This window comes from Leptinotarsa decemlineata, unplaced genomic scaffold, assembly GCF_025532065.1.
Source record: "Leptinotarsa decemlineata unplaced genomic scaffold, Ldec_3_MD MMD2_tig00000882_RagTag_RagTag, whole genome shotgun sequence".
Lineage (NCBI taxonomy): Eukaryota > Metazoa > Arthropoda > Insecta > Coleoptera > Chrysomelidae > Leptinotarsa > Leptinotarsa decemlineata.
Window position 1 is genome coordinate 7,511,340 of NW_027412556.1, and position 144,179 is coordinate 7,655,518.

General features: G+C 35.5%; 2 protein-coding genes and 1 long non-coding RNA gene across 3 annotated transcripts; all 3 read left to right on the plus strand.

The window, feature by feature from the left end:
* Positions 1 to 306: 306 nt before the first annotated feature.
* Positions 307 to 100,088, plus strand: sens-2 (zinc finger transcription factor senseless-2). Its single transcript, XM_074174925.1, has 5 exons — positions 307 to 694; positions 20,360 to 20,509; positions 48,133 to 49,030; positions 52,351 to 52,532; positions 97,836 to 100,088. Exons 1-5 carry the CDS (start codon positions 535 to 537, stop codon positions 98,027 to 98,029), a joined length of 1,584 nt encoding a protein of 527 aa, XP_074031026.1. The 5' UTR covers positions 307 to 534; the 3' UTR covers positions 98,030 to 100,088.
* A 7,944-nt stretch (positions 100,089 to 108,032) lies between these two features.
* Positions 108,033 to 108,649, plus strand: LOC141482255 (uncharacterized). The gene is made up of 3 exons (XR_012465420.1): positions 108,033 to 108,146; positions 108,241 to 108,429; positions 108,548 to 108,649. It is a non-coding gene; the product is annotated as an uncharacterized lncRNA (long non-coding RNA).
* A 6,297-nt stretch (positions 108,650 to 114,946) lies between these two features.
* Frmd5 (FERM domain containing) lies at positions 114,947 to 116,279 on the plus strand. The gene has a single exon (XM_023171338.2). The coding sequence runs from the start codon at positions 115,064 to 115,066 to the stop codon at positions 116,267 to 116,269; it is 1,206 nt and encodes a 401-aa protein (XP_023027106.2). The 5' UTR covers positions 114,947 to 115,063; the 3' UTR covers positions 116,270 to 116,279.
* Positions 116,280 to 144,179: the final 27,900 nt, after the last annotated feature.

Genomic DNA, 144,179 nt, shown 5'->3' on the forward strand with positions numbered 1-144,179 from the left:
GATCAGAACCCTTCATTTCATCATAATCATTTTTATAACAAGGCCCATTTCGATGGTTATTTTTTCCAAATCACACTTAATCGAAGTCAGCGATTAAAGTCGAAATCCTCAGATAAACTGTTTACAGTTCCATTCATTAATTCAATCGTAGTTGTGGGCGTGTCGCGAATCCCTAGCCCCTCCTCTTCTCCGTAAGCAACACGGCGGTAAGGGCCAAAATCTCTCGCGATTGGAGCTGGAGAACCGCCTCTTTGTTCTCTGCCCAAGCTTATCATTCTCTGCATTTCGGTATCAGTTGACTCTCGGGTGAATTTTGGTAAACATCAGTGCTAGTCTGTTTGAAATCTAGTCGATAGTTGATTGTAGATTTTCCGTTTCACTGTGATTTTGTGAAAATGAGAAACTGTTCGACCAGCTTGGGAAATGAAATTTGCTCCGGTTTTTAGAGTTTTGAAAAATATGCGGCGTACGGCGGGAAAAATTGTTTCAAAAAAATACAGTTCGCACTTTTTCTGAGTTTTTTTTGTTGTTATCATGGCTTTGGAACTGAGTTCGCATTCAGCTTTGCCGTTAGACTTTAGCAGTGGGTCACACAGAGACGATTCTGGTAGCTCTGAGTTGAATGTTTCAGACTGTGTGGCTTCGAGTCCTGGCAGTAGCGCCTTCACCATCGTAACACCAAAAGGACGAGAAGGTAAGAATTGATGATTGATTGGTTTGTAAGTTCACTATGAGATTATCGGAAGAAGTGAAGATGAAATCTGAAATCTGTATCCAGAAAATAGTGAAAACCAAATGTTTTCAGATAGACGAAAATTTGTGGTTTTATATTCAAAACCGAATATTAAAATTGGAAATTGAATGTAATCAACCATTTTATGTAGACAACGGCGAAACATTTGTCATTATGATATTCCAACGCTTTAGTTGTGACATAAATATGTCACAGGCAGGTGATATGAACCGCCACATTGAAAGTCAAAGTCAAAATATGCTTTATTGTCTGAAGATGAACGTCTTATTGACAAAGCTTTGTTGAAATAATTCGACAAACAAATTCACACATTGTAGCTATCTCTACTTGTCAAGTTATAATTATTGGAGTAATGTTCTCGAAAACTATACACTATAAAATATAAATTGGCAGGTAGTTGTTGAATAAAATTTCAGGTAGTTATTGAACATATGTACAAAGAACGAAAATATAACAAAAACAAAAACAATTAGTATTTATATAGCACAATACATCACTTGCACAAATATAGCCAATAAGGGTTTATTTGGAAAATTTTCAATATTGTTTACATAAAACGAGTCAGTCACAAGTCGAATTAAAAAATATCTTGATACCTAGTAGGTACTCTGATAAATTATTATAGGCTCTCTCACAAAAAAATCCTTCAAAACTTCCCTAAAGTTTACGTTATTGCATGCAAATTTCAGATTTGATGGTAGGTGATTGAACATTTTCAACCCATTATAAATGAAAGAGTCTTTAATGAAGGAATATTTTGGAATGGGCAAATTAAAGTCGTTTCTTTGTCGAGTGGTGTTAATTGAAAATCGATTTTGATGTTTTGCTATGAAACATATAGTTTCAATAATAAAAATGGATATTACAGTGAGGATTTTCTTTTCCTTAAACAGTGGTCTGCAAGAATCTCGTGGTTTTGCTTTACATAGAAAACGTACAGCTCTTGATATGGTTTTCAAATTAATTGATAAAAAAGGATTCTCAAAGTTTTGCAGGCAGCAAAATTCCATGATCGCAGTAGGTAGAGGTACCTATACAAGTTGATTTAACCTGTGACTTTGTTGACAAACTAGTATCATTTTACGCTCATTGAGATGCAGAAAACAAAAAAATAATCGAGTAGTAATGCATTTCTGGCCCTTCAGCTGCGTTTTTGGACGGAATCTTCGAAATCAAGTCGCGGCTCAACACGAAATCCTAGATTGTCGATACGCTTGTCAAAATTATTATTAGCTACTGTCAATGTTACTATTGACGTTTTTTGGAGCGGGTGATTGTGATTAGGCACCAAAAAACATCACAAGTAAAATGCATTTTTCAGTAGAAAGCAGTATGTGATACCTATTTTTTCCGCCCAAAAATGATAGGTATGTCAGTGATAAAGGTGAGGGTCAATATTCTTTGTGAGGTTGAAAATAAAAGAAGTTATGAATCATTACAACTCAGAAACGATAAGTAATTGCCATTCCATTGAATATATACATAAATCATAAGTGAACCTTTTTGAGAAAAACATTGGGTTTCCAATTGTCGTCAATAGATGGAGCAGCACTAACGCCCCTGGAGGAATAAAACTATGTCCTGTCGTGTTGCGATTGGCCATCCTGGGCTGCTCTGCTCGAGAGCTGTGCTGCTGAGATAGTAATTGACAGTGAATTTTGCAATGTTACTTTTTTTGAGTGTACTTTCATGATGAAATAAAATTTGATAGGTTGAATTTAATATATATATAAATATCTATAGTGATATTACACTCTGCCATTCATTCTACAATGAAATTTCACACGTAACCATCAATTCAACAGCGGAATTTTACACATAACCATAAATTTAATAGCAGAATCTTAGACATTACCATAAATTCAACCGCAGAATTTTACACATAACCATAAATTAAACAGCAGAATTTTACACATTACCATAAATTCAACGGCGGAATTTTACACATAATCATAAATTCAACAGCGGAATTTTACACATTACCATAAATTAAACAGCATAATTTTACACGTTACCATAAATTCAACCGCAGAATTTTACACATAACCATAAATTAAACAGCAGAATTTTACATTTTACCATAAATTTAACCGCAGAATTTTACACATTACCATAAATTCAACCGCAGAATTTTACACATAACCATAAATTCAACCGCAGAACTTTACACATAACCATAAATTAAACAGCAGAATTTCACACATTACCATAAATTCAACAGCGGAATTTTACACATAATCATAAATTCAACAGCGGAATTTTACAAATTACCATAAATTTAACAGCAGAATTTTACACATAACCATAAATTTAACAGCGGAATTTTACACTTAACTATAAATTTAACAGCAGAATTTTACACACAACTATAAATTTAACAGCAGAATTATACACATTACCATAAATCCCACAGCAGAATTTCACACATAACCATAAATTAACCAGCAGAATTCTACACATAACCATAAATTTAACAGCAGAATTTTACACATCATCATAAATTTAACAGTGGAATTTTTCATTCCAACATTTTCATTTTTCATTTAAATGTTATCTCATCTTCAGATATTCCGCTGTAAGTCGGTACGTATTTCGAATAATTTTGAAGGAAATGACACCTAGATAGGATGTTGATACCTGGATTTATTGAAATACCAGAGCCCATTCTGAATGAAATTATACTGATTATTAAAAACATGAACTGTTTAAATCAACATTTCTTCCTCGACATATCATCTTCTCATTTCTTCCTCAAACATTGGTGGTAATATGATGAAAAATCATCATATTAATAATAAGTTCAATGAGTTTTTATTTTTCATTTTATTCTTGTAACTAAGCCAACCACGGAAATGAATGAGAGAGTAAGAAAAAAGTTTCATTTTTAGATGTTTTACACAACACGAAATTAAATTGATTCCTTCCTTCCTTTCTTTGGAAACTTCCCACTTTTTTTTTGTAACAAGATGGAGAAGTTAAAAGCCAAAACCTTTTTTTCCTACAAAATTATCAGTGGCGTATATTTTGGTCATTATTGCTGGCTAAACTGTGTCCCAAGCTGCCACTGGACTCAATAATGCGTATCTAATTAAAACTAAATGATTTCCTTATCACTAAAAATAACATTGGCAAATAACCATCAAATATTTTCCTGAATCTCTAAAACTTATATCCTGTCTTCCTGTCTTCACAGGTACCTACCTACTAAGAGACAATTAGATACTTTTCATCGGGATATTAACAAAATTCATTGAAATATTAAATTATCTATTGAAGTAGAAGCAGACAACTCAATCAATTTCTTGGACATAACAGCATTCTAGTAGAATGAACAACGAACATGATTGTTCAATATCACAAACCGTCCTATATGTATATGGATATTACTATACATTAGGATTCTACCCATCCATATTAACACAAAGTAGCAGCTTATAATAGCATGAATCACAGATTAGTCAATGTTTCTCTCTCAATAGATAATTTCAATAAAGAACTTAATATCATCAAGCAAATTGCAGTAAACAATGGGTTTAAAGCCGACTTAATAAACTAAATACTATTCAAAAGAGTCTACGTAAAAGCGAGACGTTTTTTCTTTTGATAAGTTAGATAATCAAAATCAAAATTATAGAGCTTCAACTTATTTTGGACAAACAACGGAAAAAGTGGCTTCTTTTTTGAGGAAACGAGATATTAAAATTGCATATAGAACAAGTAATACATTGGGAAATTTAGCTAAAAAATAATAAAGACAAAACATCCAAATTCGAGAAATCAGGAGTATATTAATTAAAGTATGGAACGTGAGGTAAGGTATATATTGGTCAAACTGGCAGAACATTTAGGAATCGAATTCAGGAACATCATACGAGCTGTTTAATCAAGAAAACAAATTCAACATACTCATTTCATTTTACATATAGAAAATAAAGGTTTGAAACTGAATTATATGAAAATTGATAAACTTGAAAGTTCAAACATTCTAATGAATGACCAACTGGATTTGAATTGATCACCATTATTGAACTTGTTTTCTTAAGAAACCGAGCAAGTACTATTGTTGATGTAGAATAAGTGAGGTAATATGCTTCAGGTAATCATAATTGAAAAGGTACCTCAGGTATATGAGAATTGTAGAGTTTTAGGTGAATTGATTGATGTAGTCCCAATTACAGTTACCTGTGGTATATAAATATTAGCGTAAGAAGCAACTTGTAGTATTCAAATCACTGTTGAAGAGAATACTGTGTTAGCAAAACATGTCGTGATATATTTTTCAAATAAAGTTTGTGGAGATCAAATCGTGCGTTGTAGTTTATGAAATTACTATGGATCTTCATCAAGTAACGGCCGAATCAATCAGAAATAAATAATAATATCCTGTCTTCGGAAAATCCAACGAATAGACTTCAATCAGATATTTTCTAGAATCAGGAATTTTACCCCGCAGAAAGAAACCGGTGGAACCGCCAAAGTTGATCGTAATTATGATTTGGTGTCAGGTAATATGATATATCTCCGGAGACCGGAACTGGTAAAGCTCCGTTGTCGATATTGGATTTATTACTGGAGATTGGGAGGGATTGCTGCCGGTTTCTCTCTATAATGTAAGAAGAAACTTGCTTTCCTCCTAAATATATATTGCCGGAGGTTAAATCCACAATCGCGTTATCAAATATTCATGCCGTCATTTGAGCTCTCTGAGCGGATGACTGACATTCGGAAAGCTGGTGGTTTTCTTGGTTTCTTACAGGAAAATCATCGATAACTATATGATATGATATCATCAAACACTGTAAAAAAGATACCTTCTGACAAAATAGTAGCAACTTTATCTTATAAAGAGAAAATATTTGATTTTTCATATGTTTGTTTGTAGTAAGTGAAAATTAAAACTTTTTAACCGATTTCAAGAATCATTTTAAATATAGAGAGCTATATTATCAGAGAATAATATGGGTAGAAGTTTAATTTGATATCTCTTCAGGAATTTTAATAATATAAGTCTACAAAAAATTTGAATGATATCTACGTAAAATAACGTACTACATATTTATAATAACCGGCATTATCAACGAGAATAGCGAAGTTGTGAGTCTAACTACAGGTTGATTCAAAAGTTTTGTCAGTTTTAATATAATGCATTTTTGTAGCTCTCTATATTCTACAGTGTCGTGGTATATATTGATTCATAGAAAATTTCGTACTCTATATACATTGATGATAGTGTTAATGAACAAACTGTTCGACGTTGGTTTGCGAAAATTCGTTCTGGAGATTTCAGCCTCGAATATGAGGCATGAAGTGGTTGATCTAAAATAATCAAGCTGAATATTTGAGGACCCTGGTGGAGATTGATCCCATTCAACAGTGCGTGAGATGGCGGAAGAATTGGACGTTTTTTGATGGGTAAAAACATCTGATTCTGCTGCACAACAACGTCCGTCCGTACAAATCACCGTATCAAGTATTTCGATGATTTTTTCACCGGTAGAACCTCCGCCAAAGTAAGACCAGTCAAAAACGGCCTTCGTCGACTTTCTCGATTCTAGATCACTCAATTTTTATGCTTAATTTTTAGTATGTTATTCATTACGAAAGAGCTACTGTGATAGTAAAACATGTCGTTTCTCAAAATTATGACTTTATTTTCGAAATTTCGACCTAAAACTTAAAATTTTAGGTCGAAATTACGAGCATAAAGTCAAAATTTCGAATTTCCATTTCGAAATTACGATTTTACTTTCGACTTTAAATTCGAAATGTTGTTTTCAATCTTGCGATTACGAGTTTGAACTCAAAATTCCGACTTTAATCTCAAAGTTGCGACTATAATTTCGAAATTTCGAGCCGAAACTCCAAGTTTCGACTTCAATTTCGAAATTTCTAGTTGAAAAATACCAACTCTCATCTTGAACTCACTACCAATCTCAAAATTTCAACTTTAATCTCGAAATTTTGACTTCGAACTCGAAATTCCGTCTTTAATTTCGAAATTACGAGTTTGAAGTCAAAATTCCGACTTTAGCCTCAAAATTACGACTTTAATTTCGAAATTAACTCAAAAATTCGACTTCAGTCTCGAAATTTCTAGTTCAAAACTTCAACTCTTGAAGTCACCACCAATCTCTGAATTTCAACTTGAATCTCTGAATTTCAACTTGAATCTCGAAATTCCAACATCAATCTCGAAATCACGGGTTTAAAGTAAAAGTTTCCACTTCAATCTCGAAATTACGACTTTCTAAATTACGATTCAAAACTCGAAACTTTGTCTTTATACTCGAAGTTACGAGTTTGAAGTCAAAATTTCGACTTTAATCTCAAAATTACGACTTTAATTTCGAAATTTCGACCTAAAATTCAAAAGTTCGACTTCAGTCTTGAAATTTCTAGCTCAAAAATTCAACACTCATCTTGAAGCTACCATCATCAATCTCTAAATTTCAAATTAAACCTCGAAATTTCAACTTCAATCTCGAAGTTACGAGTTTAAAATCAAAATTTCGACTCCAATTCTAAGATTACGACTTCACTTTCGAAATTACGACTTTACACTCGAAATTTCATCTTTATTCTCGAAGTTACGACATTAATTTCGAAATTTCGACCCAAAACTCCAAGTTTCGACTTCAATTTCGAAATTTATAGTTCATAAAATTCAACTCTCATCTCTAAATTTCAACTCCAATTTCCAAATTTCTACTTTAATCTCGAAATAACAACTTGAAAGTCAAAATTTCGACTTCAATCTCTAAATTGCGATTTTAATTTAAAAATTTCGACTTTTATCTCGAAATTACTACTTTACTTCCGAAATTTCGATTCAAAACTCGAAATTTTTACTAGAACCTCGAAATTATGAATTTAAAGTCAAAATTTCGATTTCATTTTAGAATTTATTTCAAAATTTCGACTTTAATTTTGACATTCTTGGTTAGAAAAATTCAACTCGTATGTCACTCTGGAAATTTCGATATTGAAGTCGCAATTTCGAGTTTTGAAGTCGGAATTTCAATCAAAGCCTGTCTGCGCTTCCGTAGTTCCTGAAAGCGACAAAGAGTAATAACATAACCTCCAAGATGTCTGTCATATTAAAGAATTTGAGTTGTGACAATCACACATGAAATACGATGATGTTTTCGTCGTCGGAAAATATAAAGATTCATTCAATTAGAATACGTGCCGCCAAAGAACTAATTGAGGCAGCTGATTTTGGACAATTATCAGTAATAAGCCCAGCCAGAAGTGACTATACTCATTTTATGCGTCATGGGAGTTGATGTACTATTTAAACTTTACAGTAACGGTCAGTTATACATTTTTTTAACGGATTCTACACTGTTAGAACGAAATATTGCGAAATACAGCTTCAGTCTTGGTTTGAACTTGGATGATGGGCATTGACGATAAGATACAGAAGATACAGTTGGACAAGGATGAACAGTTTATCAACAAAAAAGGCAAAAGAAAGTATCGCAGAGTGGAATTAATTATCTTTTACTCCGGAACTGCTATCTTCAGTCGAAGGAAAGAATTTGGCGTGGAAGAAGTTTCACAAGTGTATTTAAATATATATGGTGTTCTAATTAGAAAAATCACAACTCAGGTCGGTTATGGCCACATAAAACACCCTGTATTTGTGAATTTTTTTCGAAACCAAAATTCTTCACTCAAAAAATTCAATTATCTCATCCAATAACTGAAGTACCTATTCCAAAACGATCACTTTTCCCAATCTCCAGTAATGGAACACTTTTCTCGACGCGCTAACACTAAATAAAGACAATTCAACCACCTGTACTGGGCGCCTACAGGGTTGGGGCGGTCCGAAACGCCCCTGGATTTTTGTTAAACATCACCGCGCTGAACTCCAGTGAACTGATTATAAAAATGATGAATGAAGAGATAAAACAGATCAGTCCGAGAGTGGAGTGTTGAAATAATTTGATTTCTATATCGAATTCCCTTTGAAGTGAGCACTAGATTGCATTTTGCTGGCGTTAATTGAAATTGACGAAAAAATAATTAGTTTTCCCGAGTTTATCACTGATCCTTTCTCTCTCTCTTCGCTATGTCTCTTTTTGCTTGGCAAAACGACCATAAATGGCAGCGCGTTCAACCAATTCACTTATTATGGAGCTCGTTGGAGATTATGAGTACCTAGTTGGGAAATCATTGAATCTCAGACTATCATACTTATACCGATTTATACTTGGAGAGTAACTTACTGATGTGTTCTCCAAAATCTGACGTCACGAGTTTTGAGATTTAACAATGTAATACTATTATTATTATTGGTCGTCTTTCAGCTATAATTGAATTGTCCAAATTCAACGTGCACCCACTGTTACATTGAAAACTTTTTTGAATTATGCTCTTCCTTCTACTTCCATCAGTGTATATAGTGAAAAATGCTGAAAAGATATCATAATTTAGAAATTCCAAAAATGATGTAAAATATGTGAAGGTAGTTGTTTCAGAAGCGATTCTTGTTCCAGTTCGTGTCTGGAAGTTACTTCTTTGCGTGATCTACAGATAATGTTATGAACCTTATTACTTCCTTCCTTACTTTGGAATAAGAATGGAGCAGTAGAAATTCAAAATGTTATTTCCTCCCGAAAATATACCCCTTTCAATTTCAACAAAATACCAATACTGCTGAAACAACCTTACATAATGTGGTTGCCACTTCGATTTTTATTGCAGTTGATGCATCAAAAAGTCAAAGACAATAATCAGGAAAACAAAGGAAAGAATTACCAAACATAAAACAACACCAATAGTGACAAAAATGTCACTGGAGGAATTTGGCCGCAGTGAAACGTAAAACCCAGCTATACGAAAAATAAACACGTTGTTAAAATGACAAGTTACTAACTAACTGGACTTTTATATTACTCAATAATTTTCTGCAGTTAATTTTTCACTTTGGTCTTTGTTATACTTTATACTTTATTATACAGCAGATCCTTTATTGAATTAGCTTTGTGTATTTTCCATATTGTGGACGGCTAAATACCCAAAAAAAAGCATTGAAGTTTTCAACACTCCCTAATCTAAAACATAAATCAATTCAGCTCAGTAGACAATATGTGTAAACAGCGGCGAATCATTAACTGATTGGTATTTATAATTTTTACATTTGAAGTGAAACGAAACTGATGTGAATATGCTTCTCCCCAAAAAAGAAAAATGTATCTACATAGGTACTAAGTGGAATTTTTCTAGAAAATTTATATTAGAAAATAACTGTTAGGAAATCTTAATTTTTTCAGCTTCACACGCATATCTCCTATTGATCTGGATTAATTTTCAAGTAGTAGAAATTAAACAGAGAAAACTACCTGGAACTTCGAACTTTTAACCAAAAATGTCTTTCAAAGAATATTTTCAACTCATATCTCTCACATACTTCGAAAAATTTGACATAGGAAGCAGGTGACTTGAAATCGCTTCGTCTGGTTGATATAATCAATGCACTAACACTTGGGGTAAAATCAGTTAAAGTCCTGAAACACAGTGCCAATTTTTCCCAGAAACTAATATCTCCTAAACAAGGAAACCTTTTTTGATTCAAATATCAAAATAATTCCGGTGCATTCCCTTTTTTCATCAGAACAGATATAACACCTAATAAACAAGCTATTTGCATTGACAACGATTTTTTAAGGTACGTTCGATAAGGTACTGTCGATTTCCGTCAGTGTACACAGTGGAATAATTTTGGTAATATATCATTATGAAATGTCTGATAATACGACTTGAATGGGCAAATTAAAACAAAAACAGTAAATTAACTAGGTGCCAAGTCTACTGGAGATACGATTATTTTAGATTCACGATTGAAAGTGTGGACGTACCTTTAGACTTGCGCAGGCTCACTGGTCTTCTGATAACAAACAGAATACTATGTTTATAGAGACTGTAAAACCTGAAAAACAAGCTAATTGCATTAACAATAGTGAACAGCAATTTACTTCAAGTTTTTAAGAAGCGTACAACTATTAATAGCGATTTTTAAGGTGCGTCCACACTATTTAACCTGAGAAACAAGCTTTTTCCATTAACAACTGTACACAGCAACTAACTTCATGTTTTTGAAGCGCCTGCAACTATATATAGCGATTTTTAAGATACGTCCATGCTATTTAACCTACATAATACTTTGTTTATAGTGAATATAATACCTGAAAAACAAGCTTCTTTCATTAACAACAGTGAACAGCAACTTACTTCATGTTTTTGAGGCGCGTACAAGTATGTATAGTAAACATAATAAGTACCTGAAAAAAATCTTTTTCCATTAACAATAGTAAATAGCAACTAACTCCTTAGTTTCATAAAGCAATTTTTTAAGGTGCATACAACTATATATAGCGATTTTTAAGGTACGTTCACACTATTTCATAATATGTGGACAACAACTTATTTCGTGTTTTCAAGGCGCGTACAATTATATATAGCGATTTTAAAGGTGCGTCCACACTATTTAACCTACGTAATACTTTGTTTATAGTGTACATAATACCTGAAAAACAATATTTTTCCATTAACAACAGTGAATAGCAACTAACTTCTCAGTTTTGTACAGCAATTTTTAAGGTAGGTATTCTACACTATATAAGGCGAATTTTAAAGGGCGTCCACACTATCAAAAGCTTGGTTGTATCTTCAGAGTTGCGCAAATTCACTGATCTTCTAATAACAAACAGGATACTTTGCATATAGATTTTAGTTTTTTTCTTCCAATTGCATTTTGAATTTCCTTCTGAGAAATTTCAAGATTCAATAAATTAATTCAATAATTCATCTACCAATAGACTACACCCTGTCCATCTAAGCAACAGAGTGCTCCAAAACATTATCAGGCATAGTTCACGTCATCTACCAGACAAGGCTTCTTGTACAGAATCGTACTAAGGAACGACCGAATATTTATTTTCTTTAATAATATGCGGCTGGGTATAGGAATTTTTTTCAGGTGGAGTGTATGTATAGCAGATTCTTAAGCCGTATCAGTACTTGAAATTTTAAAAATTTTGAACTTCAAAATACCGTATATGTACATCAACACAGATTGAAACGTAACTGACCACTCCGACACTCTAACAATGAATTCCGGCAGCCGATTGCAGTTAAATCTGATTGGACAGCGTAAGGAGGGTTGTTTATTTCACCCAATAGATGCAAAAGTGCGTGGTGTTCATGCTTTTATCACGCATCTATCATTGATCGGGTTTCTTGGATGGATAGAGTTTAGTATCAATTATTAAGTAATTGCGAGATATCAGAAATGTATTTAGTAATTCTTAATATTGACCGAAAGAACGTCAATATTCAGCATGTGATACAAAGCCATGTTGAGGCTACACAGCAAGTACAAATAACAAAAAACTGAATGGGAACCAAATGCACAGGATATAATTGTACGAACTCAAAAAACTCATCTTTCATGTTTCGAATCGAGTAAATGAAACATATGCCGGCGATTATTCACAATGAATGCTGTAAAAACTATAGGATTTGTTCTAGAGAAAGCTTCCACATGTTCAACATACGTCATTGTTTCCGGATGGAACGAAGGCACTAGTAATGTAAACCTACACCTCAGACAGAAAAAGATTCGAGATTTAGTTTTTAATATCAAATAGATGCGTCAGAGGATACGCCACTTGTTCTTATTGCATAAGCTGTGATGTTTTACAATATATCAACGCGTGAAAATTACACTCGTTGAAACGAATGGATCACTTCCCATTATATAAGATGGATGAAACGAAATATACGTTGAGTACTCGTAGTATTGAAGTTTATTCAATTATTCACTGTTTTTTTTATGAGACTGTTCTATAGGTAAACTTTCACTGTGTGAAAGATATTTTCCAGGTTTTTTAGCAGTGGTGTGTAGGTTTTAATGTTTAACGTTTCGTCTACTGTGGTAGACATTATCAAAAGCGATGTGGTGAAGGTTGGGGAACAATCTAAGCCGCGTGAAGTTTGGTATTACAGATCAGCTGAATGAGAGGATCTTCAAGACCATTTCGGTAATTTCCTCTGGCTAAATGTTTGGAATAACGCAATCGAAAAGCATGTATAATCGAATGCTGTTGCGCCTTATATTTCTGAGGCCTTTGACCGTGTGTTGCATGATGGTTTGCTGGCCAAACTGCGATGCTATGTCTTGCCGGATTATTTTTATACATGGCTCTTCAGCTTCCTGAAAAAACGTTCCCTGCGAGTAGCCATCGATGGATATGTCTCGAATACTTTCACCATCAACGCTGGTGTTCTCCAGGGATCCATATTGTCTACAACCCTCTTTTTTTTGTATATCAACGACTTATTGGGAAAAAACCAAGAATCCAATATATTGCTTTGCTGACGACAACACACTTGTCTCGTCATTCCATTTGGATTCCAGAACATCGGCTACGGAGGAACATCTTCACCGGCAGCAGGAGGTTGCATATCTTAATGAGGATCTAGAAGTAATTTCGCATTTGGGGTGAAAGTAGCCAGGTTCAATTCAATGCCACAAAAACCGAGGCATTGGTTTTCTTCAAGAAGATAAATATCTCCGAACTGGATATAATAATGTCAGGTCAGATAATTCCCCTTCCTGCTTCAGTAAGTTTGTTGGGAGTTAAAATGGACACCAATATGTCTTGGCACAACCATGTCGCTGGAATTGCAAAGGATGCTTCTCAAAAGCTTGGAAAACTGTCCCGAACCAGAAAACTGTACACACCTCAGCAACTTTTGATGCTTCATGGAGCTCAGATCAGACCTTCTTTGGAGTATTGTTCTCATGCATGGAGCTCTGCTCCCAAACATACTCTGAAGTTGCTGGAGTCCATTCACAAAAGAGCCATCCGCCTGATTGGAGACGCGAACATCACGTGCAACATTGATAGCCTGGAACATCGAAGAATGGTTAGAGATTTGTTTCTCTTCTATAGATACTTTCACGGAAAGTGTTCAAGTTACTTGGCACATTTGATTCCACCAAGAACAGAACGTATCAGAAATACGCGACGGGCTTTGGCTGCTCATCGTTTTGAGTTTCAACTAAGTACACCTCGAACTTCAATTTTTAAGAACTCTTTCATCTGGAGAACTGCGTTTATGTGGAATAAACTTCCTGAGAACGTTTTTCCAAATGGATTCAATCTCCAGCGATTCAAATCCAATGTGATTCGTTACTTTCACACAGGCATCGCTCTGGGAGTGCTCGAGTTGCTGCTCTAGTTGTTTCCGTTGTTCCGCATCAACTACGATTCTGGTATTTGAGTCTGGTTTCATATTTTTATTAGTGTATGTGACTTAGTTTCCTTTAATCGATTCACCTGACCTTGTTTGTGTGTTTTCAGGAACAGGTAGCCAGATTTTATCAATGTTCATTACACCTTCTTTTCTTCTGAAATTATTCATGTGTTTTTGAATTTTAATTGTCTCTCTATATACTTTTGAATAGTAATTTTCAGTTTTATCGGGTATTACTGTATCTTCGTTGTTGAGAGCATACTTTAGCGTCCTAATATCTCAAGGATCGTATGGCCCGCTCGAATTCTACTTCGCTGTACCCATTTCCTTAGAAGGCATTTTTTAAATGACTGAGTTCCTCAATAAGGCTCAAATGTTCTCTCTTAGATAAACTGGACGTGAAACCAATATTTAGGCCAACTAAAACTATCAAACAAAGTCTAAGGTCAGCTAAGAACCCCAAAGAACCTGTAGCCGGGGTATACCGGATTCCTTGAAGCTGCGGTTCGGTCTACACTGGACCAACGAAAAGAAATGAAGGTACTCGTCTCTCTGAACACATTATTATAAATCCAATTGAAATAAACCAAGCCATTATCACTAAAAAAAATGTGGAACCACTGGGACCTTCACCACATCGCCTTTGATCATGTCTACAGCAGTAGTAGGCGATACTTCCTCAGAGTTTTCTGTTTAGATTTGTATTTTTTCATAATTCTTTGAACTGAAATAAAAAAATTATAATTTCAACCCAATCAATAATCAAGGTTTGAGAGTTCTTGGAGTCATAGATCACGAGCGTGATATATCCAATTTTCGCCTGATGACGGTATCAGGGGATTTTTAAAGTCGTAAATTACAAATCTATAGGTATCTTTGGAAAAAAAACAGCCGCTAAAATAATTGATAATATATATGCTCATAATAAATATAAATCCTTTTCAAGCAAACGTACTTTATCAGTTGATTTTTTTCAGGTAGGTTCCAATAAAATAACCATAAACTCATAAATGCTTCTTGATAACAAATATTTTACGGTTCTAGATTTCCAGCAAAAGCAGTATTAGAGATGTATTAGGTTTCTTATCTGGGTATGGGGTATTTGTTTGAAATTATCTATTACGTACTCCTATATGATTGACATTACAATAAGCCACTGTGATCATCGAAATCTTTTGCTTTGCCCCCGGAACAACTTCTCCCATTTTATGTGCGACTATTTTTTTAAATTATTTATTATTTATGGACTCTGTGGTGAAATTATATCAAGACCATGTGACACATTATAGTCTATCCATTCCCAATTGGAACGGCAATGAAAATAAGAGTACAGTCATAAACATTTCTTACTTGTGGCCCCAAGTCGCGCAGATAGTTAGTAAATGTGCTATCAAATGTAGTTGAGGAATGAAGGCTCGGCTAGCTGGACTGGCTGAATACTAATTGTCCGTTTCACAATATTTCCTTATCAGTGCCGTGTGTTCGTGGGGTTAGGTGATGTAGTGATTGGTTTTGCAAACCGATTTTTGAAAACTTTTTCTAGAGATCAATTACCCTAACACCAAACTGATATTTTTGCACTCGACGCGCGTTTCGCTAACAAGGTTAGCATCTTCAGGAGAAGCAAATTGATACTGAATCTAAAGACAAGGGTTAGCTGTTTATATACCTAAAGTTTTTTGGTCCGATGTGGACTTTGTTTGTTGAATGATGATTATCCTAATTGATTTTTCGGTAATAAACTAGTGGAACCACTACCTGCAAATTGATTTGTCCGGTTTTTAATCTATTGTTGACAAATTAATTTGCAGGTAGTGTAACAGTAACCATGGTTCTTTTGGTGGGTTTTCGCCTTTGGGAAGTGCCTGGGTAGGTCATCGGTGTACAACCACTGTCCTGAACGTCTCTTGTTGTCGTAGAGGATCCACATTTCATCACATGTGATCATCCTACCCAAAAAAGGATCGTTTTTGTTGCGCAAAAGCAAAGAAGAACAGACTACAAAAACAAATGACACCAAATCGGACAAAACTTATGAGAAAACTCAATATTAATTATTCCCTTTTCAAACGTTTTCTCAAAGTTTTCACTTTCTACACGTATATGAAGTTCTCCTTCAGAATTTTTGTATTTTGTAGTTCGTTGAAGGTAAAAATACCCAAAAATGGTCGATGAAAACTCAGCTTGCCTTTAATAAAAATGACGTTGAATATGAGATGTTAGTTTATAAATCTCCCCTTTTCAAACCACTATGGCTGTTTGGTTGAAATTACGAATTGAAAACAACTAATCAACATATTTTTTTCTGTCACTTGTTCTGGTCTATATTCTTGTCATATGAAAGCGATAATAACAAACTTCTTGTGCAGACGTCGAAGCTAGTTACTGGCGCCAACAATTGCATCATTGTTCTGATTAACGAAATAAATCATAAGCTGAGGCCAATTACCTACTCCCCAATTTGTTATTTCCGATTTACACACGGAGACTTATATGGGTTTCATTCTCTTCACAGCAATAGCACAGTCGCCTGTTAATACATCAGCTGCTACAAGTCTTGATATCCCGAAAAAAAACAATAGTTTTAAGAATTCCGAAACAAGTCGATTGTTTATTTTGGTGCTTCTCAAAATAATGAATTGATATCCAAGCTGTTCTACTATAAAAAGATGACCAAAAATTGATCATAACTATTACACAATAAATTTAACAATTCAACGAACATGTCAAATAAAACAAAACCAAAAAATTACTGGGCCAGAGATGTTTCACACATATATCACTCAAAATTTTCAATTTTCTGCCATATATGTACAAAATATACACTCACTCCATACATTTTTACCGTCTTCTCAAGAAACGTTTTAAAACCTTTTTATTGAACACAGCTTTAGAAGTAATGAATAATCTTTTTTGATGTATTACAACAAAATTGTTGATTCCCTCAGATGCAACAAATGTGTATATATGTGTGTCTGCCTGTATATATATATATATATATATATATGCTGAACTGGTTTTTCCGGGTATTTGATCCGTGTATGTGATATTATCTCTAATTTCACCGACGTTTCGACAAAATCTCATTTATCATTATCAAGGTGTGCTGTTACGTGTTCAGAAATTTGTTGACCTTGCTCAACTCACTTCTTACTATAATGGTAAAATGGTATTCGTTATGTGTTCAGAAATAGATTAGTCCATAAACCCTCTACTACCTACTATTTAAACGTTGTTGAGTTTTACCTGCGTTCTTCTTCTTCTTAGTTGACCTCATCTCCCCGTTAAGGTATTGAATATGAAATCTGAATTTTTCACGGATAGGAATATGCTGAACTGGTTTTTCCGGGTATTTGATCCGTGTATGTGATATTATCTCTAATTTCACCGACGTTTCGACAAAATCTCATTTGTCATTATCAAGGTGTGCTGTTACGTGTTCAGAAATTTGTTGACCTTGCTCAACTCACTTCTTACTATAATGGTAAAATGGTATTCGTTATGTGTTCAGAAATAGATTAGTCCATAAACCCTCTACTACCTACTATTTAAACGTTGTTGAGTTTTACCTGCGTTCTTCTTCTTCTTAGTTGACCTCATCTCCCCGTTAAGGTATTGAATATGAAATCTGAATTTTTCACGGATAGGAATATGCTGAACTGGTTTTTCCGGGTATTTGATCCGTGTATGTGATATTATCTCTAATTTCACCGACGTTTCGACAAAATCTCATTTGTCATTATCAACGTGTGCTGTCGTAGTAGAGGGTTTATGGACTAATCTATTTCTGAACACATAACGAATACCATTTTACCATTATAGTAAGAAGTGAGTTGAGCAAGGTCAACAAATTTCTGAACACGTAACAGCACACCTTGATAATGACAAATGAGATTTTGTCGAAACGTCGGTGAAATTAGAGATAATATCACATACACGGATCAAATACCCGGAAAAACCAGTTCAGCATATTCCTATCCGTGAAAAATTCAGATTTCATATATATATATATATATATATATATATATATATATATATATATATATATATATATGCATTCATGCATTACGTTCAGGGAATTCCATTATTAGTATACATATATGTTGAAATTATTAACCTTTTCATCTTTTTTATTATTGTTTCTCTTTTTCTGTTTTTTGTATTCGACTCAGTATCTGAAAAAAAGTCAACTCATACAACCAGCTTGAGTAGTATGAGGTTTGTATGTTCACGTTTTTTTTTTTCGAATTGTACTGTAGCTACCCGTTTCTTAATGAACATATTATCATCTATTATTACAAAACGATGACCAATTTTCTCAAATTCACCAAAAACGTTCCCTATTGATGGCTGCCCAAACAACGCAGCGTCTTCAAACTTGAATCAAACCGTTGTGGGATAAATTACCAGTAAACTATTTTGTAACAAACATAACCCTACAGTATCAATGCTTCGTTTCTGAGCTGTGGTTTCAATGCGTATTTTCCTAACAGGAATTGCACTTTGAAAAGTGAGACCTCGTTAATCCTCAACTCGCACAAGTTTCATCAACTTTTGAGGGTTGATATATGGGAATGACATCTAGTTAACTGTAATTAATGTCTAGTTTTTGTCGAAATATGAACTGATTATCATCAAATTATAACGGAATTTAGGAAATCTATGTGCTCAGGGAAAAAACCGCATGGTTTGTGGAATGAATTTTTCTTGACCAGTTAAGTCTAGATGATTGGATGTAATCAATTTATGTTATGGAGAAGAAAAGCATCTATCGAAAGCATAATCTGCTTTTTGCAACGATGAAGCCGATTTTGTTCCGTAGATTTATATCACTTATGGGCTTAGACATCAATAATTCATTGGGGTGAGACGCGATCTGATACTAGAGATAGTTCTTTGACTATACAGTGGGGTCGATCGAAACTGTGACAATATTTTGAAATAAATTAATATTTTTGAAATCAATTTTTTATTTATATGTGAAAAAATGAAATTTACCTAGAGACAAACCCATCAATTTATTTCATTGAACAATTATACTAAAGTTCATTCCGAGATTACATATTGGATAAAAAACATTTTTCAGGGTCATTGTGGCATGAATTAACTCTGTTCGAGCACCACCAAACTATCCCCAACCTTTACCTAGTTATAACTTTTCAAAATTGTTACGGCCATCTATTTTTTGCCATTAGTAATTAATATTGACTCCCTCCCACCATTTCATTTGGGTGGGTTTTTTCTATTCACCATTGATGTTGTCTCTATGAATTTGACTAAAAGTTCAATCATACATTTGAGGTTAACAACTATATTAAACAATTGTGCTGTAATAATAGCGCATCTACCTTTGAATTATTAATACTCGTTCCGCAATCGACTATACCATTGTTTGTAGAATAATGAACATACATATAACGTCAGAATGCTGTGATACCAAATATATAGACGAATAGGATAAAACAAGCAAGTAAAACATGAAAAAAGCGCTAAACCATGAAAATTTGGTGTTAATTGCGAAGAAAATGCGTAAAATTCATTCGAAGCTGATTTTCTCTAGAAAAATCTTTTTAAAATTTACTACATCGAATTTACGAAAATAGGAAGCGTTGAAAGAAAAATAGCTTCCATTGGCTCTCCCTTTATACGAATATGTTAGAATGGCTGATGCATTCGGTTACATTACACATGTCACCAGGATTTTAAATCCCATTTCTCCAATATTTTCTCGTTCCACTGTTTCATTGATCGAGTTACAATTCATATTACTGAGTTTTCAGAGTTTTATGAAATTGGGAGGACCCGCCAAAAGGGGCACCATTTCTGTTTTTTGTTAAAACTATCACTTTGATCCTAAAGCAAGTTCAAGAATAACCATAAAATATTTGGATTTTTTCAAAGATGCTGGTTCTGTTTCATATATTTTACTGTTCAGATATTCCCACAACAATAAATCAAGGGGTTTCAGATCTGATGACCGTTGAGGTTATAGAATGCTGTCCTTTCTACCAATCCAGTGCTCTGGACAACAATGATGTTACATATACTGCTGTAGATGAATTTACAAATATCGTGAACGAGCGACCTTCCTCTCTGTACACCTCTGGAACTGTAGAAGTATATCTTCTCTTCTCTGTTATCACACAAGAATGATAGAATTAACTATTTACATCGTTTCTTCGATTTCTCTGCTGTTTTATTGTGGATAAATCAAAATTCACTAAATCGGAGGTCATCGATGTTGACGAGCCTCCAAAACCTCCAGAACTTAAGCATAGTATTACATAAAAACAAACGTGAAAACATACTATTAAGTATTGATTTGTATCGTTGCAGTTGCCGAACGTAACGGTTCTCCATTACAATTCCCATCACCGGCTGGTTTTGCCACGTACTGTCGAAATCTCTGGGGTTCGCCAATTCTGTCAGGCGGTCCACGATACATGTCCCCTTTCAACGATGGAAACAGCAAGGAAAAGTCTCCAGGTGAGTCATGTGGATTTTATGCTCATTTCTTTCCCACCCATCAGTACTATATAGGAATAAATGAAATAATTGCAATTTTCACTTTTGAATTTTCTAAAATTGGGGTTCCTTTTACTCAGGGGAGTATGTGTAGTATTTTGAGGCGATGAAAAATAAATTTACTTTGTTCACGTTTATCCTAGAACCCACATAAAATATGTCATTGACGACCAAATGGTAACATGTAGATTTCTAAAGAAAGCCAAAATCTTTCTACTTGTCAATCTTTATATGAAAAAATGTGGGAATTTTCCAAAGGAATGAAATATGGCCCAAATATACAAACAATAATGACACTGAATTAGAACAAAAACGAATATTAAGATATAAAGAAATAAAAAACACTAAAGACCTAACCTAATTACAATCAATTATTCAATATTCACTAGTTCTCCCCAAATACAGTTTTAATGAATATAGCCAGGCGTTTCGATGTGGGTGCTTTGATCACTCACTCGAATCGTCCGCCGTGTTGTTCGGTGGTTCAAGCCCCAGGCTGAACGATCGATTTTCACTTGCTATCGTCCAACCTGTGTTAGGAATCATACGTTAAAAGGTAAGACTTCGTTAATCCTGAGCTCGCACAAGCTTCGACTTCTGAGGGTTGTCGTTTGTAGGGGTGCGACAGCTGGTTAACGGAAAAACAGATTTTAAACAGAAGTGAAACAAACATTGGCACAAGGTTATATTATGATAAAAGTGGTGAACAAACGAAAATAACAATGTAAAACTTCACAAATCTAAGCGAGGGCTTTTTCAATCATTATTTTAATAGTTACTTAATTGTTTTTGATATATATTCCATTTTTTTTTTGAAAGATGACAATGAACAGCTTGATCTAATTTCATAATTTATTGTAGTCACTACTTTAATTACTAACGCTTTCATGGAATTATGTTGGTGAGTTCTGTTTCTAGTCCTGGATGTGATATTAATGAAGATTTCAAAGTAGGATGCAGACATTTTATTGAGGTTTTTATAAATAAAAATCATAATCATATAAAAAATGTCTGTGATACTGAAAACCACTGCAACAACTCCAACATAAAAGTTTCTGTAATCTGAAAGCAATATATTTCAAAAAAAACTTCATAAAAAAAGTGTAGATTTTGCAAAAGAATAAGTTTCAGACACTTTCATATTAACACACACAAAAGAAAAATACTTTAGAAATAACTACTATCACATTCATATAGAAATATACAAAAAATACTTTTTCTTTTTCAGTTTGTACTCCAAAAATTAATGGAATCGAATCAGATATCATTCACAGGATTCTTACACAATATAGGTGTAATTTTACCTCTAAAAGAGATGGCATTTCACATCTTTTCATAGGGGAAGGGTGGGGTGAGAAGGGACCCTTGCGGAATTTGATTTTTTTAGCTTTTCCAGAAGAACTAGAATATCAAAGTTTACATCAAACTTGACAGTGAATGATCTACTTTGATTGAAAATAACCGTATAAAAATGTACAAATTTTTTATCAAAAGTAGAGAATTTTTTTAAAGTATTACAAAAACCCCATTTTACCCTATGTATGGGGTAAGATGGGCATTTAATTAAGAATATTGTTCTCAAGGTTGTGATTCTATATATTTCATCATGATTTCCGTATGACACTGCACGAGACAGATTAAGACAAATACGTCAGTCATTTCTGAGAATCTACTGCCCACTATTTTGAAATTATGGTATATGGATATGTATATAAAAAGGGGTAAAATTTCACCTCTTTCAGAGGTAAAACTTCACCCCATTTTGAAGTAAAATTTCACCTGTATTGTGTAGCAATCATATGAACGATATTCTATAACGAATTTTTGAAGTACAAACTGAACAGGAAAAAGTATTTTCTGTATAATTCGATGTTCATATGAAGGCAGTTAATACGAAGGTATTTTTTCTTTTGTGAACTTCAATGTGAGTAGTTATTTCGAGAGCAATTTCTATTCCAGTTTGGGTGTGAAAGTTTCTTATTTGCATAATCTACACAACACACATCTTTGTATAGAAATAATTTTTTCTTTTGAAAATGACTACATTTTCTTTTGAATGAAGATGGAGAGGTAGAAATTCGAAACCTTTTTTTTCCAAAAATAAATCTCTTCTGAAAATATACCCTTTTCAATTTAAACAAAAATATAAGTTACAGCTTTAGTTTATGGCTCTTTCATTGATTTTTTCAAATATTGATTGCAAAATTGAGTAATTCAATTGAAAAATGGCGTGATGTATGAAATGGATATGTTTATTACAGTGTTCAACATATTTTTCGATGAAAAAAGTCGTAACTAAGCAACGAATTTCCGGCACTTGAAAAGGTATTCAAACATACGTCAATATTCAACGAAAGTCATTTTTTGTGGAGGAAAAAATCAGTTTTTTATCGACCTTTTTTTGGGTAATGGTTACCTTCCACAATCTGAAAAAATATAAAAATTATAATGGAGAACTTTATACAAGTGTAGAAGGGCAAACTTTTTAGTTTACCCCGATAAGTTACTGCGTAAAAATCAAAGTATTTTTCACAAAGAAAAATCTTCTATTTATCAGTAACTTGTCGTATTTTACAATTTTGCCTATCAAAAAAATATTAAGAAATTATACTTATCTTTTACGTTTCGGAGGCCAAAATCTGCCTCCGTCTTCAGAAATGGATAAAAATTCGAATAAATATGCAGTTATTCCTTTTTTAAGAGCTTATTTCTTTACTTCTTCGACAGATGTCAAAGAAGTTTTGAAATATGAAATTATGTCAATGTTGTTGATTGACAACTGAAATATTCGATGTAATACAAGGTACTCTCCGATATCAGTTTGTTGCCATTTCGCCACTATCCAAAGTTTTCTTCAAGATGGGTAGCCAAGTACGATCTATTTCTAAGGAGCTATTCGAGATACAATTCTCTCCAGACATGAGAATATACGCTGATTCTTTTAGCTTACGTCTCTTAGAATGAGGCTCATTGGTAATCTTTCTTGTCCTATTCCATTCCACCCGATGTTCAGACGGTGAACATCGGGTGGAATGGAATAGGACAAGAAAGATTACCAATGAGCCTCATTCTAAGAGACGTAAGCTAAAAGAATCAGCGTATATTCTCATGTCTGGAGAGAATTGTATCTCGAATAGCTCCTTAGAAATAGATCGTACTTGGCTACCCATCTTGAAGAAAACTTTGGATAGTGGCGAAATGGCAACAAACTGATATCGGAGAGTACCTTGTATTACATCGAATATTTCAGTTGTCAATCAACAACATTGACATAATTTCATATTTCAAAACTTCTTTGACATCTGTCGAAGAAGTAAAGAAATAAGCTCTTAAAAAAGGAATAACTGCATATTTATTCGAATTTTTATCCATTTCTGAAGACGGAGGCAGATTTTGGCCTCCGAAACGTAAAAGATAAGTATAATTTCTTAATATTTTTTTGATAGGCAAAATTGTAAAATACGACAAGTTACTGATAAATAGAAGATTTTTCTTTGTGAAAAATACTTTGATTTTTACGCAGTAACTTATCGGGGTAAACTAAAAAGTTTGCCCTTCTACACTTGTATAAAGTTCTCCATTATAATTTTTATATTTTTTCAGATTGTGGAAGGTAACCATTACCCAAAAAAAGGTCGATAAAATACGTCAATACTAATGTATTTTAATGGGTAGCTCTTGGTTTTTCGACTCCAAAAAAGTTGAAATATAACGTATGACTTCTTAGGCTCCATAGCATTCCTGCTTTAAATTTTTTTTTCACAAGTACATTCGTTATCGAATCGCGTGATTTTCATTGAGAATTTTCTGTTGGTTCCATTCAACGCTGATATTGATCTGGTCTGATTTCGAAATGTGATCCTGTTATCTGTTTTTTATCCTCTTTCGAAGTACTTACATTCAACTGTACATTTACGGATTTTAATGCTTCTCAAATATAATGTTTGCCACATACACCAATAAACAATACACACACAAGAATACGAGTATATTCGCACTTAGATTTTGTTGCGATGAAAATATATGTCAATGTATAGGGTTTTTCGAAAACATGCGACACGTGTTTCGCTATACAATAGCTTCCTCAAGCGTAAACCGGAGTTTACGCTCGAGGAAGCTATTGTATAAGAGTTTACGCTTGAGGAAGTATAGCTAAACACGTAAACTCCTCAAGCGTAAACTCCTGTATAATAGCTTCCTCAAGCGTAAACTTTGGTGAACGCCTGAGGAAGCTATTATATAGCGAAACCCGTGTCGCGGTTTTTGTAAAACCCTATATAGTGGAAATAAAACAATAAACTGTGGTAATTAGTTTTAATATGGATTTTCATCAAATATCGGCCAGTTCTATTCAATTATTATTTTACTATACTCAGATTGAACCAAATCGTCTCGACTTAAAAAAAAACAGGAGTGTCAGATGTGTTAACTGTTATTTTTGCACTGTATTGCCTGAAGGGTAATCATGTATATTTTGCTCTGTGAATGGGAAACTGCATTGCTCAATAAACTCTATTATTATTGTTATTCGCCTTATTGTAGGTATTATGAAAAAATAAATCATGGCGTCATATGAGGCAATCCACTTCACGTATTCTTTATTTGCGGTAGCTTTGAAAACTCTGCCTTTCCATTCTTTTATTGTATGATAGGGTGACCTCATAAAATGCATACATGTGATATGTTTACATTTGTTTGCCCTCGATCACAATCATTTCTGACACGAAAGAAGGACAAACAGAACTATGCGAGTCGGACAATTTCACGAAGATATGTATTGCATGAAAAATTACTTGAATAGTTATCTGCATCGATTTTGTTATATTAATTCAATCTTTATTTTGAATTATGATTGAGTTTTAAGAGTCTTTGCTGAGCCTTTGATATATAACCGGCGTCTTCGCAGTTAACGTATATACCACCGATGATGTATGTTGCGTTAGCAGAAAAAACGTTTGTTACGAAGAAAATAGGGACTTCCGAACTGTGACAATTGATAACGGTCATCTTTTTGAAGCTATATATGTCAAATTAGTTTTCATGCATTAAGTCACCATAGAATATAACATTCATCAACACAAGTTGTTGAATTACTGACTGACTTACTGACTCAGTGACTAACTGACAGGCTGGCTCACTGACTGACTGACTCATTGACTTACCGGCTGACGCACCCACCGACTGACTCACTGAATGACTCGTAGACTCACTCACTGACTGAGCGACCGACTGAGTGACTGACTGATATACCCACTCACTGACTGACTCTTTAACAACTGACTCTGACTGTTTGGCAAACTCACTGATTTACTGACTCGCCGACTCACTCACTGACGGATATACTGATTCACAGACTGACTCACTGAATGTCTCACCGATTGCCTATAATCATTGACTGGTTCACTAATCGACTCACTGAATGACTGACTCGTCGACTTAGTGACTGACTGACTGACTGATTGACAGATTGGGCGATTGACTCACCAACTGACTGACTGACAGACTGACTCACTGATTCACTGGAAACTGGTCTGAATTGGATGACACCAATTGATGGACATCAACGACATGTGGTTTCAAGAAGAAGGTGGTACCTGCCACACACCTCATGTCACATTGGATATTCTGCTCAAGTGAGTTGAGGAAATGGTCATCTCACGTGGAGGTGATGTGAACTGGCCACCGAGATGGTGAGATTTGACCCCTTTGGATTTTTTCTTGTGGGGTTTTCTGAAGTCGCAGGTGTATGCGAATAAGCCACGAATCACAGCGGTCCTCGAAACCAACATAACCTATGCCATTAGTTGAATTCAGCCTGATTTATGCGCCAGAGTCATGGACAAATTGGACGTTTCTGATGCGCTCCACCCAGAGAAGTGCGTCCTACTTTCCATGAAACTACCGTCATATCTTAGTTGTTGGAAATATGAATTTGACCAATTTCACAAATTTGAAGAACATACCAAAATTCTACAAACATTGGTTCTATACGACCTTTTACGTACTTAATAACTGATAATTTTACCAGACCTGGTCTGCCCCACATCAAGAAACGATAATAAAAGCCATAGGATATTGGCATACTTCGGTGAACCCACCAACAACATTTTTCCTTTTTTGAAAAGGTGAGACTTGGTATTGACTTACCAAACAAATAATAATTCGAGCAAATTCATAAAAATCGATACAGACAAAACTTTGGTGTCGGATAGATCAGGAGTATATAAGTTGACTCGTGGTTCTTGCCCAAAATTTTATATTGGTCAAACGGGGATAATCTTTGCCCAAAGAATAAAAGAACATAGAGGTAGTTTCTTGAATGCGTTAACCGATTCCGCATTTGCAAACCATCTTTGGCAAACTCATAAGTCTTGGAATAGATAGGTCATATGGTTCAAATCTTTATCGCGTAAAATTTAGTCGTCTGAGAAAGCTATTGAATAGCGAAACACGTGTTGCTGTGTTCAGTAAAAACCTCGAAAGTGTTATTCGTTTATCTCAGAAATTTTATAACTGTAATATCTCAGTGAGTTATTCAACTTAACCTGAATGAGCGCCATTTGAATCAACACACTTTTGCCGGGGTACCACAAGTCGATCATTTCCGTCTGCATGAAAATTGTGTGATTGGGATTCGGTGAAGTCGATGAAGTTCCTGATTGGCGAAAGTTCTACCGGTGAGAAAGTCATTAAAGTGCTTGAAAAGATGGTAGTCGATTGGCGAGAAGTCTGGGGAGTATGTTGGGTGAAGCAGGATCGAACCTCTTCTGTTGGCCGGTCCTGCCTGCTGCTGACGCAATTTTCGATACATTTTGTCGATTTCCTCACGATGGGACTTTGGTATGATGGTTTGGCCCGGCTGCGGAAAGTTATGGTGAATTAAACAAGCCACTGACAACGCTGGTGGGTTTTCGTCTTTGGGATGTACCTGGGTGGCTCATCGGAATGCAACCACTATTCTGTTGTCCTAAATGATCCACTTTTCATCACACTTGATGATCCGACCCAAAAAAAGACCGTTTTGGTTGCGTAAAATCAAAGAACAGACCTCGAAACGTGACGAATTCTGTCAATCGTTCAAATCGTGGGGCATTTACTTTCAGTGCTTTTTGACTTTTCCAACACGTTTAAAACCGTCCTGGATTAACTACTCGTGGTCGACTACTTCGAGATTTATCTTCGCGGCTGACATCTTCGGAACGAAATTTCGCAAACCAGCGTTAAACAATGCGTTCATTAACTCAACTCGAGAGGTTAATATTCTGTGACGTTATATCGAAAACAGATTTTTTTATCATTTCGCTTCGTAGTTTAATATAGGTTAGACTTGCATAAGTTATTGAACCGAAAACATTTTTCCAGTTTCTAGAAACGTGTGATCTTATAAAATCAACAATCAAACAGTAATTTGTATTAGATTATATGTGATTTACAATCCGTAAACCAATCCATCATGCTGCCATCGATATCTGAAATCCCTGCTTTATCGGCCCTTTTATCTGACCGCTATCGCTTCAACGTCTGTACGCTTAATCCCTGAGAATACATGGAACATCGTACCTATCAACTGACGGAAAGTATTTTGACACAGCTGTTATTATTAACGATTTTGAGTTTTTCACTCTTGCCAAACAAGATATATGCTTTGATAAAATTATCTAGAATATTTAAAAAATAGTCGGTGAATCATTGAAGGCATATCAGAAAAAACTGTGAACCTCACTTAATGCCTATAATTTATCTGGACATTTTGGATCGAAAAGGTGGCTGACTGTTTCCTCAATTCGCCAAAAACAAAATGGTTGCCATGATATACCGATAAGTGATAATGCAATCAGAATATTTGATAACAGAGGGGATCTAATACAGCAGAATCAGTAATAAGGATTTTGAAATTTGACGTTTGTTTGAAGGTGGTTGACAATGTTTCGTGGTGTATTTTATCAGTTCGGACTTCCATTGTCTAATATAATATAAATTGATTTGATAACCCTAAAAAAAAATCTAAAAGATTAACCGAAAATAACAATTGTATTAAACAAAAAACTGAAATTACAAAGAAATAACATACAAGCGAAAACCAAAAAAATAAAAATTTGAAGACTAATGGTTTTGAACCACCATCATTTTCTACAGCCTTTGACACAAGTGCAACCACTTCTTTATTTTTACCATTCATATTTTTGCCTCCATCAGTTGTTATAGATTTCAAATTTCTCCATCGAAGGTTCTTTTTATTATTGGCATTTTCAATTCCTTAAAAATATCTGCCCCAGTTGTCGTGCCGTGAATACTATCAATATCAAGAAGTTCTTCATACAATTCATAGCTTTTATCTACTCCGCGAATAAATATCAACACCTGAGCAGTATCTGACACATCCGTTGACTCATCCAATGCTAAAGAAAACCACTCATGATGTCCATTTTTGTCAGACAGTTGAAATGATATATTTTCTGCGATGTCTTGCACCCTCCGAGCCACGGTGTTTGCTGACAAACTGACACTTTTAAATAAATTTACCTTTTCGAGGCATATTTCTTCGGCTACTGCAATCAAGCATTCTTTTATTATTTCTCCATCGGTGAATGGTTTGCCACGTTTTCCGATTTCAAGAGCCACACGCAAGCTGGCGCGAGTTGCAGACTCTTGTTCAGTATTCGCTTTGGTAAACAAAGATTGCTGCGATTTGAGTCCGCGTTTCAAAGCTTCAAATTTTTCCTTCCGCAAACTTCCTGTATACTTGGAGTTACTTTGAAGATATTTCGATTCATAGGGTCGTTTAATGTTATAGTCTTTGAGAACTGCTATGGTTTCATTACAAATTAAACATAGCGCCTTATTACTGGAATCAATCACAAAAAACTGAAAGTTCCATTTTTCTTGGAACGTTCTGCATTCACTGTGGATTCTTCGCTTCTTTTCCATACTAACAAATCACACATAAAAACAATAATTCAAATCAAAATACTTTTATTGACGGATGTTACTTTATTTCACAATAGACAGTTTCGCTTCCTTCGCCTTTCCTACGCAGACTAACTCGCAGTTGCGCCGCTAGCCTTTTTATATGCAATTATTACTGCCATCTCGAGGTGATCAGAATACACTAGCTAGAACCAGAACTTTCTCGAACCAACGAGGTAATTCCAAATATTTAATTACGCCTAATGCCACCTAGCGGGTAGCTGAATAAGATAGTATATAGTACCACTAGTCACCACTGAATGTCGTTAAGTGTCACAATACACAATAATAATTGAAATGCAAAAAACCTAAGTTTGCTTAGGTCACGCACTTTGCGACTATCCTAGTCTAGAAATATAGTCAAGGGCAGAAATTGGCCCTTGGAACAAACTGAAAAAATGATTATGGCTCTAAGGCTTCAAAGTTTGGAGACCTCTGGTCTAGAACATTAAAGAAAGGTTGGAAATTTATCTCTCTTCTACAGATACTTTGATGGGAAGTGTTCAAGTGATTTGGCACATTTGATTCCACCAAGAGTGTTCCGTATCGTTAGAAGTTTGTAAATACAGGTACAAATTATATAGTTTAGCAACCGCGCATTTTTTTAAAGAAAAATGAACCGTATTGGTACGAACAAGTAGTATGTTCCTTGAGTTTATTAGATATTATTATTATTGTTTCATCGGTTCGTGATACATTTGAATTTAGTTATTTGTTTGTTGGGGAACAATTTTCGCAAAATTTTTCGATTAGGGTTCATATTTCCTTCATTTTCCTACTTTACCTTCCTATTTTCCTTAATTGCCAACGTATTGGGTGGAGGAAAGGATCTAGCGACATTTTGTTGGGTAAGTTGTGAATTTTTTAACCAAATTAGGTAATATTTGCAAGAAAAAGCGGTACATATCCGAAATACGCGACGGCTGCTCATCGTTATGAGGTTCAACTCAGTACACTACGAACTTCACTGTTCAGGAACTCTTTCATTTGGATTACGGCGAATATGTTGAATAAACTTCCTGAGAACGTTTTTACAAATGGATTTGATCTTCAGCGATTCAAATTCAATGTGAATCACTATTTTCGCACAGACACCGCTCTAATCGTCCCAATGGAAGAACCAAGGAAAGCTAATATCAAAGAAAACACGCCATTTTCTATCAATTGTCGAAGTTTTGCTCACTGTTTTCTTAGATTACTGCGGCGTAGTGCATCAAGAGTTCTTGCTGTATGATATCAAGGTTGATAAGGAGTATTATCTTGAAGTTATGCGCCGCTTGCGAGAAGCAATACGAAGAAGAAGTATTGTGGAAATATAGTTCATGGCTTTTGTATCACGAAAATGCACCCGCTCACTCGTCATCGCTTTTTCGTAATTTTTTTATCCACAGAAATACCGTGATCATGCCTCAGCCACCGTATTCACCAGATTTGGTCCCACTGAAAAACGCTGGCATAAGTGTATTGTATATGTAGAGGGCTACTTTGAAGGGGCAAAATAGAAATTGAATAATAGAATAAATGAATATTTTTTGAGGAAAATGAAAATTCACCAAATTTTTTTAAAAGGCCTCTTATGTGCTTTACGAAACGTAAATATGATTCAGACTATGTTATGTTTATACAACGACCCAAAAGAAATATATCGTGGAAACGTCATTCAACATGAAAATCATTCTTTCTTTTAAACAGATTTTTTTACCGAGAATAGAGAATAGTTTAGGATTAACAAGGGCTTTCCACACAGCCCTTGGAATGAGAAAGTCTCGCCGACAAAGAAACTTGATTCGGAAATATTAAGTATGTAATTGCATCCGATATTAAAGCGGTGGCTCGTGCACAATATCGAGGACCCCACAAGTCGGCCGTTGCGTCATTTCCGATCCGGTGACCCTCCCATTAGCCCTTCATTCAATTAATTGTTTGGATAGTGACCTAACTACTTACGACAAGACGGCTGATGAACTGCACGACTACTACGATTCACTTATCCTATCGAGCTTGCCAGTATTCGGATTAGCTGTTAGTCGAAATCGTGCGTTAAAATCAGGTATATTTTTACAGAACGTTATCGATATCTGTATCTGTAGAGTAGGGAGGGTGAGTGTAGGCTCACAGCACTTAGGCCACATGTGACCCATTGTACATCCTCCCGAGAAGTTGTCCTCCTAGGTCATCGTCTATCCTGTCCTTTCCAGGAAGGTGAACAGGTCACTAGGACACATCTCCTTTATATTGGTAGATATAGGCCAAGGCTGTTAAGCGCTAGCTTCCCAGGTTCGCCCAGGGTGATCCTAGTAAGATTGAATCCTTTGATTTCATCCCATCTCTTTAGGGATATAGCATGGGTGTGACGTTTGGTTGGTTCCGCAATTGTCAAAGTCATCAGGTCGTTGGTGCCACTGGGTCCTGAAATTCTTAGTCCAGCCGCTTCCTTGGCTAAAGAGTCGGCAATGCGATTACCCTCACTCCTGTTGTGCCTTCAATCCACCTCAGGATAATGTTATTATATACCATGGATTTGGCTAAATCTTGGTGGCACTCTAGTACTAGCCCTGAGGTAACACGTTGTCTGTTCAAGGCTAAAAGGGATTGTCTGCTATCAGTTCGGATTGTTATGTTTTTTCCAGAAATTCCTTTCCTGGGCATTTTTTGTGGCGATTGAGATACCAACCAGTTCTGTTTGAACCACTCTGGTATTTTTTCCCATTCCCCACCGAATCCTTAGGCTTAGTGATCTGGAGTACACTCCACATCCTGAGCCTTCTTTGGTTTTTGAGCCGTTTGTATATATGCATTTGTGGCATCTGACTCTGTGTTCTGTTTTATTTGTATTTTGTAGGGTTTATTAAACACAAACCTGGATTAAATTGCATCACTGGTTGTCTGCAGCAGAGCTTCAATTGATTTATTCCTACTTCGTGGTTTACACCAGCCGTACGCAACATGACCATTAACGCAACCATGCGTTATCGATATGTACAACCTTTTGAAAAAAATGGCTTTCATTTATGTGACACACATTGACTTTTTTTATAGTAGCCACAATACAGCATTGTGTAGCCTGAAGATGCTATCATATAGCGAAATATATGTAGCGTTTTCATCTTAGACAACTGCCGCTGTTTCAGTTCAATTTCCTCACTCAAACGTTGCAATAAGTTAGCATAATACTCGTCGTTGATAGTTTTACCTTTCTTAAGATAGTCAATGAAAATTAACTCACGTGCATCCCAAAAAATCGATGTCATGATCTTGCCTGCAGATGGAACGGTCTTCGCCTCCTTGGGAGCCGGTTCAACCTTTCGAGTCCACTGTTTTGATTGTTCTTTTGTCTCGGGTGTAAAGTGATGGACCCATGTTTCATCCATGGTTGCACACAGCTTTCTCGTGTCCAAATTTTCAGATGATATACAATGTACCGCACTTTAAGAAACTACTATCAAGTCTGCCAGCTTGCGCACTTTCAGTGACGATCATTCGGTACTGCTTCGTGGATTTTTTTCGCCATTTCTGGAGTCGCCCCCTCATTTGGTCGACCACTGCGATGCTCGTCTTGGCAGCTCGTACGGCCTCGTTCAAACTCTGCTACCCAATACTTTAATGTTGGAAACGAAGGAGCAGACTCACCCAAATTCCCCCTATGTCCCCCGGGGTTGAGTATCCTGAGATAGTATCTTCCCCACACGGTTATTTTGTGCAGAAGCTAGAATCTCGTCCATCCACCCCCACTCTTTCCTGAGTGGACCTCTACCTGCTGATAAGCAATTCAGCAAGATTGACATCTGACCTTCTGCGGTCGAAGGTCAGCCTTTAGGTGCTTTCACTCTCGTGATTTGTTGATTTCATTTGTCGTGATTTTACTGTATGTAATGTATGCATGGGGGTCACCCTAACCTTACTGAAGACAGTGTCTTTCCGTCGCGAATTTAGTTTATGTGTGTGTATCTGTAAGAAAGTGTGTGTTATCATTCTGTTCATGAGACCCAGAGTAGACTCCAGTTCAGTTTTTATATTGGTTGTGCTGAGGCCTTTCAAATGAAAGTATTGTACCACATAACCATGGCCAATTTTGTCTATTTTCACAAATTCACCTAAAACGTTCTCTATTGATGGCTGCCAAACAAATACTAAACAACGCAGCGTCTTCAAACTTGAAACATATGACTTATATATTCTGTACTTTCTAATACAGCGATATTTTTCGAGCAACTATCGCCATCTCTAGGCCAGGCCTAGACCACCCTGGGACCACCCTGGTATGACATGTGATGAAACAAAAAATTAATATTGATAATCAACCAAACACGTAGAATTCAATTCAATCAAGGACATCCGATGTGTACCAATTTAGCAGTTATTGATAACGGTATTGATGAAAGAATGCAAGTGATACAACGTTAATCCAGATTAATTAATTCGATAAAATTGATTTATAACTAATAATAGTTGATAATACGCAATTTTCAAAATGTACCAATACATTTCAGATTGGCTTTTGTTTTATCTCACTGACGTATATTTGTCAATAATAAATCAAATTTGACAACAAATTCATTAAATTTATTGAGTACACTAAAATTTGTTGGCGTATCAGTATAGAATTCAACGTGACGTATTCAGATTTTCTATAATCATTAGCAAGTTATTTTTCGATTTATGAAGCATTTGTTACATTACAGCTTGTCTTCCACATTTTGTTCACCATAACGTAGTGATGGATATCTGTCTAAATCTACACTCGTCAATTTAGCAGTAACCTAAAATCTTTGACCACAGAGGGAGCGACACCTAGGTTCGGAAATTCTAACGTCAAACTCTAGGAAAACATTGACTATTGTCATAGTAAAACGTAGTCACTAACATCGTCTTAGGGATGACTGTCATCACCCGAATAGATAGATAGATAGATTTATTTGACTGTTTTACAATAAGTTTACAGCATGTCATATGTCAAAAATGGTCATAGAGAGACGTGGTATATATAAATTTTTTGTTACATTTAGTTTTAAAAGGACAGCACATTATAGTAAAACGTACATATTAAAAATATGTTGTAAAGTAACATACTGCACAAATATGTATATATCAGTGAAGGATTATTGTTCAATTTATTAATCAATAGATTATTAACTATTTTAAAATTCATTAATACTATTAAAACAGTGATCTAAAAGTACATTTCTAATAGCCCTTTTGAATTCAGAATTTTTCAGTGATAGCATCTCTGAAGTCAACTTGTTGTAAAGTTTCAAATTTATGGAGTTCGTTTTGTATTTTGTTAAACGAAATCTCGGCACCGCTATTTGGTTAGCAGATCTAGTATCATGTGTGTGAATATCAGAGGTGTAATAATAGTTTCATTTATTTTCGTGTGTTTCACAGACAATTTGGAAAATGTAAATACATGGAAGCGTCATTATTCTCAGTTTGATAAATAAGTCACGGCAGTGCTCTCGCTCGCAGGACCTACGCTGATTATCAGGCGTATGGCCTTTTTTTAAGACCTGAAAATTTTTGTGGCATGGTAAATAATATTGTGCCATAACTAGTTCGGGAATGAAATAGACCAAAATATGTATTTCTCAAAATTTCTGGATTGACAATACATCGTAGCCTTCTTAGAAGAAACAAGATAGGTACTGGATAGACCTTTGTTTAAATTTTCTGTATGCATGTACCAATTGAGAGAGTCATTGATTGTAATACCAAGAAGTTTAAAATGTGCACCTGTTGTATAGTTGTTGTTGAAATTACGAATTTTTGAGTCTTCTGATCATTTAATTGCATGAAGTTGACGGAAAACCAATTTTTTGCATTGTGAATGGATTCATCTGCCATTTGTAAAAGTGTAGATAGATTTGTAGAGGTCTTGATAAAAGAAGTATCGTCAGCAAAGAGAATAGTAGAAGTATTATTATATATGATTGTGGATACTGATAATCGACCGTTGTGGAGTAAATTGACTTCAATTATAATAATTTTTAGTTGTTCCTCAATTGTTCAATTTTTAATTTCTTGCTCAATTGATATTTTATTGTAATTTCATTTCAGGTTTTTTTTGCTCAATAAAATTGTTATTTCCAGCTATTCATTTTGATTTTCAATTTTATTCTTTCAGGGATTTCAAATCATATTATATTATATTAGACAATGGAAGTCCCAACTAATGATATTCAGAAATTGACACATTTCGAGGTCTGTTCTTCTTTGTTTTGCGCAACCAAAATGTCGAAGTTCTGCCTCATCCACCATACTCACCAGACCTAACGCCAACCGATTCACTGACACATAGTTCCCAGAATTACCCGTTTCAAGACTTTCGGAACTCTTTAATGTTTCCGTATAACCTGATTCATTTGCCTGATTGATTTTTTATAAAATTTTGATAAAAAGATTTCATGTTGCCACATTTTTTTATTGCATCTCAGTTCATTGCATCGATTCATAATTCACCTCTGAGTTCGAACCGAAACAAAGGCCGAAGAAATCAATGGGGCCATTGACAAATGCAACGCCTTCGAAAGCAATCGCAACGAACACATCGAATAAACCTGTATCTGTGCCGTAACAAAACGGGCAATGAGGTGGATCATGTTCTGCTGAGTGTAAATTGTTTGTGGCCCATGGGGCACGAACGCAATCCTGCCCTATCAATTAATACGATGCCGGCGCACCCTCCTCGTTCATCTAGAACCCAACCGCGATTATTACAGTCGTTTGTTAAATTGTTGCGAATTTGTCAATACGGTTGAACGAAATGTCATTCGAGGCTGAGTATTTTGAGTTATGATATTTTTATTCGAAGATTTTTACCTTATTTTCAAGTTTACAAGCAAACGACGCTTCAGCTAAAAACCACCTCTGCCTTTTTCCAAGGCATTTGAACCCTGTTGATGAAAACTAGTAGTAGTATGTTGATGATTTTTCCAAAAACAAAATTTAACCAATTAACGATTTAAAATGTAAAAATCGTTGATTCTCATAGAGTTTATCCCTCATAGCTGACGATAGAATCCTGTGAATAAACCTGAAAAATATGAAGCTTTTGCCTATTGCGAATATGTTGCCTGATGCGAATATGCATATGAGTTGCCTAATGCGAATATATTTTCGGTTAAAAAATAGAAGTGTTTAATAATTTCGCAATTCATAATTTTTTCCGGTTGAAATTGATTCAAAAATGAAATGTAAATTTGAATGAAAGATACTCTTTTACATCCGATCAAAAAATATTTTGGTTTGGTAAGTACCAACCATTTGAAACGAAGAAATAGCTAGTTTGCTAGAATTGTGCGTTTCATAGCTGATGGTAGAATCAACGTAGATTTTTCTGTGAATGAACTTGGAAAATATGAAGATCTTGCCTACTGCGAATATTCTTGCCTAATGCAAATATATTACCTCAACGAATATAGGTTGCCTAATTACAGTATGTTCATATATTTTTATACGAATATCATTTAAAAATGAAATTTGTTGAATCATTATTCAGTTACAATGTTTTCAGGTTGGAATTGATTGTATAATAGAATGTAAATCAGGGTAAAAAATTATTAGTTTGGTAGATATTGAACATTCAGAATGTACTTTTCATAGCTGATGGTAGAATTAACGTAGATTTATTTTTAATAAACCTGGAAAATATGAAGATTTTGCCTAATGCGAATGTTTTCTTGCCTATTGCGAATATGTTCTTGTCTAATGCGAATATGTTGCCTGATGCGAATATGCGTATGAGTAGGTATGTATATTCTCAATTTACGAAATATTACAAATAATTTACAAAATGAAAATCGTTCAAGAGTTGAATTGTAGTATGATTTCATAATTTTTAATTTTATTCTGGTTGGAATTGATTTCATGATAAAATGTAAATCTGAATGCAGAATAGTCTTTTACATTAGGTCAAAAATTGTAATAGTTTGGTTAATATTAACCACTGGAAATGTAGAAAATCTTAGTTTTCATGAATTGTACATTCCATAGATAATGGTAGAATCAGAGTGTAACTTTCCTGTGGATAAATCTGGGAAATATGAAGATCTTGCCTACTGCGAATATGTTCTTGTCTAATGCGAATATGTTGCCTGATGCGAATATACGTATGAATTGCCTAATGCGACTATGTTCCCAATTTTTCAAAATTCAAAATGAATATCGTTTGAAAATGAAATTGTTATTGTCGAACTTTTTTTTCGCTCCGTATCTTCGAAACAAAGCGCCCTATCAAAAATCATCAAAGGACAAAATATCCTTAGAATAGTCCAAAAAATATTCCCTTGAATTTTTGCCGCATGTTTAATAAACACCCTGTGTTTATTTCATTTGATGTGACTGAGTGGATAGAGAAAATGGACCGCTGGCCAAAAGGTATAATAAAAGAGTAAGCATTTTTCAAGATATAGAAGGGATATCAAAAGGTTTTTCATGCATACTTGAAACGGCTCTGTGCTTAATTCAGGTTTTCAATTACTAATTAAAATTTTGGACCCGAATTCATCGAATAGGTCATCACAAATCACAGTTGATTTCGAGAGATTTCGAGAAAAAAAGTACTTCCATTCCTCGTAATGAATTGAAATTCTTTCAACGCTTTATCAAAACAAACATGTTTCCTCCCGGAAGAAAAAATACGACCATTTTGTCTTTGACGGTTTTTCAGACCGCGGTGATAAAGATTTTCTTGTTACTCTCCACAGTCTGATAAACAACCTGTCACTGCACAACGTGTCGTGTACGTATAAATTGAAAATTTTTTAGCATACACAAGACAGAAGAAACTATTAGGGAGTTTCCCGTCTCTGCAAGTGTTTACATAATATTTCAATGTTTTCTTGTATCCCATGTGACAAGACGGTTCCTTCGTGACGTTTTCAAATCAGGGGACGAAAAACCATTATTGTTTCATACGAGCAAGGGAAACTGACATTTTCTCGACTGGAAAAATCGTTGAAACGTGATATTTTGTTGACTGCGAGATATTTTTCATTAAGAATAGTTACTTAAGAGTAACGGAACCTGATAATAATAAATCTCAACGAAAATAATTTTTTTGCACACCAAAACTGTTTTTTTTTCAACGCTCTTTTCAGCAACAAAGTTGTCCGCATATTTATAGCTGATGACATGGGCTTTCGTTTTAACTTTTATATTGATTGTCATACATTAATTATATTATCTTGGTTATAAAATTACTATTCTGTTAATTTTGAAGGAGCTACTTCATTGAGAATGAACAATGAGAAACATGTTGTTCATAGTTCGTATACCATTTTCTGCTATGACCAGACATTTGAAAGCGTCCAGGAGTCTCAACATTTTCACTCAATATTTCTTTATTTCATGACCGTTTTGTAACTTATAGATTCTTCCGAAGTTATTCATGTCCATTCATTATTAATTGTTTATATTGAAAGAATAGATAAAGTTTTGGAAAATAATGGTTTTGGCTTTCTACATCTACATCTTTATACAAAAAATGAGGTAATCTTTCAAAAAAAGGAAGGAAGCAATCAAGTTAAAAAATCAACTCTATAAAATCTATTCAGTTTGTATTCAGAACATTCATTATCAGATATCATTCACAGAATTGCTAAATAATATGGTTAATGAAAAAGGTAAAATTTCAATTACATGGAATACTGTCATCCTCACTGGTCGACATCCGATGTTTAGGCATAAGACACTTGCCTTATCGCAGTTATATAAACCACCATATTCTTGAATATTTGGAAAGCTTTAACATCTTGAACAACCATCAATATAGCTTTCGGAAACAAAAAACAGACGACCTTCTATCGTATGTCACCATATTTGGAATAACGTAATCGAGAAACATACTCGTAGAGAGTCAAGAGCTTTTGCGCTTGATATTTCTATGGCCGTTGACCGTGTGTGGCATGAGGGTTTGCTGGCCAAACTTTGATGGTATGACTTGTCAAATCAATTTTGTTTATGGCTCTCCAGCTTCCTGAAAAAACGTTTCCTGCAAGTGGCCGTCCATGGATATCTCTAGGATACTTTTACCATCAACGCTCGTGTTTCTCACGGAGCAAAATTGTCTCCAACCCCCTTTCTTATTGTATATCAACGACTTATTGAAGAAAAAAACAAGAATCCATCATATAGCTTTGTTGACGACAGCACACTTGTCTCGTTATTCCATTTGGATTCCAGGACATCGGGTGCAGAAGCACATCTTCACCGGCAGTAGGAGGTTGCATATCTTAATGAGGATCTAGGAGTGATTTTGAATTGGGGTGGAAATAACCAGGTTCAATTCAATGCTATAGAAACCCAGGTATCGGTTTTCTTCAAGAAGATAAATGTCTCCAAACCGGATATAATAATGTCAGGACAGACAATTCCGCTTTCTGCTTCAATATGTTTATTGGGGATTAAAATGGACACCAATATGTCTTTTAACAATCATGTCGCTGGAATCGCTTCTCAAGAGCTTGGAACACTGTTCCGAACCAGAAAACTGTACAAACTCCAGCAACTTTTGATGCTTTATAAAGCTCAGATCAGACTCCAGATTAGATTCCATAATATGAAACCCAAATTTCTGTGAAGATGAATATGAAATTTGTTGAGAGGTTCGACTGGCAACAGTTCTTACACAGAGAATGAAAGTTAACAAACATCTTCTCGATTATTATTCTTTTGTCAAAAAGCCAACCTTGTGAAAAATATACTAAGTCAATAATCATTCTCCGATATTACTGTATTTATTGAAAAACAATTTTCATTCCTCTCCATTAATGACTATATACGCAACTTCATCAAACTTTATTTGTTACTTGGGATCGTAACTCCAAAGATGATTGATGAAATATATACGCGGCCACCTTTATTTAAACTGCAATTACATCAATTGATTGATTATATTTACCTAATTAGGTAAAGGGCGTCGCCGAAAAAAATTCGATTCGAATAAAGCCATTCACACGTATTATTTTGTTTCGATATAATTCACCGTGGGCCGTACAGCTAATAATATATTCTTTTGATAGTTTTACGAATCATTAGGTTATGACCGAATAGTTTAACAGGGGATAATTCTTGAAGGGCGGCTACCCCAGCTCTGTAAATAGAGCCCTGTTCATTTATTCCAACACGATAAACGGGAGACATAAAGAATGAGGGTGTAATATGTACAAGGGGTTGCTTTTGAATATTTCATGACCTCTGCAGTGACAGCTGTTCAGCCAACTTCTCTATATTGCCACTATTTTCACACTTGATGTTGCGTTGCATTGAATGATTTGCTCTTTTTAAGCGAACAATAACACTGGCTGATTGAAATATTAATGGAACTTGAACACCTGCTATTATCAGATTTTCGACACATGTTGATAGAAGCGTGTCGATGTTATTTGAGTTCAAAATTTATTTGCTGATAGATTCATGAATGATGTAAATTCAACGGTTTTCTCGTTTCCGCAGATAATTATAAATCTCGTTAATTTCTATCGCAAACCAACAACTTTAAACGTTGAGTTTTATCAATTTCGGTATTTTACTTATTTACTTTCAAACAGGTAAAAACCTACTTGTGATGCACTGTTTGGACCCTTTGGTGTAGTAATGAATATTACTGGAGTTTTTTCTCAACACCAAACCGTTATTTTAACACCTCAGCACGTGTTTCGATCACTTGGTGAAAATCTTCAAGAGAAAGATCCTCCTCTCCAGTTTCATTCATATAAAGTTACTCTAAATTTGAAATGTATGGTTTAACACCACTATAAACTTGTTTGGGAGGGAGAACAAAGTTGATATCTGACATCAACAGGATCATTGTAATGATAGGTGAACAATTATTTGTTGATACATATGGTACATCAAAGAATTGAATGAGTCTTGGAATTCTCTCTTTTAGTAATAATTTCAGATTGGGACAGTTAAAAATTTTTTTTATATATTTTATAACATAAACAAGTGAGTTTTATTAAAACAACGATAAAAATGAAATAAAAACAACAATAAAAATTAATTGGCGCTCCGGGGCGACTTCATTGATTCCAGTGGCGCATTTGCTTTTTCAGCTGCAGGAAAACCCGGAAAAACCTGCAGCACCACATCATCTGAAGATCTTGATCTAACAATGTCCTCTCTATTATAAAACAAAATGTAGGGTGTCTCCAGAGGCTCCAATGAATTCAATGCATCACCAGAACACTTCGTGACACGACTATCGTCAAACTTAAACCAGTCCGTTTCTTCTTTGACCAAGGCGTAATAATGACCAAATTCAACGCCAGAACCACAGTGAACAATGACTGCATGAATATTATAATAGTGGTCTGCTAGGTTGAAATGTTCATCTATTTCGAACCTTCCAAAGAGTTTCTTGCTTCCGTTAGAGGTTGAGTCTTGTTTGAAAATCATCAGTCTTATTATTAGATTGACTGGAGCCTCAGCTATACTTGTTTCCTTATAACAGTCAATCAGTTTGGCGCATGTTTGACAATACAGTCGATCATCACCTGTTAAAAATTCCATTTTCAGATGATTTAACAATAAGCTTTGCACGGACTGGTTATTAGTCGTATTAGGAAAAGCTAGATGAAGTTCCAGAAATTCACATAAGTTTTCGGTACTTCTTGAACATTTACCACAAAGTAAACCAGTGAGGATTTTTCCAGCAAAAGATTTACAAACCCAAGACGGGATGGACTGTACGGAATCATTCAATCCGGAGCGGTCAGGAGTATTGATTTTGCTATTGTTTTGCTCACGAAGAGTATTCAACAAGAACCTAAGAACCCCAATAATTCGGAACAATCCTCTTGTTGTCCTAACGAGTATCTAGTGGACTTCAAAGACTCCAGGAAATTGGGGATACCAGGAAAGATGATACCTTCTTACGAAACTGAAGCTGCATGAACAGTTGTTTGAGTTTGATGAATAAATAGGAAACATTCCCGTTCTCGTTCATCATTAAAACTTCGTTCTTGAAATTATTCGTCATGAACAACACTTGTAAAATGCTATTCATGTAGCAAGTGTTTCCTAAGTTATCCAATCCAATTTTCTTCTCTAGATTTTCAGGAAAACTATCTACTGATTCGTAAGGAAGAACATGTTTCACAGAATCTCCATAATATAACATATTTACACTATACTTGCCTGTCTTCTTTTTTCTAGACTGGGTACTTCAAATTCATTTCGCAGTGCTATTGATCTAATTGTATTATCCCGGGTAATTTAAATAACTCAGAAATCTGTTTTGAATTTTGGTTGGTTATCCGGTCAACTTAGAGCAAATAATAGGAGTGAAGGTACAAAACTTCGCATCCAGGTCAAATTCGATAGGATTGTTCAAAACTCTATCACAAATGAAATCTAAAAAATCGTCATCGATCTGATACGTGGAAAAAATGTACTCGTGGTCAAAGTCACACAAACGGGTTTTTCACGATTTTCAGCAAAACGGTCAATTTTATCATGAAGTTATTTCAACAAAAATTGTAGATCAAATAATCATCTATGAAAACTGTTCATATACTTTTTTCACTAAGAGCCACCGTTTCTGAGATATAACGATTCAAAAAGTTGTAAGAGTTATAGTTAAAACTATATTTTTTGTGGGGGACTCAATTATACTGTTCTTTGAATTCATAACCTTCCACAATCTGGAAAAAATAAAAGATGAATCAATATTGAATATTGATACTTAGCTTTTTTGAGAGGTTAACGTTTCGGAAAACAAACCGTTTCCGAAACCTGTATACACATGAAAATCTCGCCTGAAACTGATATTTCTATTTTTTTTTGTCAAAAATAAAAAGAATGGAATGTCCAGATGTTACACGGTTCACATGAACACACATACTGGATGTTTTTTGGGAATTCAGTTCAGTTGAGGTTCATATTTCCATTTTCAACCTCTCTTCTCAGTAATGGCAACCAGATACGATCCATTTCCACGGAGCTATTTCAATTACACTAGTTACCTGTTAAAAGAATATATGCGGCTTCTTTGAGTTTTGTAATTTTTCCATGAGTTTCTTTGGTGATGATTTTTGTTTCAGTCTATTTTATACCGTGATCATCAGATGATTTTGGAATATTTTCGGCTAACCCCGATCCTGCCATCTGTCTTTCAAGATGTTCATTTCTTCTCTCATCTAGCGGTCTTGAGGTTTCACCTATACAACGTTTTCCACAGAAACAAGGTATATTATAAATACAATCTTTCGTTTACTCTTTATACAATTGGAAAAAATTGTGTTTCGCAGTTTTTCCGGCTCAGGTGGGAGTAAAGTCTGAACTGGTTCTAATGTATTGTTGACCAGTCCCCCCCAGTCTTTTGGGTCTAACTATTAACCTAGCTACTCTAGAACTTGGTAATTCATCCATAAAATATGTTGATGAGCAGCCGCTGAGGTTGAAAGAAGACAAGCTGATTGCACTCGTTTTTCATTTCGAGTATTTTTAATGAAATACGCATATCAAAAATTATCGAAGCACGTTGTTTTTTAGGAGCTCCATACATAGAGAGAAGGGTTGATAACTGCTTTTGGAGTCAAGTTACTCTTTTTGATAACTTCAGCACATTGAACTGAATCTTGTTTTTCAAAAATTTTATAAAGAAAGTAGTGATACAATTGATATAATAAAATACACCACAGATATCCTTAAAAAAATTTGTCCGGCTATGGGAGAAGAATCGGTAGCTGCAACCTTAAACCGTCTCATCTCCAAAGCCGAAAAAGTCATGGAAGAAATAGAGTCGAGCAAAGCAACAAATCTCACCGCAGTAGAAGAACAAAAAAAAGTTAGTGAGACTAAAATTAATCACTGCCATCCCGTAGTGTCTGACCCAAGGCACAGGTCTTCAAACCCAAGTGTTCCAAGGCGTGAGTCCGCCAATTTTACTGACTCACGGCCCAACTTTTTCAACAGCCGTGACCCAAGGATAAACCGTTTCAACTGCAGCTACAATGATCATGGTAGCTTGGTCTCTTCCCAAAACACTCCCGTGGTTCACAGTTCAACGGGAGTATGTGATGAATTCGATCAAAACCGTTTTCCGCCGAGAAAACTAAGGAAAATTGAAGGTTCCAAGTTCCCTCTTCGAATGGATGCAGCAGCACCGTTAATTCAGCCTTTCGGCGGTTAGCAGTTGGGTAGATGGCATCGAAATCGCCCAAATCACTAGTTTGTTTTCTCCATTACGTCAATAATGTGTTTTTGAGATGATATGTACTTGTTAAGTATTAGTTTTATATTTTTTTGCAGAAGCAAGCATTGCTTCTGGCATATAGTGTAGTACATGCAATTTTGATAATGGTTTTAAAGTTACAGACTAATAATTATAATGTGATTTTCAGAATCATCATTGGCGTAAATGGAGAAATAAAGTAGAAATTACAGCAAACTGTATAAATTTTAAGTAATATCAATCAAGATCATGCAGTGATTCTCAACTTAAACAAAACTGAATACTTCCAGTTTCACAATTTTGACCATCGAAAATAAATATTGGCACCTGTTCGACATTTTTGTCAATTCAATTTTGAAAATTTAAATGCCGTGCGTGAAATGCTGATTTACCTTTGGACATACCATCAAATATGTCGTGTCTTCAGTCTTCAGAAACAACTTATGCTGTAATTATTTATAAAAAAATCCACAACTAGTTTTTCACTATTTTGTACCTACTCTACTTACACTTCAGATTCAACCGTTCATATCCCAAATGAAAGTCTGTTTATTTGGAAAATCAATTGAGGTTAACAATTGCATTTAAAAAAGTACCTGTACTGGTGGACGATCCCAATTTTTAAATTTCTATTTAAAACATCTCCTTTTGTTTCTCACATCAAGTTGTTTGCCAATAACTCCACAGATCGAATTTCACTGGATTGTGTTCAGTTACTACAAATTTGCTGGTCGAAATACACGTTTAGTAAATAAACTATTCACCTCTGAACTATGCTTTTTATTTTAAATGATGACAATAACCATACACAATGAAGGAATGCACAGGCAAGGCCTCAGTAAGTGTTCCTTCATCACTAAAATTATTTATACCACGTAAGAACACTGTTGAAACTAGCTACTAAAATGGGAACTAGTGAAGTGGGACATTTATTTGCGAAATATTTGTGTAAGATTCTTTCCAATATTGTAGGATCATGGCGAATAATAGCACATTTTACAGCCTAACTTTTGTTGCAATTTTTATTCTTTTTAGATGCTTGCATTTTCATTTTAACATTTACCATTTTTCCCTTTTTTGCATTTTATTTCTACATACTACCTTTATACATTCTTAGATACATGATTATATTTTAACATTCCTAACATTTAAGATTTCCACCTCTTTACATTTTCATAACCTAAATTGTCAAATCTGTTTTACTCTCACTGTTCTGATTTATAATATAAATATTATGAATAAAACAGTACTTCTGGCACAGGGTGTTCTTTGTGGGTTTCCTGAAGTTTTTCAGATTATTCAAATTGTTATTGACTGATCCTTGTACTGAAAATTGAATAAATTCATAATATTATTATTATTTGAAGGTTTATTTGTCAAAAATTTCTTTTGTAAACTTGAACCCTCTATCCATCTTTCCATAAGTAGATGAAATTACGAATTTCGTTAGTTCAGACTTCTATTGTCTAATAATATATAAAATGATTTGAAATCTCTTGAAAAAACAATACAAATGGAAATTAAAGAGAATATAGCTGAAAAGAACAACTATATTAAGCAATTTTACAGTTGGTTCGAAATATACAACTCAAACAAATTCTCAATAACTTCAAGACTATTCAGTCTTTCATAAAGCCACTAATCTCGTATGAGTGCATATCTATTTCTCATGTACAGCCCCCGGACTGAGTCATGGCCGGTGGGAGAAATCGAATTGTATTTTCACGAGTTTGACTATTTAAAATATGTTTATGCAATTTACTTTTAAACTCCATCACTAACTGAATACGGTCCTGAATTCGGATGTTTACTGCTCGAATAATCTAACAGACTGATAACAGATTTCGACACATTTACTGCACATCTTCAGGGTGGGGCTTTTCTCGCCACCTATGACTGTACATATTGATAGATCAAAATGAGCTTGTAGACCTTACTTCTTTCCCATCGGCCAACATTTGGTATGTAATATAAAAAAATAATATAGTTAAAAATACTTCAAGTTATAATTGAAGTAAAACGATTCAGAAAACTGATAACGGGAAAAGTACTTCTGGTGAACATCAAGAACATTTGTTCACGGACAATCTGGATATAACCAAATATTATCCATAATTTCAGTTATAATAAACAGTAAGATTTTTTTGGAGTTACTCAACAAAAAAAGTTTCCTAAACCTCATATTGTGAAAGTTACCACACGTTTTGCAGCAACAGAATCGAGTGATGTAGGATTAAAGGCTTAGTTGTTAACTACCCTTTCGTTACATCTCCCTTTTGATGTGTAGCCCAACTAATCTTAAAATAACAGTTTGTATTGTTACGCTTTGAATACTCTTTAATCAAGAATCTCTTTCTTCTGTTAATTTTTCATGGACGTTTCCTCTGAATCTCAACTTTTCTTTTGAGGACAAAACACATGCACTACAGAAAAATCCTCAAGGTGCTCTCAGAGCGGTGCCTGTGCGGAAGTAGCGATTCACATTGGATTTGAATCGCTGGAGATTAAATCCATTTGGAAAAACGAGCTCGGGAAGTTTATTCCACATAAACGCAGTTCTCCAGATGGAAGAGTTCTTGAACAGTGAAGTTCGAGGTGTACTGAGGTGAACTTCAAAACGATGAGCAGCCACAGTGCATTGCGTATTTCTGATATGAACCGCTCTTAGTGGAATCAAAAGTGCCAAGTCACTTGAACACTGTGAAAGTATCCATAGAAGAGAGACAAATCTCCAACCTTTCTCCGATGTTGCACGTAATGTTCGCGTCTCCAATCAGGCGGATAGCTCTCTTCTGAATGGAATCCAGCAACTTCAGAGTATGTTTCGGGGCAGAGCTCTATATATGAGAACAATACTCCAAAAGAAAATATGATTTGAACTTTATAAAGCATCAAAAGATGTTGAGGTGTGTACAGTTTTTTGGTTCGGAACAGTGTTCCGAACTTCTGAGAAGCAGCCTTTGCAATTCCAGCGACATGATTGTGTCAATACATATTGGTTTCCATTTTAACCTCCAACTAACATCGAAGCAGAAAGCGGAATTGTGTGACCTGACATTATTATATCCGGTTTGTGGCATTGAATTGAATCCGATTACTTTCACGCCGATTCGAAATCACTTCTAGATCCTCATTAAGATATGCAACCTCCTGCTTCCGGTAAAGATGTGTCTCCGTAGCCGATGTCCTGGAATCCAAATGAAATGACGAGGCAGCTCTTGATTCTCCATGTTTCTTGATTGCGTTATTCCAAATAGGGGTGACATACGATAGAAGGCTATAGTTCGGTTATAGTTCGGCCAAATGCTTTGGCAATATTTGTAAACATTTTTTTTCCCAATCAATTTTAGTTTTAAGAAAATTCGTTCGAAATTTGTATGGCCACTAACTAGGATATGGTATGATGATGCAATTTATCACAGTAATGCTCTTTTTGTTACAGAACCCATCAAATTCGGTATCAGCCGATTGGTCTCAAAATCGGACGACGACGAAGAACAGGGAAGCGTGAACAACTCCAAATACTACCACAAAGACGAGAGCAGCTACTACAGCGGTGATGAACGAATGTCGCCAAGGTTCAGCAGCGACAAAAGATGGGACAGCCAATCACCAAGACCTTCGCCAAGTCCGTCACCAGAACTAGAAGTGGACTCTCCAGTGCACTCGAGGTCCAACTCTCCCTTCCAACGACCACCGTCGATCACCGATATCCAGAAAATAGAATCTTCCAGCAAAAAATCAGAAGCGTTCTCAGTCAGCGCTTTGCTGAGGCCGGACAACCCGAAAAAGGTCGACAGCCCATGTTTCCAAGAGACTATTTCGGTGACGCGGTCCTATCTCTACCCGCCCTTCGTTGATCTGATGAAAGACGCCCAGCTCAAGTCAGCCCAGGAGTACACCTCGCATTTTCTGCCCAGGAACTTCGTTCATCCGGGACTCTTTCCGCACGGGCTGTACCAACAGAAGGACGGCGAGGAGAGGAGTTTCCTACCAACCCCCACGTCACTCTACTTCAGCGCTGTAGCTGCAGCCATGGCTGGTGGCCATGCACAACCAGGACATTATCCGGCCCCACCAACTGCTGACGAGCTTTACAGGCTCAGGCATCATCTCTTGAACAATCCTTCCGCGGTTCATCCACATCACCACCATCTTCTGATGAGGCCCGGGATGATGCCTATCGGAGACGTTTATTCTTGTATCAAGTGCGAGAAAATGTTTTCAACGCCCCACGGACTTGAGGTTCACGCTAGGAGATCTCATAACGGCAAGAGACCGTTTGCTTGTGAACTGTGCAATAAAACTTTCGGACATGAAATCAGCCTCAGCCAACATCGGTAATTTATAGCATTTTATTTCCCATTTTGTACCATTAGGCCAATGCAAATGAATTTTGTTGTGGTACAAAGAAACAGCATGAGAATAGTTTTATTTATCAATTTCTATTTCTTACCCTGCAAAGTTGGGGAAAAATACAATATTCAACCTCATCCGTTATCTGCTTCAGATCGACCTTGTAACGTTAATAACTATAACAGACCTCGCAGTGCTCTCGTTAAGAAAAAATAAATCAAAGAAGGTCCAAAGCATATGAGGGTGAAGTGGAGTAAATTGTAGAGGTAGTATTTCAACTAAATCTAAACCGTTTATTGGAAGAAGTTAAACGAAAAAGTTGTAGGCAGTATAGAGTTCCACAACTTTTGTATGAACCCATCTGTATCTGTAGAGCAGAAAGGGTAAGTGTAGTTCCACAGCACTTAGGACACATGTGACCCATTGTACATTTTCCCAAGGAGTTGTCCTCCTAGGTCATCGTCCTTTCCATGAAGGTGGGCAGGTCTCTGAGAGACATTTCTTTCAAATCGGCTGGTGTATAGGCCAAGACTCGCCGAACACACACTCTTTTATTGACGAGAACTCCGGACGTTCGCATAGGACATGCCTGACAGTTTCATCTTCCTGTTCAAACATCCTGCATGGGGGTGTTTCCTTAGTTAAGAGTGGCCAGTCAGATATCCTACTGTTAGGGGTAGATTTTTCCTGGTCATCGCCAGAAGATATTTCTTCGGCGCCTGCTTCCCAGGGTCGCTCATTGTATCCTTTGATTTCTACCCATCTCTGTAGGGATTGAGCATGGGTTTGGCTAGTTCCGCAATTGTCGATGTCATCAGGCCGTAGATGCCACTGGGTCCTAAAATTCCTAGTCCAGCCGCTTCCTTGGCTAAAGAGTCGGCAATGCGATAACCTTCACTCCTGTCGTGCCCTTTAACCCACCTCAGGATAATGTTATTATCTACCGAGGCTTTGGTTAAATCTTGGTGGCACTCTAGTACTAGCTCTGAGGTTACACGTTGTCTGTTCAAGGCTAATAGAGCTTGTATGCTATCAGTGCAGATTGTTTTGTTTTTGCCAGAAATTCCTTTCCTGTGATACCATCCAGTTCTGGTATTTTTTCCTACTCCCCACTTAATCCTTAGGTTAGTGATCTGAGCCTCCTTTGGTTTTTGAACCGTCTGTATATATGCGTATTGCATTTGTAGCATCTGACTCAGTGTTCTGTTTTGTGTGAACTTTTTTTCCATATGAACATTTTGAGAGAAAATTGGATAAATCGGTCTCCTATCTTCCATTTTTTCTCCAACAAAATCCATTTGTTTTCCACTGTATTCTGTGGAAACTTATGACTTTGTATTGTAAGTAGGCTGTGATTTTTTCAAATATTCATGCTGAAAACTGTGTTTTTCAAAATTATCAGTAATATTTGTTGTGTTGAATTATCTATCTTCAGATAAAATGCAAGAAAAGTTAATACTGTTGAAAAAATTGTGGTTGAATGAAAATAAGTGGAAAACGTGATCACAAAAGTTATTTTCCAAATTACTTTCTAGAAATGTTTGATACTCTCAGTAGAAATTCTTGAAGAATATGTAATATGATATTATATTAATCGTAAATCATAGCCATATGACATGCCGCAAGAAATATTCAAAATTAATTTAATTTCTGCGTTAAATATTTAGTTTCGAATGATTTCGGCTAGAAAAAACATGACTGCAATATTTTTCAGTATATATAAAAATTGATTTATTGAATTTCAGTGACATTTATAAATTAATGAATTTCATACCAGAAAAACATAGTCAGTTTTGTAGTATGCACTTTGAAAAAATATGCGTTTAAAAAAATATAACTTAGAATGCCAGCTATACACAAATATCACTCCACACAAAATTGAATTGAATATAATGTTTATGAAATTTGTTCATTATAATTGTACTTGATAATAATTTTTGCCCACATTCGTCCGATGAATTTGAAAAAAATCATTCGTCTGCACCGTTCAATTTGTACCAAAAATTCAATCGATAAATGATAAACTGAATTTTATCGAACATTATAAATTTTTGTCTGTTCAGGCGATATCGGGTTACAAGCCCGAGTAGAATTCTGTAGAGAAAAAATCTTGAAATTTATTAACTATTTTTAATCGAAAATGAGATAAATGATAACACTCATCATTATTAAAAAGGGGGAAATGTTGTGATCATGACAGGAAAATTAATTTACTTCAAATCAATCCAAGTTGAGGGAGATGAAATTTCAGAGATTAAAAATAATTTTTTTAACAGTTTTCACTATAGCTAAATCATCTTGAGTTGTAGATGTTAAAAGATCTCGAACTTCAGTGGGAAGAATTTTCTACACAAAATTGCATGTTCGAGAAAAACTTTTTTTATTTCATACCAAAAAAAATATTTATTCATCACAATTTTTTTTGTATACTTTCAAAAATTATAGAAACGCACCTTTCTGTGTACTCGAGAAACGGAATTTTTTCATCAATAATGTGTAAGATTCCATCTCGATTTCGTACTTTAACAAGATTTAGCATTACCACGTGAAAGTATAACAGAAAGTGTGAAAAAAGTATTTTTCGAAATTGGGTGGTTTCCGGGTTTTGCCGTAGTCTTCTTTGGTTACAATCTCTAAACGTTTCAGCTACAACTGCGGCAGTCGTCTTCAGTAGCGTGGGATAAGTACCCTTTGTGACGTATTAACTGCTAATTTTTGAAAAACATGTTTTCACTATATGAATTTTTCAATCTTTTAGATTAAACACCAAAATGAAACGTTCATTTGATATTTTGGTAAAATATAAGTTTTGTCCATACCTCGTGAAAAACAACTCATTTTTGCAGGGGAAAAGAAGTGTTTTTGCCAGTTCTACATTGGTAAAACAATGGTTCGCACCAGACTAGATCACTATTTTTGTATTTAACTTTTTCCAATAGAAAGCTTAGTTTCAGAGGAAATAATCAAAAACAATTTTACACCCCCCTCATGAATCGACTTCAACTTATTTTTCCTGTTATATGCACAATATTTTCTACCCTTTCTAATTTTCATTCTCTCAATAATATTTTCTATTTCCTGCCGTTCCAACAGACTCCTCTGGTCTACTTAGAATAATTTAAACAATGTCTTTGGAAGTACCTTTCACGAGATGAATTTCAATTCTTGGGAGATTTTTAGTTTAAGTCTGAGTATCACTTCTAGTTTTAGTTCTACTTTTTACTTAATTGCCTACTATTTTTTGACAACTTCTATACACGTTTCTGCATGGCACTATTATTATTAATTTGTCATTATTTTACAGAGCTGTTCATAACGTTGAGAAAGTTTTCGAGTGTAAGCAGTGCGGGAAATCTTTCAAGAGATCTTCGACCTTATCAACTCATCTGTTGATACATTCGGATACGAGGCCTTACCCTTGTCAGTACTGTGGTAAAAGATTTCATCAGAAATCTGATATGAAGAAGCACACTTATATTCATACGGGTGAGTGATTTTGTTTATAATCACACTGTTGAGCCGTCCCGGCTCCGCACGGGTGCAATGCTGACACTAAATATACATATAAACGCGTGCGTACCGCCGCAACCGCTATGTTCCTGCATTTTACAGCTGTGATATTCGAAAATATTCATTCAAATCACATGCTGTAAAGGTTCATATTGACCTATGTTAAATGCACAATGTATTTAAGGTACTCAATTGGACAAGGATTATTGCTGTATTGTTCAGAATCGCTTCGTAAATAGGCCATTATTTCTCGTAGGATAAAAATAGTTATTGTGGGTTATCCCTGAGACATAGACATATACCATCGTGGGCTTTTTGTAGACTTTTCAAAGGGGTACAATACTGTAGCACGTTATTTTGACCAATCTCGTAAGGTTCAGGCAGCATTTGCAATATAAGCGCAAAAAATGTGTTTATTTACGACACATTAGAAACCTCCAACATATTATGAATGTTAAATACATATAAATCTTCCTCTTGAATAACTCTATCTTTTAAAAAAGTCCGCTTCAAAATTCGTTGCGTAGTTTTAAGGATCTAAGCATTCACAGTGAAATTTCCCCTGGCTGGACAATTGTTTCAGGTCTAAAGATCCATCTATTTGTGCTTCTGAAGTTACGAAAGTTATTATATCATCCGTGGTTGCATATATTCCTTTTTTAATGCAAAGAACTTCTAACGGCAAACCTTGGTTCAACAAAAATTGCGAGCAAGCTTTCGCTTCCGAAAGTCTTGCACTGGCGCAAAAATCCCAGTGCCGACAACCGAACTAGGTTTGTTGATCCTCGCAACAGCTCCAAACGCAAATAACTTCACGATCGGAAAATTAGGGATAAAGTGCTTGCCAATCCCAACGGGACTAGATCCTTCTGGTCGGAAGCTGAAGCTGTTAATCAGGAATGAAATCCACTTGAATGAAATCCATCCACGAATTAAATTCACGAAAGAAGTACAAGAAGGAAACCAGCTCGCATTTGTCGATGTACTGATTATAAAAAAGCCGGACGGTACATTAGGTCACACGGTATATCGAAAGCCAACACACACGAATAGGTACCTAAACGCAAATTCACACCACCACCCAAAACAAATTCACGTTCGAGGAGGCTGGCAGACAACGATCACAGACAACAAGAGTTAAACACCATCGAAACAACTCTACAAATGAATAACTACTCGGAAAGAAGTATAAAAGCGGCTGCCAAGACCACACAGAAACAACAAAAAACTCGAGATACACCGGTCATAACAACCACACTACCATATATTGCAGGAACAACAGATAAAATCTGCAGAATTCTTCGCCGACACAACATATCAACTTCGTTCGTACCAGAACGGACAATACGGTCCATGCTTCGTAATCCCAAGGATCAGATACCACAGGAGTCATAAGGAGTGTATGAAGTACCATACCATGATTGTGCAGTGAAGGGAAAGTCACCACGTCTTCTCTCTTCCAACACGTACTGTAGACAGGACATAACATCAATTTCGATAACACAAAAATACTAGGAAGCAACGAAAACTTTTACTTGCGAACAATCAGAGAGGCTATCGAAATTGAAAAACGACCTAATAATATGAACAAGAGGGATGATGCGCAAAGATTACCATCAACATGGAGATCCGTTTTATCGCTTTGCATAAGCAATTAGATCGCTCAACCCCAGAAACAAAACTCGGCACATGACAATACAGGTACAATAATAGGCAGGAGAGGCAGCTCAGGTAATAAGACTAAAACAGGTAGTCGAGCAAACACAGGTAGTGGGAGCAACGCAGGTAAAGGGAAACATCCATTCCTATAAATTGAGACACAGAGTTCGAACTAAGCAGTCTGGTTGAAAAAACCAGACATCACCAGAAGATGGTAAATGAGACTTTGCCGAAACCCGAGAAAACAGCTCATCATACTTTATCCGTGAGAATATATATGATTTATTTTGAGTCATTACTTATTTCAAGATAAAATAAGTTCTGATGTATGTGAATAATGTATTATTTCCGTTAAAGTTCTGACATTAGATCATAAAAATAACACTGGATATTATTTCGAAACCCAAAACAATAGCTCCATTTTTTCTCGGTTCAAAATGTCGTTTTCCTCCGTAGATTCGTCCAACATGATGTTAATTAATCCTCCTTTCCCCGTTTAAGGTTGAACGTAGTATTAAAGCCACAGTGTTGTTAACAGTGTTAAGTTATAGCCCTCTGCCTGGTCTAATTAGTGAATAATTCATTGGTAAGCCACGTCGGCAATTAATAACGAGCTTACAGCTAAGATGCTGCAGGAGAAGGGTTACTTCGGGTAAACGGAATATACTTCCCGCTTCTACGAACCAGTATTAACAACAAGATTGATTTAATGAGTGTCACTTTTATCATTTGTGATACACAAATGAGTCGGGGGAGGGTTTCCGTATAAATGAGGAACTCACCGATTCGATTTATTACGGGAGGTAGAAGTCGAATTGATTTCGGTAGTCAACTCAAGAATTCGATTCATCAACCAGACGCCAGATCAACGAAACCAAACAGCTGAAGGACGATTGCAAAGAGAACCTCACAAGACATTTCTTGAACACTAAAGTAGGTATCCACGATGATAATAATGAAATTTTCACACTATACATTTCATTGAAGACGCGTTTCGGTATACGGTAGCTTCATCAGTTACAGATATATTCTGTAATTTTTCTTATGTGACAGTACAATAATCACCTACTGGGGAAAAATAATATAGAAAATATTTATACCTTGTGAATTCATATGAAATAAAGGTTCATCCCTGAACATCTCAAGAGACCAAATATTTGGAAGTCATGAGGAAATAATTTCGTGCATGACGATGACTGCTGCGATATTAAGAGCTTCAAGATTCAACATTATATTGGGTTGTATCGAAAGTTTTGTCCGTTTTTATGAGTCTAGTTTAAACTACATTCCAGTGAATATTTATTCGATTCGATCGAAATAAGCACCATTTGACACATTGACGTCATGTTTTTTTCTTAAATGATGTAAATCCAGATGGCAGTCTTGTTTTTTCTTTCACCTTGGCAGCCATGTTTTTTCTCTAATGCTGCACTGAATGCCTCCCTGTCATGTTTTTCTTCAATCCAATTTTTCATTCATTATTACTATTTTATCATTATTTTTGTAATTCAGCCACGCTCTTATCTCTCAACTGAATCTCTCCAATAATCATTCTATCCTTCTATGCATCGATTACGTCGCACACGTCTCTTTCCCACTCACTAACGTCTCTCTGAAATACTTCTGGCACAGATAACTACAGCAAATATGTTTTATTATTCATGTACATAACTGAACACCGTATTTTGCGATTCCTGTTTTTTTTTAATCATAATTGCAACTAGTTCAAATGTATTAATGTACCTTCGAATCGGAACGAGAACGACACACAACAATATTTATTATTATATAATAAATAAATAAATAGAAGAGTAGTTTTTCGGGGATTCGGTCTGATTCAATTCCGAAAAACTACTCTTCTATATATACATACGGTCGTTACACTATCAATTATAAATAAATATAAATAAATATAATATATTATTTATTATTATATATTATATATTATTATTTATAAATGAATAATATATAATAAATATATGCTTTTTCCTTCCACAACAATATTGTGGAAGGAAAAACCCAGAAGAGCTGCATAAAAAGATATCATCTGATTTAGATGCTAATTTATGGTATGATGCTAATTTATTATCCTTGAATATCTCCAAAACAAATATAATAACATTTAAATGTCTGCTAAATGAACTGTCAATAGACAATAATATCTTGGAAAACAAATTGAACACAAAATTTCTTGGTGTCTATATTGATAATAGGCTCAAATTTGATGAACACGTCAGTATGCAGTGAGAGGGTGGTTTCTAAAGAGCTGGGTTTTCACACATCAAAAATGGTTTACTATGCTTTAATTGAATCCCAAATAAGATATGGAATACCATTTTGGTATTCCATCCATCCATATTATTCCATGGTATACCATCTGTGTTGATATTACAGAAAAGGGCAGTAACATGTATCTGTAAAGTCAAACCTAGAGAATCATGCAGGAATTATTTTGCGGCCAATAAGATTTTAACCGTCGTTGCACTGTTCATTCTTGAAACTGTATGTTTGGTGCACAAACATAAAACGGAGTTTGACTTTGTCTCTTCTCCTTATGCTACTCGTAATAGCATATTTGAAATAAGACTTCCTATACCTAACTCAACATTAATCAATGATTCCATTTTTTTTAATGGTGGAAAATTATTCAATCACTTACCAGTAGATATAAGGTTTCCAAATCTGACCAACGTACAATTCAAGAAAGCAGTTAAAAATTTGCTAGCTACTAGACCCTATTATAGCTTGCAAGAGTATTTTAATGAATCATTTTATAAGTGTATTCCATTTTATATTTATTTTTATTGTATTTGTACCTGTTTTATTCAACAATTTCACCGATAATGTTCTTATTTTAATTTCCATGAAATTTCCTGCCGCCGATGTTCACTGGGACCACGTCATGGTGAGCTTGGATAGGTAGTCTGTCGCGTTAAAGTGAGAACAATTTGAATTTCCCGCTGTGCCCGCGGTAGCTTCTGATTGGTCGACTGGGTAATGACAAAAAGTGGAGGAGTGGGGGTGGACTGTAGACCGGCCACCCCTATACATATTACTCTAGTTAACAACATTATGATGAAATATCAACAATAATTAGTAATGAAAGAACTATATTCAATTTTCATAAGATCAGAACACAACAAAAAATGTTTGTATCAATTATGAAGGTAGAATTTTTCATCCAGTTTGTGTCTAAAAGTTACTTCTTTGCATGATCTACACATCTTTGTATGAAGTTTTTTTTGAAATTGATGATTCCTTCCTTTCTTTGAAAGATTCTCACATTTTTCTGTATCAAGATGGAGAAGCAAAAAGCCAAAACCTTACTTTCCCAACAATTTATCTCTCCTAATAGTATACCCCTTTCAATTTGAATGAAAAAATGATTTGATCGACCTAAATTGTTCACAATCTTGACCGTGGCTGAAGCCAGAAAACAATTTCGGGGAGGGTTTGGTTTGGTGGAACAGTAGAAAAACATGAAATATAAAAATAACGAAAGAAAGAAAATTGTGTTACATGATCATATATACTTATTAGAAAACCATTACAGAAATATTAACATCTTTTTATAAAATCAAATTTAGTTTTCTAGCTTTCTTTGCAGCAAACTAATCAATTACCTCCTCGGTGTCGATGTCAATTCTACGGTGGATTGAAATTAACGCCAAACCGTTTAGTCGTTCCTGGCTTGTTGAGTTTCTTAAAAAAGTTGTGAGGCGTTTCAGAGAAGATAAAGGGGTACGTGTGGAAACAGGTAGTGTCGCCAAGATCTTTGAAACTTTGTGCGCACATTGCCGTAAGGTTTTTCCATTGTGTTTCGAGGAAGTTTTTTTCAATAGTCTCTTTCAAGCACTTGGTTCTTTTTGCCAGGACTTGATACATTTCTAACGGATTTCATAATTCCAATAGTATCTGTATCTGTAGAGTAGGGAGGCTGAGTGTAGGCCCACAGCATTTAGACCACATGTGACCTATTGTACATCCTCCCAAGGAGTTGTCCTCCTAAGTCATCGTCGATCCTGTCCTTTCCAGGAAGGTGGACAGGTCACTAGTGGACATCTCCTCTATATCGGCAGGTGTAGGCCAAGACTTGCCGAACACACACTCTCTTATTGACGATAACTCCGTCATAGAGGTGTGTCCACTAGCCCCATATTATGGGGGTTTTTTTAGTTGACATTGTCAGAAATCCTCTGTTAAGCGTAGGTTTTTCCTGGTCATCGCCAGATATTTCTTCGGTACAAGCTTCCCAGGGTCTTCCAGGGTGATCCTGACAAGATTGCATCCTTTGATTTCATCCCATCTCTTCAGGGATTGAGCATGGGTGTGACGTTTGGCTGGTTTCGCAATTTTCGAAGTCATCAGGCCGTAGGTGCCACTGGGTCCTGAAATTCTTAGTCCAGCCGCTTCCTTGGCTAAAGAGTCGGCAATGCGATTACCTTTACTCCTGTCGTGCCCTTTGATCCACCTCAGGCTTTGGCTAAATCTTGGTGGCACTCTAGTACTAGCCCTGAGGTTCTCTGTTCTAGGCTAATAGAGCTTGTCTGGTACTAGTGCAGATTGCTATTTTTTGCCACATATTCCTTTCCTGGTTATTTCTTTTGTGGCGATTGAGATATCAGCCAGTTCCGTTTGAACCACGCTGGTATTTTTTCCCATTCCCACTCAATCCTTAGGCTTAGTGATCTGAAGTACACTCCACATCCTAAGCCTCCTTTGGTTTTTGAGCCGTCTGTATATATGCATATTGCATTTGTAGTATCTGACTCTGTGTTCTGTTTCATTTGTATTTTGTAGGGTTCATCAAACACAAACCTGGGTACAATTGCATCACTGGTTGCCTGCAATAGAGGTTGCGCAGTGTGCGCTTCTGGCTCAGCCTTCATTGACCCATTCCTACTTCGAGGTTTACACCAGCCGTGTGCAATCGTAACATGGCCATTGACGCAGCCTTCTCAACGTACAGGTCCAGAAGGGACAAACCAGTAATCAATTCTATTGCCGCGGTTGCTGTTATTCTCATGACTCCTGTGATGTTTAAACAAGCCAATCGTTTTATTTGATATAATTTTTGGATGGCCGTTGCTTGTAGAACTTTCGGGAGGAGGAGGTCAATCGCCCTTGATCCCCGCTCTGGCTACGGCATTGATCTTGACAGTTATTGCGATGGCCATAGTGAAGAAAAGCAAATCTTTGTAAGGCGTGTAATTCTGTCAAAAACATAATCATAGAAATTCAATACAATACAGGAGACTCCTGAACACATCAAGTCTTTTATTCTAAGAACTTTATTAGATTTCACCGAATTTATAGACATTTTCGATTGACATATGAGAGCCAATAACCATAATTGGAGCAAAGCGTGAGAATCAGCTGTGGTGTGTCGGCGGCGGATTACAATTCAATACTAATATAATTATCATTATTGGCTTCCCTAATCCCGGCGGCTAATATAAGGATTTTTCCGATCGGGAAAATAATAGCGAAAACTCGCCGAAAGCAAGCAGAATTGCGCCTTACGGCCGCACCGCACGCGTGTCTGAATCGAAACCGCCGCCCGCCAATTCGTAGTCATCTTCACGTCATAACGGTCGAGAGGGGGTGATGCTATCGCGTAACTCTACACCACGGGGAACTCCCGGCCACCATGCGATGCTCCTTTGTTTAGGAGCGTGCCTCTAATGGACTGGAGAGGCACTCACCGGGCGTTTTGGGGTATCTCGCCAGGCGTTGTGTGTGTGTTTGCATTTAACGAAGTGGAACTGTGCCACCGGAAGCATTGGCGGTTCGAGTGTTGTTTGATGAATTAAAATTGAATGAGGTTCGATTTTAACGGAAGCGCCGCATAGTTTTAGTATTCGTTTCTTGAAAAGTGCGACTTTCAACTCGAAATTTTTACTTCAATTTCGAAATTACGACTTTGATCTCGAAATTTCGAGTTTGATCTCGAAATTTCGAGTTTGATTTCGTAATTTCGTTTTTAATCTCGAAATTACTTATGACTTCAATCTCAAAATCACGACTTTCAGTTCGAAATTACGACTTTAAACTCGAAATTGCGACTTTGAAAATCCAAATGTCGACTTATCTCGAAATTACGACTGGTATGCCGAAATTACGACTACGATCTCAAAATTACGACTTCGATCTCGAAATTACGACTTCAAATTCGAAATTTCGTCTTTCATCTGGAAATTATGATTTAATCTCGAAATAACCACTTTTATCTCGAAATTTCGACTTCAAATTCGGAATTTTATCTTTTATCCCGAAATCATGACTTCAATCTCGAAATAACCAGTTTGATCTCGAAATTTCAGCTTTAATCTCGAAATAATCACGTTGATCTCGAAATTTCGTGTTTAATTCTGTAATTACGACTTTGATCTCAAAATTACGACTTCAAATTCAAAATTTCGTCTTTTATCTCGAAATTATGACTTTAATTCCGAATGAACCACTTTGATGTCAAATTTCGTCTTTAATCTCGAAATTACGACTTTAATCTCGAAATTACGACTTTAATCTTAAAATTACGATTTTAATCTCAAAATTACGACTTTGATCTCAAAATTACGACTTTGATCTCAAAATTACGACTTTGATCTAAAAATTTCGACTTCGATCTTGAAATTACGACTCTGATCTCGAAATTTCTACTTCAATCTCGAAATAATGATTTTAATCTCGTTATCATGACTTTTAACTCCAAAATGATACTTGTAATTCGAAATTCCGACTTCAATCTCGAAATTACCACTTTGATCTCGAAATTTTGACTGTAATTGGAGTTTAAAGTTGTAATTGAATAATTAAAGTTGGAATTTAAAGATTAAAGTCATAATCTCGTGATTAAAGTCGGAATGTGATGTTTAAGGACGTAATTCCGACTTAAAAGTTGTAATTTCGAGAATAAAGTCGTAATTTCATGATTGAAGTCGGAATTTGAAGTTTAAAGTCGAAATTTTGAGTTGAAATTCGAAATTTTGAGATCAAAGTCTTATTTCGAGTTCAAAGTCGAAATTTCGAGTTATTTCGGCTCTTCTGCGCTCTCGTCGATTTCAGTTCTAATCTTACCCGAAATTCTAGATCTACATAATGAATATTAAAAAAATGGTTTCTTTATGTTGATTGTGAGCAGAAAAAAGAAGTTGTTAATTTGCGAAGAAAGTGGTGGATAAAAATTGATCGGAGCGCTTGAAAAGATGGTAGTCGGTTGGCGAGAAGTCTGGGGAGTATGGTGGTTGAAGCAGAACTTTGACGCTCAATTCGTTTGATTTTTGGGCGGTGATTTGTGAAACGTGCGGATGTGCGTTGTGGTGAAGCAGGATCGGACCTCTTTTTTCTATTGACCACTGCCGTCTGCTGCTGATGCAATGTTCGTTACATTTCGTCGATTTCCTCACAATACGACTCTGCTGTGATGGTTTGGCCCAGTTGCAGAAAGTTATAGTGAATCACACCATCCGCTGACCACCACACAGTAACCATGGTCTTCATTTGCTGTGTTCTTGCCTTTGGGAAGTGGCTGGGTGCCTCTTCGGTGTGCAACCACTATCCTAAACGTCTCCTATTGTCGTAGACGATCCATTTTTCCTCACACGTGACTAGCCTATCCATATCCATAGGATCGTTTTGTTTGCACAAAAAGAATAAAACGGACTTCGAAACGTAACATTTTCTGTCGATCGTTCAAATCACGAGGCACCCAGTTTCCGAGCCTTTTGTCTGGGGAGCTGACGCCCAGTTCTTTCGCCATCCAACACACCGTTCGTGATGGGTCAGTCTCCACCAGGGTCCTCAAATCCTTATCCTGGATTACTGTAAGTTGACAAAAAAAATTGAAATTTGGAAAAAATAAACAGCATCATTGTATACAGTACCAAATTATCTAACGATCAGTATTCACCACGGAACAATATAATATAGTTTCTGGGAGAGAGCTACAAAAACACATGGAATTAAAACGGACAAAACTTTCAAAACAACCTAATATCTACCTACAACAGAATTTCCAGGACCCTTACTCAATATTATATAAGCTTCCTGATGGACTATATAAACGACAAATATCTATTTTCGTCTCTGTGATAATACATATTAGTCCGTTGTCAAAAAGCTATCCAGTTTCCACGGTCACCAGAGAACATAATTCAAATTATTATAATAACAGTGGGATGGAATAATAATATTAGTAATTTAACACATAGAGGGTGAAAAGTGAAGTGTTTTGTTCTTCTCACCCCCGGCACAGATGTGCACTTGTCATACTGGCATGCAGGGCCTTCTGAACACTCACAGTGTTTATTCTAAACAGGTTGGTGGAGCAACGAAATAATATAGCGCGGTTCCTAAAAATAACAAAAGGAACTAATGCAAAAAGCAAAGATTTTGTTGGACGCTCTCACGATTTGACCCACACTCACAGAAAATATTCATGACTTCCATGTAGGCTGACACTATATAATATTTATTGGATTCTGATGTATAGTCTATCCATTCCCAATTGGAACGGCAATAAAAATAAGAGTACAGTCATAAACATTTCTTGCCTGTGGCCCCTAGTCGCCCAGATATTTAGTAAACGTGCTATCAAATGTAGTTGAGGAATGAAGGCTCGGCTAGCTAGACTGGCTGAATACAAATTTTTTGTCCGTTTCACAATATTTCTTTATCAGTGCCGTGTGTTCGTGGGGTTAGGTGATGTAGTGAGTGGTTTTGCAAACCGATTTTTGAAAACTATTTCTAGAGATCAATTACCATAACACCAAACTGATATTTTTACACTCAACACGCGTTTCGCTAACAAGGTTAGCATCTTCAGGAGAAGAAAATTGATACTGAATCTAAAGACAAGGGTTTGCTGTTTATATACCTGAAGTTTTTTGGTCCGATATGGACTTTGTTTGTTGAATGATGATTATTCTAATTGATTTTTCGGTAATTAACTAGTGGAACCACTACCTGCAAATTGATTTGTCCGCTTTTTAATCTATTGGAGAAGACAAAATTGTTGCAGAAAGAAGAATACTGCTAACAGTAATGGAGCCAATTAGAGTTGATACAAATGACTACACAGGAAGAATGAACAGGAGAATTGTGAAAACATGTCTGAAGGATAATGTCTTCGAAATCAAGAAAAAAAGGCTCAGAAGGCAGGAACAAAAATGGAGAATGAAAGATGATAATGTACTGAGAATGGTGACGGATTGGGAATCAGCGGAAAGGAAAACAAGTTGAAGACCTGAATCTAGCTTTTCAAAAGAGATGAGGGAAGACGTGAAAAGAATCTAAGTTGGAAATTTGGGACAAATAGCAAGAAATAGTGAAGAATGGAGAAATATTTTCGAGAAGATGATGTAACGAACACAATCATAGAATATACACCAGCAGCCAACAAACAATATATGAAGGTTTAATAGCGGTGCAATCCCTGAATGGGCCATATTTAATTGAATTTAGAGTAGAAACTCAAATTTAAATAGCACTGTATAAATTGTGTTTGGTCACTTGTTTCTCGAGTGATGAAGAACCATGTCTTTTTTTTAAATTGCTTTTGATGAAGAACGATCTTTCATGAATGCCATTAGACTTTTATGATAGATATATCAGTTATAACCATCATTAGTTAGTTATGGCCATTGAAGAAACCTTCAAGGAGCCCCGACTCTAGTTGAGATATGTTAACGATACCTTCATACTATGAAATCATGGATATACAGAACTAGAGACCTTTCTAAAGCACATCAACAGCTCAAAACCTTCACAATGGAGAAAGACGTCCATAACGAATTGCCATTTTCAGACGTATTGATGAAGAGGACCGACACTAGGTGGGAAACATCTGTATACCGAAAACCCACTCACACGGGACAGTATCAAAATCACGAATTTAACCATCGTGAATCTACTGAAAGAGGAAGCATTGAAGACTCTAGTGGATTGCGCTTTCGGGCTCTGTGATACGAAGGAAGGTCTCAAGAAGGAACTAGTCATGATCAGAAAATATCTTCAATGGAATAGTTACTCAAAGTGATGGTGGAACAGACTCTCTCTAGAAGAGAGCAAGAGCCTCGCAATCAGTGCTTACCCTTCCCTACCTCATAGGATTATCAGAAAGGATAAGAAGAATGAGGTCCAAGTATAACATCAGAACCTGATTCAGATCCGGAAACACCATCCGTAGAAACCCCACGAAAACCAGGCCACAAAACGCGGACTGTAATTCCAAGAACTGTATTTACCGGATATTCTGTAAGTGCGCTGAATCCATTGTAGGTGAAACTAAGAGGCCATTGAAAGTACGTGAAGCTGAACCTAAGAGAAACACAGTGAAGAAAAACCAGCAAATCGGTAATATAGTATGTTTGGACTCATTAACATAACATCAAGTAGTCCCAAGCTGAGATCATCCACAAGGAGGAACACTGGTTTAAGAGGAAGTTCAAAGAAGCTGATATTTCAGCTAAACATACTAATTTCATTTGTTCTTTCATAGATTTCAATCACATTAGGGAGTGGAAGTCCTAAGAAATAGAAGTATTTTCAATTTCTTATGCGGATATATCAGTTTAAACGCACACATTTTGAAATATACTGAACCAAAGTCTGTCACGAGTAAGAATTTTAATATTTCCTTCAAAACTAATGCGCCTGTCTCCGGCTGAACGTCAAAAGTAAGTGCTGTATTTAATTATTATTTTCCTCCATTTTTTCAGCGTGAGACAACTGCGAGGCCACGTAATCCCCATCAAAATAATAAATAAGCTTTAAGCTCCGCGTCAAATAATAATTATTTCAAAGCCGAGCATTCTTTTCTTGTTACCAAATCAATTAACGTCTCTGTGTTCCTTGTAATTAGACTTTTTTCGCTATTGAGAAAGTCCATTTTTAAAATTGCCACTACGCTGGTATTTCTCGAAGGGTAATTTTGATTGTGTCTCGAAAACAGCTTTTTTCCCGACTGAGAGGGAGAAGATTCGTTCCGAATCCAGTTTTTTTAATTGTGAAAGCCCTGCATGCGGAGTGTCACTTTTTTCGGATCCCATTCCCTTGGCCAATTAGGGAGGGCGGGCACGGTCGCACTTTCATTTGTTTTTAAGTCTCGATGGATTTTTATATCGCTAATTAGTTTCCGGGCACGTAGCAAAGTTTAAGTGAATCTTCCTGCTCTGCTGTTATTTCGGTGAACTGTTTGGCTAAGTGTTCTTTCAAGAAAATCATTGCACATAATAATTCAAATGATTATTTTATTTCATTATATTTATTTTTTTATTTTTATTTATTGAATTAGGATTCCCTATTATACAGGTTAGCTAACTTAAAATATAATATAATCAACAAAGTTTATATAAATAATACAAATTCATATACATACATAACTTGAACTGAGCAAAAAGGTATTTTTCAATTTCCATCATGAATATTTTTTAATAGATCGCACTTGAAAATCTTCAATGATGAGTAGATTTAATTGAATCAGGTAAATCATCGAATCGGGCAAAACCTTTGAAAAATAAACTGCTCATATTTCTATTGTATTTCTATTGTATTTCGTTCTATTTATGTGAATGTGACTATTGTGCCTAGTAGAATGGTGATGAATGTTCTTATTGAAAGTTGATCCGTTAACTAGTTTAGTGATCCAATAATATTTCTGAAAAAGGGGGGTTGGTTGGATAACAGGATCAATTTTCCTTAAAAAAAACAATTGTATTCTTACCGACGTTTCGAATTTAATTAAATTCTCCTTCAGGGCTCTGTAACAATGAATTTTCATGAATATACCTTCCATAAAACTTATTTCAATAATGAGTTCTCATTTAAATTACTTACCGAAAAGTAGTTTTTTCGTGTTGATGATAATACTATTTTAAAAATCATCAGACATATTACATACGTATTTGAAAAATAAAAAACACATTGCAAACAACAAATTTTCGAGACAATACCAACACAGAACGACATGAAACAAACGAATTGCTTTATCTCTTTCTTTAATTATTTTTCCCCCCAAAATACAGGGGTGAAACCCAAATATAAAAAAATTCCATTTGTAGAAAATTTATCTGTGAAACTTGGAATGCTACTCAATACCGAAGAAATAAAAGTGGCTTTTTCAAATGAAAATACAGTTGGAAAGCATTTTTTCTCGAAACAAAAAACTTAAATACCACAAGAAATACAATCCAATATTGTTTACAAATTGAACTGTGAAAGCTGTAACAAATGCTATGTTGGTCAAACCGGACGGTATCTTAAAACACGAGTTTCAGTACACATGAGAGACTCTAAGAAACTGAATATAAAAAATCCCACAGCTCTCGTTGAACATGAAAAAGAATATGGACACATTTTTGATTTTGATCATCCCACTATTTTATATGTTCAACCATACTTATCAAAAAGATTTTTGAGCGAAATGATACATATCCTCAAATGCGATAGTGTTAACACTAGATGAGATGTCGATGGCCTTAATACCGCATGATTTAATTTGATACGTAAAATACCTGAATAATTTACACTTTTTTCATTCTTTGTCTTTCTACCATTGATTAAAAAACAGACACCACCTCATCAGAATCAGAGATGAAGCCATTCGTTTGTTTCATGTCGTTCTGTGTTGGTGTTGTCTTATTGTTGTCTGTTGTCTTATTCATTCTGCCAACACTTTTTTCCTAATTTACTCCAGTACAGGCCAATAAGGTATCATCTACAAATTTGTTCTGTTCTGTTCTGTCTGTCTGTCTTATCCATTCATAAACCATCCCCTCAATCCCATATCCTCTCAACTTCTGAAGCAAAATACTTCTATCAATCGTTTCAAAGGCCCTTTTGAAATCGAAAAATACAGATACAGCATATTTACCTTCATCTGTTCCATTAGGAACATTGATTAGTCAATATTTGGCATAACAACTATTACTGGTTAGTAGTATAGATTTTTGAAATTCATTTCTGTGTACTCGATTGTTTAAAGTAATGAATCAAATCCATCAATGAAATATTTTTTCAAATAATGTGAACATGCCTATACTGAGTGAATGAATGATGATACAATTCCTCCTGTATGAAAAATATACAGGACTCCTCAATGAAAAGATTTCGGAATGGAAATACTCGGTTCGAATTAATTAAAAAATTGAAAAGGGTATATTTATAGGAGAAGATAATTTTTGGGAAAGAAATGTTTTGGTTTTCTACTTATTCATCTTCATACAAAAAACGTCGGAATCTTAATTTCAAAATAAACTCCTAACAAAAATGTGTAGATCATGCAAATGAATAACTCACAGACACAAACTGGAAGAAAACTCTCTCTTGAAATAACTTTCATTAACTAGAAGCTGGTTCCAGAAGTTTCCGGACTGACCTATAGAGATGGCGGTAATTCATTGAAAAACATATCTGTATTGAGAAGTATACAATTTATAAAGCATATGATTCAAGTTTGAAGACGCTGCGTTTCTCAGTATTTATTTAGCAGTCATCAATAACAGTAAATTGGTGGAAATAGAGAAAATTGGCTTACGTTATGTGGTACAATACTTTCATTTGAAAAGCTGAACTCAATTCTACTCTGGGTCTGCTACTTCGTTCACAACAGTAAAATATTGGGTTGCAGAGTTTAAACAAAGTCGTATGAGCTGCCAAGAAGAGCATCGCAGTGGTCGACCAAATGAGGTGACGACTCGAGAAACGGTCAAGAAAATCCACAATGCGGTTTGGAATGATCGTTGACTGACAACGTAGCAGACTCAATGGGCATTTCAGAAAGTTTGGTACATCGTATATTATCTGAAGAATCTAGACATTAGGAAGCTGTGTGCAAGATGGGTGCCGCGTTTGCTCACACTCGCACTAAAACAGTGTCGTTAATATATTTAACTAGTTGTTGCCCGCGGCCTCACCCGCGTAGAATTTGGTGGTTGTAGTACTAATTAGTACTATGTTGCTGTATCGCTGCTGTTCCAATGTTTCGACAGAATCAGAATCAATGAACTTAGGCGTGCGCAGCGTTATAGAACAGTGCTTTCAGAAAATTGTTCTAAAGCGCCATCTAGTGGCGAGTTACAGAAAAATTGATAGCCTAAAAACCTTTTCTATGAAAAATTACTTATATATGTCAAGTTTCATCACGATCGGTTGAGCGATGTAGAAGTTTATCACTTACCAACCAACCAAAGTTTCACAGCAGCAAAGAAATTCCTGTGTCGTTTCATAACCATGGATGAATTATGGGTCAATCACTTTACACCCCAGGCAATAGAGAAATCAAAACAGTGGACACAAAAGGGAGAACCGGCTCCAAAGAAGGTGAAGACCGTTTCATCTGCAGGCAAGGTCATAGCATTGGATTTTTGGGATACGCGTGGGATAATTTTCATTGAATTTCTCAAAAAAAGTAAAACTATCAACGGCGGATATTATGCGAACTTATTGCAACATTTGAGTGAAGAAATCAAGCAAAAACCAAACAAGAAAAAAGTGTGTTGTTTCATCAAGACAGTGCACCAGCCCACAAATCTATTGTCCCAATGACTAAAATTAACGAATTAAAGTTTGAATTGCTCCCTTTGCCACCATATTTGCCAGATTCAGTCCCGTTGGATTATTTTTTGTTTTCAAACTTGAAAAAATGGCTCTGTGGTTGAAGATTTTCCAACGATGAAGAAGTGATATCGGCAGTTACTGGCTACGTTTATATGAAAGTAGTTATTCTGAAGATAGAGAAATACAACACCAAAACTTCTGTTTCACAAAAATTTAAAAATCATTTTATTTTATGAAAAATGTTCCTGAGTGTGATTCTGAGGTGAAAACTGGTATCATGCAAGGTTGTTATTGTTCAAGGTAAATTATCAGTTTGTGATCAATTTTTTCCTTCCCAGATAAGTTTCCCATGTTTATTTTATAGAGATTGAAAAAATGCTACGAGAATAAATATCTCTTAGTTATGTCGATTTCATGATGCCAACTCTTCAATATCGCCTGTAAACGCGCTCTTTTTCAATTGAAATTTTTGTGACAGGATTTTTTTTAATAAATCACAGTGAACATTGACACAGTTAGAATATGAACATATCAGTACAGGAATACAAAATAGTCTTACAGATGTTGAGAGTTGTTGATATCTCAGTAATCACCAGGTCAGGCTTCGCCATACCTCTGCATGTATCACAATTTGCTTTTTTCCAAAAAGAAGATCATTTTGAAACTCAGAAATGATAGAACAGAGTGTGAATTTTTGGTGGACAGTGGTCCAACGAATCCTGAAATGAAGGAGAACCGAAATAACAACCTGCACCCAATCTGAAATCATTACTCTCGCTCGTCTCCAGCTTTCGTATCTAGATCACGTCCGGCTCACTGGATGACGGCTACTTCCTGAAAAACAATGTCTGTCACTCTCTTCCAAACCTCCGTTCACACGTTCCAGCGGACGAAATCATTTTGGTATCTTGCGAAAAGTATATTTCTCCTGATTTCGCCCAACGTCCACTCAGCAACATCAAATCAAGCCATACGTTTTATGTGTCCAGCGGGAAAAATATATCTCGATTTTGGAATGTATGTCTCTTCTGGGGTTTCAGATTGGAGTTTTCTGAATTATTTGCTTTTGATGAATCACCTTTATTCTATTCGGAAACTGAATTTGAAGCGCATATCATATTTTCTGTTAAGTCCTTGGTTCGGTATGATACAAATATATGCATCGACCAATACGTTCAGTAGCCTTGCCTGATGAAGTACATTGGGGCAAGATGCCTGTGGCATTGATCAGTATATTGTTTGATATGGGATGAAGAAGATAAATTAATTTCTGCTAAGATTTTCATTTATCACGACCGATTTCGGTGTATTAAACCGTTCTCAGTGTTCTCAATTAGCAATACCTTATCCGAGATATCAAAACAATAATACTTGTGATGCACTGTTTGGAAACTTTCGTGTAGTAAGAAATAATACTAGAGTTTCATTTCAACACCAAACCATTATTTTAATACCTCGACACGTGTTTCGATCACCAAGTGATCATCAGTTTGATCTAAAGATTATCACTTTGTGATGGAAACACGTGTCGAAGTGTTAAAATTATGGTTTGGTGTTGGGAAAACAATAATAGTTTAACTTCTATTTGTCCAGTCATTTTAGGTCGATTTAGGCCTGTATTTCAAAAAGTTGACATACCCAGCTGTGAATTTGTATTAAAATTGGGGGTCAAAAGTAAAAATAAACGGATTTTTGCACGTGTTTTGCCAATATTTCGTTTTCAATGGGTTTTATGCTAATTATATTTCCCATCAATATTGTAAAGAATTAAATTCTCTACAACTTTTGTTCCAAACATTTTTTCATACGTTGAATCGTTTTTGAGATAGAGGGCAGCGCGAGCGCAGATTAAATATTATTTGAAATCAACTGGTTGTCCGGGTTGTCCCGATCGAAATCAGCTCATTTAAGGTTTATAAATCATTACTTAATACATAATAATAAATATTTCCATTTTTCATTAACAAATACATTATATTTAAATATTTTTTTCATTAATGTATTTCAAAAAGTCATCAAGGGATATACTTTAATTACATTTTAATTGTATTCTCTTTTACGGTAATTGCATTTTAAGTAGAAAATAATTTAGTAAATCTTGTTTAAAAGAAAATTCTAAACTCTGAAACTTTGTTATAACTTTGAAATTTATACCTGGCAGCCTCTTCTCTTGAACAATAAATTTTCTTTTAAAAAGTTGGCAAAGCAAATGTGAAAACGGAAATAATATACTCCTCCTCTAAGAGTTCCGACAAATATTCAGGTTCTAAAAACACATTTTGTTCCTTCATGCTTTCAGGGGCTGTGATTCGACTTCTGCGCTCTTTAAAAAAGGGAAAAAAACGTTTTTAAGAACATTCGAGAAACTATCTAATTTGTCGCAGCATTTGAAGAAGAAAACTGCCCGGTTCAAAGATTATTTGATAGTGGATAGCAAACTTTTTTAGCTCTTTATAATGCTCCAAATTCTGTAGATACTATCGATCATCTTCGTTATGCACAATATGCCAAGCAAACAAAGCTCAATAAACCTGTGCAGTTATCAAATATCCCACCAACAAGTGGAACAGCTCACTAACATTTTAATCTTGTTTATTACCAAGATCAAACTTGGTTAGTAGATGATTTGGAACCCCAGGAATGGGGTTGAACAATGCGTAATGGATTGCTAGAACCTGTCATGACCATTTTACCACCTACTCCAGATATTCTGTAACTGCGATATTCTGTAAATGCAAAAGTGGTTGTGGTTCAAGATGTGGATGCAGGAAAGCGGGGTTGCAATGCTCTTTAGCTTGTGGTCAGTGTAATGGGTAAGCTGGTCTCAATGCTGTACCATATGAGACCGATGTTAACGAAGATAGGTCCTTTGATCCAGAAATCATGGAATTGGAAACGAATCTGGGTGAAGATGACAATGAAGATGATAACGCCCTTGAATTTTTACAGCTGCGAGAAGACGACGACGATGAAGAAGAAGAAAATTGAAAATAAAACTCATTATTCATTTAATTATTTTATCTGTTTTATTAATTTTGACATTCACAAATGTATCAAATGAGATTTTTCAATAAAAATTTTATTCCTTTTTTATTCATTTTCATTTATTAAAGAATAATTAGTATAGATAAGATTTAAATTATAATGTAATATATATTTTTGCCTCTACAAATTTATAACTACACAGGCAGGTAAGTGTTATTAAATAAATTGATGCTTAGTTGAAAATGAATAATTAATGAAAAAAATATTTGAATATAATGTATTTGTTGATAAAAAATGAAAATAATTTATAAACCTTAAATGAGCTGATTTCGATCGGGACAACCAGTTGATTTCAAATACTATTTAACCTGCGCTCGCGCTGCCCTCTATCTCAAAAACGATTCAACGTATAAAAAAATGTTCAAAACAAAAGTTGTTGGAAATTTAATTTTCTACAATATTTATAATAAATACAATTAGCATAAAACCCATTGGAAAGGAGATATTGGCAAAAAACGTGCAAAAAGTCGTTTTTTTGACTTTTGACCCCCAATTTTTGAAGTTGCAGCCGTCGAACCATATGTGAATTTTGGGAATACTTTTATGATGCCAAAATACAAAGTTGATACAAATGTACAGCTGGGTATGTCCACTTTCCTAGGCAAACCCCTTCAAATGACTGGCCTATATAATAATAATAATGATACGTCTATATTATTTTCTACATACAGTGCATCTATATTGAAAAAAATATATTTAAAAAAAAATTGGAAAATAAAGAGCGAAGTTCATTTTATCCAATGAAGCAATCACTTACTTCATCAGGAATATGTTCTTCCACTATATATAATATAGTATTACTGACTATTGATCCAAAAACCCCACTTGGATTGCCCCAATTACCAATGAACCCTGAACTAATTGTGAAAATCTACAATTTCAAAAGGAAGAAGCTGCATAGTTTTAGTTTATTTATTTTCAATGCTTCTAACAGATTTATCTTCTTTTCTCTGATGCACGTATAGAAAATTTTCATGTTTTCTTTATTTATTGCGTGGTTTGTTTCTTGTAGATGTTCATATATAGCTGATTTTCTATCTGAAAACACATTCTCCTGGTATCTTATGTGGAAATTTCTGCCTGTCTGGCCTGTATAAGCTGCTTAACAGTAACCACCGACCGATTTTTTCAACTTACCCCTTTTGGGTTTTCCGTTGAATAATATGTTTCCTAAATTATTCTTACCAGTGAATAAGGTAATTAATATAATAATAATAATAATATATTTATTCACTAGGACAAATGACAGAGTTAATTATATAATAGATAATGATTTGAGTAGGTAGATAAATGGTTTTGATGATATTTTTCGTACACAATTTACATAGTATTATATTATGAAATGAAATATTAATGAATAAATGTGAGTGATACTACACAAAAACATACGCTTGTCATGGAACAATGAAAGAAAATAATGATAGAAAATAATAAAGGATAAAGTTGACGAAAAGAACAATTAACGTATACATATATATACATATATACACTCACATATACATATATAAATGAAGCTATTTGAAAATTATAGTATCGATACTTTTTCATTGAAGAAAACTCACTCTACGATAAAAACGAAGACCTCTGAAGAACAGTCTTTTGGTCCTGCTGCATTATTACAAAAATTATCTTTTATATCGATCAGTTGATGGGTGAATGATATAGGAAGTTTTCAAATCCAATTTTTCAATTTTTTCTTGAATAGGCTCAGCGAGTTGATTGTTTTTTGTTCACTGGGAACTGCATTGTATACTCTGGGTTTGAGAAAATATGATGAATGTTGAGATATTGTTTTAGCGAGGTTGTTATCTCCTTTCCGAGTATTATATGTGTGCACATAGTAATACTTTTGCTAGTTGAATTCCATCAATTCCATCAATGAAATATAATCGATCTTTCCAGTATATTATCCTATGTATCCATTTCTAGAGTACACCAAGTCCGTTCATTTGATTATTGTAGGCACCATCCCAAGCTATTATTCCGTACCTCAATTGTGATTCCACCAGTGCGAAGTATGAAATTCTCAAGCATCTTATTTCAAAAAATTTATTGATATGTGAGCTTTTTTCTAAAAAAAAAAATTATGTTATATTCTTGAATACAAAATAATGAATGCTCATTAAGTCACTAGAAATTCATTCAAAATCACCTTCCCAAAGGTCAAACTCAATCTCATGAATTACTAGCAACTTCAAAGTGAAATTACATCTTCGGAAAATTCCAAATCCTTATTTACAAGGAATCAGGTAGAGATAAACAACCAAGTATGGAAAAGCTCATCCCTCTGTTTTTAATTTCTTTTATTGCGTTGGAAAACACTCCGCGATAAATCTCCGGGAGAAAGAGGGAGCGTAAAAAACAAAAATCAAAAATACATTCGGGGTCACAGAGATAATAGCGAGGCAATCATTTCTTAAAACGACTTATATGAGCAATATACTTTAATAATTGAACATTATAGGTTTTGGAGAAGCTCTCAGCGAGATTGAGCGTTCTACTTGCCCCATATAATAGTCTGTATTAACTCTTATACTTTGAGCAGAGGCGGATTTAGCCCATGCGAAATTGAAGAAGAATACTAAAATATCGAAACTTTTCTGCTTCATAATAATGGATTATCGTTTTCAAATTTGTTAGTAATATAATGATCACATATTGTTTTGACGGTATGTAGGTACTAGATCCCAATTATTCACTTTGACTAAGCACACTCGTTCAGAACCTAATATTTTTCTGGTTGTTTTTTAACACTCTTGGAAAAATGTCAAATTTGTCATTTCAGTTCAATAACAGAAGTACAACACTACCAATAATTGGTTATCGCTAAAAAGTTTCGGACCTATATCGTATCACGCACAAGTCACTTCTGTGACTTTTGTGATATTGTCTGTTTGTTCAACTAAATTCTCTATCAAATGTATATAATGATATATCTGTGAATAAACATTATTATTATTATTATTATATTATATGGGGAATAAATATATTGTAGCCTAGTAGCTCAATTCGAATAAATATATTGTAGCATAGTAGCTTGATTCCTGACGGATTATATAACATATCTGTTTAAAATCTGTTTTTCCGTTAATCAGCTGCCGCCCCCATACGAACGACAACTCTCAGAAGTTGGGAAACTTGTGCGAGCTAAGGACTAACGAGGTCTTACCTTTTAACGTGTGATTCCTAGCACAGATTATGAATGATGAGTTTGCTAAATTAGTGCTTTGAAGCAAATTATTCACAAATTGTGGCAACACCTCATGATTTCAAAAGAATTTCATTTTGATTTCTACCATAATTCAAAGACTTATGAATAATCGTAATATTTCTGAAGCGTATTTATTTTCCAAACAAATCATTTTTCAGATATTACTATGAATGTTCCATGTCCTCTTGAAAATATTGGTGTTGACGTCCAAAATATATTCGATTTGACTTCGAGAGTTATTTTTTGACATTCCTCAATAATACTACATTCTAAATTTCTGACATGTAGAAATCGATGTGAGTTTATGAACTATTCGTTTTGATTAAGGAGTAATCTTTGATGATTCCTCAAATACATATTCAAAATCTATATTGTCATATTTATAGAATTATTTATATAAATTTCAGATAAAGAAAGTTTCAAAGCGATTCTTTAAAATCGCATTCAGCATTTTAGTTTACGTAATAAACGTGCAAGTCTTCATGATATACCCTCACATTTTCAAAAATGTGTTAGAGTTTTCAAATATGCTTTCTATTCTTTTGCCAAGTTTCCAGAAATTGATATGGATATCTCACTTTTTTTATAATTTGAACGTTTGGTTCTGATCAATCCTTTGAGTAAAACCACTCCATTCACCAAAATTAACGAATTTGGTGGGAACGCCGTAACAACATTGCACCTGCACCAAATACTCTAAAAATATGAATGTATCCAAGTCGATTTCAATGGATTATATAAGAACATAGGATTTCAATTTTCGCTTTTGTGACCAACTTCAAAAAAGTAGGCTATTAAATTTTATCGTACTCATTTTGGATTGTATTCTGTTGGTTAATTTCGTGTATTTATTAAAAATCGTTTCAGAATTTTGAACTGTTTTTATTGCTTTTTCGTGTTTTATTATCCATATCCCATCCATATTCTACGCATATTCTGTTTATCCTATCCATATACATAATCCTATCCATACCCTATACATATCCTATCCATCCAATTCATCCTACCCATATCCATACACATCCTAACCATATCCATATCCTTTCTATACTCGTGTTCTATCCATACACTATCTATATCCTATTCATATCCTAATCCATATCCTATCCATAACCCCTCCATATCCTATCTATATTCATATTTTATCAATATCCCACCCATAGTCCATCCATATCCTATCCATATCATGTTTTATCTATATCTCACCCATATTCCATTCATATAATATCCATATCATGTTTCATCTCTATCTCACCCATATTCCATCCATATCCTATCCATATCCTATTTATATTCTATCCATATTCTATCCATATCCTATCCATATCCTATCCATATCCTATTCATATCCTATCCATATTCATGTTTTATCCATATCCCACCCATATGTTCCTGAAAGAACGTTGACTGGAACGATGGATATCTCTCGAATACTGGTATTTCCCAGGGATCTATATTGTCTCCAACCCCCTTTCTATTGTTTATTAACTTATTAGAAAAACCAAGAATCCAAAATACTGCTTTGCTGGCTACAGCACACTTGTGCCTGATAAAGCTCAGATCAGACTTTTTTGGAGTATTGTTCCCATGTATAGAGCTCTACCCCAAAACATACCCTGAAGTTGCAGAATTCCATCCAGAAATAAGCCATCCGCCTAATTGGAGACGCGAACATCACTTGCAACCTCGATAGTCTGGAACATCAAAGAAAGGTTGGGGATTTGTCTGTCTTCTATAGATACTTTCACGAGAAACGTTCAACTGACTTCGCACATTTGATTCCACCTAGAACGGTTAGAGGATTTTTCTGTAGTCCTAGTGTTCTGCTCTCAAAAAAATATCAATATCATATCCTATACATGTCATATATTTATATATATATATATATACATATCCTGTCCATATCCATATCCTATTAGGTACTTTATAAATTCTGGAAATGATAAAATTTCTTACAGATGAATACACAAATAGCCAAAATAGTGTTCAAAAACCATCCAGTGTTTCCGATCTTAATCTAGTCCGTTCCTGAGCACATCGGTGTTTTCTGAGCCGAGGATATAAAACAGATGACTGTGGAAGCATCGTCGTAATGGCGGCAGATTTCGCGCCGTGGTTATGTTTTAATAGAATTTACGGTTATTACTGGAAAGAGGGTTGAACGTCGGAAAGGGCGGCAGATTTTAGCTCGTTTTAAGTGGGAACTGCTATGCACTCCACGTGATGATATTCCAGTCTTGGAAAGTGGTTTCAATCTCTCCCAGATCGGTCGGGAGAACTTTTCATCTTGTGAAAACTTTTTTACGGAATCACCTCGACGATTCGCATAGTACTCGCTTCATCATTGCGTGGAAATGAGAATTAAATTACAAAGTATAGTGGTGAAAAGTGAGGTTCACTTTTCTCAACATTATGCGGCTTGATTGTGACATCTCAAGGGAAAAGAGCACCAACAATAATTTCTGGAATGGCTCCCTGGAAACGGATTGTCGTGGTTCATGACAAGTTGTAAGATAACAGAACATTCGTCATTTCAAGAACATATCATTAAAGTAGTGACTGTCATCAAACTTTATGACAGTAATATGAATATGTCTTTATATAATCACATGAATATTTGAAGAATGACGAATCTTTCAATCATAAAGAAGGAATAAAAAAAATCAATAGAATCTTTGTGAAAAAAATATGTAAATATGTGAATTATTACAGGAAATAACTCTCTCAAAAAAACTGCCAAATGAATTACCTACGAAAAGTAAGTTAAATATCTTATAAGTAGCTTTCTATTTTGATTTGTAGAGCAAAACATTTATAATGGAAAACAAAACAAATATCTATAAATAACTATATTTTCTGGACATATTTGGGTTGTTGTCTATTTGATCTGATTAAAACAATTTCGTCGTTCCAGTCGAGATTTAGGAAATAATTATCAATGATAATAAAAAGAAGTGGGCCCGATACTGTTCCTTGTGGAACACCAAATGCCATTGATACTGTGGAATTCGAAGTATCTCCTATCTTGAGCCTGTATTGTCTGTTTTACAAGTAGCTCACCATCAGTCCAATTTTGTCTGGGATATGGAGTAGCTTTTTTTTAGCAGACTGTGTCGAAGGCTTTTGCTAAGTCAACAAACTCAACCGATCTGTACATTTCTGAGGTGATATTTGTCATGGCATCTTCCTTTGACTTAGCCTGTATGAACCCAAATTGTTCGTTACTCGTTGAATTAGTTTTGTCTAGAAAATCACTTATTCTATCAATATGTTTGGACAAGTTACTGATCATACATATAAGTCTATAGTTTATGGTAACCTCATTGATAAGAAGTTTGAGCAAAATAGGAGTATTTTCCCTTGACACATGTTACGTTCACTTCGTTACTGTACATTTTTGATACATCCTTTATATATTTGTATAATGGGTTTCCTGTGTAATAACCTCGCATCTATTGGAATATACAGAAAAACTGCAACGGTTTTTATATCGGGAACTGTGTTATTGAATGATGTTGGAAGAGAGAGATTTGTTAAAACTAAGTAGTCCGTGGTGTTATTGGTACCCACGGATTTTTCAGTTCAGTATAACTTATTTGGGTCCTAAAAAGTTAACTAATACTTGTATTGTATTGAACAGTGCTTACATCTCATTTCAGCTGTGTATATGCGAGGAACCATCCGTATCGTCCATTTATTTCGCTCTGACAGTGAAAGTTCCATTTTGTAACAAATCTGAAGTCGCCCCTGACATGACACATGACACTACCGAGAAGAATGAAGATTTCTAGAAAGAACCGTTCACGATATAAGCACGGCTTCCCGACCCAAGATGGCAGTTCAAAAAATGAATCAAGCGGCTAAACAAGAAATGAAATAGTGGAAATAAATTAAGCGTTAGTTGCCAAGTGTTGTAAATAAATAGTTTGTAATTACTGAAATATTGTTGGAAATTGACTTTAAGAATTGTTTGTTCGTGCAGAGAGACTGATAATTCGTTGTGTTTCGCGAAGTGAACAGTACCGGACTACTGAAATAAACTTATAGACCTTTCTCGCGAAAAAAAGATTTGTAAAAGTAAATAAGTGTTACAGTTTCGTGGAAAATAGACAATAAGAGTGGAGTGTTACTTTCATCGAACTTCATAGTGCAGTTATGAGGAGTTCTGCAAATATCGACACACGCCAAGGATGACATTTCGGGGCGAAACGTCTTTAAGAAGGGAACAATCTGAAGCTGCCCCCGACCAGCAAACAATATTATAAGAACCAGTCTGATTTTTCCTGACCACTCATGAAAAACGCTCAGAGAAAAATCTGTTTCACTATAAAATTTTAAGCGCTGTTAATATCACTAAGTCTATTGATTTATATGCAGTCCAAAAGATTGACTGTTGAACCGGTTTCTTTCAAAAGTTATACCTCAATTAAAGTAACAAAAAGCGTGTAAAAGCGCAGCTGTAATATTAGACAGCTCCAATAGAAATCACGAAACTCCAATTGATCTCATCTCGAGCAAAAAATGTGTCTCTTCCTTGAATGAGTTCTACAAGCGAGAAAGCAATAAAGCGTACGCAATACTTAACATTCAGTTGAAGTAAATCCGGCTCTTCATGTGTTTGAATAATGTTCCCTGCCTAATATCACAGGACACATTCCAATGTACTGAGTGAGCGAGCATAGTTTTGGATTGCGGGCCTCGGACTGGACATTCTGGAATGTTCTGGATTCCCAGGATATTGGTCTCGCTAACCTCTGCCAAAAGGAGATTATTAATACTGTGTGTTGGTCCTTCTGGAAACTTCGGAAACTGCTGGAATCTCATCTCGTGATTTCGTTCATGAGATCGTTACTCGAGAAGATTTATGCACAAAATGAAACCGACATTCCTTCAATGCAGTAATATTAGATCATCAAATCATAATTGCATAGTGATCATTTTTACAGCAAAGAATGAAACTGGCCGGATTCATGTCATATAAAACACATATTCAATTCCTCTATAGAAACAAATCCTTCTGCATGGAAACATGCAATTGTACTCCCTTTGCCAAAATGTGAAATAATGAATTGGGAAATAAAAAAGGGCACTTGGAAACAAACCTATTACTCTAAAAAATGAATTAAAGGAGGAAATCAACAATCCACATGAAATTTCAAACCTTTTCGTTGAACATTTTTCATCTTCTGCCGAATTGCTCATCTCAGAGCACTTTGGTCAAAATGTATTACTTCCCTGTACCTTTTCGAAGAATACTGTTAGTCAGTATCCCTTCGATACATCCCCATTCACAAAGACAGAAATTCTAGGTACTCTGGAAACAATGGCAAATAAAAACTCCGCAGGTACTGATGGTATCTCAATAGTTACTGTGAAAAAAATTGTAGACCTTATAATCGAGCCACTATTGTTTTTGATGAATCAGTCATTTTTTGTAGGTTGTTTTCCAAATGTATTTAAAACGGCTCTCATATTTCCTCTATATAAAAAAGGCGACAAAACTGAGGTAGACAACTACAGACAGATATCTTTACTTTGTTCCCTCTCTAAACTGTTTGAGAAAGTTGTTAGTAACAGAATTCTGAATTACATGGATCAAAATAATCTTTTTAGTAATAACCAATATGGCTTCAGGAAGAACAAATCAATTGAATCAGCTTCATACCATTTATTAAATTTCATTTATACACAGGTTGACTCGAATAAACTAGTTGTAACACTTTTTTCCAATTTGTCAAAAGCATTTGATACCATTTCTTCCGAATTTCTTATAATTAAACTTGCAGGCCTAGGTTTCCCAAATAATCTATTGAACTGGGTGAAATCGTATATGGAAAACCGTAGTCTAATAGTTAGCTGCAATGGAATTTTATCAAGTCCCAAAGATGTAAAACTAGGAGTACCTCAAGGTTCTGTCCTGGGACCATTGTTGTTCCTCAATTTCATAAATGACCTGTCTGAATTCTTTTCTGAGTGTCACATAACCATGTTTGCGGATGACACTGCAATTACTGTGGCCGACAAAAACGAAGTTGAGTTGTCAGACAAAATAAATAAAATAATAGATAAATTCAGTGCTTGGTGTCAACGCAACAAACTTATTCTGAATAAATCTAAATCTGTTTCAATGAAATCATTTATTAGGAAAAATTTCAGCAGTGACTCTTCCACAATAAATGGTATTCGATCTTCCAGTAAAGTCTTGTTTTTAGGAACGTCTTTAGACAAAAATTTGACCTGGAGCGGTCATATTCAGAAGGTCTATAATAAACTCAATTCCGCATATTACTCAATCAAACAATTGAAAAACACTCTAGATAATTTTGGATTGATGAATGTCTACACTGATAAAAATAATTACACAATTTATCGTTGGCAATTTATTACCACAATCTATTATGTAATCATATAACGATACTAATTACGTAATTTTTTTTCAGTATAGAAAATGTAAAAGTCACACAATTTATTTAGTAAAATTTCACAGTAAAATAGATTTGCAATTTGAAATTACACCACAAATAAGGTTATTATAAACGATATATTGTGGAAATTTTCAGTAATAATAGAATGGTTTTACCATCAAATCTGTAATCTTACTATACCCTTCATATAATTGTACATTACTCGAATTGGATTTTTTTTCTGAAAATGAGTAATAATATAATATGGGAACTGTATCTTTACCATGCGAAATTTCGAATTCCTTTGTAAATTTCCATTATACATAGGGTAGGCATATGTAAAAATACATGGTAATATTAGAATGTAGAATTACAAGGTATTATTACGTTTTTGTTGTAAAACTACAAGGTATTTCATGGTTATTACATATTGAAATCCAAAACCATTACAAAAATATTTATTAAAACAAAGAATTAACGTAAAATAAATATTGCAAATAAACAAATAAAAATAAATAGGTATTCATTTTTAAACTGAATAATGTAAGGAACGATAAAAACTAACACAATAATGTTACAAATATTAAATGCTATGAAAAGGGGAACTGAAAATGTATTCAAGGGAAGAACCAGTTATTTAATTTGTTGACATATCTAATAAGAATTCGAAACTAAAAATTGTAACTACCGTACTAGTAAATGGGTTTAATTATAAAAATTAATTTTCAAGATTGTCAACAAAAGATGATACGATTCTAGTGTTAATAGCAAATAGCCATTCAATTATCATTTTTATGTATCATACTTTTCTATGGCTTATTCTCACAAAAGCTTTAATATCATTTCTTGGGGATGTGCAAGGGAATTTCCACGAGTTTTTGTTGCTCAGAAAAGATTGCTGAGACTAATTTTTAATATAGATTTTGAAGATAGTTGTAGACCAATTTTCTTAAGAGAGGGCCTATTGACGGCACCTTCTTTATTTATCTTGAAATGTGTGACTTTTGCCCGTAACAATATAACTGAATTTGTCACAAACGCGGATATACATGGTAGAGACACCCATCATGGGAAACTGTTAAGAACCCCCTCACACAAAACGGCTCACTTTAGATGCTCCCCACTATTTAATACAACAAACTGTTATAATAACTTGTCGGCATCTATTAGGAAAATCGAGTCAGATAAACTTTTTAAAATTAAGGTGAAGAAACTTCTCCTACAGAAGTGTTACTACAGTCTTGAGGAATTCTTGCACGACACTTTTTCATGACATTTTGAGAGTATTTGCTAGAGCTTCTCCGATTTTTTATATAATACTTCTATGTTGTGAAAGTTTGTGGACGTGAACCATATTTATTGTTTTTGTATTGTTCAACTTCTGTAGTTTTATTTTGTTTTTTAATTATGACTTAGCACATGTACTCAATGTACCAAAGTGTCAAATAAATAAATAAATTATCTCATTTGAGGTCAATTAGCAAACTGCCTTACCTATCTAAGGTGTTTGAGCGGATTATCAAAGATCAAATTGATTTAATAACAAATGCTCAATCTGGATTTCGTGCATTCTATAGCAACACCACCGCTCTTGTCAACATCACCCAAGATTTATTCAAAGCAACTGATAATGATGAAGTAACTATCATGGTACTCTTGGACTACAGTAAAGCATTCGATACATTAGATCACAATATTCTGTGTAGGAAAATGTAATTTTTCGGATTTAGTGAAGGGACTGTAGGTCTATTGAAAAGTTACCTCAGAAATCTCAGTCAGTATGTCTCGATGGAAAGTGTTCTAGCGCTTTACCTGTTGACTATGGAATACCTCAGGGCTCTATCCTTGGTCCCATTCTGTTATCTCTACATATATCTGTCTTCCATAAAATAATTGGTCATTGCACAGTTCATCATTATGCAGATGACACTCAGTTATATTATCGACTTCCTCCAAGTAACTGGCAAAGAATCCGATGAACCACCCCAAAGGATAGTAGCGTAACTCATGTGTGAATGAAATGAAGAAAAATATGTTGTTCTGAGTGAATTCAAATTGGTCGTAGTTTGAAATTGTCGTAGAACGAACAGAGCACTGCATAGTTTACTTCTCAATTTGGTATAATGAGGTTTCCACGATAGATCACTATCCAGAGTTACTCCTAGTGAATTTACAGAATGAGTTTCTATGACATTCATAGACGAAAGATGAAGATACTGTGATTTATCGTTATTAAGTTTGAGTTTATTGGCTGCAAACCAGTTTTTGGATTTATTATCTAAGTCTTCTTGAATTTTGTGCAGATCTGATCTCAGTTTGCCAGAATATATAAACGTCGTATCATCTGCAAACGAATACGTTTTCTTAGTTTTTCATAGTTACTTGAGTCGTTAGTGTATACTATGAACAATAACGGTTCTAATAACGCATTACGCAACGGTTATTGAAAGAAACAGCGAGCAAAACCTTGACATTTGATCGAAATTGGCATGCTTTTTTGATCTTGGCTCTCCTTTGGACTTTGGTTTCGATGTCATAACCATATACCCATAATTTGTCACCAGTTACGACCTTTTAAAACAGATCTGAATCGCCGTTGACGTCATTTAACAATTCCTCAGCGATGCTCATGCGACGGTTTTTTGGTCAAAACTCAACAATTCTGGAACTAACTTCGCCGCTACACGCTTCATGCCCAAAATTTCCGAAAATATTTCGCCAATATGGCGACATCCTAAGCAACTTCTCTGATAGTGATTCGACGATTCTTCGTAACAATTTTCTCAACATTTTTGTTGATGTGCTGGACGTTCAAAGCACATCGTCTCGACTTTTGAAATGTTGGTACCACTCATGAACATTTTTCTGACTCCGAGTGAAATCACCGTATGCCCCTGCCAACATTTCTAATGTTTTTGAGAAGCTAATTCCTTTTTTTATACAAAATTACATGCAAATTCTTCGATCCACTTTTTTTGAAAGCCTTTTACCAACAAACAGTGTTGCCAACTAGTAGAACTATAAAGTCGCTACACATGAATCAAAATTCCGCCACACTGCTTCATATTCCGCTACGCTTGTATATCTGACGCAATCAGTTGGCTCATGCGGCCTATCCAAAATTGAATACCACAGAATTTACAGTTTATAGTTTGTGTACCGTTCAGATACCACCAAACTGAACTGTCACTAATGTATGTAATCAGGATCATGATAATTTTCAACCGCGCAACTCTACTGAGTACCATCAACTGATGGTACCTAATTTTCTAAGTTTACAGCAGTTAATTTTTGAAAGCCGTCGTCTCGACCAAATATTTCTTAGCTTGAAAAAATGATTTTGAAAAGTAAAAATAAAAATCAATTTGTTTATGTACGTATATTAACACTGAGCTTTTGAATGATCATTCGCGACAGGACTAATCCATCCTTTCAAGTTGGAATCAGACAAAAAAGTTGTTTTCATATCCCATTCCCGTCAATTCCAACTGCAATAGCTTTTTCGCTCGAGTCATAATCAGATGAACTTTCTACTGTAATTTGTTTCATACAAGTTATATTACTCGAGACAGTCGAGACTATTAGTTTCAAGGTATTGGAGGTTATACGGTTTATGATATGAATGAAAATATTCAAAAATATTCTTCTCATTCATCATGTAATGGCCTCACTACTAAGGCTATAACGTATTAGTTGCTTCGAGTGCTGTCTGCGGATAGCCTTAGGTGCTGAGGCCATCGAATCGAAAAAAAGAAGGAGAGTGCTGTCCACTGCCTCTTCTTCTTCCATATTTTTTCAATATTGATTATAGTAAATTCCGCTACTTTATGTTCAAATCCGCTACGCCGCTGCCGTCGAGTAAATTCCGCTACGGTTGGCAATTCTGCCGCTAAAACTAAATATATAAACATACGTTGCTTTCAAAAACAAGTGTTACTAAGTTTTTCTCATTCACGGTTTTTCTCATCTGCAACTACATCTTATTATTAAGCCTAACTATAACTCATCGAATGATCATCAAACATATCACAATTGTGATATGATAGAAGCCGGTTTATTTTCAAATTTTGAGATTTTTTTAAGATTATTAGTTACGATCACATGAGTAAACGACTGTTATGCTGTGTTATTGACTGAAGACTGTTAGGATATATCATTGATGTATATTAAGTGATAACTTTCATTCTTTCCTTCTCTAATCCTTTCCCCTTCTTTTCCCTTTTCTTTTAACCACGATACAAAACAATGCTTTATGTGGCTAACTCTTTATTTATTTGAAATATCGACATTGGTTACTGTAGTTGTTTTTGGCAAATGAATATTATGTTTATGAATATATTTGGAGTTTTTTCATAACACCCAATCGTTATTTTTAACACCCCGACACGTGTTTCGATCACCAAGTGATCATCTTCAAGAGTGTCGAGGTGTTGAAAATAACGATTTGGTGTTGGGAAAAAACTCCAGTAATATTCATTACTACACCAAAGGTTCCAAACAGTGCATCATAAAATTATTATAATAATTATTATTATATTACGGTATCATGTACCATAATGTTCGATTTACTAACCGTAAATGAGTAAAGGGTAAGTTGATTCACTGAATTAGGCTTTCAAAAATTATCCACACCTTTCATAAAAGTTGCATTGAGTTATATTCGCAACAAAACGAAATTTTTCACAAATACATGAATACATGAACAAGCTCGTTTTGTCAGATCAAGATATTACCAATCACAAAGTTTTTTCAAGCGTCTGCTCAAATTTAATGAAAAATCCACTTTCGTTCAGCGAAAGGCAATCCAGAAACGACAACACTTGACGTTTCTGCTCTCGATATAGCCAATCAGGCTGCGCACTCCACTCACTAAATTTAGATTGGCCCCTGGCTAAATATTTTCTCTACTAACACAGCGGGATTAAAGTTTTGATAACGTTTGGAACGGCTACATCCTTGCGAGGATCAGGATGGATTTGTTGTTCTTCCTCCGCAACTCTTCTGATGATGATTGAGCACCGTTTTAAAATATTATTTCGATGTTATCCATACGAAAATGGCTCAAATATTTTGAGTAGTATGGAAATAGGTTTTCCCAAAACATTTTCACATTTTTTCACATTTTGAGAGCAAAAATGTTTACTTTTTGAACGCAGTTCAATTTCACAAAAATGTTTTGTGCAATGATGACTAGTGGAAATCTGCCAAGGGAAAAGTTGTTATTTTGAAACTGGAATATATTGTTAACAAGGAGTTCAAGAAAAAAACCGTGAATTTGTTTATATGTGTATTCGATGGTTGAATACATTCTTTCAAGAGTTAGAATAGAAATATCTCGTCTTGTGTTTGTAGATCTTTTGCTGGAAAAATTCCCACTTGTTCACTTTGTAGTAAATATTAAAGAGGTAGCAGAAACGTATATGATTTTCTGGAACTACAACTAGCTCCCCACTTTACAGGGCACCTTCAAAATATGACCTTGCATAAACACTGACACTGAAGATTTCAATGAATTGTTTCTGATTGAAGTGGCAGGATACACAAATGTCTTGTAGAGTGCTTGATAATTCCTGAAGACACCTTGATTGTGACACCATCGTTACCGGGTAGCAGTTCAATAATGAGGCCAAGCATTCAGTGGTTTGGAGGTAGCTTGTCATTTTTGACCAGTACTAAAGTACCGTTGATGAGTGGAGTTGGAAGTCCTTTCCATTTGTGAACAAGAGGTAGACTCTGTATCTATCTTATGTAAATGTACAAAATTATGGAAAATGAAAAGTGGTACGTAGCGCCGTCCTGTTGAAACCACATATCGTTGGTGTGCAGTTCATCCAGTTCAGGCCAAGAAATGTTGGTAATCATCATCCAATAGTGCTCGCCGTTGACAGTGATGGTCTGGCCAACGTCGTTCTCAAGGAAACATGGACCAATGCTGCCGCCAGCCCACAATACACACCAAACAGTGACATTTTCGGGATGTTTTGGACGCTTATAGTTCTCATGCAGATTGATATCGTTTCAAATTCGACAATTTTGTTTGTTAACGTACCCATTCATCCAGAAATGGGCTTCATTGCTGGAAATAATATTAGGGTCAGCTGCCAAGTGCTCCAGATTCCTTTCAGCGAACATACGTCGTTGTCTACGTTGCCCGAAAAATCATTTTGATGAAACAATATTATTATTTGCACGTGTTGTTGAATGCTATATCCATCCATGGTGATTTGGAAAATAGACTGAATAAATAGAAACTAATTTGACAAATGTAGCTTCAACAATATGTCCAATGTCAAAGTTCAGAAGTCCCTTTTGAGAGACCTCATACTTTTCCCACACTGGACCAAACATACTGCCTGTTAACGCGCGTTTCGCTAACAAAATTAGCCATCATCAGAAGATGACTGAAACTTTTACTCAACAGAAGATGTGTAAAAATTTCGGTAATCTTTTGATGATGGCTTCCATTCATTTTCTGATGAAGTTGACTTGGTTAGGTTAGGTTAGGTGAGGTTAGGTTGAAGTGAGTGGATGTATTCGACCCTGCACCATAACCCGCGAGAGTTTATTGAGGCTCACACCTGTTCACACTCGACTAAATAAACCCAGCTTCTTAACGAAGCCGATTAGTTTGTATGGTGAGTGGTCTTTCAGGTCATATGGTGTGAGTACGGCTCTGCCGAACTCCAAAAACCTGATTTGGTCCCCAGCGGGGCAGGCACAAAGTATGTTCTCTGCTGTTTCATCATTTTCCAAACAGAGGCGACACACACTGTCTTCCGACAGTCCGAGTCTCTTCTTATGATGATTCAAATGACCTGTAAGAAGACCTGGTAGACATTGTAGTTCATCCCTACTGTAGTCCAACAACTGTTTGGTATCGAGCTTCGAAGGGTGAATGAACGCTTTGAAGTGAGCCAATCCTGAAAGATTTTGCCAGAAATCCATAAATCTTTTTGCCATCCAGGTATTCAATCTTTGTTTGGCAACCTTTGTTTCAATCAAGTTGATCAACTTTTCAGGGGATCAACAAATGTTTGGCCGAGTCAAACTTTATGGCTCGAGTTATGAGTTGTCTGCCAATTCTTGAAATATGTCTTTATGATTTTCACACACACATTAACGAGAATTGTTTTCAGTGTTTCTTTTAACAAAACACTTATTGTGCTTACAGTTTCACGCACAGCGGCTTTCTCTGCCATTTTCAACGGAAATACTTGAACCGAGTCGAAAATGTAAAGAATTGAAACATTTTGTGTTAAACAGTCTGGTAGAAAACTACTTCAAGTCACATTCAACTTTTCTTGATCGGTTAACTAAACTTGAGTCGTGTGAACGCGCCTTTATACCGTTGATTGATCATAAATCTGTTCATCTGATATACCCTCTCGATGAAAATTGAACAGGAACCACCAAGTTGAAACGCTAAAATTCCTAGGAATATGCGGACTCATTTTATGGAAGCGAATAGTGAAGGGCATCGATTAAATCATTTAGTCGCATTACCGTAAGCCGTAATAAAGAACTCGGCGAATTGCAGACGATAAATCAAAAGCATTCATTAAGGGACTCTCTGCCGGATTTCGGAGTCAAATTGGAATTCCAAGCCCAGCTTCAATATCGCTGTTAATAATGCTCCTGCACGCGCGCACTCATAAATTCAGATTGGTGTCCTCAAGTGGATCGATGAAATTTTTGCTTCGGAATTTACTGGTTCGTGCAGAAATTCATCGCCAATTGTGAAAAATCAAAATGATGGTTATATTCAGGTGATCTTTGTTGATAACACCGCTATTATTGATATTTCAAGCTATTTTGCTTAATCATTTTTGTTTTTTGAGGACAAAACACAAACACTACAGGAAAATCTTTGAGGCGCTCTAAGAGCGGTGCCTGTGCGAAAGTTGTGATTCACATTGGATTTGAATCGCTGAAGATTGAATCCGTTTGGAAAAACGTTCGCAGAAAGTTTATTCCTCATAAACGCAGTTCTCCAGATGAAAGAGTTCTTGAACAATGAAGTTCAAGGTGTACTGAGTCGAACCTCAAAATGATGAGCAGCCACAGTCCGTTGCGTATTTCTGAAATGTACCGCTGTTGTGGTGGAATCAAATGTGCCAAGTCACTTGAACACTTCCCGTGAAAGTATCAGTAGAAGGGAGACAAATCTCTAAACTTTCTTTGATGTTCCAGACTATCAAGGTTGCACGTGATATTCGCGTCTCCAATCAGGCGGACGGTTCTCTTCTGGACGGAATCCAGCAGCTTCAGGGTATGCTCAGTGGTGGAGCTCTATACATGTGAACAATACTCCAACAAAGGTCTGATCTGAGCTTTATAAGCTTTATAAAGCATCAAAAGTTGCTGAGGTGTGTACAGTTTTCTGGTTCGGAACAATGTTCCAAGCTTTTGAGAAGCAGCCTTTGCAATTCCAGCGACATGATTGTGCCAAGACATATTGGTGTCCATTTCAACCTCCAATAAACTTATCTAAGCAGAAAGCGGACTGACCTAACATTATTATATTCGGTTCGGAGACATTAATCTTTTTGAAGAAAACCGATGCCTGGGTTTCTGTGGCATTGAATTGAACCTAGTTACTTTCACCCCTATTCGAAATCATTTCTAGATCCTCATTAAGATATGAAAGCTCCTGCTGCCGGTGATGATGTGCATCCGCAGCCGATGTCCTCGAATCCAAATGTAACGATGAGACAAGTGTGTTGTCGTCAGTAAAGCAATATATTGGATTCTTGGTTTTTTTCAAATAAGTCGTTGATATACAGCGGCGGCTCGTCAGAGGAGGCAAGGGAGGCTTAGCCTCCCCATAAAATTTGAGGCTGTTCATCGCAATAAATTAAAAGATATTGACAAATAATTATGATTATTTTTTTCTAAAAATGCTTGGTTATCATTACTTTACCATAAATTTTCAATATAAATACATAATATACCTGAAAAAACACGATCACTCACTACGTAGTACGTACCATACTGTATCATGCATCAACAAAACTCAAACGCACCGCCCATGAACGAATAACGAATAAACCATCAACCCGAAATAATAAATGCCATACGTTGCAAGGGAGCCAAGCCTCCGACCGCTTCAAAATACACAGCCTCCACGAGACCGATCCAACCAGCGACATACGTCCCGATTTGTAATTTCAGTTGCAGAAATTATAGTGTTAGAGGAGGATAGCCTCCAGTTGATCTCCGTTAGTGTACGACTGCGTTTGTTTTTTATCTAATCATTCGGATAGGATGCCGTGACGAACCGGGACTGAAAAATATTTCGGTAAATCGTTTTAGTGTTTCCTGATAATATTTGTTATTTGTGTATAAAACGGGCAGTATCGTATTATAGCAGAGCTTTTTGGTAATATTTTTAATGTATTTTCAAAGTGTTTTCTTTCAATTTCAAGGTGTTTTCAGGTTTTCACTTTTCGGTAAGTTTTTTTTCCATTTTTCATGGTTAAGTTGGACGAAATTAAAAAATCTGACGATATAGTCGATTAGTTGCTGACAAATAATTTTAAGTCTTTATCTTATGATAATAAATTTTACATCATTAAAACTCAGATATTAATTACTCAAAACAACGGTTAAACAATTCAACAGAAATTTTGATGAGTTTTAGAAATAACGATACATTTTTTAATAATATTTTAGAATCAATTGATTCAACTCTCGAACCGCCGGCGCCGAAAAAAAGAAAATTAGTTTGCGGGAGCCTTATGAATTCACTTGAACAAACCAGATTTAATCTTCCTTCCTACCTCATCCTTCCTTTCCTGGCAAGACACGACTCTCACCTCCTCGTTGGTTCTTGCTGGACAATAAAATTTATTTTTAGACTTGTTTTAATAAGCATAATTAAGTACTTGTGCTTATAAAATATTTGTAGCAATTTTTAACAAAACTGTTGTATTAGAAGAGAAAAGTATTATTTATTGACTGAGAAGAGTTCATTTATATTGAATAACTCAAAGGCAACCCTTTTTCCTTGTTTTTGTTTTTTAATGATCAGTTTTATACGTATAATTTTCGGCAATACACAATTTTTGTTTGCATTTATGCAAATATTACGTATTTTGGTTCAAATAGGTGTGGGGGCTGTGTGTGTATATAGTCTTTATGACTTTAGCCTCCCCTGTTCTCCATTGCACGAGCCGTCACTGTTTATATACAATAAAAAGAGGGTTGGAGACTATATGGATCAATAAGCGTTGATGGTGAATGTATTCTAGAGATATCCATCGACGGCCACTTGCAGGGAATGTTTCTTCAGGAAGCTGAGGAGCCATACACAAAAATGATTCGACAAGCCATAGCATCGAAGTTTGGCCAGCAAACCCTCAGGCCACACACGGCCAAAGGCCTTAAGAATATCAAGCGCAACATCTCTTAACTTTCCATGTTTCTCTATAGCGTTGTTCCAAATATGTGTCACATACAATAGAAGGTCGCCTGTTGATCTTTGCTTCCGAAAGCCATATCGCTCAAGATGTTGAAGCCTTCCAAATACTTGAGAATATGAGGGTTTACGGCTTTTTCCGTGATTTTTAATATTACTGATAGCAAAACGGTTGGTCTATGGTTATTTGGAAGAGTTTTCTTGCCCTTTTTGGGAATAGGCTGAACGCGAGCAATCTTCCAACAAGAACGAAAAACCCTTTTCTTGTAAGACAAGTTGAAAAGTCTGCAAAATACTGGTGCGAGTTCATTTGCGCACTTTTAAAGTACGATGACGGGCCAGACGCCTTGTTGATACTGAGCTGTTTCAAAATTCGCCTGACTAGACGTTGTCGAAAAGTAATTTCCGGCATTGTGGATTTTATTATGGGAATAGTGGATGGTGTTTTTCCCAGAAAGTTGACTGTGGAGTGGGACGCAAATTGTTCAGCTAGTAGATTTGCTTTTTATATGGCTGTTGTTGCAATTGAACCATCCGCTTGTGTTAGTGGTGGAATTGTGGATTTTGTAAAGTTCCGATTGTCAGCTTCAGCTACCGACCAGAAGGATCTAGACCCGTTGGGACTGGCAATCAGTTTATCCCTAATTCTCTGATTGTGAAGTTCTTTGCTTTCATTTATCCTAAGTTTGCCAGCATTAACAAACCTAGTTCGGCTTTCGGCACTGGGATTTTTGCGCCACTGTAGATACGCGAAATTTTTGGAGGCGAGCCCGCAATTTTTGGTGAACTAAGGTTTGCCGTTAGAAGGTCGTTTCAGGGATATATCATTTACTTTTCTTTTTTTTGCATGCATTATATCTGTCGCGTCTTCGAACACTCGAAAAATAATAAAAATGAAAACAAGAGTGGACTGTAAGAATTGTGGCGTAAAGCGAACTCACCGAATTCCTCGCACAAATCCCTGCTTCTGGAAGAGCCCTTTCTTGAAGTGTTCTTTCTTCAGTTTCACTGGATTGTACAACAAAACGTTGAGTTAAAATGAGTTACTCAACAGTCGAAGATGTTACAGAGTCTAGAGCACACACGGCGTGTGTGCAAAAAAATAGCAATTCACGTTTCCTGTACGTAGCATGAGATCGTAGGTAGGTCACTATTGATATAGTTTAGATGGATAAAAATACTTCAATCGAGTCTTCATGCCAACAATAATAATACTAATAATAGTAGAAAATTGCAAATAAAAACGCAACAGTATCAACTTGTTGATCTCTTCAGTTTTTAGGCTTATATAGGCCTCAGCCTTATTTATATGTATTAATAATATTAATAATGCCGTTGTAAGAATTATGACGTAGGTACATACTTCCCGGACTAGGTCGAAAAAATGCTATTTTTCAATAAAAAGCTACCGGGAAGTGGATAAACTGTCTAAAGTTCGCCATTACTAATTTTTATTTTTTCTGTAAATATAGTCTTGACAACTTTAATAAACAAAAACTGCATATATGTGTTACCCTTATCCGCGGTACTTTTCACAACTTTATTCCCCGCTTTCGGATCAAGCTCAGTGAAAAATCATCGTGGAACTTCGCCTGGCGTAACTGATATCGAACCAAATACTCAATCCAGAAAATCTTGCAGAATCCATTACTCATCAATCAGCAGCAGGAAGCTTCTTTACGGTATCCCTATCTTTTTGCCATTCATGGAATGGCCTCACGAGTTCATCTCCTTCATGATTCGCGAATCAGTTAGTTCCTCTTTATCTCCCCCGTGATATCGTCCGTTTTTTATCTTGCTCGGGAGTGTGAGGACCCGGTTTCTATGGCAACGGGAGGGCTCGGGCGGGGCCTCTACCGAAATAACGGGACGAATCACGGTCGCCGCAAAACTGATAGTAATCGATAACACCTAAAGTTATAGAGAGGTCTTTAAGATGAGGAACGCATCATATGAGATTATCGTCGGATCATCCAGAAGGCGGAGGCCGTTCCTAAAAAGTTTTTATTCAATAAGAGATTTGGGATTGAGCAATAAAACGAATCTTAGGAAAGATTGTAATTTTAGTACCGCAAGGAGTGTAACCGGATGTGTCGCTGTTTTTGTTCTGGTTTTCGCTGTTATCTTTCACAACTGTTTTAACAAATGATCATTTCATAATAGTACAACAATTTTCAATTGAAGGTAACTCATATACAAATTGAACTGAGAGCTAACGGCAACAATGTTAAATGTTAGAACTAAATTCTTACCGGGGTTATTTTTATTGTCTATGCATCGCCATTGTAAATAATTTGAAAGTAAGATGATTCCATAAAATTTGCCCCCCGTAACAAGATAGCTTCTGCATATCGATAGGATGTACGAGCGAATAGGTGAACCAGTTCGTTGAATACTTTGAAACATCGGTAAACTGATCAACACTTCACAGGTCTATATTTGCGTCCTTAAAATGCCATAACTAGTCATTCGGTTTCTTCATTATCAAGCGTCCTTATATGGAAATTTTGTGTGGTGTTCCACAAGGATCAATTGTGGGACCCATCCTATTCTTATTATATGTCAATGACATTGCAAATTTGAGCATTTCTGGGAATTTCACTCTTTTCGCTGATGACACAACGATATCGTGGAACAACAAAAACTCAAATGATTTACACAACGCAATATCTATTGATATGAAAAAAATCAAGGAGTGGTGTGATGCTAATTTGCTATCCTTCAATATCACTAAAACAAACATTTTATCATTTAGATGTGCTGTTGATGACCTGTCATTTGGTGATAACTTAGTGATCAAGAACTAGACTCAATATAAATTTCTAGGTATTCACATTGACCACAAGTTCAAATTTATTGAGCATATGAAGCAACTTAAAAGTAAAATTCCTTCTGGATGTTATGCAGTGAGAGTAACTTCAATAAATTTAGGAATCAAAACTGCCAGAACGGTGTATTACGCCCTCGTTGAATCCCACCTACGTTATGGAATACCGTTTTGGGGAGTATGCAATTCATCAGCACGTCTGTCTATATTAGTACTGCAGAAACGGGCTATGTGTAAGATTAAACCTCGTGATTCATGCAGACCCAAATTCGCTGAGCAAAAGATTTTAACAGTGATTGCTCTGTTCATTTTGGAAACGGTTTGCCTCATTTACAAAAATATGTCCTTATTTGAGGCTCCATGCCAATTTTATAGCACCCGTTTCACCGCGTTGAAGTTGCCAATTCCTTTAACAAATTTGGTCAGGAATTCTATTTATTACAATGGGATCAAGATGTTTAATCACTTGTCCTCAGATATAAGACCGGCAAATTAGACCAAAAATGTTTAGAATAAGAGTAAAAACATTTTTGGCTGATAGACCGTATTATAATTTGCAAGAGTTCTATAATGATAAATTCACGTGACAAAATGTGCATATTTGAATTCAGGTTATATAAGATTTTTGTTTATATTCTTGTTTGGATATAAATGTTTGTTTGTCTAGTATTGCATCAGACAACCATGACGGATCCTCGAAGAGAGAAGGGTGGATTGTCTTCAAAACAGTCCTAGAGAAATTTTTAGGCAATAAAAAAGACCCTTACTACAGACAAATCGTCAAAATAATGTTGAAAACTTTTGAAGCTTCAGGTTGCCAAATGAGTTTGAAAGTACACTTTCTTCATTTCCATCTCGACTACTTTCTAGGAAATTAAGGAGACGTGGGTGAAGAGCAAGAGGAACGGTTTCATCGAGACATTTAGGAGATGGAAAAAAGATACCAGAGAAGATGGAGGGTCTCAATGATGACAGACTACGGTTGAACGCTCCAGAGAGATCTTCCAGATACTTCCTACAAACGAAAATGTATCAAAAGGAAGTTCACTGGAAGAAAGAAATGTGTTTAGTGCTCAGGTTGGGTTAGGTTAGATCAGAAGTGAGTGGGTCTATTCGACTCTCCACCGCAACCCTCAAAGGTTTGTTGTGGTTGAACTCGACCTAATAAATCTAGCTTCTCAACGAAGCCGAATAATTTATATGGTGAGTAATCTTTCAGGTCAGATGGTTAACTCTTGAAACCTGATTCGGTCAGCTGCGGGGCAGGCACAAAGTATATGCTCTGTTGTTTCATAATTTTTCAAACAGAGGCGACACACATTGTCTTCCGACAGTCCGAATCTCTGCATATGATGATTTAAACGAGAGTGACCTACAAGGAGGCCTATGAAGGGGTGAGTGGCGGGGGATCACTGTCTCTCTCTTATGGGTGTTTGACAGTCCCCCGATGCAGACCACACGGCACTCACCCAGTAAAGTTATCGGTCAACCACCCAATCCCGCACCTGCGGGCAACAGGCGTTGGCCGATTTTAAGCTAGATGTGTGGGAGAGGTGTCTCGCAAGAGCCCTCGGCGGTTACTCATCCAACGCTGGAAAGGTAACTTTCCTAACATGAGTGCCCCTCGGGGTAACGTAAGGGTATGCGGTGCAGACCACACGGCGTACACCCAAAAGTTGTTGATGAACCGCCCTATCCCGCACCTACACGGGTAATGGGCGCAACATCTTCGACATATGATGTGTGGTAGAGGATGCTCGAGAGAGTCCTCGACGGTTACTCATCAAACGTTGGAAAGGGTACTTTCCTAACATGAGTGAGTGCCCGCTCGCGGCTGTAGGCTAGTGAGCCTCATCTCCAACTGGCGTTGGCCTCTTAGGGGCAGCGGCTCCGCTAGCGGGTAAAGGGATGCAGGGTTGCGGTAATCCATTCATGGGTGCATTGCAGCCCCATACTGAGGCACTGGACGGCTTATGCTGTTCCGTGATCCTCGCCTGCTTCTGTACGGATCCGAGCGTTCGAGGTGTCGGGGCTCGCGGTCCTTCCGGGCTCTAGTATCTGAGTCTAGTCTTGGAGGGCACCAAGGCAGACGCTTGAGGTGTGGTACTCCGGTTGGACGGAGTTACTAGTATCCGAGCTTAGGACCCCGACCGGCCACTTCCGGGACTATATTCCCAATTGATTTGGCATGGTTGGCGGGGGCAGGTGTGCGACGCGAGCACTCTCTGGCGAAAGAAGAGCTTAGTTAACTTGTACGAACGTTCGGTCGAACGATGCCGATGGTCCTGTCTCTTGGTTAGCCACACTAAGTAGATGTAAGGAAGCAATTCCGGGTTCGGTGAGCGGGAGGAAGCCCTGCGAAATCCTGTTGGTGTGGGGTGAGGGGCGGTACCCGCAAGGATTTCCCGAAAATCCACCCCTCCACACCCGATCGCATCCAACGCCAGGGTGCGTCTGGGGGGCCTAACCCCCCAGGCCCCCGGTGCAGTCGTAACTATGACTCTCTTAATGACTACTACTGTAGTCCAACAACTGTTTAGTTTCAAACTCCGAAGGGTGAATGAACGCCTTGGAGTGAGCCAAACCTGGAAGATTTTGCCAGAAGTCCCTTAATCTTCTTGCCATCCAGGTGTTCGATGTTTGTTTGGCAAAACCAAAAGCAATGCCAATGGCAGGTTCTGGTCCGATCAAACTGCTAGCAGCACCCTTCTTTGCAAGGAAGTCAGCAGCTTCATTGCCTTCCAGGCCAGAATGGCCAGGAATCCAGACCAGAGACAATTTGTTAAGTCTTCCTATAGAGGAGAGTCATTTTTGGCAATTTGCTGCCAATTTAGACGTTGATCGGTATATAGGAACCAAGAGCTTCCAATGCCGCTTGACTACGAGAAAATTTTTATTGACTTGTGTGTGAGCTTAGTGCTTACTACTAAATGTATTTTGAATTAATAATGAGTTTTGCTACGTAATTTTAGTCTTTTATTTTTTTATTTTGAGATGACTTATTTAACATAGATACCTACATTGTCAGAAAACGTGACGTTCTATGACAACCCAAATTCATTTACAGCTTCATCACAGCCAAAACATAGGAATTAAGCAAAAAAACCAAAATAGCTCTCCCCAAAATATAAATAATCCCATTTTTCTCTTGTTCTAGGTGAGAAACCTCACAAATGTTCGGTTTGTGGGAAAGCCTTCAGCCAGTCGTCGAACCTGATAACACATTCCAGGAAACATACCGGATTCAAACCGTTTGCCTGTGATCTTTGCGGCAGAGCATTCCAAAGGAAAGTCGATTTGCGGAGACACAAAGAGACTCAACACACGGAACTTCGTCCAATCGTCACATAGTGTCAAACCGCCGGAAGTTCCACCTCACTTCCGGTAACCACATTCACTTCCAAAGATGTACAAAATAATTTAGTAGGAGAGTGTAAGCTTTCGCAATCGTTCAGACCTCAATTTGGTATCAACATGGACCAAGGTAGGATGCCACAGGCAAGGCCCAATCAAGACGTGATAGCTAGTAACGAAAGCGTGACGTCACCGGTTAGATCCATGTTCTCCAACGTTTGCTGGATGACGTAAAACATACCAAAGACTCAACCAAAAAGTTCGTAGACATTTTATCTGTGATTTAAGTGTCATATAAGATATGACGCTTTGTATGTTCCAATTTCTGAGAGTATGATATAGTAGAGAAACTTGTACATATTGAAATTTTCTATTGAAAGTTACCGAAGAAATTTTAAAACGAATCTGTTGAGGCTGAATTTCAATTTTGATTTGAGTTATTTGTCTGTTGAAGGCAGTCTTGTGGGTTTTTTAATTTTAAAAACAAATCACAGGAACATTTATATGTCGATCCTGCAAAAATATTCGTTAAAATTGAAACGGGTATATTTTTGAGAGAGATTAATTTTTGTGAAAGATGGTTTTGGATTTCTACTTATCCATCTTGATACAAAAAAAAGTGGGAATCTTCAAAAGGAAGGAAAGAAGCAACCAATTTCAAAAAGATTGTGTATTAAAAAGTGTAGATCATGCAAAGAAGTAACTTTCAGACACACACTGGAAGCAAAGCCCTCTCGAAACAGCTTTTATATAACACGTGGACTGAAAATTCCCGGGTCTAAGAGAGAAAACGCTTTTTTTTCTGTTCAAAGTTTGCTTCATTCATCAACCATGTTCCCGCTCTAACATTTCGATACCACTTTTGTCTTTTGCCTCAAAATAGGCGTCAGTTTCAGCAATAACCTCTTCATTCGAGCAAAATTTCTAACCGGTGAGTATTTTTTTGAGGTATGCGAACAGCTAGTAGTAGCTAGGAGCTAAATCTGGTGAATATAATATATGTGGGAACATTTCAAAGCCCATTTCATGCAGTTTTACCAACGATTTCTTTGATTTGTAACACTGTGCAATGTCTTGAAGAAGCAATTCAAATGGGGTCGCTTTTCCGCGATTTCGGCCTTCAAATGCTCCAATAACGTCATATAATATTCACTTTTGATGGTATTTCCCTTCTCAAGATAGTCGAGTGATGGATCCATGTTTCATCCATTGTTACATATCGACGCAAAAATTCCGGTTTGTTAATATGGCCACCCACTTTGAACAGAGCTATATCATAATCAAATGCTCATGCAATATAAAGCCAATACGTTCTTTTGATATCTTCACAATGTCAGCTAACTCAAACTACTTCAATTTTCGATCATTCAAAACGATTTTGTGGATTTTTTATGTTTTCTGTTGTTACTGCCTCATTCGGACGTCCACTGCGTTCTGAAGTCAGCAAACCAACGTTAAATTGTTGTTTCAAATGCGGAGTCCTTATAACACTTTTCAAGCCATTGCTTTGCTTGAACGGTTTTTTTTCATCAAGAATCAGTATGAAATTAAAACACGAAGTTGTTTTTGATCCATTGTTTAGAAAATTACAAAGGTGGTGTCACTATTCAGGTTGTTAGTCAATTGAATCAGATATCATTCACAGGACTGCTACACAAAGATGGACAAGTAGAAAGCCATAACCTTTTGAACCTCTTGAACCTTTTGAACCTCTTGATTGGAATGAATTAGAAATTTTGATTGTTGTATACTATAGGCATCAATTGAAAGTGTTATATTTTAACAATATTAACTTGGAACACATTTGAAAATAGATTGTATTCCAACTATTCATATTTTCTTTTTGGAAAAATCAATTACATTCTCATTGGCCAAGTTCGAATACAAGAAATATTAGAGTTTGGAAGAAGATTTGATCGGTTTGGTGGAGAACGGAGGAAACAGAGGAAAATAATTAATACTTCAAGCGAATATGAAACATGTATGTTATGCAGAAAATTCAATGCCTTTCTTATAACTTTCATAAACATTTTTGATTACTTTTTAATTGTGACAGTAGATGTAATAACATTTTATATTTGATGGTAAAAAAACCGGATTTCATTCTGAAGAATTAATTCATCAAAAATTGAATTCATTACTTCTTGAATGATTATTACCACCTCAACAGATTCTTGTCAAATTCACCAAAAAATTTGGATATATTGCTATCACAAATACAGTCGATTGTACTAAGTGTTATTGCTGTTTGCCACTGAATGTTATACGTGCAATTTTTTTAAGTACCTGTTTTTTTGTTAAGTCAGATGAATTCCATGAATGTACATATCTTCTGCTGGTAAAATAACAAGGTATCTGAAAATTTAACACCCAAATCAAAGGGAGTGAGATCAAACGATGATTCAAAACTCGCTTGCGAAATCTATCAAAAAATTAGGAAGTGGACTGTAAACCTGCAGCGAGAGAGATAAGAAAAACCTGAAACATCACATAAGAAACCAAAAAGGAATGCACAAAATAAGCGATAAATGGTGGCTTGTTCCATACTTATTCCGATTATGTTAACGATATTGAAACTGTTCCAAAGCCACAGTTACAATCAAAGTATCTTTAGGTTGAAGAACAATCAAACTCAGTCCAAAAGTCAACTAGTGTACAAAATTGTTCTGTCAAAAAATAGGTTCTGGAAAATAAAAGCACTGTTTAAGCTTCGAAAGGAGGTGCTATACAAAATTTGTCAGCTGTCTAGTCCCACATTCAAGCAATAGGCATTTTTTTCAATGTAGTTTCAGACGTTCTGAAGTATTTCAAGTATAATGTGCCGACAGTAACCAACAATTGTAGAAATACTGGTTGCTTATATAAAGTAATCTTCAAGTGACCCCTTCCCTAGAAAACTAGGTTCAAATCAGGTAATCTTGCAGTCACTTCATAATTCTTTCTAGTCTGCTCCGTTTTATGAAAAAGTTCATCCTTACTGAAGTACCACTTCATTTTCATTGATTCATTTTTTGGTAGACAAAAGTAACCAACAAGTCACCAAAAGATGCATTCTAAATATTTGTCTTCTCAGGGTATTGCTTGTGGACTTCATGGTCTAAAAGTTTCATCATACCAACACAGATACTTAAGAAGAGAATTCATCGACGAATAGGTGTTCTAAAACCAAATTCAAATCGTTCATGATCCGTTTACTTACTGACTTACTTAGTAAATTGCAAAGTTCCGCAAAAGGCATACTCATTTAAATTCTATTTAAATGAGTTTATAGCTATGCTGTAATATCAGTGCACATACCGTTTCATGATGAAATTCAATAAACTGCAGTGCAGTAAAACTATTGTGAGCTGGCAGATACTGAATGTAGATAACCGGTATGTGAATTATTCAGCACTGCTACTTTCAACTGAGATCACAATGGAAGAAGAGTTCACGAAACGAAACAAATGGGTTTTTGTTTAGATTTTTCCATAAAGTGATCTTTGATATTTCCCTCATTTCATTAATTAATGTTGGAAACGTTGAAACGTAGATAAAATGAGATTACTTTTCACCAAGGTATTGCTTGACTTTTGAATCCTCAAGTTGGGTAGTCATAGTAGGAAAAAATGAACCTCAAAGCAGTTTTTGAAAGTCTATAAAAAATCAGCTCAGTCTAGTTTTCAGTGACCAACTGTTCATGAATAATATTTCATAGATTCGTCCTATTAAATATTTCTAATGAGAAAAAACTCATCCCAATAAAACTCAAAGATATCTACATCATTAGATCCCTTCAGTTAAAGATAAGTTGATTTTATTCTAGTCCGAGCATCTTCAGATTCCAAATCAACGAAATAACACGTTGCTTTGAAGTCTCACCATCCATTTTGAATGTATGCCATTTCTAAATTCACTGCAATGCTGCGGGAAAATCTCGCAATTTCACGGGACCACGGATTCAATCCGTAGTTGGAGGGAAGTCTGGTTAAAAATCAAGTTGCTCAATCAAGGGAGGCTGTTTTATATTCTGCAAGCGTGGCTGCTCTGTTGTAAATAAAGATATGGCCTCGGCGCTCTAGGTGATACTGTTACTCATCAATTTAACAGGTTTTGTCTATAGGGTATTGCGCACCGTTTGTCTCGAGAAGACTTTTTCGGGTGATGATGATAATATGTTTTCCCAGGCATGATTGTCTCGTTATCATGATTGTGTGAAGTCGAAAGAAATGTTTGCTGATATCCTTTGAGCTTTCGGACAATTCAGTGTCACAATTTTTGGGTTTGAAAGCCATCGATTTTTTGGAATTTCTTCCTGATGTTTCACTGGCCGAGTGACTAGCTTCTTCAGAGGTTTATACATCCTAAGTTATCGGAGATAGGGTTAGAGGAGATAACTCAGGATGCATAATCCTCTGAAGAAGCTAGCCACTCGCGTCAGCGAAACGTCAGGAAAATATTTCAAAATTCGACGGCCTTCAAACCCGAAAATAATAACACTGAAAACTTTGGCCGCGAAATCAAATCAAATTATACTTTTTGTACAACTGTCATTATAAGTGACATTTTTATTGGTTGTCAAGAGTATTGAAAGATGATGTTTACAGAGCAACGTGTTATAACTATTTTCAACGCTAGTGTTGAAAGTGATTTCAACAAGATTTTTTCCGACCAAATAGCAATAAACAAAACATAATTATTCAATTTTCAAGGAAGTTTTATTATGAACAATAGATATAGATATAATTAAATTTTGTTACAAATGTATTCATAAATTAATTACATTATTATTATTTATGAACATTAATATGAAAAGTACAATTAGAACAACTGCTGATATTGATACCTAGCGATGTTGAAGAGCTTTGTAATATATTTGAACTATCTGAGTTGACAATTTCATGAGCATTAACACATAATTCTTGAAGTGGAGAGGACGATGCTGTAACGCTGGAGCTAGGCGTTGGGATTATAATTTCAGTAATAGCCTTTTTATAAGAAATAGATTGATCGATGTAACCCTCAGCTACTGTTGTAGACTTCCGTGCTTCTCAATATTCATTATATTTGCTCCTGATTTTGCTAGCAAAGAAGCAGAAGACCTTCTGAAACAGTGACCTGTATATTCCTTTGGTTCCGGGAGGTTCAGAAACTCAGCAACGCTAGAGGGCATTTTCCCACGTACTTATACCAACTGGGTTGGCACTGCATTTATAATTTGAGTATTTCAGAAAAAAACGTTGGTGATTGCGTAATGCAAAGTATTTATTAAAATAGTCAATGTTTTTTCCAACAATGCAAAAAGAACTACCTATTAATTTAATGTCTTCTATTAATAAATGGCACATTTCTTCACGCCGACAGGCTCCATATATTCCGAAAATGGTAGCAACTTTTATCATCAAATATTTTTCATCTGGCACCTCATTTATAAAGCTCTGGACTTGTTCAAACGTAAGATTTGATTTTTTTGACCTATAACTTTCATTTTTCTGCTTTAAGAATGGTATTACCTTGAAATATTTGCTAGTATTAACACCATTGTTAACGAGGGCACTCAACTTCATCATTGAAAAGTTGCTCCACAAAGTTTACAAGCAATATATTTTTGAATTCTCTTCTAGATAGGCTAAGAAAACGGTTTCACTACAATTTCCTTCGAAGACGTTTTTATGTCTACACCAGCTTAAATAATCAAAGCACTATATTTTCAAAGCATTTTCAAAACAGAACTGACTCTTTCATTGAGTATTATTCGAAAAAGAAGATATATGGTAGATATATGAATTATTTTAGGTTATTTCTGTTATAATTTCTCGGTATTTTTTTAAGGAATTCATTCCTACATTGTGTCTCACATTGTTTTTTCTAATGAAACTTGAAAAAAAACAAAAATTGGTATATGAGTATAATCGATATATTTTATTCAAAAAAGTTCAGTTTGACATTATTATTCTGGAAACGAAATTATGGAAATCGCAAGTCATTTCTCGATTTTTCCTCTGGTTTTTCCTTTGCGGCTCGAAACGTAACGACATAGTAAGTTTCAGATGAAAATGCTCACAAAATTTAAACCGAATATTCAACACACATTCTTCCGAGATAAGAGGAAATATGTCTTCTCCACCACGGAGCAATTCTATATAAAACTACTTAGACTAAAGGCAAATTAATACTGAACAATTCATAGTGCACTGAAATGCACTGAAATTGAACGGTTCCTGTGGTTTCCAAGACCAGTGTGTCAATCAATTGGTGCTTTTTCCAGTATTAAATTCCTGGTACTTACGCAACCATCCCAAAATGATATATTGAGTTTAGGGATGAATGAATTCCCAACTTTGAAAAGCCAAATTTTGGTCAGTTTGATTCACTTCTATTTATTATATTGAGATGATTGTGTGTCGTTTAATGAAGTCATGAGCGTTTGATCCTAGGATCTCATACATTTCATACAGTTCTCGTAAATTTCCCAATGACCATAATTATCAATTTCAAATTGCATCTCATGAAAAATAATACATTCCATATCATCCAGATATCCATGCCGCCGAATGACGTAACCTAAAACTACTAAACACTGCTGCAGAACTGAATACATAATTACTCCATGTATCCAAAGTTACCCCAAGATTAGAAGCATCTATTTGATTATTCCCATTATTCAGGAAAGCATGTTGTCATATCGCGTAACTTCATACTCCCCGAGCTGGCATTGGAAAGATCACGACAGTGAAAGCTCGGGTTCGGTTTCAGCGCCGTGTCTACACTCGCTGAATCTTTCCTAGCTTTCAGGTGTCACTTTTAATTTTCTCTGAATAATGTTACGGGTCTGGATTTGCTGCGTTCGAAATTCCTCTCGGGTGTCATAGCATCACGAATGCCTTGTTGTATTACCAGCTTGCTGAAAAATCGTGTAATTTTTCAGTATCACACTGAGCACATGAACTTTGAATTGTTGCTGAACAGAAACATATTTGGAGTGTCTATGAGATACTTATTATAAAACGTTTCTATACACAATATGTAACAGTTATAAATTAAGCAAAGTCTTCAGAATTTTGTCGGTTTCATCATATAATTTCATGGCATCAAGTTTCGAATTCTGGCCCGAACAATTTAGTAGTTTCATGTGTTCGGTTGCTATTTGTAAATATTGAAATTGATTGTTAATTTTTATTATTTTTGATATAGTACTATAGTAAGTGTTGCATGTATATTATGAAAAATGTATAATATTTGTAGTTAATTATTTGTAAAGCACTTTTTATGTAAATTATTCGAAACTAAGCTTTGTGTATCTTTTAACACACCATTCTATCAAATACAAAGATGCTAATAAATTTCTTTTGGCAAAAGCTTTGTTTGTTTGCAAATTCCCACTTTTTTTCCAATCCCAGAGATCGCCGGAGGTGGTTCGCGATATTTCGTACCAAAGAATTCAAGCCTCGAAATGGTCAACCCACAGTAATCCAGGTTGAGGATTTGAGGATCCTGGTGGAGGCTGACCCATCATAAATGGTGCGTGGGATGACGGAGGAACTGAGGGTCAGCTTCCATGCGGTTTTTGAAGGTTTAAAACGTATTAGAAACGTCGAAAAGCTCCAAAAGTGGGTGCCCCACAATCTGAACGATCGCTGGAAAGGGTCAGGTTTTCTAGTCTGCTCTTCTTTGCTTTTGCGCAACCAAAACGATTCTTTTTTTAATCGGATCGTCACGTGTGTTGAAAAGTGGATCCTCCACGACAGCAGGAGACATCAGGACAGTGGATAGACACCAGTGAGCCACCCAGGCACTCCCAAAAGGCGAAATCTCATCAAAAAAGACTATGGTTACTGTTTGGTGGTCAGCTGCTGATGTAATTCACTATAACTTTCTGCAACCGAACCAAACCATCATAGCAGCGGCCTATTTTGAGGAAATCGATAAAATGTACCCCTTTGGAAACCATCTTGTAACAAAGGGGAATAGTCCAACAACGACTATGAAGAATTATTATTGGTAGAAAAAGGTTTGGAACTCAATCTTCTGTTATTATTGGCAATTGATTGATTTGAAAATTCTGAGAATTTATGGCCGAATGGAATTGAATTCTTCCCCTCTTTCGAGTCTGTTTTCCAATGTGGAAATTAGTTCAATATACATCCATCCAATCAATGAGTTGGTAAAATTGTTCAATGAGTTTATACCTGAAACTCAATCAAAATTACTAGTTATTGAGTAGCTAAAAGGACATTTGATTCAACTTGTTATTATATAAAGCACTAATTAGGTAGAATTATGTGCCGCATGAGGAAGCTTTTGTATAATTCATAAGTGTTACTTAAATACAATCTAGGTTGTCAATTTTGATAATTGAAACGAAACCAGGAGATTATGATAGGCAGAAATATACTTTCATCATAAATTGATAGCTAACACACATTATACATTATGCTGTCTTTCAATTGGTTTCTAGTATATGGAATAATTTCAATAATGCCAAAAAGTGCTTAGCAGTCTTTTCAGATTTGGCGAAAGCCTTTGGCACTGTCAATCATCATATCTTACTGAGGCGTTTATAATTCATTGGAGTAAGAGGAATCACCCTTAACCTTTTTGAAAACTACTTATCTGGCAGAAATCAGATTGTTAAAATCAACAATATTTATAGTGATCCACTAACTATAACGATGGGCGTTCCCCAGGGGACAGTACTAGGCCCAATTTTGTTCTTGATATACATCAATGACATTAACAAACTTGAAAACATCCAAGGCAGCATTATATCTTATGCAGACGATACAGCTCTATCATTTCTAGCGATACGTGAGACGACGTCTTTAAGAGAGTTGAAAGGGGACTCACATCTGTTTTCTCTTGGTTAAACACAAATCTTTTGAGTCTACACATCGCTGAAACTTAATACGTAACATTTACCCCCGCAAATAAAGATCAACCTTCCAAAAATAAGCTCACTATATACAAATCTATTTGTCAAACCCCAATGATATGCACATGTCCTATAGTTGATAAGATGAACAAAATGAAATATCTTGGTGTATATGTAGACCAACATCTACGATGGAACGAACATATAGACCAGACCGTTAAAAGACTTAGTAAATAATCTTATAAATTCTACCAACTCAGAAATCTCAATAATAAAAAGCGACTAACAATGATATATAACTCACTCGCAGAATCAGTTCTGAGATATTGCATTATAATATGGAGTGGCGTCAGCAAAAGCCTGTTACATAATCTAGAGGTAATGCAAAATACTATCCTGAAAATCATTTTCAATCGTAAAAAAAGATACTCAACTGTAGCACTATACAAAGAATCAGACTTATTTGATGTGAGAAAATTATACACTTATCACTGCATATTATGGATGCATAATAACCCCACCCCCAATATAAATCATAATTATGAAACCGGTGTCAAACTTCATGAAAAAACGAATGTTTTTCGCTGTAGATTGACTTGCACTAAGAAATTTATATCATAATCTGGCCCAAAACTAATGAACCTAGTTCCTTCAGACAATAAATACAAATTCAAGTCAAAACTGAAAGAACATGTAAATCAAAACTATTTATTGAAATATTGAAATCTGTCTATGAACTGGATTCATAATCGAAGTTCTCTCTAGGCTATGGATATAAACTACATCAAATTGTAGGTAATATTTTGAATTAGTTAACAATCTAACGTCACCTTCTTTTCGACTATTATACTTTCTCTTTCCACTAGTTTTCCTTCCTTCCTACTATTTTGGTTTATCATGCAACATAATACCTCATTTATATTGATATTGATATATTGATATATTGAAGTACAGTTTATATATTTACATGTAATATATCGTGTTTTTCAAAAGTCTCAGATCAAGTAACTTGGCCTAGATATGTTCATCTGTTCTGCCATGTACTAGATCTATAGACTTTCTAAAAAAGTGTACATTTTATGATAATAACTAAGCAGTGAGTAGAGAAAAAATTTAGTAGAAAAATTAACATGATAGATTCAATGAATTATTTATTTATTTTTTAAAATAACAAATAATTATATAATATAAGTTGCAAATGGTGAGGATTCCAAACCGTTTCAAGCAGGGTCAGTTACAGAGGAGAACAGATAGTTTTTAAAGGTAAGGTTCATATTAAATTATTATTCATTATATTATAAAATTTGTTTGAAAATTGTAGAATATGTTTCTTTGTTTCTTTTTTGAATTGTTCTAGTTTTCGAATACATTTCAATTCAATCGGAATGCAGTTGAAGAATTTAGGGCCGAAGAAAAAGAAAGATCTTTGCGTTAAAGATTTTCTGAAAAGTTGTATACTGAGATTCAAATTACTAGTGGATCTGGTTATTCCAGTTTTTCTCTGGTTAGATGTTTCGTGTCTGATGTACATTCTTTTTAAACACTGGTGAGTAAATAACAGTTTTATATTCAAGACCTGTGATTCTTGGTATAGCATGTCAGTGGAATAGCGTTTATTTTTTTTTCAGAATAATTCTTAGAAGAATATTTTGTGTTTTTTGCAGAGAATCAAGTGTAGTATTGAAGGCCCCACCCCATGCTGTAATACAGTAGGTCATTACAGATTCAGCTAGGGAATTGTAAAGTAAAAGGAGATTTCTTCTGGTAAGTGTTTATGTACGTATATGTGTATATATGCGTGTATGGATGCATATGTATATATGTGTATGTGCATGTATATGTGTATATGCATGTATATGTGTATATATATAATCAACGTTTAAGTTGTTTATAGGTTGATACTACAACTCAAGCTCTGCTTAGGTGGATCAGCCTTCAGAATTATTTATTTTTAATTCACTTACTTACAATTATTTAATTTAATTCATAATTATCAAAATATGTAATTACCTGAATGAAATTTATCTATCTATTTATGGTTGAACCAGTCGAAGGTGGTATTTAGATCTTGTCCAATTTCAAGTTTGAGGTCATGCCGTTTGTCACCGGATTAAAATGGCGATATTATCAGCAAAACTCATTATTTCCCAAGAGGTTTGTGAGATTAGTAAGTTATTGATGTAAATAATTAATAGTATCGGTCCCAAAAGCATGCACAATGAATTCACATTTTGTCTTGGTCCTCAAGTTCCACTCCAAACTAAGGTAGATAGGATTCTCTTACAAAGTCGGAAATGGGTTTCCTCAATTTTTGCAATATGTATTCGAAACAACTGTGACTCTGGCTGCACCAGATGAAAAAAAAAGCATTGCTCTGTGTAATTCATTTACTAAAGGCTGTACAAAGTTCTTAAAAATTTGCAACTTTTGTCCACTACACCGAACGATGTTCTTATTCAAAATTTTTAAATACTTTCAACAGTGACAACGTTTCATTCTCTCGTGAGGTGCTTGCTTCACTTTCAATCAGTCTGAACTGTCATTTTTTTTCTGTTGCCAGTACCCTACCTTACAACTGGTGAGAAATTCAAATCTTGTGTTGATTATGAGACCTTTTCAGAAGTTTCTTGTCAAGTGGAAAGTACAAAACAACTATTGATAAACAATAAATCCTTATGTCTAGTGACTACATTACTAAAAGGTGAAACAATTCTGGTACTCGAAAGGAAAGAGATGTAACAAATCTGGTACTTACAAAGAAAATGGTAAGGTAAAGAGAAGCTTCGAAAACGCTATAGCCTTTTCAATTGATTTTTGAAGACCTGAAGTGATTCATTAAACATATCTAAATTATTATGATATTTATTTCCCAGCTCCAGAATACGAGGAATCGGACTGTTCAAAGCATAATTGGTATGGAAAAATGTATATCAAAAATGTCGGGATTTCTCGTATCTCCTTGTTTGATATGAAAAGTTTTTAGTTGAGCAGTTATTTCCGAGCAGTTAGTTCTCACTATTTATTAATTTGAAGAGGAAACTCAAGTTCATAGAAATTATCCTAACTTTCAATGATTTTATATTTAACTTAGTTAAAAGTTGACTCTACTCACATTCATTTCGTTGAATATCAAAGTCAAAGCACAATTCCTTAAGAATTTCTTTTGAACATTCTCAAATCGATATTTACATTATAGTATGGGTCCCATATAACCGAACAATATTCAAGAATGAATCTTACGAAAGCACAATATAAAATCTTTTTTGTTTTGATTGAAAAATCAGTAGAATTGTCAATGTTTAGATGTCCCTTCGAAAATCCGTTATGAGACGAGTGTAGTGTAGGCGGTTGAAGTCGAAGCTTGCAACGGACTGCCTTAGGAAGCCTCGCTTATCATTTCTGGTGTTTGTGTTTTTGTAAGGGAAGGGGTCATTTTGAGTTTTAACGAGTTGTGAAATTGTTCTGATGTCCACTTATTGATCTTTGCACAGCATCGGTAGCTATGAACTGCTACAAATACATAAACTATTCCAAGCGACATCTAGCCGTTTTTTCATTAGAATTAAACCATCAATTATATCATGTGTCTCATGAAGTGAACAGTCGAGGAAGTGCAGACCCAGCCGAAACTCTGGAAGTGCCGTTAAAGTGGAGTAATGACGACAATTACCCGTCACGTGACCTATAATTATCACTCAACGGTCGCAGTGTTATAGCACCCTTGGGAGACACTCGCCGAGGTCTGCCCGGGCCCCACAAGACAAGCTAGCACGCGAACTGCCGTGCAGGCCCCATTGTCTGATGTCTTTCGATAGCGGAATATCGTTTGCTAAATTGCCAATTGCCGGCGTTGAATAGTTCCAAAGCTAAACTCAATTTGAAAAATGTCTCGGCTGTTTCGAGATCGGTTCTCATGGACTTGTTGTTCCTTAGAACTGAGGAACATTTCACTTCGTCTAAGAAATAGATAGATAGATGGATAGATAATTCATTAACTACGATACAATAGAATAGAATAGAATAGAATAGAATGGAATGGAATGGAATGGAATGGAATGGAATGGAATGGAATGGAATAGAATATAATAGAATAGAATAGAATAGAATAATGGAATAGAATACGATAGGATATAATAGAATAGAATAGAATAGAATAGAATAGAATAGAATAGAATAGAATAGAATAGAATAGAATAGAATAGAATAGAATAGAATAGAATAGAATAGAATAGAATAGAATAGAATAGAATAGAATAGAATAGAATAGAATAGAATAGAATAGAATAGAATAGAATAGAATAGAATAGAATAGAATAGAATAGAATAGAATAGAATAGAATAGAATAGAATAGAATAGAATAGAATAGAATAGAATAGAATAGAATAGAATAGAATAGAATAGAATAGAATAGAATAGAATAGAATAGAATAGAATAGAATAGAATAGAATAGAGTAGAATAGAACTTCATTGGCCACGTTACATATACCTCCATAGGCTCATCCTACATGACAAATAGTAAAAAATACCTATAATACAAGTATATAAAAAAAAGAAAGAGTATATACTATACAATTGTCTAAAATTGGTAAAAAGTCACACTGAACCTCAGTATCAAATGGAGTTGTCGTTCCAAGGAGCTTTGAGAAATTCATTGATGGATTAAAAACAATAAAATATTAAAATATTATTAAAATATTAATATTAGAATAATAGCACTTTGCATTTTCTCTTGAATAATCCTAGAGGAAGTTGTTTCAAACTAGTTGGTAACTTGTTGTATAACTGCAGTTTAGGTGAGTTAAGTCGATAAAAAGGTATTTAGAACAGATTCGCTGATCTCGTGTTATGATTATGAGATTCAGATACATTCGAATAACAATGCCTGTTTTTGTGAATATTCATCATGGCATAATAGACAAACAGGCAAGGTAGAGGCAAGATGCCATATTTTTCGAAAATTGGCTTGCAGTGAGCATTGAGGTTGACACCAACGATTATCCTCATTGCTTTTCTCTGTAGAACGAATATTTTTGGAGCATAACTTGTGTTCCCCGACAGAAGAATCCCATAAGTGATCTGAGAATGTATTGATGAGTAGTAAGCAGAGATCAGAATGTTGATGTTAACAACCTTTTTTAGTTGTCGCATTAGATAAATATAGCTCGATACTTTCTTACTAAGTTGTCCCTTGTGCCTGGACCAGTTCAGTTTATCATCCAAAACGATTCCAAGCAATGTGACCTCATTAACGTTATGATTTGTTGAAATAACGAGATTTTGAGATTTTTCTATATTTAATTTTAAATTATTGGCATTATACCACACCTCCGCTTGATTTTCTGCCTGTTCAATTATGATATCCAAGTTTTCCGTATTTTTATCCGCGTTTATGAGTGTTGCATCATCAGCAAACATCACTATATTATTTGGAAATAAATGAAAGAACAGATCATTGACGTAGATGATAAACAAAAGTGGTCCAAGAACTGTCCCTTGTGGTAAACCGTGTGTAACTGGCTTGGAACTAGAGTATATGTTGTTAACAAATACCGTCTGCTCCGTGTTCGTGAGATACGATTCAAAAAATTGAAGCGGTAGTCCTCTTATACCATAATGGGATAATTTTTTCAACAAGAAAACATGGGATACATAACGTTTGTAGCAGGTCTTATTAATAAACAGTCCTACCTGGGAGGAAAAGTCCCGGGAATTTTTTTTGTTCAGAATCGGCTTTATTCATCAACGTGATCTCCAACGAGAGCCAGACAATCATTCCAGCGCCGCTCCAACATTTCAATACCACTTTTGTACAACTATTCACCTTTTGCCTCCAAATAGGCCACTTTCAGGAAAAAAACTCTTCTTTTGTGCGACATTTCTTACCAATTAGCATTTTTTTGAGCTTTGCGAATAGCCAGTAGTCACTGGGAGCCAAATCTGGTGAATACGGTGGATGTGAAAGCAATTCGAAGTTCAATTCATGCATTGCAATTGTTTTGTCCACTGAGTTTTGCACCATCGGTGTCTCTATGACCACGTTTGAAGTCAGCCAACCAACGTTCAATTGTTGTTTTTGATAGAGCGGAGTCATTACAACACTTTTCAAGCCATTGCTTCGCAGAATGTTAATTTTTTGGTCGCAGCGACAGCTTGATAGACACCGTTAACTGTTGATCTACTTGCACGAGAACCAAATTGGTGTTTATGAAGAAGATTAGATTTTTTTCGATAACTTTGACAAGGATACAGATTATAGAAATGGGTCTGTAAGTTTGAGGGGCTCCACATTCAGAATGAAACAATTCACGATTTGTGTAAATAGTACTTTCCTTTTGTGCCTTGCTCAAAGGTGTTACGGTTTTTGAAGCAAGGGGTGTGAAAGGAAAATTCGAAAGTTCAACAATCAAAAAAAAATATGAGGGGTGTATGCAAAGCAGTTCAAAAGATCCGAAAATATTTATATAAAAGTAGTTATTTTGGAAGGGCTCTTTATCCTAGTTGGTATCTGGAACTTCTATGCACGCACAATTTTTGTATGAAGTAGAAGGGAAACAGATTTTCTCTCAGAAAATAATCTCTCCTAAGGATCAACACCTTTCAATTTAAACTGAGAGAAGTGTTTTCTCATCTCAGAAAATTTTCAAACGTCGACACGGCACATTTGATTCCAACAAGAGCAGTATATATCAGAAATACGCGACGAACTGTTGCTGCTCATCGTTTTGAGGTTCAACTCAGTACACATCGAACTTAACTGTATGGAAGCTCTTCCATTTGGAGAACTGCGTTTATGTGGAATAAACTTCCTGAGAATGTTTTTCTAAATGGAACGTGAATCGCGCTTCGATATTTCCCTATAGTGCTTGTGTACTGTCCTTAAAACAACAAAACACAATATTTATCCACATCAATCATCAGCGATACCGGAGTGATCCCCACTTCGTAGAAAAAGGGTTGCAACGATGATAATTTTTGTAGAAAAAAAAGCATTGAAAATGTCATACACTCCACCATTCCACCTCACTTTTTACTATTTGCGTAGCATTATCTTCCATATAGCGTATCATTTTCGATAGCGATATGATAACAACATGGAGTTTGTATAAATTTCAATATAAAATGTTGCTTTGACATTTTCTTTATTTTCCTAAAATTAACACCGTCAATTTGTTAGGAATGGCCCCTAGAATTTTTTTTGAGAATACTCTGCATAGATTGTTCAGCAGAAGAACCAAACTATGTAATTTTATCTCAAAAAAATAAACTGAACCTTTTATTTCATGATATTCAATTTCATGAACAAAAAATTTCAAAAGGTTGAAAACTCTCATGAAACGTTTTCTTAAAAAACACTTGAATTTCCTTTATTTTCTTATGTGTGCTGCATTTTCCTGTAAATATTCCAAAAAGAAATGACTCCGGTTCCAGTTGTTTTGCAATGATAAAGACAGAACTATTCTTATTTCAAACGGGTCGCCTTTAAGAGCCCCGTTCATTATTGATATTTGTAGATAGATATTTCAGTCGATTCGTGAGGTTAAAAGACGTCTCTTTTTCCCATCTTCACCTCAATTCTTAGTCGCTTGGAATCACCTAATACCATTTCAATTTCAATATATGTGAATATCTTTGTTTATTTCTCCTCATTGTTTTTTTGTTGGCAACTGAGAAAGTTCTATAAAAAGGTGGAAAGCATTTAATTCAGAATGAACCCTTTGACGAATTGTCCATACATGCAGTCAAGCCGTCCTCCAGGCCTGTCTCCCAGGCCGTCTCCCGGTCTGTGGGTGATCTACTTGAATAATTTTAGTATGGTCCTGCTGCTGGATGTATCTTGCATAAATGTGTGTCGGATATCATTCAATATCCAGCGTGGTATTAGCCGGAAAACTAGTTGTTTTCCGACAGACGTTTACCAGACCCTACTGTATAGCTAGTTGGAGGATATGAATATCTCGGGATACTATTTCGAAATATTTATTTCCTTATACAGTTGTGGATATAACCTGGCCTTATACTTGACTAATTGTCACTTCAAAATTTCTCTAGCGGAAGTAATTTTGTCACTCAATTCTGTCAAGAATGACACTCGGCAAAACGTCATGACATTCATCAAATCGTTCTATAATGTAAAGTGAATTTGAGTCATTTCGAGAATAAATTATCTTTCAAAATTTCATGATGAAGACCGTCGTTTCCAAAACTGGAGTGGAAGTTATCTATCCTTGCTCAGTTCATTTACTCGCGAACGGCGAAATCCTGGAGTGCGAGTACAAATCTGACAATGTTGGAAGAGATCTGATCGACTACATTTGCGATCAATTGAATATACAGGAGAAGGACATCTGGGGTCTTCGATTCGTGGATACTTTCGAGCAAAGACACTGGCTGGATTTGAACAAATTGATAAGACCCCAAGTCAAAAACGTTTGCCCCATCCACTTTCACTTCAGAATGAAGGTATATCCACCTGAGCCATACAAACTGCTGGATCTGGAAACGAAATTCCAGATATTCATGCAACTGAAGCTGGACCTCATGAGTGGTAGGCTATGCTGCGGTCCTAGCGATTCATCACTATTTGTGGCCCTGATTCTTCAATATACGTATGGAGATTTCGACCCTGAGAGACACTCTGGCAACTACATCAAGGAGAAGATCATCATGAACCAGTCGTTCGCTGGAGAAATGAAAGCGATTGACCTCCACAAGCATCACTTGAGGAGCTTGAACCCCACTCAAATAATGGATCTTTTCCTGAGGATGGCTTGCCAACTGGAAACCTACGGGGTTGACCCACATTTGGTAGAGAACTTAAGCCACCAAAAGTTCAATTTGTGGATCAATTATAAGGGTATGGTCACATACGTAGAGGGAAAGAAGAGCCAGCACATAGACTGGATGAATATAAATAAAATTCAGCAAGAAGACAATAAATTAATGGTTCATTTATGCTCCGGTGGAACTGAAACATTTTTTTCTCTCACAAAACCGGAATGTAATTATATATATCAGAGTGCTGTTGATCACCTCATCTACTTCACAACTTCCGGAACACAGTCGACGGTGGGTCATATTGGCAATGATAGCATGGAAGAGCTTCATAAAGACCTGAAAGTATTCGAGAAACTGGAGAATTCTGGAAACGTTGCTAGTGAATCAACGAAACGTCAAGAGAGATCAAAATATGGGGTGTCTAGGATATCCAAATTCCATTCTCCGCTGTGTCAATTTTATGTCACCGCACTTATGGTGTTTGCCATTGGAGTAGCAATTGAGTTATACATAGCTTTTGGTTATAACTCCCTCAAACATTATATTATGAAGATACATCGTAAATTGATAGAAAAATACTTTTGGAATAAGCTCAGTAAAATTTTTTAACTCTTCAAAATACTCATTTGTCTCGAAGCTAGAAATAAGGAAATTATATAAATATGAAGAGCTGGTGTTGAATCCTAAAAATGTGTGTTTGGTGTCTGGTTTTCGATTATTTTGAGCTTTCTGTTTTGCTCGCAAGGTAGAATGAATTAAGGTTAGGTCAAGTCTATATTGAGTGGGTCTATTCGATCCTCCACCGCAACCCGCAAGGGTTGTCGATTATTTTATATAGTGGGTGATCCTTCAGATAAGATGGTGAGGATGTGGTTCTACCAAAGTCTGAAAACCTGATTTGGTCCGCAGCGGGGCAGGAACAGAGTATATGCTCTGCTGTTTCATCATTTTCCAAACAGAAGCAACACACTGTCTTCCGACAGTCTGAGTCTTTGCATATGATGAATCAAATGACAGTGACCTGTGCGAAGGCCTGTTAGACATGGTAGTTCATCCCTACTGTAGTCCAATAACTGTTTGGTTTCGAACTTCAAAGGGTGAATAAACGCCTTGGAGTGAGCCAATCCTAGAAGATTTCGCAAGAAGTCTTCAAATATCCTTGCCATCCAGGTGTTCACTGTTTGTTTGGCGAAAACCTAAGCGAGGCCAGTGACAGGTTCTGGTCCAATGAAGCTGCTTGCAGCATCTGTACAGTGTATTCATTTGTTATTGGTCTTTGTTGGGGAATCATACTTTTGAAAATCAACGCATATACCTCTCAAGACATTTGTCGCAGCAGCAGACGGAACCTTTGCTACTGCAGGTTCCATTCGATCACGACCTGCCAGCCCCATATTCTCGGAAGAGGTACAGAAAGTGAAAAATACCGTGGTAATACCAGAGCAACAAACTACAATAAAATGATGACATCAGATATACAAAGCGTTTCTGACGCACGAGCTCACAATTTTCCTGGGTCAAAGTAAGGGTCAAATATCTACACAACTACAGCAGATGCTATTCAAATTGAAGGGATTATAATTTTGGTAGTGATTAATTTTTGGGAAAGAAAGTTTTTGGCTTTCTACTACTCCATCTTGATACAAAAAAAGATGAGGGAATCTTCATGATCTACACATCCATGCATAGAGTTACTTATTTTCAAATTGATTACTTCCTTCCTTTCTTTGGAAGATTCCCTCATCTTTTTTTGTATCAAGATGGAGTAGTAGAAAGGCAAAAACTTTCTTTCCCAAAAATTAATCACTCCCAAAATTACAATCCCTTCAATTCAAATAAGATTCCTCTCGGCTGGGATTAAATCAAATAGGTGAATGCATGTCATTACGATGTCATCGATGACATAAACAGATCAAGCTTATTCCGTGACATTGAAAATCGTAATTCATGAATGAATTGTGTGTATTTTCTATGATTATATCCAATTTGGTACTGAAGAGCATTAGGGCAAGTGTCTGACGGCGAAACATCGATTTATACCAGTGAGGATGGCAGTGTTCCATGTAAGTGCAATTTGTTACCATTCATTTAAAGTAGAACTCATGTGAATGATATCTAATTTTTTTTCCACAACGAATGTTTGAAATACAAAATGACTAGAGAAAAGTATCTTCTGTATAATTCAGTGTTCAAATAGAAGTATTTGTTTCGAAAGGATTCTTTTCTTTCGTGTAATTCAATGTTTATATGAAAGTAGCTGTTTCAGGAGGACTTTCTTCCCGTTTGTGTCTGAAAGTTACTTCCTTGCATGATCTACACATCCATGTATAGAGTTACTTATTTTCAAATTGATTACTTCCTTCCTTTCTTTGGAAGATTTCCTCATCTTTTTTTTATCAAGCTGGAGTAGTAGAAAGCCAAACACTTTCTTTTGCTATTTAAATGTTGAGAATGGAGACTGGCCTATTTCCTGGGATATGAAGGAACAGTTCTACGTTAGAATCACTCACAAACGATGTTTTTGAACGCCATTCTTTCCCTTGCTTTCATAAGTTAATCTTGACACAGTTCCAGTTTCTCTTGTAGATTCTGGATCAACCAATAATCGCTCCGTCCCTGGGAAATTGAAAACTGCCATTTACCGTTGGACTAATTTCACATTTATTAATGATAATATGATTCTGAAAATCGCCTGATATGTAGGTTAGATTCAGCCCAACCCAGGTTTCATAATTTCCGCTCTTTTCACAGAAATGAAAATCAATAAAATAATGGATCTCTTTGTCAACTACTAGTGGATTGACTAATTCCATGGTTAGCTATCGAATTTTCAATATGGGATTCTTGAAGTGGCATGTGAAGAAAATGCACGAAATGACTCAGAATTGATTGTTCAATAATATGTTTTGATGGATATGAAATTCACATTACGAAATTCTCTGTACAATAGTTGAATCATAATTTGACTCATTTCTACCATTTGGAAATGAAGCTGACCCATTATTGTAATATTTTTTTTAAACAGTTTACAAAACCTTCGACAAGCGTTTTACTACACAAGATCTTCTCTAGGCATTTTCAATACTCCAGTATTTAATAGTGTCGCAACTCAGTGCTCGCTTGGCTTATTAACGAGATGATTTTATTCGCTGTTTCACCCATTCATCATTCATTCAAATAATGAAAGGACTCAATAAAAAACTTAATAAACTTACATTATACTGCCACCCAGCAAGATCGAAGGAAAGGAGATGTGCTGCATTGCTGAAACCTTTTCTGAAGATCAATAGATACTGAATGAATTTCTCAATACTGTCTGTTGATGATCTTGACCTTCCTCAATATTTATGAAGATTTATACGCAGATATTGCAACTTTGAGCCGGTCACTGTACTAAGGTAAAATGCTCAGTTTGCAATCTGTGCATAGATTGCGTATTTGGAGATTGTTTTATATTTCTATATTCTGTGATCGTATCAATTTTGATGTCTATGAACTTGTAATATTAAAAGATGGAATTCTGAATACTGAGTGTTTTTGTTTTAGAATATTGAAGTTGAGGTTGGGACATCTTTTAATTCATATGTATTCACTTAAATGAATTTAAATTATTCCATGATTATTTTCCATATTAGACAATAGTGAAACATTAGAAAATACCGGTTGCGCTTTCATAAACTATTCATTGAACATCTCACAAGAAAATGAAGAGTATCATTTAAAACTTTTTTACTTTCGATTTGGATTCTAGGTCAAGTTTCTGGGTGAACAAATGAACACAGTTGTATTATATTGAGAAGGAAATAATTGAACAAAATATAAGGTCTTTCAACAGGGACTTCCGAAATTTGACAATTGATAATGGTCGTATTGTTGAAGCTACATCTACTCAATTAGTTTATTAGGCTGTTTTTTCAAATTACCATGGGCAGATATAGTATCCAATAACACGTGCCAATAATTGTTTTATGAAAATGAGTGTTTTATTCGGGCAACATACCGTGCGCTTCGCCCATTTTGAGGTCACCATAATCGTCCTACTGAGAGCATTATCCGCAATTAATTTTAGGCCACTGGCTCAGTAAACGATCGACCAACAGCCGTATGTCGACGAAACGCAAGATCTGCCAAAAATATCGCCGCTGTCTGTGAGAGTGTGCAGAAGAATCCGAGGCGGTCGAATTCACGTCGCTCACAAGGACTAGGCCTTTCACAGACCACAACTTGGCGAATTTCACGTCATACATGGATCTGCAACCGTACAAAATTTGACTGACCCCGGAACTGAAGGTAAACGACCATAGACAACGATGTGTGTTCGCTGAATTAGTTCTGGAGCAATTGGCAACTGATCCTAATTTTCATAAAAAAATCATCTTCAGCGATGGGGTCCATTTTTGGATGAAAGGGTACGTGAACAAATAAAATTGGTGGATCTGGGACTACACTAATCCACAAGAGATCCAAGAGCCTCTAATGTATCCTGAAAAATCCACTGTTTGATGTGGATTTCGGGCTGACAGTCCATATTTATTTGAGAATGACATTGACCAGGCCACTGTCAACGTCGAGCACTATAGGTCGATGATTACAAGCTTGTTTTGACCTGAGTTGAATGATTTAGACACCAACGACATGTGGTTTCAGCATTTCTTTGGAGTTTACTAGACAAAATTGACAAATTACACAGAAGTGGAGTCTATAAGCTTGACTGATCTGCATCTTACATTGGCAGAACATGTAAACCTCTCTTCACTCGCATCAATGAACACTTTGAATCGTAACTTTAGCTCCAATAGAAATTCCAAAATTTTACATGAAATTGATAATAGGAATTTCTTCAGACTGAACTTGTTTGAAGAGCTGGAGATTTCCAAAGAACTTTCCAATAATGATCACTGCTTGAATATTCAAGTGAACTTAAACAGAGATTTCCTTCCCTTTCATAAAAGGATTATGAATTGTTGAATTGATTGAAATTTATTATTAAAATACTTCATTCTATATTGGCTTCTACACAACAAAACATTTTTTAAATCCATAATGGATCACTCCTCAAGTTGGCACCATTATTTTCAACATGACCCTTGACACATTCTGTCTCAAGTTGCCCTTCTTTCATATAATACTTTGACTGAACCACATGAACTCAATCCAAAAATGCATTTCCTTGGCTATCAGCCTATTTTGTTCTATATAAATCAAATATTACAGATGTGCCAAGTACTCATTTTTTATATTTCCTGTTGCCCGACAAGTAAGTAATCATAAACAACAATAAATTTCGTAAATTTCATAACCTCAAAAATGTTTTCAAATTTAATTTTCACAAAACTTTCTTTTCAATTAGATCACTCACTTTCAGGTGAGCACTGATGACGACGAGAGTCGAAAGCGCTTTGCAATAATTTTATAATTATACAGTTTCATACAAAAATAATTTTCGATTCATTCATTTTTCTTGTAGGGTTTTCTTGAGTTTTCTTGAGTCGCAGGTGTTTGCAAATGTGCCCCAAAACAGAGCGGTCCTCAAAGTCAATATAACCCATGCTATCAGTTAAATTCAGCGTGATTTATGCGCTAATCATGAAAAATTGGAAATATTAGGTGCCTCAGAGAAGCCGATTTTATATTTCACACAAAATGGCATCAATAGGTCTTTCAGACGAATAAAAAACTTCGATTATATCCCGCACACACTTGTTTTCAAATTTAGAGATAAGGAGAGCTCATTAAAAGACCCTATATAACAAAGGAAACAAAATTTCACTAGAACAATGATGCCTGGACCTTATATTTGGCGAAGTCGCACTTATACGTGGCGCATTCATACATTTTTCTGTCCTCTTTCACCAATTCTTCTGATCATCAATACGATATACAGTGCGGTCCATATGTATGGAATAAATTCATTTTTAGCGTTATTATGTACTATGTGAAAAAAACCTGAATCAGGTCGATTTTTATTCTCAAATTGACAATTTACAGTATGAAAATATTATCCCCCTCCAGCACCCCTTCTGAATTATAAGCACCCCCTCGAAAATTTTAAATAGCAAAGGGGGTTGTGTGGCACCTTGTTGGAAAGGGATTTTAGTCTCCTCTGTTTATCAATATGAATTTCTTTAAGTTTGGTGCAATCATAACTGAGAAAATTTATTTTTACAATTGAATTAAATGTTCAAAATGACCACCATTATTCACTTCTTGACAATAACCTGATCTATTGAACAGACCATCCCTGTAACACGCTTTTTACTAACCTTGACTCCTGGAAAAAATCTTTGAATATAAAATATTAGACAAAAAGCCAAATAAACAATTGATATGAATCTAGTAGGCTGCTAAAACGTCAGTTTAATATTTGGGGGCGTATTGAATTTAATTATGGCTCATTTGTCCGAGACTCAAAGAATAGACAATTATGATTGGTTGTGGTAGTAAAACAAGAACTCAAAAGGAGGTTTGTGAAATTTTTAATAATAAATACCCTGGTCAACACGTGTCGCAGTCTACAGTTAGCAAAATTGAAAAAAAGTTTCTTGAAACTGGACATGTAAAAAATATTGGAAAACCAGGTAGAGATGTTCAATTCACTGATGAAAAAAAGTTAGATGTACTTCTAGAGATTGAGGAAAATCCGCATAAGACAACTCGAGAACTTGCCGCCGACAATGATGTAAGGAAATCATCTATTTTGAGAGTTTTGCATAAAGAAAAATACCACCCTTACAAAGTTCAGTTGGTTCAGGAGTTAAATGAAGATGATCCTGATGGAAGGCAAGAATTCTGTGAATTGATAATGGACAGAATGAACGCAGATTTGCAGTTCATAAACAAAATAGTGTTTTCTGATGAGGCGACGTTTCATTTGAACAGAACAGTTAACAGACAGAACTGTACATGTTGAAGCAGAGAAAATCCTCACTGGATGTGTGCGACTCACACTCAATATCCTGAAAAAGTTAACGTTTGGGCTGGTATCATTAACAATAAAATTATTGGCCCTTATTTTTTTGAGGGCACTGTTAATAGTGAGGTTTATCTAGATTTTTTGATTAACTTTTCAGTGCCTACATTACAAATACAATTTCCTGATGTTAATCATCCAAATGAGATAGATCGAACTATTTACTACCAATAAGACGGAGCTTCACCGCATTTTGCACGTACAGTTAGAAATTATTTAAACGAGGTTTTTCCCAATAGGTGGATTGGAAGACGTGGAACGATCGAATGGCCGGCTAGATCCCCCGATTCGACTCCTCTCGTGAGATCTATACTCACACATACAAAACCCAACAACACTGAAGAAAAAACAAAAAATTGTATTTATAAAATACGTTGTTCTTGTGGTAAAAGTTACATTGGTGGAACCTCAAGACCATTGAAAGTGCGTGAGAATGAACATCGAGATTATATAAAAAATAGACAATTGACAGGATCAAAATTATCAGAACACATTTTAAAATCAGACGGTGAACATCGGGTGGAATGGAATAGGACAAGAAAGATTACCAATGAGCCTCATTCTAAGAGACGTAAGCTAAAAGAATCAGCGTATATTCTCATGTCTGGAGAGAATTGTATCTCGAATAGCTCCTTAGAAATAGACCGTACTTGGCTTCCCATTTCGAAGAAAACTTTGGATAGTGGCGAAATGGCAACAAACTGATATCGGAGAGTACCTTGTATTACATTTCATATTTCAAAACTTCTTTGACATCTAACGAAGAAGTAAAGAAATAAGCTATCAAAGAAGGAATAACTGCGAATATATTCGAATTTTTTATCCATTTCTGAAGACGGATGCAGATTTTGGCCTCCGAAACGTAAAAGATAAGTATTATTTCTTAATAATTTTTTTGATAGGCAAAATTGTTAAATACGACAAGTTACTGATAAATAGAAGATTTTTCTTTGTGAAAAATACTTTGATTTTTACGCAGTAACTTATCGGGGTAAACTGAAAAGTTTGCCCTTCTACACTTGTATAAAGTTCTCCATTATAATTTTTATATTTTTTCAGATTGTGGAAGGTAACAATTACCCAAAAAAAGGTCGATAAAAAAATTTTCAGGTACTTATTCAAATAACCCTTTGATGCAAGACTACATCTATCAGATATTTTCCACCTTCCCAACACAACAATTGATCACACTTCAATGGTATAAAGTGAACGATTCATCCCAATTCCAGCAAGCGACGCTTTTTCATCGTTCCCCCTGAAATGTATTGAAATCCATGAATTTCAGCGCTGCCGAAGTGCTGAAAATAACACAAATCGACATGATGAGCAGAGACTCTAATTCGTCAGGATTTTCCAAATCATATCATCGGAGGCTCGCTTTGTGTGCCCGAACACTGGCCACTGGCCGAAACTCTCCGGGGAAATTCAATCAGCGAGTTGGCGAACGGTCAATCTGCGATACAGAGACGGACTTGGGATTACTAATTGCACGTTTGGTCTCGAATAATTGCTGGTGTCGATGGACACTGCAATCTAAATTGATGAAAGGGCTCGTGGTAATGTCGGGGGAGTTGCATGATAATCGACTGATTATGCAGTTTTGGCGAATTTTTCACCTACATTTCAACAAAGAGTGCGGAAGTAAATAGCTCTCGCCCCTCTCATTCATCCACGGATTCAAAAAATTGTAGCCGCTAATCAGGATGAATCTGAAAATCCAATTGTTTCCCAACTATATGGTGCGCCCCCGTACTGTTAGGGATTGGTTGGATCAGACATACCCAGGCGTGTGGATTAGTAGACGCAGTCCGTTGGAATAGCCTGGTCGTTCACCGGATTTGACACCTCTCGAGCTTTTTCTATGAAGAAACGCAATCTGGGACAATACGGGAACAGAATTATCGGTACTTGTGCTAGCATTATACCAGAAACTTTCCAAAATTTTGGAAATGAGTCCGAAAATAGACTATTTCTCTGTCAGGGGATTTAGATGCGAATATTTTTTTATGTACGAGATAATTAATAAGGCGGTTGTACTGAAATGCTGTCGTTTTACACCCTTGAAATTAACAATAATCTTTGGTGAAAGATGTAACTTATTCAATTACTTTCCAAACGAACATTTATTTAAAAAATTTTGACCTAGGGTGCTGGTGTTACAAAACTCCTTGTCTCAAATTAAAAACATCGTAAACGGTTATCGAAATTCAAAAAGGTAAAGTCATTGTAAAGAAAACTGAAATACGTTTCATACGAAATTTCATGAGACCCCACTTTCAATTGAAAAAAATTGACTTTTTATCAAAAAGTACTCAAAATGATTACTCTTTAGGGAAATTTCGACCGACTCTGATATCTTTCCCCATTCGGGAGTTGAGACTGGTTTTCCACGTCTTCACTGTATAACTGAAAATAATGTACAATTACTTTCATCGACTTTACATTCAAGGTTTGGAGAAATGAGACCTGTTACATATATATTGAACAGAAAACACATGAAAAATGAATTTGAAAGCAAAATGTGTGTACAGAGTACAAACGTAACTAAATATATGTAGATGTTTGCCAAGTTGGGATCTGCGAAAGGCCGAGTTCTTGGAAGCGACGTGAAATCGACTGCCTCGGATTCTCCTGCACACTCTCACAGACAGCGCCGATGTCTGTGGGACAAATTTGACACATGTAGCTCCAACAAGTTGGCCGTTATCAATTGTCAGTTCGGAAGTCCTTGTTGAAAGACCTTACAGAAGTTTTATCTGGAATTATCTGTTTCACTACAGCAGGGGTTCCCAACCGGTGATACGCGTGAACGTTTCAGGTGGTACGCGTGAGTGATGTGAGCAACATGCTGATAATAGATGACGACCTGTCATCTTTGTTTTTATATTACATTGGAATTTATAATTCTTAGGTAATAAAACCCTTTAGGAATTTTACCTAGGAATCCCCAGATAGTACAATTGGTAAACAAAAGCAGTTTCATTGTTTACCTATGGGTCTTTAAAAGTATTGTATTTTACTTTCACTTGGCATTACAGGTTTGTTGTGGGTGTTGTAATTATTATAGTTAAACCAATAATGAATGAGAGTAAAGCGCGTTGTCATATCTAAATTTTACGTTACCAGTTTATAGCAGAATCAAAATATAGTAAGCAGTAGAGTTGTAGGTTGTGGCAAATTATAGATAATACACAATACTAGTACGATTAAAAGGTATTATTTATGACAAAAATCAGTAATGAGCTTGTAATGAGTAATACTTATACATTTCCTGATTACTGATCAGTTAAAATTCATTATTTTCTGTATAGTGACGAATTTCGGAAGCTCAAAAAAAAATTGTACTTCATATGTATCGTTTATTTAGCACAAGCTAATGCAGTTACAATATTAGTCTTAATCTAATTTAAAAATTTAAATGTCACAATTAAAATTTAAAATCATGTACATTGAAACATATAAATAAAAACAGCACAATAAATAAAATAAAAAGAAGAAAAAAAACTGTATTAGCAGGTTCCTATACTAAACACTTTGTAGGTCTAAAAGGTACACTTTTAATTTTCTTTTAAATATATTTAGAGAGGTAGCATTCTTAATATCCTCCGGTAGTTCGTTGAATGCTTGAACTCCTTTAATGAAAACTGTATTATTTGAATTGACATTGCGATTTCTTGTATTGTATTCATGATATTCAAAGTTATACTTTAATTTGTCACGTAGATATACAGGAACATCACCAGTTTTAATTTTAAAAATAAATATTAATGCTAAATAACGAAAGTAATTTTTTACTGATAACCATTTTAATGTATTCAACATTAATGTTATATGTGTTCTTCTATCACAAGATAATATTATTCTCATTCCTCTATTTTGAAGTTTCTGAAGTCTTCCAATTTCATTTTGGTTTAGTAAGTACAAGATGGTTCCACAATAAGTAAAATGAGGTAAAATCAAGCTATTATACAAAAGTAAAAGCGACCATTGGTTTAAGTGCTTAGATTGCCTACTTATGTAATTAATTTTGAATGCTATTGTTTTAATAATATATAAAGCATGTTCCTTAAAAAATATTCTATTATCTACAATTACACCCAAATATTTAAGGACATACGGTCAAAAAAGTATGGCAGGATGGTAATATAACAAGTGCACGACAAGCCTTTATTGAAGGTTTGTCAGTTGGCTTAAAACAGCCATCTGGAAAAGATAGTCGTCTGATAGTTACGCATATAGGAAGCGACAGTGGATTTTTACCAAATGGTGAATTAATATTTAAATCTAAGAAAACAGGCGACTATCATGAAGAGATGAATGCGGAGGTGTTTGAAAAATGGTTTGAAGGCATCATTCAACTTGTGGAACCTGGGTCTGTCATCGTCATGGACAATGTCCCATACCATAGTCGACATTTAGAACCATTACCGAAACAATCATGGAAAAAAGCAGCAATTCAAGAATGGTTAATTAATAAGAACATCCAATATAACAAAGATAGTTTAAAGGCAGAACTACTTCAGCTAACAAAATTACACACAGACAAATATAAAAAATTCGCAGTGGATGAAATGGCGTTAAGTCGTGGAATTACAGTTTTAAGGTTACCACCATATCACTACGAATTAAACCAAATAGAATTAATCTGGGCGCAAGTAAAAGGATATGTGGCACGAGAAAACAGAACATTTAAATTAGTGGACGTGCAACATCACCTACAAGAAGCTATTCGAACTGTTTCTGCAGAAGACTGGAAGAAATGCAAGAAATGCCGTATTGAACACAATATTGAACCAATCATAATTCACTTTGATGATAGCGGTAGCAACAGTGACGAATCTGAGGTTGAAGATTAAACGAAAATTTGTACATTTACATTTATATTATTTTCTATTATCAAAAATTTGTAATTTGTATTTTCTAGTACCCCTGACGATGAGTTTAAGTTACTCGAAAGCTTGAGAATAGTTATAAAGAGTTCACTTATCAATTGCTGCAACCCAATAGTGAAAAAAAGTTTGGTACCTACTATAATTACCACGATTATTACTCCGTTTTCATAAGGCCCACCTAATGACTACATCGATTAGGTAAATTACGATATTGCAAAGTTTTAATGAAATAAATAAAAAATGTGTATGAATATTTTAACTAATTGTACTAAGAATTTTTCTTTCATTCTTAAAGCACGCCCCCGATTTGCTGTCAACTGGGCTTACTTCTACTCTCAATCATTATTGGTTTTAGTATAATTCTGATTTCGTATAAGGAAACTAAACTATGAAACGATTTCTGACGTCCTCTTTTACTTCAAAGGATTGTGCTAAAAAACCTAAATTTCCGGTCAATCGTAAATACGATGAAAGCTACTTGCAGTACGGTTTTATAGTGAAGCCAGTGACTGAAACCAGTGACATTCCTATTCCTCAATGTGTTGTATGTCTTGAAACACTTTCGAACCAATCCATGAAGCCTTCTTCACTGATGCGAAACCAAAATACTAAGCACCCTGATTTGATTGGTAAGCCCATTGAATTTTTTTAAAGAAAATCTAATTTTTTAAAGAAAGAAACCCAATGTTTGACGAAGTTTGTCAATATTGATACTAACTTGATAAAGGCGTCATACCTTGCTAGTTTAAGAATTGCAAAAGGTGGAAAGCCTCTTTTACTGCCGGCCGCTGTGGATATGGTTCAAGCCGTGTTAGGAGAAAGGCAGGCAAGGAAATTTAAAAAATACCACTGTCAAATAACACAGTAAAATGACAAATTGACGATATGTCTTATAATATTGAAGAACAACTGGCTTTAAAACTCCAAGAATGCACTTATTTTGCACTTCAAGTTGACGAAAGCATTTATGTTACAAGCATGGCGCAGCTACTTGTTTTCGAGGTGATAGAAGAGTTTTTTTCTGCAAGCCACTTGAATAAAATACCACAACGAAACTCATTTTTAAGGTAATTGATGAATATGTGCTCAAAGTAGGCATTCCCTGGTCCAAGTGTATTGGCTCTAACACAAGATTATTCTCCTTGATGTGTGAAGAAATGGGTGGCAAGTTCAAAACTTTACTCCCGCATACAGAAGTGAAATGGTTATCTCACGGGAAATTTTTGAACCGTCTCTTTGAACTGAGATCAGAAGTTTTCATGTTTTTGAGTGAAAAAAATCATGACATGAAAAAATTGTTTGCTGATGAAGAATGGTTGTCAAGATTGGCTTACCTAGCCGACATTTTCGACGAACTCAACACACTGAACTTGGGGCTTCAGGGACCAAACACAACAGCCTTCAGCCAGTGACAAAATAAACTCCTTCAAGAGAAAGTTGGTCCTGTTTTGTTCACGAATACTGGAGGAGAATTTATCTGCATTCCCAATCTATCATCATTTTTTGAAGAAAATGAAATATCTCCAATTCCAGATGTGGTTGCAGATATCATTATTCACTTGGAAGGCCTTCAAAAAAGCTTCAAGAAGTATTTCTCTGAAGATTATTCAAAAGTGGACTGGATCAGAAATCCTTTTTCGGGAACCTCACCATATGGATTGGAACTAAAAGAAAGTTTTATCGACCTTACAGAAGATAGTTCCATGAAAGATTATTTTAAAGAGAAATCTTTGACTAATTTCTGGATCGGATGTAAAACCGAGTACCCTCTGCTCGTCCGGCAAGCACTGCTATTTTTTATGCCATTTGTCACGAGTTACTTGTGTGAGAGTAGATTTTCTGAACTTTTGTACATAAAAAATAAATATAGAAGCAGAGTAAGTGTTGAAGAGAACTTAAGAGTGAAGATAAGTTCCATTACACCTAATGTTGATATTTTAACCATAGGCAAACAACAACTAGTTTCAGACTAAAGACTATAAAAGTATATTTTGTATGATGATTAATTTTTTGCTGACTTTTTAATAATTTTTTATTTGTATGTTTTTAGACATATGGGTAATAAATAAAACTGTAAATTAATACCATTTCAATCTTTTTATTCCTCCTTTATTATAAGCATGTTATAAATAAACAAATATCTAACCAATAAATATGAAGTTTTCTCAGGAATTTAATTGAAAAAGACTTTGAACATTTTTAGAAGAGTAAATATTATACGTTTATTAAAATATTTCTGTCTGGTGGTATGCCAATATTGTTCAAATAGTCAAGTTGTACGTAGGTGCAAAAAAGGTTGGGAACCCCTGTACTACTGGATCAACATGGTTTTTGTTCAAGCTTATTTGTTTCCATTGGCAGAATACTGGGAAATAAATTTTGCAAAGCAAACGATATGCATTCAGCGCTATCAGGAACATTGGACTTCATTGCTCGACCAAATGTCTCTTGCGATATTCGAGAACAACAGCTTCGATAATTTTTCAATAGATAACCTATAAATTTTCATGTTACTATATACGCAACGGTAGATTTATCAAAACTTTGACCTTTACGACTGCGATATTTCAGATACATTTGACCACAGCGACGTTTAAAATCCTGAAAGACTATCATGCGATCTTAAGTGATCTATATTCAGAGCTTATGCATCCCCGAAGACGAAACCCAAATCTCACATATGCCCATTTCTCCATACTCATTGCATATAAATGGAAACAACTTCACCAGCTCCCCCATAATCATTTATCACCTCTGCCCCTCCGATCGTACTCACAAAAATACTTGTTTTAGCGAAACGTTTACAAATTCAATTTATCTTGAGTTCTGCAGGGAATTGTTTAAAGGCAGCGTAATTTGCGTTAGGGGCAGAGAGAGCATAGTGCAGAGAGGTGAATTTTGACGGGCAGCGTCCGGCAGATTGACTGAAACAGGCTCGATGAAATGCAGGACAGGATTTGATCAGCAGGAAGTTTCTAGAGAAAGTAATTGCGTTTAGTCTACACAAGCTGCAGTAAATTTCCATCAACTCAAAATAGTGTATGGACTAAGAAGTTGCAACTTAAACACAAGAGCAGATAAAGAATAACTTTTACATGATTTTTCATTGAACCAATACCCATAGAGTGGAATAGTTATTAGTAGAGCTTGACAAATATGGCTGTGTCTCTGAGATGCGCCAACGATAAGAAGAGATATTAACTGTCCACTACCAACTTTTATCAGGAAGTACAATCGGTGAAAGAATTTTGACTCAAATATATTCTGCAAGTGTTGACGACTACATATTCACCAGTAGGATATGAGAACCCTAATTCTTTCTTTTGTGCAGGTGGAAAATAACTGAAAGATGATGAAAGATTCATAATGGCAAATAATAAATACGTACTTTCTCATTAGAGATGAAAGAATTGAAAACATTGATAAATTTATAACCGATACATTTCATTAATTCGGACTTCTATTGTCTGATTTGATATAAATTGATTTGAAATCCCTGAAAAAATCTATAAAAATTAAAATAAAAAAGCTGAATCATAACAAAGAAAACTGAAATTACAATGAAATAAAATGCATGCAACAATCAAAAATTGAACTATTAACAAAAAATTAAACTTAAAAATCATTAACAAGAAATGAAAATTGAAAATTAAAACATTACAAGCCAAGTTACTTCACGACGTTTCGATTGTTGGTCTCCACAATCGTCTTCAGGTGACTCTCCGAGATCTGACTATTTATAGGTCATTCGAGTGCTTTCACTAACCCCCTCTTCCCTCTCCCGCCTCATCGGTTTATACGGGAGCAGACCGTTTGCCTGGAGTTGGTCGGATTCCGCTTGACTATAGGTTTCCATATGTTGCGTATCTATACGCTAGCTCAGCTAAATGCGCTGTTGGGCAACATACAGTGTCACCATTAAAGTGCGCACCATATGGGAAACTTTTTTTTCGAAAAGTTTCAATGAAGTTTAACTTCGGCACTTGTTTGTGCTTTAAATTTGACTTAAAATGATGCGGCCAACTGAGACCCACTGACATTCAGTGTTTGTCAAATTTAACTTTTTTTTTATTGAAAAAGTGCATTTCTAGATCGAATTTAACAAAAAGTTACTCGAAAAAGTTGTGTCTACGGCAATTTTATATCCATATGCCAAATTTCATGCAACTAGGATGAAGTTAACGTTTTGCTTATTTTTGACAGGTATCCCTTTTATTTTAAAAAACAAGTTAGGTTGATTGTCATCAATTCATGTATACATAACAAACTCATCATGAAGTTTATCTTTTCTGATGAATTTTTACTTATACGGACATTTTTAGAGAGAAATTAAAAATGTGCTAAAAAATTTTTATCATGGTGCAAAGTTTCAATCACTTGGCTATTTTCTTAAACAAACGTCAGTACCTTCAATTTTGAAAAAGCAGACACAACTCAAAAACTGCAATAAGTATTAATAAAATTTCTAGAGTTGAAATTACATTAAAATCTCAATATTCAGTATTTACAGATTATTTATAAACACTAACTAGGGCGGTAGGGATGCTTAATCACGTTGAATAAAATTTTTAAGTAGGTCTTGACAAACAAAATGCGTAGTGTCAAGTTGTTGATTTACTTGTCAAATTTTTAACATTTATTGTTGCAATAATGTTGTCTCTTCAAGAAAGAATAGAAATAGTTTTAATATATGGTGAGAATATACCATACCGGCAAGTAGCTAACATTTTTGATGAACGGCATCCAGGAAAAAATAGCGATTATAAGAGAGAAAGTGTTAGAAAAATTTTATTAAAGAATAAATTTTGGCCTTGCAAGCCAAAATTTATTAACACATTAAAAGAACGAGATTTTGATGTCCGTTTGGGGTTTTCATTCTGGTTTCAAGGAGAGAGAGAAGAAAGTTTCCGTATAAAATTTTATGGACGTTCTCTGCAAATGGAACGGTGAGTTCTCGAAATTGCCGATGGTGGGCCCAAGAAAATCCCAATTTCACAGTCGAATGTGGTGATCAGTATTCCTTTAAAACTAATGTATGGTGTGGGATACTTAACGACCAAATAATTGGGCCATTTTTCTTTAGGGAAAATTTATCATCCGTCGGTTATCTCAACCTTTTAAATAATGAGGTTAGTGAAGTTTTAGATAATATGCCTATAAATATTGAATACGACCTATGGTATCAGCTTGATGGCGCACCAATACATCACATGGTTGCTGTAAAACAGTCCCTCCAACAAATGTTCAGAGGCAAAGTTATTGGACGTAACTGGGAACATTATTGGCCACCTAGATCACCCGACTTGACGCCTTTAGACTTTTTCTTGTGGGGTTACCTGAAACAAAAAGTGTACCGAAGTAGACCATTTACTGACATACAACATCTGGAAAATACCATTCGCGAGTGCTGTGCAAATATATATCCTCGATTTATTAAAAATACAATTACAGATGTCAGTAGAAGGACCATAATTTGTATTGAACGTGGAGGACGACATACTGAAATGTAGGCTATAAGTGTTTGATAACCTCATTTAGATCAATAAGTAATTTTTCGTACCCATTTGTATTTTCTATAATATTATTGTTGTTTAAAATTTATAATAATAATAATAGATGTATCGAAATTATTTGAATTTTTTTTCAGTTGCCTCTGCTTTTTCGAAATCAAAGGTTTGTTTAAGAAAATAGCCAAGTGATTGAAACTTTGCACCAGTCATGTTGAAATTTTAATAGCAAATTTTTAATTTCTCTCTAAAAATGTCCGTATAAGTAAAAATGTATCAGAAAAGTTAAACTCCATGATGAGTTTGTTATGTATACATGAATTGATGACAATTAACCGAACTTTTAAAATAAAGGGGATATCTATCAAAAATAAGCAAAACGTTAACTTTATTCTAGTTGCATAAAATTCGGCATATAGATATACAATTGCCGTAGAAAAAACTTTTTCAAGTAACTTTTTGTTAAATTCGATCTAGAAATGCACTTTTTCATTTTTTTTCAAAAAAAAAAAGTTGAATTTGACAAACACTGAACGTCACAGTGGGTCGCAGTTGGCCGCATCATTTTAAGTTACATTTAAAGCACAAACAAGTGCCGAAGTTAAACTTCATTGAAACTTTTCGAAAAAAAAGTTTCCCATATGGTGCGCACTTTAATGGTGACACTGTATATACGGCTTCTTTGAATTTTCTCCTAAACCAGTGTTCCTCCTAGTGGATGATTTCAGCTTCAGACCACTTGATGTTATGTTGATTTGTCCAAACATGTTCTGCTATTCCTGATTTGCTGGTTCCCCCTCACTGTGTGTTTTTGTGCTCGGCAATGCGAACATTCAATGGCCTCTTAGTTTCAACGATATAGGATTTTCCGCGCTCATAGGGTATCCGGTAAATGCAATTCATGGAATCGCAGTCCGCGTTTGGTGGCCTGGTTTTCGTGAGGCTGCTATGGATAGCGTTCCCAAATCTGGAGAAGGTTCTGATGTTATACCTGGGCCCAATTCTTCTTATCCTCTGATGTAGGGAAGTACAAGTACTGGTTGCGGTGGCTTCTCTTCTCTGTATAGTTCTTGCTGTCTTTCAGCCAAAGTCTGTTCCACCATCGCTTTGGAGTAGCCATTCCGTTGATGATCATTTTTGATGTTGTCTAGTTCCTTCTCGAGACCTTTCTTTGTATTACAGAGCCCGAAAGCGCGGTCTACTAGAGTCTTAGTCGAGTGATGGTGGTTGGATTCCTAGTTCAGATACTGTCCCGTGTGAGTAGGTTTTCAGTATACAGATAGGTATTTCCCATTTAGTGTCGGTCCTCTTCATTTATACGTCTAATAATGGCAATTCGTTGTGGACTGCCTTCTCCATTGTAAAGGTGTTGGAAAGTTTTGATCCGTTGATGTGCTTCTGAAAGGTCTCTAGTTCTGTATTCCCATGGTTCCATATTATGAAGGTATCGTCAATATATCTCAACCAAACTCGGGGCTTCTTGTGGGCTCTTTCAATGGTCATAACTAAATAACGATGGTCATAACTAAGTAACGATGGCCATAACTGATATATCTATCATTAAAGTCTAATGGCATTCATGAAAGGTCGTTCTCCATTAAATGCAATTTCAAAAGAAGACACGGTAATAATGAAAGTTCTTCATCACTCGAGAAACAGGTGACCAAACACAATTTATACAGTTTTATTCAAATTTGAGTCTCTGCTATAGATTCAATTAGATATGGCTCATTCAGGGATTGCACTATTTTGTCCACTGTTCAAAGGCATTTTCAAAGACAACAAATAAATTTTTGGGAAAGAAAGTTTTTGGCTTTCTTCTATTCCATCTTGTTACAAAACAATGTGTGAATCTTCCAAAAACTGTCTTTCCCAAAATTCGTGTCCTACTTTTTTGGGTATATAATCTCCCACAACCTGGAAAATAAACAAGGTTGAATGAATGTTTGAAGGTAATTGACAATGTTTCGTGGTGTATTTTTCATCATTTCGGACTTCCATTGTCTAAAATAATCCGACTAACAATCGAAACGTCGTGACATAACTTGGTTTGGAATCTTTTAATTTTCATTTTTATTTTTCATTTTTTGTTAATATTTATTTTTAATTGTCAGCTTTTATTAATATTTCAATTTTTATTTTTTGGTTGATGTTTGGTTTTATGTTGTTATTTTCGGTTAACCTTTTTAATATTTTTCCAGGAATTTCAAATCAATTTTTATTATATTAGACAATGGAAGTCCGAACTTATGAAATAAAGTTGAATGAAAATGAATGAAGAGCAAACTGAAAAACGTGTCAAAGCATTTTCTTAGCAATTGAGGCATGGTTTTCAGTTGAATTTTAGGTTTTGAAAACAGAAAAGGATTAATTTCTCCCAAATCTAAGCCATTCCTATGACCAACAGTATTTTCTTACAAAAAATTTTTGCTTCACCACTAGTTGGCAGAAATATCGGTTTTTTTTTCAAGCTCACAATCGGTCTGTCATTCTCAAACCAACCGAGGGACAAAGTTCCGCCACTGAAACAATTAAGTAAGCTATCAATGAATAATCCACACCGAATTGAATTTGTTTCAAAACAGATACCTTCAAAGGCGATAAAAATTATTTATTTAGAAGTCCCGCGAGTAAAGATAAAGTTAGGAAAGTCATTATTTCGGAATTGAAAGCAGCATTTACAGGTCGTAATGTTTGTTTTAAATAAACCATGGTATTAACAGGAGCCGATCTAACATGACGTACGTAGTTAAGATAGAGTGATAAAACTTTACTGCCGCATTTATTGAACAATTATATACCTGGAATTTACGAGGTTTCTGCGACATGGAAAGAGAGTTGTGTTTGTGTGCGTGTGATAAATTTTATTTGTCGAAGAGGCTCCAATTGAATTCGATTTGTTTTACACTCACCGCAGTTACTATGGAAGAGGATTCAGATAGCGTGTCAAGGAGCATTATGATTCACATGATAAAACATCGGATGACAGCAAACGACGAAATAGACTGACACTATTAGTATGTTTATGAAATCAGTAAGGAAAAGGGTGTGATTGAATCAATTTCAATTATCAATTTTTCCCTGAAAAAAGTATTAAAAATTGGGAAGAGACCGAATTTTATCTCCTAATGGGACAGTTTCATCCCCTATGAGAGATAAGCCTATCCTCCTTTCATTATTTTTCAGTTATCTTCAACTACGAGTACACTGAGATCTTTTGTTTTCAGTTTGTTAGCCTGTCAAATATCCAATGCAAATTTAAATTTTTTGTTACTGTATATTCCGGCCCAAAACAATATGCAAGTTTTCCCCACTTCATAAGTGAAAAATCATCTAAATTTCATTGGCTAGGTATGTAGTTTTCGGAGGATGGAGTGAAAATCTACCAGGACGAAGAGATGAGCAGGAGATACGAATCTTTCTTAGGCCAATCTCCAAACCCCTCCAGTGTTCAAAATGAATCAACACTCGCTTTGATTAGGATCCCGAATACTAGTATCTGATCAGTGAACTGGAAAAATGCTAGCAAGAGAACCAAATCTGACTAGAGCAGGCTGGTGAAGAACTATTTAGGAACTCAAGCGAGATAATTGAGTCACCAGCAAAGGCTTCTTAGACCAACCTTCAAACCCCTCCTGTGTTTTGAATGAATTAACACTCGCTTCGATTAGGATCCTGAACATCAGTATCTAATCAGTGAACTGGAAAAATGCTAGCAAAAGAACCAAATCTGACTAGAGCAGGCTGGTGAAGAACTATTTAAGAACTTGAGCGAGATGATTGAGTCACCAGCAAAGGCTTCTTAGACCAATCTTCAAACCCCTCCAGTGTTCTAAATGAATCAACACTCGCTTCGATTAGGATCCTGAACATCAGTATCTAATCAGTGAACTGGAAAAATGCTAGCAAAAGAACCAAATCTGACTAGAGCAGGCTGGTGAAGAACTATTTAAGAACTTGAGCGAGATGATTGAGTCACCAGCAAAGGCTTCTTAGACCAATCTTTAAACCCCTTCAGTGTTTAAAATGAATCAACACTCGCTTTGATTAGGATCCTGAATACCAGTATCTAATCAGTGAACTGAAAAAATGCTAGCAAGAGAACCAAATCTGAACAGAGTAGGCTGGTGGAGAACTATTTAAGATCTCGAGCGAGATAATTGAGTCACCAGCAAAAGCTTCTTAGACCAATCTTCAAACCCCTCCAGTGTTCAAAATAAATCAACACTCGCTTTGATTAGGATCCTGAATACTAGTATCTAATCAGTGAACTGGAAAAATGCTAGCAAGAGAACCAAATCTGACTAGAGCAGGCTGGTGGAGAACTATTAAGAACTTGAGCGAGATAATTGAGTCACCAGCAAAGGGCTCTTAGACCAATCTTTAAACCCCTCCAGTGTTTAAAATGAATCAACACTCGCTTTGAGTAGGATCCTGAATACTAGTATCTAATCAGTGAACTGGAAAATGCTAGCAAGAGAACCAAACCTGAGTGGGAACATTGAGTTCAGTGAATTTCCCTGTACTTGAGCTGGTCTTTTGTATCTCAAGTTGAAGACGTTAGATGGAACAGCCTTGATGCATCAATATATCACCAAGTCAACTGTCGCAGTGACTGACAATGCAAAATATTCCTCACGGTCCAACAACATTTGATGAAATGAACCAAAAAGCTTTCCAGAACGAGATGGAGATCGTTTTGTAAATTTAAAATCATCAATAACTTTATACAGTCTTGCTGAATTCCGTAAAAGTGTTGTAGGTTTCAATGAAACACGTTCAGGGCAAGAAAGGCCTCAGTTTCGGACTCCAGCCTACTCGACATGAGAAAAGCGAAGGTTAGATCGAAGTCTGCAAGGTTGTTGAAGAAGACCCCATACATCGTCTCATCCTTTGCTGAACGGGTTCCAACTTGGTGACAGAGTTGTGATCACCACTTTCAGTGTCGAAAACTAAACCAAGTACACCAGCTATTAGAGTTATTTTAATTATTATCATCTGGAGAACCCAATCCCTATGGAACAAACTACCTGAGACCATTTTTTAAAAACCATTCAATCATTTCGACTTGAATCGCCACAATCGGACATTTCCCTGTATAAAGAGAAACCTTTAACAAACCAGATCACATTCTCCACCATGAAACGAAGAACGGTAGAACGTAGAAAGCGCATTATGCAAAGTGTATTTTAAAATGTAACATTATCCAAATTTTATTTATTTATTTGACAATAGGCTCACGTCCCGACCGGAGTCGTGGATAATATAATTTGAGAATAGTGAACGGCGATCTGTCTACCGATCTAAGGGGATGATAAAAGGGATTCCGGAACGCTCCGCCCTCGCCAAGATATCGAAATAGGGGTGGAAGATGACGATTCTATTAGCATCTCGGGTGTCGCCTCGACTTGACAACTCGAATTTACTGACGTACAGGTGAATGTAAAAAACGGAAGAGGTTGTTCGTCATTGCCAAAATGTACATATAAACCGAGAAGTGGATTGATGGGGGGAAGATTTTCAGTGGGTTCGAATCTTGATATTATATATTACAGATATTTTGATTATAGAGTTTCTACTTCACAAATCACAACAAATTCTAATGCAGTATATTCATCAAGAAGACATATTCATGTCAAAAATGGCTATATCTAACGATTTAATTGAAAATTGTGATCTGTACTCCCAGGTTGTTAAAGATACTACATTACAAAGTCAGAGGGACTATAATGAACAACTTAAACATTTATTTGGTATCAATAGGACTGATGAATTAACAACGACTTATTGGGAAAACCTTAGAATCCAATATATTGTTTTGCTGATGACAGCACCCTTGTCTTGACATTCCATTTGGACTCCAGAACATGGGCTGTGGATGCACATCTTGACGGGCAGCAGGAGGTTGCATATCTTAACGAGGAGCTTGAGGTGACTCCGAATGGGGGTGGAAGTAACCAGGCTCAATTCAATGGCACCAAAACTGCTTCGATAAGTTTATTGGGGGTTAAAATGGACACCAATATGTCTTGGCACAATCATGTCGCTGGAAATGCAAAGGCTGCTTCTCAAAAGCTTGGAACACTGTTTCGAACCAGAAAACTTTTCACACCTCAGCAACTTTTGATGCTCCGTAAAGCTCAGATCATACCTTTTTTGGAGTTGTGCCCTCATGTATGGAGCTCCGCCCCTGAGCATATCCTGAAGCTGCTGGATTCCATCCAGAAAAAAGACATCACATCCGATCCAGAAATTAGTTAAAGATTTCTCTTTAAAATAATCTTTCATGGAACTATTTTCTGTAAGGTCGATAAAACTTTCTTTTAGTTCCAATTCATTTGGTGAGGTTCTCGATATAGGATTTCTGATCCAGTCCACTTTTGAATAATCTTCAGAGAAATATTTCTTAAAGCTTTTTTGAAGGCCTTTCAAGTGAACAATGATATCTGCAACCACATCTGGCATTGGAGATATTTCATTTTCTTTAAAAAATGATGATAGAGTGGGGAATGCAGGTAAATTCTCCTCCTGTATTTGTGAACAAAACAAGACCAACATTCTCTTGAAGGAGTTTATTTTGTCACTGGCTGTGAAGGCTGTTGTGTTTGGTCCCTGAAGTCCTAAGTTCAGTGTGTTGAGTTTCTCAAAAATATTGGCTAGGTAAGCCAATCTTGACAACCCTTCTTCATCAGCAAACAATTTTGTCATGTCATGATTTGTTCAACTTAAAAACATGAATCCTTTTAAAGACCCACAGGTAAAAAATGAAACACCCTTTGTTTACCAATTGTACTATCTGGGGATTCCTAGGTAAAATTCCTAAAGTGTTTTATTGTTTTATTACCTAGGAATTATAAATTCCAATTGTGATAGAAAAACAAAGATGTCAGGTCATTCACTGGGTTATGGTTGCTATTAACAGCATGTTGCTCACATCACTCACACCACCGGTTGGGAACCCCTGGTCTGGAAAATCAAAGAATGGTTGGAGATTTGTTTATCTTCTATAGATACTTACATTGGTGGGTTTTCAAATGACTTGGAACATTTGCTTCCACCAAGAGCGGTACATATCAGAAATACGAGACGGACTGTGGCAGCTCATCGTTTTGAGGTTAAACTCAGTACATCTCGAACTTCACTGCTTGAGAACTGCGTTTATGTGGAATAAACTTCCCGAAACGATTTTCCAAATGGATTTAATCTCCAGCGATTCAAATCCAATGTGAATCGCTACTTTCGCACAGGCACCGTTTTTAGAGCCCCTCAAGAGTTCTCCTGTAGTGTTTGTATTTTATCCTTGAAACAACGCGTCACTAATTATAATGGTACGCTTTCAAGATTCTACGCGTTGTCTAAGATACATAAACCAGTTCTGTCTGTGAAACCTATTATCGCTTGAGTCGGATATCCCACTGATAAATCAGCCTCTTCCCTCACAGACAGATCAACTAAAGCTTATTAATTTGTAAATGAATATTTTATTGAAGATTCAAAATTCAATAACAATAAATTTCCTAATAATTTCGTAATTGCTAGCTCAGATGTTATATATGTCTTCAACAATATCTATTTAGATGCCTGCTCCAGATCGATTGTTAAAAAATCGGAACGTATCAGTCAATTTCGTAATATTCATAAAGATAATTTATCTCAACTCATTAGTTACCTTCTCATATTCCTCTCTTAATGATAAAATCTATAAACAAACTTTTGGTACTTCAATGGGAGCTAAGATTAGCCCGATATTGGCAGCATATGTTATGGATGACCTGCTAGATTTGGTTTTACAGGTATTTTTCTTCAACCTTTTTTTTTAAATATGTAGATGATATTATCATTCCCCTTCTTGAAGATGGAATAACTGAGATAGTGAATATTTGCAACAGTCACCAATTCACCATCTAAACAAAAGACGAGGAACAACCGGTTCCTTTCTCGACAATAAGTTCATCATAACATGGGAAAATATCCCGGCATTGATTGTTATTGTAAACCAATCAGTTCTGGTAGGTTCTTTCACTACCAGTGGTAACCAAAATAAATTTGTTCAAACGAATTCGTCACATTCGTCAAATTTCTGATCCTTCGTTTCTTTCAGAAAACCCCAATATTTTATATCAATCATTTATAGATAATTTCTATCCGGATCTTCTGTTGGAGAAGATCTATCTTATTTAGCTCGTCTACCATTGGCACTCAATGTAATATCAATAATAACCATATGGATCAATTTCCTGTACAGTCTAATAGTATTACAAATGAGACTCATTCAGTTCGAAATGTGTAGAATTTTTAAAAATTTAAATATAAAAATGGCCTTCAAAATAATTTCAAACATCAATAAATTGTTTTCGAAAAAAAGACAAGACTCCTATTAATTTCCAATCAAAAACATTTTACTCAATTCCATGTAACAACTGTAGAAGTAAATATATTGGTCAAACATCAAGATTACTCAAAAATCGGATCGCTTTCCACGAAAGTGATAAGAGATTGCACCCTGAGAGAAGTGCTCTCACAACTAAAATTTTGATAATTGAAAAAAATGAGTCTAAAAGATTGTTCCGGAGAATTATGTCAAAAGAAAATCTGATACTAACTACAACAGCGAAATATATGTTTTTTGCCTGATATAGATAAACATATACACAAATTTCAAAATACATAAAAACATTTCTAAAATCTTACTTCTGTTTCCCCACAAATATCAGTAAATTGATTATAATAAAATGTCCTTGAAATAGTAAAGTACTTTTTCCATAATCTTAATTACTGAAGTTTGATCAGTCATTATATATTTTCTCTGTACAAAAATGAAGTTTCTCTATACATAACAAATTATTGTGAAGTTTCCAGTAAAAAGTTTTGAAGTATTTTAATGTTTTTGATTAAGTTTGGCATTGGTGTTTTCTCTTTTCATATTTCAAAAATAGATGTCTCTCATCACACTTGCATCAAAACTGTTCTTGTCTGTTCCAAGGTTCTGCATGGACCAACTAAATTCTATGGTATATGTCGTTGTCTCTTTTTTTTGTACCTAGCACATGGTCTTCATGGGTAAATTAAAATTGAACACATTCGGATGTTTCACTGAGATTTAATCATGTAATTATTGTGCCTCACTGAAGAATCAAGTCATTTCAACTTAGTGACTTGTCTTATTTTACTGACATGTATAGCTTTTACAAGTTTCACATATTTTTTGACTCGGCTAACCTCGACAACAGGAAGTTTTAGTTTGATCATGTGAATTTTGTAAATTTCAGTTTTTAACTATCATTAATACCTGTTGTAGCTTTTTTCCTGGAGATGATAATGATAAATCTTATTGAAATATACGATTTTATAAATTTTTTTGTAGATGTCCTCATCCAAAGTCTGCACATTTCCAATCCTCAACTTCATCTTATTTTTATCATCATCTCATTTCTTCTTCTCCTCAAGGCGCCAACTTGGTTGAGAAAACGGACATCGAGAAAAGTACTGCAGTTCTGGTTATTGAGAAAAGTATTTTTTTTATGGTTTCTACGTCAGAGGTCCCGATTTTATCTTCCACTTGAAAATAAAAACAAAATGAATGAAAACATATGAAAAGGTCAATAAGGAAGTGGATGGACAGAAATTAACAAATTGAGGGGCAGTTCCATTCATCACGTTGTGTACTGAGTAATCAGATAATGATTATAGTCTGTCGTAACCTGATACCAATCCGTTTTTTATTAATTTTGATAATGTAGTGTCACATTCTCAATCAATTCTCACTGACAGCAATAGATTACAAGAGTGATACAATAATGTGGGTTTATCTCGGGTTTCTGTCGCTACTGTGTGGCTTCGATAGTAATACCCATGACTCGTTACCTTTTGAGTAACGAGTAAATCTGAATCGCCGTAGCGTTATTCAACAATTCATGAATGATGCTCATGTGACGGTTTTTTGGTCAAAATTCAGCAATTTTGAAACGAACTTCGCTGCCACACACTTCATTCCCAAATTTTACAAAAAAAATTGAATGGCCTGAGCCAACCGTCATGCCGACATCCTCAGTAACTTTTCTAATAGTGCTTCGACGATTCTCCACAACAATTTTCTTCACTTTCTCAACATTTTCATCGGTTATTGATGTGCTCAGGCGTCCAGGTTGAGCGTCGTCGTTCACATCTTCTTGATCTTCTGTGAAAAGCGTGTACCACTTATAAACATTTTTCAGACTCACTCAGAAGGATCTCATGGCAGTCAGCGGTCATGACATCCTTTTAGATCTACCTCCCCTCCATGTATTTCTGGAGGAGGGGGCTAGATGGGCCGCATATAGACTTATGCACATCATCATTTGCACAATATAATGCAGAGTACAATAGACTGCTGGTTGACACTGTAAGTCACAGCATTTTGAAAATGACCTCTGATAGTATGCCTCCAACCATCAACTACGAACTGCCATATACAGTACTGTACCGAGTAGAGAGGACTGGATCTTCCGGGAGAAGGAAATATTGAGGGGATATAGTTGTTAGTTTACAGATGGATCAACACTTTTAGTTTCTGGTGCCGGTGTGTTCAGTCGCACACCCAGGACAGATATATCAACCTGCCTAGGAACCTATGCCACTGTATTTCAAGCGGAAATCTATGATATTGAAATGTGTGCGAAGAGATTGGTAGTGTCCAACTTCATACACAAGTCAAGGAAAATATTCTCGGGCAGTCAAGTGGCGTTGGAAACTATTGGCGCATACCGAGCAATGTCCAAATGTCCAAACTCACCCACCTTTGACCTAACCTAAACTAACAATTACTCTACACTCCTGTCTTTACTCTATACTCTATACAACAAATTTGATGCAAATTCTTTCTTGCAGTTTTTTCGATAGCTTAAAATCACCGAACATGCAAAATACTCTCACACGTTATGCCTGTCAGCAATTAACTTAATATGCTGAACAGCTGAAACTGATTTTGTTGGCAAAACGGGAAGAACTTCGTGTCAAAGTATCGAAGAACATAGCAGTTGTTTTTCGCATGTGATGATCAATTCACATTTGCAAATCATCTTCTGGTAGAGAGTCGTGAGTTCAACTAGGACTATGACGTTTTACATTTGGATGTTTGGATGAGAAACGGTTGAAACTCAATCTTTTGGAAT

Coding starts and splice junctions, on each gene's coding strand:
- sens-2 (XM_074174925.1), top strand. CDS start 535: ATGGCTTTGGAACTGAGTTCGCATTCAGCTTTGCCGTTAGACTTTAGC. Junction 695..20,359: donor AACACCAAAAGGACGAGAAG/GTAAGAATTGAT, acceptor GTATCGTTGCAG/TTGCCGAACGTAACGGTTCT. Junction 49,031..52,350: donor ATCAGCCTCAGCCAACATCG/GTAATTTATAGC, acceptor ATTATTTTACAG/AGCTGTTCATAACGTTGAGA.
- Frmd5 (XM_023171338.2), top strand. CDS start 115,064: ATGATGAAGACCGTCGTTTCCAAAACTGGAGTGGAAGTTATCTATCCT.